Source organism: Ambystoma mexicanum, chromosome 6q (genome assembly GCF_040938575.1).
Source record: "Ambystoma mexicanum isolate Mex_15411 chromosome 6q, UKY_AmexF1_1, whole genome shotgun sequence".
Lineage (NCBI taxonomy): Eukaryota > Metazoa > Chordata > Amphibia > Caudata > Ambystomatidae > Ambystoma > Ambystoma mexicanum.
Genome location: NC_090937.1, coordinates 1,190,124,711 through 1,190,268,889, shown reverse-complemented (window position 1 = coordinate 1,190,268,889; position 144,179 = coordinate 1,190,124,711).

The window sequence follows — 144,179 nt, the reverse complement described above, 5'->3', positions numbered from 1 at the left end:
TTCATAGTGCAAGTAGACATTCTTCACATATCTTTTCTATGTTTTACTTTGACTAAAAGGTCGATCTGCATTTTGTCTCAGTAGTTCACTTAACTCTTTTTTTCCTCGAATGTTCATGGCACATTAGTTTTTCTAAACATTGGTCACGCAATTAGCTTTGGAAAGGAGGACACAGGAAGAAACATAAACTACCTTTATCTCTGTCCGTGCCTGCCTTTTCAAGGTTCTAAGCTTGTAAAAACATCTGAGCTAGACATTCCTTGCAGAGGCACGTTTACCAGCTCTCCAGGCTGTGAGCATTTAATACATGAAAATGAAAACCCATCATAATGGGCAAAGAACCAAAATGAAGTCTGAAAGTGAGTTTCAAATAAGATAGCTTAGGCTAACACAGAATGAATGCTTTTTCACAGGGCCTTCTTTACTGACACGCCACCAGCTGAAATGCGACTTTGCCACTTGATAGCTAAAGAGTAACATGTACCTTCCTAAAAGAGTATGCACGGAGTGTGGAAGCCAGACTGTTTGGATCTACTGAGAGTAGCTTTATTTTGGATCATTCTGCTGCTACTAAATGTTTTCTCCGTTATGTGCAATTTACTGGTGCTCTGTCCCTTTCAGCTTGGGATTGTATAAAGACCGGAAGTAGTGCGAAGAGCGGGTCGTGGAGTGTGGAAGCTAGAGTGTTTGGAGTTACTGAATAGGTGCTTTCTTTTGGATCATTCTGCTCCTACTGAACTTTTCTCCGTTATCTGATACTTGCTGTTGTTCTGTCCCTTTAAGCCTAGGATTGCATAAAGACCAAACATAGCGCGAAGCACAGGGTGAGGAGTGTGGGAGCCAGAGTGTTTTGTGTTTGGTGCTACGGGGCTGAGGTCACTGGTACATGGGCTGGCCGCTAGCACTAAATCAACAATGTCATCAGTGTGCAGTGAGTAAGACCATTGTATACTGTTAACTTTCCGACTGTGCAGCTGAGGCAAGGTTGCGACTGGGCTGTGTGGGGAGGATAGAGCAAGCTACTTGGGGCTGTCCTTCTCTCCCCACCCTCTCCCTTTTTCCCCTTATTCCTCCTCCCCACTTCCCTCCTTTCCCCCTCCACCCTCTCTTCCAGCTTGGTATCCTGACATACTGCTTTTATTAAATGCATTTTTAATAAGGTCATGAACAATTCTACCCTGAAAGTTAAATGAATGTAAAAGCTGTCCAGCGGGACAACACTACGCAGTGACACTAGATCCCAGGGTAAATGCCCATGCAGTCACCAAAGCATTGAGCATTCTGCACGCACTGCGGCCAGTAGCAAAAAGTCGCTTCGGCAGGCAATGCCTAACAGGGACAACTTTTAACCTAAAATAAAGGCTTTTTTTGAAAATGCCACCAGCTGTTAACACAGTGGATCATGGAGCACTGGTTCTGTACACACCAAGTGGAATCAGGGTAGAGTGCGCCTTAGATCTGAACGTCTCAGTTGACAACAATGGCTCCCTCTTAAAACTGTGCCAAGGCATTCAAAGGAATTCAATGGCTCCAGCGGATTTTGTATGTGATAACATATTGACTTCAAACATTTCTTGCACTCCTGACCTGGAAAAGTTGTTAACCTCCACCAAATCCTTAGATGGTGACAGCGATGATGAGGAGGACTCTGGTTCCGTGAATGAGTCTTCGCACAATAGTTCACATAATTCAGCTCCCCAGCAGAACTACCTACATCAGCTTTGGAAGCAAAATTTGATGCACTTTTTCTGCTGTGTTCAAATATGGCGGAGGAGCAGTTGCGCTTTAAAGAGGGCCTGGCCAAAGTAATTGATATGATGATGTGGGCAACAACAGTGTATGACCAACATGTCACCCAACGAGCAGACCAGGTGGCGGCCATTGACTGTTTAGTCACTCTGCTTAAAGTGGATAACCCATTTCTAATAAACAGACGGAATTGGCAGGCAGAGCCACAGCTAAGGGCGCTTCATGGGCAATGTCCTTCCATCAGCGAGAAGACTCCCAACAAGAGTTGGCTAACATGGTGGCTGAATCCAAGAGTTATACATTGGAGGTAATTTGCACACAAATATCGATCCTGAATGGAAATTCCAGTCATTCCCCTACTTTCAAATATAAATATTGCAAGAAAAGAAATATCAGCAGAACCCTCAACCCAAAGATACAATCAGTGAGCGGGCCTAAATGAGGATCTGTTATGCACAATCAACAAAGGAGGGGGTATATTGTGATAAAAATGGTGGGAGAAGGAGAGGTGAGGCGGGTCTGCTTGCGTGGCACTATGTATTGATGGCTTTGTCAGCTCCCCTTGGAGACTGAACTATCTCCAAGGACAGGGCCAGGGTGGTATCCCTCCTTATGTGAAGATGTTTCATCCGTCTGGGCATAACCGCCTTCCCAAAATGTTCTCTGCTGCTCGGGCCCAGACCAAGAAGGCCACTGCCCTCCTTCCTCTGTGCTTACCATCAGTACATTTAAAGACAAAGACAATGGACAACCTCCTCTGCTTCAATTGGCATTGTGTGTATATCAGAAGGCTCCTCAGGGGGAAGCACAGAGTACGACGAGTGGTTCCCTGGAAGTGGACATAGTGGAGACTGGGCTCCAGGACATTTGCTCATCCACAGTAGATGTGTCCCCCAATTAAGCGACTTGGTTGGATAGGATTGAGGCCCTGAGGCCTAAAACTTTAGGCACCAATGGCCATAAATCTGATTTGGCATGGTACACAGTGCTAAGGCATACCAAATGTGTGGAGACAAATCCCACAGTCCCTAGCACTTTTTTGAATTGCCCATGGATACTTGAGCTGCTGCACCTTATATCAGATCTCTGTACAATTTCCACTAAGGACATACAAGAACTCGAACTGCCCTCCTTTTGGGAGCTCAGTGAAATGGTCCCTAGTAAAGTTTACCTCCCCTTTCCCCCGTGGTAGTAGAATGTATTTGTAACATTGTAGAGGCACTTACCCAGCCAGGAATTGAAATATTGGTATTCCACCCCTCTAGGCAAAATACTTCAGTTAATGCTTTCACTCAGCCTGAAAATCTGTTTAAAAGGTCAAGGGTGTTTGAAGGGAATTAGGCTCTTCTGTGGCAGCAGGGGCATTCCTCACAGGTTGGACAACAAAGTTGCTTACCAGCTCTGCCAGAAGCGGCATGGTATACTCGCCTGCTGTCCTGGAATACCAGGGGCCACAATTCTATTTTAAATAACCCTGAGTCCCTGATTTCTCTTTTGAATGTCCAGTCTTCAGGAGACATGGTAATCTCTTCTTTTGACCTGGATGCTTATACAATTCTATTCTGCCCCTTCGAGCCCCCGGTAATTGGCCGCCAAAAAGGTGGTCTATGTATAGGAGCAAAAGCGTCCTTCAATGCCTTTGAATACTCTCCATGCACGCCTCATGGAAATGTCCTGGCCACCTGTATAAACAACTTATGGACAGGACAACCTCCTTGGTTGAAACCCTATATGACCCTCAGGTGATAAGACGGCAGAACTAATAGAGGTGGTGGTCCAGACTTGCAGAACTTGGCTTACATAGGTTCCAAAAGGTTTAATTATTCTGACAGGAGACTTTAACACCGCTGTAGGCAGAAGCAACAGTTTAAAACTTGGGAGGGAAAGACAGGTGGTGTGAGGTCCAGGGCTTCGGTTTGGAGGGATGCACTTGCAGAGTTTGAGCTTAAGCCTTTGGCTGTTAAAGAGGGTGAGTGGCAGAGTATGTGGTCCAATGGACACCATAGTAGTTATGTTGATTTTGTTTTGTAAATCCCTGGTTCACCAGATATAACCCTGTACTTGTGATCAAGGCCACATCAGCCGGTGACCACCAGATGTTGTTTCTGAATTATATGGGCTTGCAGACTATCTGAGGAACTCCAGAAATGTTTGCCCGATTGTTGGGTCTATGAACACCCCTTGTAAACAGTGACATGATTGTTTAATTCAATAGCAGGCCTGGATAGAGTATTTTACTAAAATGTATGGTCCCTCTAATCTGCAAGAACCTAACATAGCAATCAATTCCAACTGGTCTCTGAATTTTACTACTGAAGATATTGAGACTCTAATAATTAAATCAGCAAGTTCGAGAGCTGTGGGGCCCAATGGTCTGATTCATTTAGTCCGTAGATTGAATCCGTCCTTGTGGGCGAAAGTCTTAAAACTGCTCTTTGATTATGTCATTGCCTCAAAAGAATTCCTGAGTCCTGGCGGCAATCATTTATAATTCCCTTTTATAAAAAAGGGGTCCGGTTGGCCACATCAAATTATAAACCCATCTCGCTCCTAGATGGCGATGGTACATTTTCTGCTGACCTAATCTTGGCTGATTTAGAGATCTGGATGGAGGGCAAGGTAATAATTCCAAGACAGCAGACAGATTTCAGAAGGAGATTATCTACCAATTTGAACAATGTTGTTCTTAGTTGCCTTTCAGCTGACAGTTTGGTCAAGGGGGGTCTCCTTTGTTTGGAGCCTCGGTTGATCTTTCCCAGGCTTTCGACAATGTAAATAGGAATCAGTTGTGGACCAAGCTCAGAGATTGGGGTCTCCTAGACAGTTTGCTATTGATTCTAATGTAACTCCATCCAAGATCTTCTCTTAGAGTGAGAGTGTCGAAATGTGGGTCCCTGACTGAATCCATCGATATTGAAAGAGGAGTGCGTCAGGGATGTCTGATTGCCCCTCTTGTGTTTATTCTCTATCTGTCTGACTTGTTTCAATGGTTGAGAGACTCTGGTTTGGCTATCCCCAAAATTGATCCTCTGAAGATAAATTGCCTGGCTTATCCAGACGACATTCTAGTCGTAGATTGCACACAGCTTGGACTGCAGTGTTTACTAACTGTATTAGCTGAGTATGCATCTATTAATGATTTGAAATAAATCCAATTAAATCCACAATACTAATTTTTAAACATCCACAAAAACAATTAAAATCTTATTGTTGGCATTTGGACGACCTTACAATTTCCACCTCCAGAGAAGTTACCTATCTAGGTACTCAAAGTGTGGGGTTCCCAACTAGAGCTTACCTTCTCTCAATCATTAATCAAAAAGGTTTGAACTTGGGTTGCCATATGAAACATATTTTTTCCCAATTTTGTACGTTTTCGATATTCCCATCCTGAAATTCCATAGTGGAAAGGTGATACCGATTATTCTCTATGGCGTGGAATCCAATCACCAAGCTTTTGGCTTAGATTGGGATAGAGTGGAAGGCAACATCTGGAGAAGGACTCTGATGCTCCCTAATTCTTTACCCACTGCAAGTATAATATTTGAATTGGGTCTCTCCTCCCTGCTTTCATGGATTGAGTGGAAATGGGTCTCGCTGTATAGGATGATTCTGGATCCTTCGAAATCAACTTTATATGAGGCGGTTAAAATCTCTATGGTTAAGTCGAATAACATATTCCTCAATCAGCTGCGATCCTAGTGTAATGAGATACTGCTTGATTCAGACAGTTCTATTGACATCTTACTGCAAAATCCTTTAAAGGTAAAGGAAAATATGAAACGCAGAGATTGGATGAGGACAAGGCTCAAATGAGAAAGGCAAAGTTATTGGCGTCTATTACCCTAACGGACAAACCAAGGTCCTTTCTCCCAGTTTACCTAAAGACATTTCTTGATCCGTGAGTACGATCGGATTTCCTAAAATTTAGACTTAACATTTTACCAACATTGGAAATCTTGCACACTAGAGACAAATAATTATACCCAACTAATATATGTGACAAGTGTGCTGACATGGAGATACAATTGGTCTACCATCTTTTATCTAATTGTAAAGTTACCTTAAATCAGAGGGCCCAAATATTTTCGAGATTTATACATGATTTTCATGATGTTTTCTTGACTCATTTATGTTCTGGCAAAGGCAGGAAATGAAGTCTTTCTGACGATTGAGGTGGTTTGGTTACTCAAAGAGTTCAACCTAACTGGGTCAAGGGATAATGTTATATGTTCTATTGAAAACTCTGGGAGATTCTATTTTTGTGCCTTTTACCTGGTTTCTGGTCTTCTCTTTTTTCTTTTCTCTTTTAATTTTTTTCGGTATCCCATTCAATTTTAGTTAAATGGTGTGGCTATGAATTATTTGTTGATACTAATGAAATGTGTTAGAAGTCAATGTTGTTTTTGGCTATAGCACAATAAAAATAAAAAAAATAAAAAAAATTGTATGGGGTTGCAAGCAATACCCATGGACAGATTGTTCTGTAACCTTACGGTAAACATATAAGGGAATAGGTTACAATGGTCAACAAGTAATATAGCAAATTCAAGGTGTCACTGAGACGATGCGGTTATGATGAAGTGGAAATTCTCAGGCAATGCAATGGGGATTTGGGGAGAATGCTGGCCCTATTCTCTATCCATGATTCTGAATGAGCCCTGATTGCTCTGCCAGGTTAGGGTTTATGTAGTCATCTGCTACTTTGAATTTGCCTTTCAGCAGACAGGCTTTCTCCTCTTTACAAAAGGCTTGAAGTGGGCCATCCACTATGGCAAAGTGCCTATATAAAGGGAGAAGCCCCCCCCTTTAAAGATAAAGATTTGAGTGCTCCGTCCCCTTAATTGAATCATGTATGTGATCTATTTGGGAATCATCTTTAAGATTCATCCTGATGAATCATCTTGGAGCAAGCTAAAGAGGATTGCAATACAAACTGTTCAGGGTAAATGCTGCCCAAATCCCAGCCATTTGATGAAGACAAGGACCTTCAAGGAAGGAGTTTGCAGACTTTCTTCCTAACAACTTCTGGGGGACACTTGAAGTAACCTGCTGAAGAAAAGCCTGATTGCCGTTGCACACTGCTGATGTGGTAACCCTGCAGGTGCCAACACATGTCTGGGGATGCTTGTCGTCTCATGCAGAATGAATGTGACCAAGCAGTTTGGCTGGACTGCCCTTTTTGAGGTGGGATCATGCATGATTTGTATATGGTATTTCCCCTTTTGTAATGTCTTAGCAGTGATGGCTTCCAATGATCTGGAAGGTTTTGCAGAGCAATGCCGGAGGTTAAGATTAATTCTAAACATTCCAGCCATCACCTCTTTTGTTTTGCTTAGTCACCCTGACTAGGACAGGTCTGCCCAGACATGGGTCCCATGCCTTCTGGGCCTAGAGACCTAAGGTACTCCTCATTGATGAAGCCCAACGAAGCTGAAACATGTCTGGGTATGTTTGTGGTATCGTGCAGAAGGGTTGTGACCAAGCAGTTTGGGATGGACTGCCCTTTTTGGAGTGGGCATATGTTGATTTGCATATGGCCCTTCCCATTTTGTAATGGCTTGGCAGCCAAATAACAATGGTCTGGGTGGTTTCCAGAGCAATGCCTGAGGTTAAGATGAATTCTAAACCTTCCAGTCATCACCTCGTTTGTATTGCTTAGTCACCCAGAGTGGGACAGGTCTGCTCAGACGTGGGTCCCATGCTATCTGGGCCTAGACACATAAGATACTCCTCTGATGAGGCCTAACCGGGCCAAAACACATCTGAGGATGCTTGTGGTATCATGCAGAAGGGATGTGACCAAGCATTTCGGGCTGGACATCCCCTTTTGGGGTGGGATGAAGCTTGATTTGCATATGGTCTTTTGTAATAGCTTGGCAGGCAAAAAACAATGGTCTGGAGGAAAGGAAAATAATTCAAAGACAGCACTGCTATGCTGCCAGCTCAAAACGTACCATTGAAAAGACGACCTTCGAGGGTAGCGGGCAGGAGCCCCCCTCCTATCCTGCAGCCACGGACACCAGGCTGTATCCTACAGCTAGCACAGACCGGCATCACACGGCCTGCCTGGCTTGCCCATCACAGTTCAATAGGTAGCTATAATATGCTATCCCTCCCTGCCAGCGATATGGTCACCTGCTTTTACCTTGTTGCCTGCACTGTGCCTATGCCATTTCAAATGCAATCATTATAGCCCTTCGTGCCTTGCTACTTGCACCCTAGTCACTGCAGCCCACTGTGCCTAGGCTGATCTTTGGCCACTGTGCCTACAAGCATCTTAGTCACTGTAGCCTTTGCTGATCTCTGCCCACTGTGCCCATGGGTATTGTAGTCATTGCAGCCTATGGAGACTATGCTGAACCATGCCCTCTTTGATTTTGTGTAACTTAGTTTCTGCTACCCACTGGGCCTATGCTACTTGGACCTTAGCCACTGTGGCCTACTGTGCATATGCTATTCTCTGTCCAGTATGCCCAATTGAAATAGCCTATCCAGCTCTCCGTGCTTATTGAAATTTAGCGTCCACAATAGGCTGACCTTCATAGTACTGTTACAGCTTGAGCAGCCCTGAACAGTGTGTTTTTCACCACCTACTGCATAAACATGGTCCCCTACTAATACACCTTATGACCCATTTGAGACCCTCCTGGTCGCTTGCCAATTTTATGGTCGCTCAGAGACCACTATGATATTGTGTTGTGCCTTATGGTCGCTCAGAGACCACTGTGATATTGTGTTGTGCCTTATGGTCGCTTAGAGACCACTGTGATATTGTGTTGTGCCTTATGGTCGCTCACAGACCTCTGTGATACTGTGTTGTGCCTTAGGGTCGCTTAGAGACCACTGTGATATTGTGTTGTGCCTTATGGTCGCTCAGAGACCACTGTGATATTGTGTTGTGCCTTATGGTCGCTTAGAGACCACTGTGATATTGTGTTGTGCCTTATGGTCGCTCAGAGACCTCTGTGATACTGTGTTGTGCCTTATGGTCGCTCAGAGACCACTGTGATATTGTATTGTGCCTTATGGTCGATTAGAGACCACTGTGATATAGTGTTGTGCCTTATGGTCGCTCCTGACCGCTCACAGGCCCTCCTAGGATTTTTGCTATTGGCCTAACAGTATTTTACTGTTGACTACTGTATCTAGCCCAATTGGTGCAAATAAAGCGAGCCGAGCCTCACTTTACACCACCCCCTATATCCCTAGCTATGTTAAGTTGGATATTGTGCATCATGTTCCCCTTCTGCCTTGTCCGAGCGGACACCCCGTGCACTGGCACTCACTTCCTCGCCCTCAGTAATGGGCTCACCAAACTAGCTTGCCCAAGACACCATCCCATCCCCTGTCCTACCCCCTTCCTCCCTACCACACCTCCCTTCCCATCCTCCTCCATTCTCTTTTCCAGGCTCAAGGACACCTACGCAACCAGTAAGGAACACCATCCCACCTCGACCATCACTGATGATCCACATGTACACCCCAACCCCTCAAGCAATGGTAAAACACACCCTATCCTAGGATATGAGAGAACATCCCGTTTAAGAGCTCGCACAAGGCTACCACACCACAACCCTACTACCAAGACCCAGCCTCCCAGATCACCCAAACCCACGGCCCACACAACAAACAACAAACACACCCAGCCTAGAGCAACTAAAACTACTCCACTAAGTGGCCCACCAACTATAAATACTCCCACTAAGGAGCCCAACCCTCCCATTAGTCTAAAAAATGCACTCATCAATGCCCGCTCCCTTGGAGCCCACGCCATTGATATTCATGACCTCATCATCGAACTTGACCTTGACATGTTAGTAATCACAGAAACCTGGCTACACCAAGCATCAGGCCCTCTGCTAGCATTGGCTATTCCACCAGATTACACCATTCTCAGATCTGATAGAACCACCACTCCAGGAGGCGGTGTGGCCATCATTGCAAAAAACACTATCAAACTTAGATCAAGTTCCATTGAAATAATCTCAGGGTACGAACTACTACTCGCCAAACTCTCATTGAATGAAAACACCACAATTAACATAGTGGTCATCTATAGAGCCCCTAGCACAAACAGCGACCCAGAAACAGACATCCCACTAGTACTGGCGCCCTTCCTCAAACCCAAAACGAAATGTATCATCATTGGTGACTTGAATCTAGGTTTTAATGATAACCAAGACACCAAAGCAACCGCCCTCATCCTGGCACTAAATGACATGAACTTCTGCCAACACGTCAATGTCCCCACCCATACCAAGGGCAGAACCCTTGATTGGATCCTTACCCTCAACACCAACATCACATTAGGCCCGATTACCGCACTGAATTGGACAGACCTCTACTGCATAGAATTTACAATCACTAGCGACGACCCTTGCACACCCAAGAACATATCTATGGACATCATCGAAAGTAGAAACTCTAAAAAGCTCACAGCTGAGAACTTCGACCCCACCTTGAACAAATCACTAGATACCCACTCAATCCTCAGCAATGACCCAACTACTATCGCTGAGTACTACCACAAATGCCTCTCCACAGCGATTAACACCATAGCACCTGTAACCTCCAAACTAAGGCGCCTCAACAAAAAATCCAACTTCTGGTTCAACGAGGAATTAATCGCCCTTAGAAGGAAAAAACGCTCTCTTGAGCATGCCCATAATAAACATCCCTCCCCGGACTCAGCTAAAGCATTCAAAGACGCAAATACCCTCTACAAATCAGCTATCATCTCACATAAAGCTAACGCCTACAATGCTGGCATTAGCAATGCAGCATCCGACTCCAAAGAGCTCTTCTCTATCCTTAGAGAACTTGAAAATCCACTTCCGACCGACACACCCATAAACACAAGCAAAGAATGGTGTACCACCATACAAGATGCTCTTGCCTCCAAAATCACTATGTTACAATACAAAATCAACTCCAAAAAATTACTCCTAGCTACAAAAACCCCCCCCTTCCCTAATCCCTGTACCCTTTCCAGTGACAACTCCAACCCCCCCTTCCAATTCACACCAGTCACCCACAATCTCGTACTCAATACTATCTCCAAACTAAAAGCATCCAACTGCAAAGGAGATACTGTCCCAGCCAAACTAGTCAAAGCCTGTGCACCCACCCTGACCCCCCTCATCACTAAATTTGTCAATGCCTCATTCAACTCCAATACAGTTCCGACTTGCATTAAAGAAGCCTGGGTTACACCACTTCTAAAAAAAACAAATCTAGACACCACCATTCCAACTAACTATCGCCCCATAACCACGGTCCCATTCTTACTCAAAATCATCGACAAACTAGCCTACAACCAAATTCAAACCAATTTAGAATCTAACCAGCTCCTCGGCACCAGACAATCAGGCTTCAGGCCCAACCACAGCACTGAAACAGCTCTCTTGGACCTCAAAATCCAGATGGGTGACATTAGAGATTCAGGGAAACTTTGCATTCTCCTGCTGTTGGACCTCTCAGCTGCGTTCGACTTGGTGGACCACGACAAACTCTGCAACTCACTTGCCCTTGAATTTAACTTCTCTGGGGCAGCCACTGCTTGGGTGAAATCATTCTTAACTGACCGCACCTCCAGAGTGTCCATAGGCAAAGAAGCAGCCAACCCCATCCCAGTCCCCATAGGAGTGCCCCAAGGCTCTTGCCTTTCTCCCACGCTGTATAACGCATATACCAAGCTCCTGTTCTCAGCACTTGACGATATGGGTGTCATATACACAAATTTTGCGGATGACACCCAGATCCTTATACCTCTTACAGGCAACTATGACCAGGACACTTTAACAATCAATAAAATTTACGTCATCTCATCATACAAAACTGGAGGGCATTAAACAGCCTATTTCTTAACAATGAGAAGACGGAAGTCCTCATCGTAGGAGCTCCAGCCAAATTAGCAACCCTTCAGCCAGAATATTCAACCATCAACATCGACGGCACCAATATTCCAGTGTCAAAACAAGTAAAAACACTGGGCATGTACTTCGATGCTAGCCTGACCATGACTAAACAGATCAATGTACTTTCCTCCTCCACGGCCTACACTTCCAAATTAATTGCACTCAGCCGACAATTTCTGACCCCAGCAAACTGCCTCACCCTGGCCAGAGCACTGGTCCTATCGAAATTGGACTACTGTAATGTATTACTACTGGGCACCTCCAACACCAACCTGGCCAAAATGCAACTTTTGCAAAACAAAGTCCTGAGTGCAGCGCTAGGCATACAAAAATCAGACCATATATCCAAGACCAGGAAAGATGCCCACTGGCTCCCCATCAAAGCCCGCATCATTTTCAAAACATTATGCATCACCCACAAATGCATTACAAAAAAGGACCTATCTACCTCAATAACACTCTGCATCCTAAAACTAACATAAGATTACTGAGATCCAACGACAAACTCCTCCTGGACCCCCCCGATTCAAAACCACAAGAACTGGGGGCAGCAGCTTCACCACTTTAGCCCCGAAACACTGGAACACCCGACCCATCATCATCAAAAAAGCATCCTCCTTCACGATCTTTAAGAAACAGCTAAAAACCTGGTTATTCAACCAATATTAGCACCCAAAGGTAGGACCCCTTCCATCGGATACTGTTGTGAATATTTAGGCCACTGTATATTGTTGTGAATATGTTGTAACCTATATCATGTAATGCAACTAATGTAATGTTTGAATGTGACTAATTTCTAAGCTGTCTTATAACCTCGCCGTGACACCCGAGGGTCTGGGCGTGTAACAAATAAAAAAAAAATAAATAAAAAAAAAATAATAAAGTGTTCTGCATTTAAAATGACTGCGCACTGATGCCCTTTTCATCTTTTTATCATTACCCAGTTTGGTTCCAGTAAGACACATCCATGTACACCCATATTTAGGGTGTACACCAGCAAATGGGGGCATTCCTCACTGAATGGCATGTTGTGTCAGTCAGGCAAAATCTGTGAAATAGTAGAGATCTTCACTCCAAGCCGTACGGCAAATGCTTTACTTTTTGCAAGAAAATAACACAGGCAAACCCTTCACAAGAATCCCTCTCTCTCTTTGCTTATGTCAGTTTCAAAGGACCCTTGCATTGAACAGATTTCTGTGTAGTATAAATTGACTAGAGCCATGCTTAGAATACAGATGCGAGGAAAAAAATAACATTCAGTCCAAGGAACATTCAAAGAATATTAACCCACATGGAAAATGGTGCTTTTGCCAAACATGAAAATGCCTTTTTAAAATTGAAATGTTACACTAAGGCTTTGTGCTTGCATAGAAATGTGATGGTGGTTTGCTTTAAACATATATATGATATTTATTTCTCAAAGACTTGCTTTCTGGTTAAGAAAAATAAATAAATAAAGTACTTTGAGGCCAGCAGAACAGGTTGGGCAGGCCCTGGCTTCAAAGGGCCCTGCCTTTCCTGGGAACAGAATCATCTTCCTCCAAGTGGACCACCCCCATGGAAACCATGAATAGGTAAAGGGGGAGAATCTAGCACCCTTGTCCAATGGACTGCCAGGGCACATATGTGTGAATTCCTGGTGACACCCCCCCTCAATGCAAGCTGAAGACTTCAAAGGCAAATCCATGGCAACATTGGGCTAAACTGACCAGAGCCTGACATTTGCTGGGGGTTGGGAGGAATGCCCGTATTTGGAAAACAAAGCCAGCCCAGTTGATTACAGAGTCTGTTCAGGTTGTGTAATTTATTTCAGTGATCAAAAGACAAATTATGACAGTTTAAATGTCATGTTTGCCCCATTAAAATAACATGTTGTAGGTTTCCCTGGCATGTTGGGGATGCAAACACCAGGAAAATGGTAATTCTCGGGAAAGCTTACATGGTACAGCTTTGAAAATTAACGGAAACATGCCCTGTGATAATATACATGTATACATGTATTCAATTGGTGAATTTTAGGTGAAATGTGTTCCATGGAAATGGCGAAAGATTGCCAGAGTGCCTAAACAGCATTGCATCGTTTTGAGATTTCAATGGTATATTCTTGGTAAAATATGTGATCTATTTGTCTAAGTTTTATAAGGGTGACGGGTATAAAAATAAGTGTTTTTCTCCATAACTTATTTTGGCAAAAATAACATTGGTGAAACAAAGGTACCTCATAAAATGCCCACCCTAAAAATGAGTCACCTCCTTCATTCCAATCTGCTTACAGGGAGGAGGGGACTTCCATAGCTGACCGGTTGTAAGAGGTGTGTTCAGTTTGAGTCTGCCCCATAGTAAAATCCTGTGATGTCATGCTCCTTATATAAAGGGGAGGCATAGGGAGCTCTGGACTCTCTTCTGATTTTTCCAGCTCCAGTGCATCCAGAGATCCAGTTATTCCATATTCACCCTGCAAGATTCCAGATTCCACTGCCAGGCCAAAGCTAGCTGACCCTATCCAGGCAGGACCACTGATCCAGAAAATCCCAATATTTCAAAGAGAGCCCAGCTGGTGCACCTCGCTATCCAGTGATCAGACTAGGCTCAGCTGTCCCTTTCTAGGAGAGCCCGCCGCTGTTTGCAGTGAAAAGATCTTGCCTCACTGTCCAGCAACCCGGTCTGCTGTCCAAGCTACCCCAATCAAGTGCTTGTTGTGAGTATTTCTCTTCCCCATTAACCACAAACTACATCCCTTGCTGTATTACCTTGTTTTAGGTCAAATCCCATAGAGATCCTATAACTGCTCTAGCAAAAATCCTTAGAAATGTCAGAATCCTCTGTGTGCCTTGTTTTGAGGAAAATCTGTAGTGATCTCCAAGTGTTGGCACCATTCTTTCCAACTCATTTCAGTCCTTGTGTAAGTCCTTAGTACTATTTTGAATAAATTAATTAATTCCCTCATAAAGAGGCACACGGCTTGAGGGGTTAAAACTGCATCTTAACCCTTTTCTCGGGCAGCGTTCCTCTTTTCTAGCCAATGGAATATAGTCTAAGTAAAACTTGTCATTTTCTTTTCAAACCGAGTTTCCCATGAAATTATTCCCGTTTAAAAACCGAGTTTCCTTTCCCGTTAAGAATCTCATAGTGTCATCCCTCCAGAGTTACCCTTTCACTTCCATATTATACCTGTGATGTGCCTTTGTCCATTAGCATCAAAACCACATTCCGATTTTTTTTGTTTAACCAATTTTTCAAGCTGTTTTGTCATTTTAAACCTGTGAAAATCAGCAAATGCAATTTCTCCACGTGTGAATTGGCTGCACTGTGTTTTTCCTTCTCAAGTTGATTTTATGAACTATATGCCTGTTTTTACTACATTGCCTAGTAGTTTTCTAGTGTTCTTTTATCTTTGATACAGCTATACTAATTTCTACTTCATTCATTCAACCGCACATGTAAAACAATTATTTAGTAATTCTGAGTGGTATTTTGCTCAATTTTCAAAGGTTTTCAATCCGATTTTGCATCCCATTCAGGGGTGGAAGGTCTGATTATCATTATGTTTGTTGCCTAGTATACCCGACTCCTTGCAACTGCTTTCTACCCACACAAAGTTCGGTTAACATGGGTTTGAGGGAGTGTTGCGAGGGGAAATATTAACTGTGGTGCTATCAGAAAATACCTTCCAAAAAGGTAATCTTGCCTCTATTTAATAGTGCATTATATATCTTGTGTAACAAGGTCAAACTAAGTGTATTCTATCAAATTACAGTGTAATTATCACAACACTTGTGATTGCTGCCCTTTATTAAATTTGTGTGATTTTCATTGGAATTTAAAAATAAATAAATGGTGTATTATTACACACCGGCCTGGTTCATGGTCCATTGTGACCTGGGGTGTTTGTAAAGGTGGGCGTGAGATGGGTTGGGTGCCTTCCCAAACTGCATTTGTAATAAATAAAATAAAAGTGTTTTAATTGTGCGCTGCATGCCCGGCCAGTAGAAAGAGAAATCCTTAACACTCTAAACATACTAAGATTCTACACAAACTTGTGCAGAAGCATTGGCATCGACTACAGATGGATGCAGATCTCAGCAAATTTGTTGACTCTAAACCCAGGTTATTATAAACTAATTATAATTAAGCTGTCTACCTAAAATCTTTCCATTTTAAACAATTTTCAAATTGTTTAGTTTCTAATGTTTTTTTCAATTATCAATGTCTCAATGTTTTTCTTTTCTAAATGTGTTGGTATATCATTCAAGCAAACTGCTAATGCAGCATTCCCATTCAAGTAAAATAACTCTTGTTTATTAGCTGTTATTTTTGAAAATACTTAAGTACAAATATCAGAATTTTCTTTCTTGTTCACTCTTTTATTTTTCAGCAATTGCACAGATTCACTTACCTTCCTGATGAACCACTAATGATAAGTGGGGAAACACGTATTGAGGGCAGTTATGCATGTTTAAATAAGTTGAGTAATAGATGCAACTAAGCTGTGAAGATAACAGAGATTGCTAAATAAATCGTAAGTTTGGAGCGCCTGTCAACAGTGTTTGTATCCTTCATTTAATATAAACTAGAGCACCCACGATCAAAAATATATTTTGCCCATCACAAACGCTGAGAGATCAGGAGGGAAATATTAGTGATTGGTTGAAGACAATAAAGGGTTTCTATAAATGTTTCAATGGCAGTATGTGCAGATATGCATATCCTAACTGCACTAAATGTACTTGTTATGATGGCATGGAATTGGATATTAAGGATTTGATCAACTGGAAAACCAAGTATGTGGTTTATGCTACAATATGCACATGTCAGAAAATGTATATAGGCAGCACCATTCATCAGTTGAGCATACGTATACGCGAACATCTTTCAAGCTTGGGCACCCCAGATACAGGATTAACACTTGCCAGTCATTGGCAGGAGCACCACCAAATGGAGGAAAAAAGCAAGCTCAGATTTATCGGACTGCAGAAGGCAAGATATGGTCAAAGAGGAGGAGATCTCTAAGTCTCATTAAGACGAATGGAGGCTAGAACAATCTGCCTTGCACAAAGTCATCTTGTGGGATTGAATAAAGAGCATGAGATGAATGTGTTTCTCTAAATTCTGTAATATATGATTTTCTGTAATCTCGACCAAATTGTAAGACCTTTTGCTCGTTTCTACTGTGTTTGTCGGTCTGTAATTTTGTGAAATGGTAACTCACCTGATCACTAATTAAATAGGGATGACTGTGTTATCCTTAATACTTATGACCAATATCATATAGGTAAATATTGAGATGTTCAGGTACACTTCCCTGTATGAACTAGTTTAATTTGTGATAGTTAGTGATCTTTCCAGATGAGTTACCTTCACTATTCTGGGCTTTGTGTACCTAATACACTGATTGAATATTTTCAAACAAAGTAATGTGCATTAGATTACTTGTTGACTATGTCTGGGGGGTAGGAACTAGTCCAATAATGATTTATGTATGTTATGAGATTGTCAATTTTATGGAGCCTAGTGGTGACAATTAGATTGGGACCGGAGGAGGCTGAACTAACTGAACACCAATCACACTTTTTTTCGAATCCTTACTAATTCTTAGATTATTTAAAATGCTCTGATAAATTGTGGCTACTTTCCTCTCCAACATTTGGATTTAGAAAATTATAAGCAATTTTTAAATTATTAGGACTTTGAGTCTTTAGAAGTGAGCTTAGTTACAGTGTTTACAATCTTTCACAGGATATGATGCCTCGCATTGTGCACATCACACACAACATACGTGTATTGCCACGTACGCATGATGCAATTACTTAAATATGATGCAGGCAAAATGGGCGCTGTGAATGAACACTTGCAGCATGCCAAATGTGGCACGAGAATTTCTAACAAGGATTCTCAAGGGTAAGCTTGCGAATACATGTTTTATGGAGATATTAACTCCAATACTTATGGTCCAATGAACTTAGCCTTTGCAATTGGGACAAGAGGCATATTGGGGCAATTTTACAGTACCCTCATTAAGGTGTACAGTGCAATCAAAAAAACGTTTTTGAAACTTGCCTCTACGTGTTTGGATTATTTACTCATTTTATATTCATTTCAGATCATGGGAAGTATCACTGATTTGTGCTATACATTCACATTTCCAGAACTATGAAGATTTAAAGTTACTGAACTGGTGAGTATTTTTAGAGAAATTGAATAACCGTATTAATTATTCGTATAATTTTGTCTGACACTGATAGCCACATAACTGCCTATCCATTAAACATTTCAAACCTTACTAGGACTTCTTTAGCCAAAATGTAGTTGCTTTGCCCTTGAGGAGAGTTTTTTGGTGAGTGCTAACTGCCTCTACTCAATGGTCTAGGGCATGTATGGTGTATTTGAAGACACGACTGTTATACCACTTTTTGTGAATTCTTTATTGTTTGAGTGTACATAGGATGCCAATATTGAATAAGAGAGACATACACACTTAATGGTGTTCGGTCAGTTCACTCTATTCTGTGAGGTGATGAGTTGTACATAGTAATTTGTAATGTATTAAATTGTTTCATTCAAATATTAAGGATGTAACATTACACTGTAATAATTTGTAACACCCCACTCGTTTTTTGTTTTCATTTGCTCTCTTGTTGACACATTTCCCTGTCCCCAATTTTCTGTGTTGTCCAATATTTATTTTCTTTTCAATTGTGGATCCAACTTTTTATATAAATATGTTCTGTGTAAAGTTTATACTTACTTTGATTTGGTCTTGCCATAACTTTGCCCTGATAATGACTGAGGTTGAAACATGTGTCGGCATAAATGGCTTGAATAGACATTGATGTTATTTTGATGTGAATCTAATGGAATTGTGAGTTGTGGAATTATACAAATTATTTTGAAAATGGGAGTTATTAAAATACTCCTCACATATATATTGATCGGTGGGAGCAATTCTTGGGATTGACTGTTTATTGTTAATATGACTTATTGAAGGTAGTGAGCAAGGCCTTTTGTCAATCAAGCTTGCAGCAAATACCCAGACCACAAACTGTGTAGTGGCCTAAGCTCACAGTCTCTCGATTGTCCAAACATATTTTTCCCTGCAGACTTAAACAGGGCCTGCCTAGTCAAGCTTCTTCAAAACAAGCCATTGCCCTTGTCAAACTGTACCAATTAGGTGGATCCAGCAGTCCCTGCTTGCCGCAGAAGCTGAATCTTCCCTTTCCCTACATTGAGACCTAAGTGTGCCTTAAAACTACACTGACAGAAATATTGCTTGCCTGTCCCAAGCTATTTCTAGCCAAAAGCCGTTGCTACTTGAACAACACCAATTTGTTGACCTGTTGATCCAGCTTGCCATCTAAAACCCAACTCCAAGCACTGGAAAGCACCCAGAATCCCAGCTCAACATGGTAAAAACTCAGAAATAATCCAGTAAATCATAGTCCTGTGGTTTGTCCCCTTGGCATTGTTCTATGGGCTCTAGAAACATATCAAATGCAATTGTATGTCTTAGAGACCTAGTTTAGATCTTTGCTTGACTTCCTACAATACTATTTACCTGCAGATGCCTGCTTATCACTATCCAGTGTGCTCTTTTCTTCCAAAACCTGAAAATTCGTTGTATCTCACTACACTGTGAGTTGGTAGTGGTTTTAATAGGTTGTCTCTCATTTTAGTTTAATTAAATAGATTGTTTTTATAGAATTGTAATTAAACATGTCTTTTATATATGTGCTTACCATACTATTGTTGTTTTGTTTGCTTGCATGCTGGCTCATACCCTCCTGAAGATTATAGCTTGTCCTCACCCCATGCTACCTCAAGTGGTAAAGGAGGTATTGCATTCCAGCTGTCTCACTGATGCTCTAGTAGTAGTAGTGTGGGACTGAGTAGGAGCGTTTAAGTCACTACTCATCCCTGTATTCCTACGAACCAATACTCGTTTTGACACAGGAGGACAGCTTGCCATGTCACCCTAGTCCTGAAATCTCTAAATGAGAGAACACCTTTTTACCACCCATGTTGGGCAAGACCAATAAGGTTATTCCATTTATTTTGGAGCCTGGCTCAGGTGGAAGCATTCTGAGCACTGTACTTTCTGTGGTGTGGCAAAGATAGATGTGTCCATGAATATATGCTGTGCACCGCTATGTTTGTTTTATCATTAATGATCATGGATCATGCTAAATCTACCACCTGGCCCTTTTCTGGAAAGAATGTACTCCAATATTCGAGACGATTCCTCCGTGCCCGGAGACATTGACAGTGCTTCTCTGCGGGCTATCTGCCTACATTACATTTGACCTCATATGTAAACAAGTGTATCACTTCCGGTTTCTGCCTATCTTGCTACATCTGCTTGGATGCGTTCTTTTACTTCTCACTTCCAGTGCTGGTCTCCCTATTCCTCTCAGCATATGATTGTTTCCTGTCTCTTCACTCTCCCGTTTCTTCCTTCATCCTTTCTATAGAAGTAGAACCCAATTGCTTCGTATTTGTTGCACATGTATGTCATTGAGAGCTCTGCCTCTGTTACTCTCTTTCATTGTTCCTCCTCCCTGTACCTTTCATATCTAACACATACTTCACTTTATTGAACCGCTATCATCATAAATTCGATTATGGGTCTAACTGCTCAGTTAACTCCTTATTTTTACTCTTGCAATTATAAAGGCCTTTCTCCTTTAGAGTATTTTCCTGCTGTGCTGTCTTTAAAATGTTGTTACGAATTAGCATACTCTAGGGAGATGTTCTGGGTCCATCAGCGGTCAATAAAAGGAAGATACTAGACGCACTGGCATTCTCATAAGCTAATCTTCCTAACCGGGCATGTACATTCGCCATTATTGCACATAGTTACCTTCAATCAAAAAGGGAGAAGTTGCAATGCCAGCCTCAAGAAACTCACCACTAGAATGGCTTCTTCCCACTTTGCTCAGAACCTCTAATGCATTTGGAAGGTATAAGGTAAACAGTCTCTGGCCCGCTCTTAACTAAGTTAGCAATTACTGAAAATAATATGCGGTACAGTAGGAGGGGTCTAGGACAACTGGTTCTCTATAAAATATACTTTTCTCATTCTTGGGATAATTAATTTGCAAACATTCAAATGTTCCGATCTTGCGAGGTGTTGGCACAGTGCTACAGAGGCAGATGCCAAGTGTAAGTGCGCACCTCGCGACACATGCAGTCGGTATGCATTTCACTCCTTCTTGTGAACATCAAGGGGCAGATGTGTTTTTTTTTTTTTTTTTTACATTATTAATCAGATGGTAGTCAAATGCCTACCCTTCATTTCTGAGTGGCACTTCGTGCCCTTATTGTAAGTTTGGGTATTTTTTTACAGGTGTTACCGCATGTGGTATTTACTGTTACCATTTGCAGAAATGAAACGAAATCTCCCCATAAAGATGATCCACCCTGTTGGTGGTAATAGACGTGGATGTGCAGACATACAGCAGGTGTTATTTGTGTAATTCTACATCCATTCATGTTTTACTTTTTTTTGAAGCCATTGCCACCATCATTTTGACGCTGGGAATTGATTGCGGGCATTAGCAGGTGATGCCCCTGCCATGGATGTTTTTTTTGTTTGTTTTTTTTAAATGCGCCAAATGTACATGGCAGAGATTAGTCAGCCGCAATGTTGTCATTCACTCCTGACCAAGACATGATTGTCCAACCGCATCCCATGCATATCTCATTAATAGACTAAAGCGTTGGAACCGCGATTGCTCTCTCTGATGCTTCAGCATCATGACTAACATGCCGAGAATTTCCTTCAAGCACAAAGCTGCAGGGTCTGATTCACAAACGCGTTTTACAATGGTGGATGTGGGGACGTCACGTGATCGCGGGAGCGTGGTCTCGCAAGATCTGGGCATAACGAGACCTCGCGAGCCAGCGCTCCGCGAGACACGTTCCAGTGTTGGCGAAGCACGAGACCAGTCAGGTCTAACAAGAGCGCTGCTCCTGATGAGGAGTCATTGGAACTCAGGCCCTGAAGAGCCTAATGACTCCAGCTTCCAGGGCATAAGTCCAAAGCCATAGGAGGCCACATGGGAGCCCTGGAAGCTTGCAGCGTGCCATCTTTGTGCACATCTTGCCCCCAGTGATGTAACTGGCAGGGCCATGAACTGAACTGTGAGTAGTTCCCCTGTTGCACTCAGCCAAGTTTAGGCCCACCTGTTTGTCTTGTAATAAAGACAGTTAGAACCCACTGCAGCATCCTGTCGTCCTTTAAGGCCACAACATAATTGGCGACGAGGATATCAAAAGACCCACAGGCCCATCATGCAAGGCGCCACACCACCCCCTGCGTTTCTCCCTTCACCAGGGACCCCAGCAATTCCATGGATGCAGTGGGAGCCCCTTTTCTCCACCTATCTGCTAAATGCATTGGGGGTTGAAGGTCAGCGCATTTTTGCCAGCTTGAAAGCATTACCTGCGGCTGACGACGACGACGAAGACGATGTCTACAAGGAAGCGACTCGTCGCATTGTGAAGAGGTTCACGAATAAGGAGAACGTGGTACTGCACAGGCTGAGGTTCTACACCCGCAAACAGGAAGGGAGCAAACCCGTGGACGACTATGTCACCAGGATGAGGGAGCTGGCTTCTCTTTGCGCCTTTGGCGAAAATGCAGAACAAGTTATCTGCGACATGCTCGTCGTTCACACTAACTCTAGGAAAGTCCAGGACAAGTTCATCCAAGAAAAGGAGGTCACCCTTGACAAGGCCATCCAAATTGCCAGGGCGGAGGAAGAAACTTCCAGCAGACGCAAAGAGGCGGGAAGTCACCTGCCCGTGCCCAAACTTGCGGCGCTACAATGGAGAGGGCGCAGAGCCAAGCAGTCCCGCGACAGCCCCAGAGACAAAGGCCCCAGGCAAAAGGAGGTGCCAAAATGCTATAGATGCACCAGCACCAAGCACATGGCGAACGATCGCGACTGCCCCGCCAGGAATAAGGAGTGCTCCAAGTGCGGACGCATTGGTCACGTGGCCCCGGTATGTACATGGTGGGAGAAAACCGTTTCCCGCGTCGATGGCGACTGCGCTTCAAGCGATGATGACGAACTACAGGACAGACCCATGGTCGTCATGGTCAACGCCCCCCATGCCAGGAGGGAAAAGCCCCACTGCACCATTAAAGTGGACAGAATGGAAACACGTGTCATGGCAGATTCGGGATCTGACCTCACAATCCTTCCCATCAACATGTATAAGGAGATGATGGGACAAGCACAAGTAGAGATCAGAACGACCAGGCAAAAACCGATGGTGTTCGGAGGTGCAACTGTCGACCTCCTAGGCTACATCAGAGCCCGGATCGACTTCAAAGGGAGGTCTACCACTACCAAAGTGTACTTCTCACCCAAAGGCCCAGCCGTGCTGGGATGGGATGATCAACACAAACTCAGCATAAAACTAGATCCCAGCACTTCGGAACATGTACTCATGGTCTCCTCAGGAGCAGCGCAAAATTAGAAGGAGATTTTCACGAGCCTGTTTTCCGAGAACCCAGGGAAAGTGAGAAACTTTGTCCACAAGATTCACCTGAAACCCAACGCGGTCCCGGTGAAACACAAAGTCAGGGCAGTACCTGCCACGGCGAGACCCGCATTGGATGCCCACCTTCGGAAGCTGGTTGAAGAAGGTACCATCGAGACCGCGGAGTCTTCAGAGTGGCTGAGTCCAGTGGTGTTGGTCAAAAAGAAATCCAGCAACGACCTCAGAATATGCATCGACCCGAGAAGCCTGAATCTAGAGGTAGCCACGGATACCTTTCCTCTCCCCAGCATCAACAAGATTGTCCTCATGATGAAAGAGGCGGCAATCTTCTCGAAGCTGGACATGCGTGACGCCTATCACCAGATTCCTCTACACAAATCCTCCCGCCCTCTGACAGCGTTCATCACTCCTTTCGGCACCTTTCAATATACCGGCATGCCATTTGGGTTGTCATCGGCAGCGTCCGCATTCCAGAGGATGATGAACTCTCTACTTAAAGGACTCACAAATGTTTCTTTCTTTCAAGATGATATTCTCGTGTATGCAAAAGACAAGGAGACCCATGACAAAGCTCTCAGGGCAGTCCTGAGCAAACTTCAAGAGGCGGGCGTTCATCTACGCCATGAAAAATGCGTCTTTGGAGTGAGAAAGGTAGAATACCTTGGGTACTGCATCTCAAGTGAAGGCGTCAGCCCCAAGAAGAACCTCATGGAAGCCATAACAGAAGCCCCGACTCCGATGTCCAGAGAGGAACTACGCTCATTCCTGGGCCTAGCCGAGTACTATGCTAAATTCGTCCCAAGGTTCTCCGAGACCACGTCCCCCATGAGGGAGCTTCTGAAGAAGGGGACAGCCTACTCCTGGGGCCCAGAGTAAAACGAAGCATTCGGTGAAATCAAAAGGAGAATTCTACATGCACCATGCCGAAACCGTTCAACCCTGAATGGGACACCTGCATTACTACAGACGCCAGCACATACGGCCTGGGGGCCATATTGACCCAGAAAAAGGGAGACACTGAAAACATTGTGGCGTTTGCATCAAAAGCGCTATCATCATCGGAGAAGAATTACTCCACCATTGAGAAAGAAATGTTGGCATGTGCCTGGGCCGTCGACTACTTCAGATCTTATGTTTGGGGCACGAGATTCAGGTTGGTCACTGACCACAAACCCCTCATTCACATGCTGAGCCCGGGCGGCACCAAGACTGCCACCCCGAGGCTTGCCAGGATAGCCGCAAAGCTTCAAGAATATACATACGAGATAGTCCACATTGCGGGTTGGAAAAACGCACAAGCGGACTGCATGTCCAGGCTCCTGAACCAAAGCACCCCTGGTACCACATTCTTGGAAGATGAGTGTGTCGTAGCCTCCATCAGTGACTTGAGGAACGGCGAGTACATGGACCTGAGTGAACGCCACTGGCAGGAGGAATTCGAGCAGGACGACGGCCTACGGCGCGTAGGTGCCTGGGTTCACGAAGGGTGGCCCGACGAGAGAGTGATCGCCGAAGGCCTTCGTCCTTACTGGAAGGTGAATGAGGAAATCACCACCATGAACGGTCTTATTCTCAGAGGCGATCAAGTCATACCGCCCAGCGGAATCCGCAAAGTGATACTGTGCAGAGCACACTCAGGCCATCTGGGATGCAACATGACCAGACGCAGGATATGCGACGCCTACTGGTGGCCGGGCATGGACCATGACATATGACAAATGGTCAAAAGGTGCCATGAGTGCACCAACAGTGATAAGCGCCTAGCCGTGAGGCAAGCTCCCATGCTGCCCACTGAAGTCCCGAAAGGGGTGTGGCGCAAACTAGGTTTGGATTTCATTGGGCCTGTGGACAACATGCCCCCAGAACACAAATACGGGATAGTCATGGTCGACTATTTCTCCAAATGGGTCGAAGTTGACTTCACTGCAGACATCACCACAAGCACAGTCATCGAAGCACTCACCGCTGTATTCCAGCGGGAAGGCCTACCAGAAGAACTCGTCACGGACAACGGAGTCCAGCTGGTCTCTCGAGAAATGGAGAAATTCCTCAAACTCAACAACATTCGACAGCGGAGAGCAAGTCTTTACCACCCACAGGACAATGGCCTGGTTGAGTGGGTAAACCGCTTCATCGAAGGGGCGCTGCAACTGGCGCATGCCTCGGGCCTAGACCCGTACAAGACAGTCAAGGAAGCTGTAGCAGCCCACCGCATCACCCCCAATGCCGTCACAGGTGTTTCACCATTCCATCTGCTAAGGGGGAGAAGGGCAGCATCCACACTGGTACCACCGTGGCTCCACCAAGTGAGGGCCGACGAAGAAGTGGACATGGAAGACGTAGTTTTCCGCATGCAGCGTAACAAAGAAGCCATGAAGACTCAAGGAGATTTGCGTCGAGCCGCTCGCCACACAGTAGTTAACAAAGGCGACCTATTAAAGATACGCCTTCCCCACAAAGACACTTCGACTGGCTCCAGATACAGCAGTCCCATAGAAGTCCTGGAGAAAGGGTCAAACCACATTTGCACCAGCGACGGAAGGAAATGGAATCTAGAAAGAGTGGCCATGTACCGCAGGAAAGGATCCATTGAACAGCCACACGGGGGAGCCGGAGAAGATCAAGACCACCAGGAGACATCTGCAAACTCTCACCTCTCAGAAAGAGATAACTTGGAGTCACACCACGGCAACAAGTTCTCAACCCCCAACTCTTCAACCCCACTCAGGGAGTCACAGCGAAGAGCAAGACAAGGAGAACCCGAATCACCTGCACCTCTTCAAGAGCGTTCCCACAGTCCTGCCCCATGTCCAGATCAGAGTAGACCACAGAGAGAGAGAAGGAGACCCAGCAAGTTTGCAGACTTTGTCATGGAATGACCATCCATCCTTTTTCCCAGTAAAGGAGGTGTGTGGGGACGTCACGTGATCGTGGGAGCGTGGTCTCGCGAGATCTGGGCATAACGAGATCTTGCGAGCCCACGCTCCACGAGACAACGTTCCCGCCAGTGTTGGCGAAGCACGAGACCAGTCAGGTCTACCGAGAGCACTGCTCCTGATGAGGAGTCATTGGAACTGAGGCCCTGAAGAGCCTAATGACTCCAGCTTCCAGGGCATAAGTCAAAAGCCATAGGAGGCCACATGGGAGCCCTGGAAGCTTGCAGCGTGCCATCTTTGTGCACACCTTGCCCCCAGTGATGTAACTGGCAGGGCCCTGAACTGAACTTTGAGTAGTTCCCCTGTGCACTCAGCCAAGTGTAGGCCCACCTGTTTGTCTTGTAATAAAGACAGTTAGAACCCACTGCAGCATCCTGTCGTCCTTTAAGGCCACAACAGTGCAATCCCATTGAAAAACACGTTGTAAGTCAGGCCACCATACTCTTTGTCTTTTGGATATCTCAGTCTGACAGGCGTGTTCCACACTAACAGCTGTGTGCCGATACATTCACAGCAACAGAAAACACTCTTATTCGATCCTTCATACCATCACTTAGCCCATCAGGAAGCACCAAGCAGCAATCCAGTTTGCAATGCAATACAAATGTGCCTACATTCGCACAACTCCCTCACCAACTCACTCACTCAGTCCCAGGAAGAGCAGGGCCTCAAGAAAAAAAAAGCAATAAACCACACTGCCTGTTTCTTTTCCCATCTTCTGACTGTCAGCAGGGGGCGAGATTATGGTAGCACAAGACATCACATGCCTTCCTCAAACATTCCCCTGCAAATTATGACAGTGGGACGAAAGGCATGAATCGATTTTTGAAAAGAACTCGGATCAATACCACTTTGAGAGAGCACACAAAGCCCAGCGGTTCAATGACACGGCGATGCAGTTTCTCTTTAAACCTACATTGTAAGGTAGTGATTAGACTTTGTTTTGTTTTACCAGTCATATAAGTTCATTTCTGACAAGATAGCTCATTTGATATGTGTTTACAAATTTATCTAAAATGTCTAACCTATACGAATACTATGACCCTAAAATGGCCTACTCTTCTCTGATTACGCTTCAAGCCACACGTTCTACGTGTGTTTTCTCATTTGCCCTAAGCCGCCCTGCTGCCAACCGTGCACATGCATCACACTGTGGCTATCGATTGTTATGCATTGATCGGTGTGAGTCGGTGGCCCAGTAGGAGCAAGAAATATCAATAAGGAGACCTAGCAGGCAGAAACAAACAGTCAGTGCTCCGCAGATGAATTACTCAAACCGAGGCCTCGAAAATTACGCACAAGTATACATTACATTGCAGGACAACTTGAGGAAGGCACATGAATTGGCCTCACAGTTGAATTATTGATGTCAGGATGCATATTGAGGAAAGCAAACATACCATTCACACGGGTCAAGAAATAACCTTTAGTCATGGACGTTTTGAAGAAACACTTTCCAAATAGTAAATCTTATTTATATACAAAATTACAGGAAGACACGTGCTGCTTTCTTACACTTATGTCTCTTCCTGCAGTAATGCTTAAATAAAGATGAAACTGCAGCGTGGAAAATATCCTAGAGTTATCACTCATGAAAGGTCAATGAGTAACACCAAATGTGAGTGAGCATTTGGTCTGCACACTTGCTCCACAGCTTCTAAATGAAAGAAGCAGAGATGACTGCTACATGTTCTCTGGTCAGAGTGGGGGAAAAATCATAAAGTTTGGACATTCGCTAATATCAAATACAGTAGAACCAGTCGCAAGAAGACCCCACTTTGGCTGAAGGATATTGCAAACAGAATACTCCTGCCTGACAAGCAACCACATTGACTTCAGTTACCAATGGCAGCTGGTGAATTGATAACTGGAGTGGCGGAGGAAATGGTGGAGCCTAAAATGACTGAGCGCAGTGAGCGAGCCCACACCCAACAAGGGGGTTTGGGTAGGTTATCCCTCCAAGGGCATTTTAAAATAATCGGTCAACATGGTACATTTTACAGCACTTTCTGTGAAATATTGGTTAACAACCCACAACGTTTGTGATTAGTTTTGTATGGTAACACATGAAAGAACCCAATAGATGCAAGTCACCAATAGTGCACAGGAACATTTTGCACCACATTTTCAGGATGCCCTTGCCCACAGCATATGCCAGTATATAAAACATGTGCATGCTAGCTATAACCTTACATGTCCATGCATGCAGCACCACTTTCTGCCAGTATTACCATACAAGTACCCCCAGTCAGTAAAAAATGTCATATCACAGAAAGAAAGTCTATCCAGACTGGATATACCAAGATAGGCTAGTATACCACGCAATCACACTATTGTTTGCTTTTACCCTTGATGTAAGTAAAAAAGGAAATGACACATTAAGAAAGTATATGCACACATTAAGATAGTAGTATTGCCAGTCTGCATATACTTTCTTGATGTGGCAGGCATTTTTTACTTGGCATCAAGGGTAAAGCAAACATAAGTGTTATTACCTGGCTTGTATGGGCTAATAACACTTATGATGTTTTTGTTTTCCCCTTGATAGAAAATATTGTGCATCAAGCGTAAACCAAAAGGTAAGTGAAGTTTTATCACGTGGCTAGACTGCCCTACATTCAATTCAAGTCAGTCTAGCCACGTGAAAACACTAAACTTATCAAGTTTGCTTTACCCTTGAGGCACGATACTGTGCTTCAAGGGTACAGCAAAAACAATGCCATGCCCCATCAGTCCCCACCCCTAAATGTAGGGTTAGGTGTGGGAGCTGAGAACACACACACGTAAACACTTCCTTCCGCACATACACATACTCAAACAACTCCTTTATGCATGCATTCCTAAAAACAATACATACACACACACTACATTAAAAAACACTGCATACATCCACCATATGGGCCCGCAAAGCCATCAAATGGACAGGGTGGCCCTCTCCGCTTGCTGGAGCATAGACATGCTGCCTGACAGCTTTGTGGGGAATTTTACCTCCATCTCCACCTCTGACCTGTGCATTATATCTTTACTGATTTTCATTTCCTCATGAAGATCCCTTGCAGGATTTTAGCAGTATTCTGAAACAAAAGTTATGGATTGGCTGCAAGATCGGGTGATGGGTTGGAGTCTATGGTATGTGTGGGCGCGAATTCAATATTGTGGCTGAGTGTACCATATGAGATCATGCATCCACTTTTATTTGTTCATATCTGCACAATCCTTTGAATGGAGGCACACTTAAGATGTCTTTTGAAGATAATGAATTTATTACAGATTGAAGAGCTACCACTCTGGGATTTTGAGTCCAAGAGGCAGAGGCAGGTGCCATTTTAAATTTGCTACAAGAGACAGGGCAATCGACCAGGAGCATAGACCCACAAATGAAAATCAAACAACTTGAATCTGTCACCAGAAAGGCGATACATCGCAAACTACATGCAGTCATTTTGGGATGGTATTTTACAGCCCAACGCATCCCTTGAGGCTTATGCCTACCCCTTTGACCAACCCTGTGCAAAGAGAATAAAGACTTTGTACATAAGCGGGAGTGAAGAGGAAATGCCAAGCACGATTCACACTCCTACCGCCCATTATGAAGTACCAGGAACATTCATGCCGAAATATGTGACGTATGATGAGCAAATAAACCAGCAAAGAGCCGCAGTGGGGCTCTGTCCAGTACCTATCAGAATAACAGCGCCTATTGAAGTACCGACACCTAAGAAAACCTGGACAGTAAGGTACCCATTGAGAAAACCATATCGACAAGTGAGACAGAATGACAATTGTCAGAATGTAATAACCGAATAAGCTAAGAAGATACTGAAGGAAGACGAATGATGACGTCATAAGAACCCGCACTGACTCACATATAGAAGATATAACGACCTGAGAAATTATGACAAACAAGATGAAACACCATGGACAAGTAACATCCTAAAGCCTAAAAGTGGAACAATTGATGCCAAGATGTTAGAAACTTGTGCCATAAGCACAATGAAGATATTCAGTTAGTTTAAATGTGTACATATGCAAAGTAACCGCAAGAAGCACAGAAACTATGAGGCTTGCTTATGCTTAGTAGTAAGATAGATGGCGGCAAGCACCACCCATACATATATCTACCTCAAAGAGCACTTTATATAAGTATACTTCCACTATGCACAAGAGCAGAATCAGACAAAGGTTAGTAAAGGTCTCAAGAAGAGAATTTCGCAACAAACAAATCGAGAATTAAAGACGGAGAGAAACTCAGAAGAGGGTAACCATGCCAAGAAGCCAAGGTTGTATCGTCTGAAATAGGCCAACAATAGATACAATTAAAGAGAAGAAGAACAGAGTATCCTGCTCAGGAAAGGCGAAGATGAGCCACGGATGGCAGACGACTGGCAGAATAAATCAAATGCATGAAATTGCATGAAGGAAAGGCCGATTTCACGGTGTCGGAATCACGTGACCGGACAAGCAGGAAGGGATGAAACTTTCACACCTACACATGGACCTTTGCCATGCCCAGACACCTTAACTTTCTCAGAGCAAGAAGCAGACTCGAGGCCAACTACAAGGAAATAATTGACACATGACCACTGAGGTGATGATTGATTGTACCTTTAATTGGAGGGAGGCTAGGGTGCAGACAAACTCCCTGCACCTGGACGGCTATTCTGCACGCTGCTAAGTGCAAGTGGAAAAGTATGAGTGGGGTTGATGCCAACCCAAGCATAGTGGACCGTGTACTCTAGGGTCCTATAGTTAGTAGAACCAATGAAACGTCGTACTTTTAGTGACGTTTACAGTAGCCATTTTGAAGGAAGGGCTTAGTTGCCCCACCTGCCATTGGCTATTCAATCTCCTCTCCCTGTTACTATATACAGATATAGTACCTATATTAAAGTTACCTTCCTATAACCATTCAAGTTGCATGCTAAGTTTTAAGAGTTACACATCAGTGATGACGAGTTTTTGGTATAAATGTTATGTTTTTTTTAAAATTAATTGGAGTTGAAGCGAGAAGGAACATCGAGCGATTGTTGATATCCTTTGAACTCCCCGTTTTTTGTACTTGTCATTAAACTGACTCCCTTTGCAAACTATTAAGTTGTCATTATTGATTTGGTGCAAGAGTACAAATCTGCATCCCCATGCATCTCAAGGGTGCTGATACTCATCTTAAAGTGCTGTTTAGAAACTCCCAGTCCTATGGGCCGCCTGGGGTCCCTACTGCACACTTGGTCGCAGAGATTGATGGTTCGATTAGAATTGATTAGATAAGACACCCATTGGCCATCAACATACGTAACTCTGGGTCCCCGGCAATATCACAAGTCCTTTGCCATCCGGCTGAGTAGAACGAGAGGCTCCCCGTAGATAGTGGTTAATCTAAGTGAAAACCCTGCTGGTTAGGTCTGAAGGAACCTGTGCTTTCTCCCATAAACCCCTTCCCACTTCTACGAGCAGCTAATCGGACGACTGGCACAGAGAGGCGGTAATGAAGGCGGTGATCCCGAGCATCCAGAGAGGAAAAATGCGAACAGTGAGTGAAAAAGACTAAATGCTTTGGCAAAAAGTTGCATGCCTTAGAACAAGTAAAGGGAAGGTAATGGAGGGAGGAAGGATTAAAATAAAGTCATAGTAAGAGTATAATGTATATATAAGGGGAAAATATTGACTCAAGGATGGCAGAGCAATAGAGAGAAATACCGGGAGGATACCCGAGAGAGAGATACCGGGAGGATACCCGAGAGAGGAGTATACGCCCAGATACCTAGGTTTTAATATAGCGCTAGAAGAAGCTTGCATTTAAAGTCCTGAATGAATAGGACAATATAGGAGACGAGAATCGATTAAAAAAGGCGATCTGAAAGAAATGGGCTTACATACCATGTCGGAATAATAATCGGGGCAGAAATGCATCTGGGGAAGCAGATGGCATGAGATTTATGTAACCGGCCGGAGTCTGTCTAGCCTGTCATGTCTGTCTTTTGTTCTTTTTTTTTCTGACGTCATAAGGTAAGAACATTTTTTGGGGAAATAGCATGAACATTGTGCAATTGAATAGACAAAATATTGTATGGCATGAATTGATGGTTGTTGTTTGAAAAAGTAAAAGTAACATTTTTGTGAAAAAACGGGATTGGAATTTGCGACGATTGGTGCTCGCTCACATTGTTGATTTTGTTTGAGAAACGTAAGGCATAACAAAGTGTTATATGAGGAGAAAATAAACAGATTTAGGCATGGAAGGCACTACACCGTTAGTTCACTTGTGCAAACAGTTGCCAAAACATGCACCTAAGCTGAATAAGTACAGTGCAGAATGGGTTAAAGGAACCGCCCACAAAATGTTTATGCCATGGCCCCAAGCCGGATCGCTATCTAAAACGGTCCTGCAACACATGACGACATTTTTGCATGCCACGTATGCTGGCAAAAACTAGTTTAGAGCTTTGGAAGATGTACCAAGAGGAAAAGGAGGAGGAGCCACCGTTAGATTGGATACTAAACATATGCCCAGAGAGGGTTGAAATGCCTTCTGCGCCACCCGCCACTTCTGAAACTAAAAGCAAAGCTAGTAAAGACGAAGGATTATACCCATTTAGGGAACTTAAAGCAGAAACGGGACATAGCAACCCGGCATATGAGTCACCTATGCAAAGTAGTGACGAAAGCCCAGAGAAAGACAGAGACAGAGATATCACCTCCAAAGACCTGAGGGACAAGCAGAGGCACTAGAAAGAAAAAGGAGATCCAGCACGAGCAAGTACATCTTTAGATACGATTAGAGAGGGAAACAGATGGAAAGGAGACGAGGACAGGACTGATGAGATGGCATTCATACAGAACGAATGGATGGGAGGTCAGATTTTATTGAAACTCGATGGTAAAGACATTGAAGATATGAGGCAAAAGGGAGAGTCAGACGATTCAAAAAGGAAAGAGAAGGAAAAGGAAAAATGATGGAGAGACAAAGGAACTAAGAAAAAAGATAGGCAAAAATGAGAGCAGTTATATCGTGAGGAGCAAGAAAGAAAACACAATCATAAGCAAAGAACTGCTAATGATCAGAACAGGCAGGAACAAAGGAGAATAGACGAAGAAGAACAAAGGATATGGGAGAAGAGTATAAAAAGACGAAGGGATGAGGAAACACGAAGGGCAAATGAGCGAAGAGATGCGAGGAAACAAGAAGAAGATGGGATCAGAGAGGAAGCGAGGAAGCGCAGGGAGTTCGATGACGACATAGAACGCAAGCAAAAAGAGAGAGCATGGGATCTTGAATATCTGGTAAGGGAGGTTAAAAAATCTGATCCAGTAGTAGACTGGGAAGATATAGAAGAACTCTTTCCTGAGTACGATTTAGTACCAGGCACGTCTAGGGCAAATATGGAAGATGACTTCGACACCAGAAGCATCGGAGAGATGACCGATAAAATATATGATTAAATGGGACTAGAACAAGGGAGAGGAGAGGACGAGCATCTTGAGAGCACTCAGTTTACGACACTGAGGACGCCTCCATAAGTAGTAGAAATAGAGAACTGTCCATAGATAGGTTGATGCTAAACAGGAACGAGGAAGATGAGATGAGTTGCACAAGTTGGGCACAGACAATATACAGACGCAGAGAGAGAGGAATGTGAGGAAAGAGAAGATGAGAGAAGACGCGAAAAATGTTTCTCGAGGGGAAAGGGAATAAGATGGTCAGATTCTAGTGAATCTGCACCTAAGGCATCAGAGTCAGCCACACAATGCAAATGACACAAAGGAGTATCTTATGGTCAGAGGGGGGTGTCTCCACCACCAAATGTGTGCAGACTAAGGACATTGCCAGGTAGATGGCGATGCAGGTATATTACCCCTGCAGTGGATAGAAAAATGATGAGACAGGAAAAGGAGTGCCATGTGTTACAATTCCCGTTACTCGAAAAAGGAGGCACGAGGCCACAGTATATACCCTGGCCACACATGGATCGAGAACATCTGAAAAATAAGCTTCCAGTGTTGACATCGGGAGCCGGAAAATGGATACATGAGCTGGAAAAAATGACGGGAGGGAACTTGTTAGCTATCGGGGATATTAAGGGTCTTTTAATCGCCATACTTGGTGATAGAGCTGACGATGTGTGGAAACGTGCAGGTTACCTTGGCGTGACTACAGTTAATACTGCGCATGATGGAGCTCTATTTAACAACTGCAGAACCGCAGAATGGAAGGCATTAAGGTTGCTATACACGGATACTTCGGACATGGGAGCTACAATGACACATAAAATGAATGAGTCAGAGGATCTTTTGCTTTACATACAGAATTTCCAAGACACATGGGTGCTGGAAACTCGCAAATCTTGGGGGAAGTCCATACTCATGTTTTACCATATATCATACAAAGACCTGCCAATTTCCTAGAATCACGTTTCAAACCGGGGAGGTCATGAAAAAGGCAGCGCATTGGAGAGGGGTCTATGGTGCAGATTAGTATGTGTGATATAGTGGAGCATAGGTCCTGCCAATATTGTGTTGGGTGCTGGCAGTTCCAAATCATATGTATGTAATTAGCCTGGTCAGCGCCGCATCTGGGACAATTAGGAAAGGTCTCATGAAACATACGATGCAGTCTAGTCGGTGTGTGGTGATACCTGTGTAGCATCTTCAATTGCAGTAGTTTGAACCTGGAGTTGTACGATACCTCTTGGGTTCGGGCGCACATACGGGCCCAGCGCATATCATCAATCTCAACTCCAAGATCTTCCTCCCATTTCACTCTAAGTTTAACAAATGAGGGGGCGGCCCTGGTCTGTAGTAGATTATAGAGTCTGGATACTTTCCCTCTCAAGGAATCGGACGTACAGAGTTCAGCTATTAAAGGATCATCTGGTGGAACTGTAGGAAATTCAGGGAATTTAGCTTTTAGGACCTTCCGAAGTGAGGAGTATTGTAACCATGCTGATGGTCTACGCTTGAGAGCTAGGGGGAGATCCGACCACTCCAGGAAATTGCCCCTCACAAAGACATCACGGAGAGTCAACAAACCTGCCATCGAGGGAACCAATGAGGGAACCAATCGTATGCTCTCTAACCTTCAGTTCTCAAGACGGACATGAGGAGGGGGATTCGCTGTGCTGAACCAATAGGAGGCAAATTGGGACTGAGCAACCACCCAGTATCTGGGAAAGTCAGGGGCACCGAAACCGCCCAGTTCCTTTGGAGCAGTGAGCGTATTCAGTTTGAGTCGGACCGCTCCAGAGTGCCAAAGAAAGGTGTTAGTAATGCTGCGCAGCGTCTTAAAGAATCCATCGCCTGGCCATAGTGGAATGTTTGTAAAGCGGTAATGGAGTTGGGGCAGCACGACCATTTTTAGTATTCTTATTCTACCAGCTAGGGAGATAGGGAGTCGGGCCCAACTTGTGGTTTTGGTGGTCAAAACAGCTAGGTAATTCTGATAGTTATCAGCTCGCAGTTTCTCAGTATGACGGGAGACCAATACTCCCAGGTAGGTGAAGGTGGATTGGGACCAAGTAAGGCCCAACAGGTCAGAGGGTGGTTGTGTGTTGTCTGTGAGTGGGAATATGGACGATTTAGAGCAGTTAACTTTAAGACCAGATATATGCCCAAAACGGGTAACGTCATTGAGAATTGGAGCGAGGTTTGTTTCAGGAGAGCGGATGTAGAGCAAGGCATCGTCCGCGTACAGGGAGACAATGGCCTCATTACGACCCAGGCGTTAAGGGTTAACGCCGTCGTTAACCCTTAACGCCTGATTCTTATTTTAACGCCTGCTTTTAGCAGGCGTTATAATCCATGGCGCTAACCTGCCATGGTGCTAATTACGCCGCCGTAATTTACGGCGGCGTAATTAGCGCCTTCCCCACTCCCATTATGCCCTATGGGGCAAAAATGGGAATGGGGAAGGGAAAATGTGAAATGGGGATTTACCGCCCCACTCACCTTGGAATGGGGCGGTAAATTCGCCATCCACCATGGTGTAAACAGAGTTTACACCATGGTGGTAAAGTTGGTGCACTTAGCACCAAGGTTGTAATGAGGCCCAATGTCTGCCTGTCCCGCTGAACGTAGGCCTCTATGAGAGTGTGATTGGCGCATCATGTCTGCAAAGGGTTCAATTGCTATTGCGAAGATCAACGGGGAGAAAGGACACCCCTGTCGCGTCCCTCTGGCTATCTGAAAGAGGGCAGAGCATCTATCTTCAGTACGGACTCTTGCCACTGGGTTGGTGTATAGTAGTCTGACCCAGGACCGAAAATTGGGGCCAAATTTACATTTTTCCATGACTCGCCACAGATACTCCCAGGACATCGAGTCGAATGCCTTCTGAATGTCCAGTGTGACTGCCACCGCTTGTGTTTGGGGATTAATTCTGCTGATCACGTTGAAAAGACGTCTAAGGTTTAGGGAGGCTTTTTCCATTTTAATTTTAAGATAAAATGCCAGAGATTTACTAGATTTATTAGAGAAGTGATAGATGTTTTATTTGTATTTTAAAAGATTGGTACAGGAGTATTGTGTAGCAATTATTATACTGTATTCTAAGTTGAGTAATCTTTTTAAAGGTAGAAGCAGAGTTAGGATGTATATATTTGGATTCTAGAGATGTAATTTTTTAAAGAATGTCATCTACTTCTTGTTTAAGTGTTTTTATTTTTAATAGCAATGTAAGAGATATGTCCTGTGAGTAAGGCTTTATAGCAATCCCAATTATTTACAATGGATGTGTCTGTACTCTGATTTTCTAAGTAGAAATGGATATGCTGCTGCTGTATGAATTGCGTGAATTGTTGATCTTTCAAGAGGGCAGAATTAAACATCCATCTGCTAGGTTTAGATACATTTTGTGTAGAAGTCAACCTGCTGCACAGGGGCAGCACTATTGAGCCATTTAGTTACATCTTGAGCACAAGCCACTGGGGGAACTATTCCAAAATGGTGCAAACTCTTGATCATGCGCTGGCACTATAAAAAGAGGGAGAAGGCCAAGACACATAACTGACCTGCTGGAAAGTTAAAGAGGGTGAAGAAGATTAGGAGACAGCGCTCCAACGCTGGGACAAAAAACAAGTGATTGCTACGTCACACGAGTAGGTCCCATTCTTGGCTCTTCGCAAGGGACCGCACACTCAGGGAAGGGCCCAGCAGAGAGTGCACCGTACTACCTCAGTACTCAGTGGAAGCCCAGCAACTACGGGGATCTGCTCCCAGAGAACTATAAAATGCCCAAAGTGGCAGCTTCTAAGAAAAAGGGTGCAATTGATAGGTTCACTACACCAACCACCAAGGCAGGGGGCACAGGAGACAGCTGCTCTAATGCCCCAGAATTACAACCACCAACCCAAACACTGGTTGCCATGGACCCAAAAAGCGTCTTCACCTCAATCCAACAAGGCATCGCAGCTATTAATGACAAGCTTTACGGCATTAACATTAAAGTCACAACAATTCACACTCAATTGGAAAAAGCCATGTAGCACATAACGGAGAGAGATACAAGGATCAGTACAGCGGAAGACACACTGGTGGCACTACAAAGCAGTTGTGACGGCCATGGCAAAAGATTTGGGCACAGTTAAGCTGAAGTGCAAAGATTTAGAGGCGCGATCCTCACGAAACAACATACGATTAGTAGGGGACCAGGGAACGAATTAAAGGGCCTTATGGTACTGGCAGTTGGGGAGCTCCTAAAAGACCTGTTGGGAGACCATTGCTGGTCACCAATGTTTCTGGTTGAACACGCACATAGATCCTTGGCGGCAAAACCAAAGTCAGGGGCCTATCCTAGGCCGATAATATCAAGGATTATGAACTACCGGGACAGGGATCTGGTGCTACAAGCTGCATGCGACAAGCAAGAGCAAAAGATGGGGTCCAGTGTGTTCCGTATTTTCCCCGATTACACCCTGGCAGTCCAGGAATAAAGACGCATGTTTATAGGAGTAAAGAAAATGCTAAGGGAATGCAAGGTACCATATGCAATGCTATAGCCAGCCAGGCTACGTATGCAGCACAAGAACAAAAAATACTTCTTCACTTTTCCCGAGGAGGCAGTCGCCTTTGTGCAAGCGAACATCCCCCTACCCGATAAGCAACCATGGGAGGTGGATGAAGACTGATGTGAGGGATGTTTGATGGAAAGCAGAGAAGGTCAGAAGTGCCTGGCAGACCGAAGTTCTTCAAAATGTGTATTGGTAACGTAATTGAAAATGAAAAAAACTTTAACCAATGAGACATTAATGTGATACCGGGACCCTGGCGTCCTCCGCAGTGGCCACCCCCTATGCGAGTGCATAGTCTAGTTAATTGTGTAGGAGATTGGGGAGGAGGGGAGGGATTTGGGTTATGCATAGTTGAATTTCGGGAAAGTATGAGGGAGTTCAGGGGAGCGAGAGGGAATGTTGGAATGAAGATGTTGGAAAAATGCAAAGATTAATTGCAAGACATTCCTATACTATTACCAGTCTGCATAGTGGTGGGAGGATGATATGGGAACCTATGAGAGATGATGGTGGATAAAGAACCAGTAGGAATAAAGCTGCTTAGCTGGAATGTGAAAGGCCTTGGAATGCCAGTAAAGATGAGGAAAGTAACAGCATATGTGAATAGACAAGGGGCACAAATATTATTCCTGCAAGAGACACACTTGCTTGCTCACCAGGCAGGCAAAACTGCCTCTGGGTGGGGGGATCATCGATACGACACTTCCTACTCCACACGGGTGCGGGGTGTCATGACTCTGGCACATAGATCGCTACCATTTGTCCTCAGGCCCTGCTGCAGCCACCCCTCCTCCCTCCTTCTCTGCCTTTCCCCTTTTTTCGGCTGACGAGGTTTCCAGACAAGTCCGATCTATGAAAGTCTTGTCTAAACAGGTTCACCCCTGTTCCTCCAAAACTATCAAGGACCACATCGACTCCCTGGCTCCTGCCCTGGCTGACTTTTGCAACCACTCCTTTGCCTCTGGAGTCTTCCCATCCCCCCTCAAGCACTCCCTTGTGCACCCTCTTCTCAAGAAACCCTCTTCAGACCCCTCCTGCCTGGCTAACTATCGCGCAATCTCCATCACTCCCTTCCTGGGCAAGCTCCTGGAGAAACTGGCCATCTCCCAGCTTAACCTCCATGCTGAATCTGTTGGTAGTCTTCATGACCATCAATCTGGCTTCAGAGCTGCCAGAAGCACGGAAACTGCTCTCCTGAAGATCCGTGAGGACCTGCTCTTGAACCTCGACTCCAACACTCCGTGTGTTCTCCTTCTGCTTGATCTCTCTTCTGCCTTTGACACTGTCAACCATGCCATCCTGCTCAACCATCTCCGTGATAACCTGGGTATCACTGGTCAGGCTCTGGCGTGGCTGACCTCTTTCCTTTCCAATCGACCCTCCCAGGTCCAACTGGGGTCCTTCCTTTCTGACATCTTTTTCTCCACCTGTGGTGTCCCCCAGGGATCTAATCTCTCTCCCTGGCTGTTTAACCAGTATCTGGCACTCCTCGCCCACCACATTGCTGCTCTCTGCCCCAACTTCCAGTGCTATGCGGACGATACCCAGCTAATTTTCAGGCTACCCTCGGCCTCCTCCTCTCCTTCCCTCCTCTCTGACTGTCTGTCTGCTATACAGGAATGGTGTGCTGCCAATGACCTCTGCCATAATGCCAGTAAGACTGAGATCCTACTCATTGGCAAACCCACTCCCCCCTTCCCTGCAGCTCTCTGGCCAGCCTCCCTTGGCCCCCTTCCTGCTCCTACCTGCAAGGCAAAAAACCTCGGGGTCATCTTCGACTCCACACTCTCCTTCTCTCCTCATATATCTGACGTCTCTAAGAAGTCACACTACCAGCTGCACCTCCTCAGAGGTATTCTTCCCTTCCTCTCCTTCCCCCAGAAGCTCACTGTCTCCCGAGCCCTGGTTCTCTCGAAGCTGGACTACTGTAACAGCCTCTCGCTTAATCTGCCTGCCTCCACTCTCCGCCCTCTGCAACTCATCCAGAACAGAACTGCAAGACTTGTCCTTGGCCTCAAGCCCAGGGACTGTATCTCTCCAGGACTGAAATCTCTACACTGGCTCCCAGTGGCTGCGAGGATTAAGTTCAAAACCCTCTGCATTGTCCACAAGTCCTTCTGGGGCCTGGGGCCTAAATACCTTCAACTCTCTCTTCCTAAATATCTTCCTTCCCGAGACCTTCGCTCATCCGTCTCCAACTCCCTCAGGGTCAGCCGCTTCTCGAAGCAACGAGCTGGGGGTAGATCTCTCTCCGCGGCAGGGGCCTCCCTCTGGAACAGCCTTCCTGCCTCCCTGAAACTTGAGGAGAACCATCTCCGGTTCCGGAAGCACCTCAAAACCTTCCTCTTTGCTTCTGCTTTCTCTCTCCCTCTCCCCTGCTAAATTCTTCACTGAAACTGCACTGAATCTGCAACTGGGCCACTCTCAGCGACCTCGGTCCTGGGTCCAGCCACTCTCCACTTGCACTGCCTCCCTGGCAACCCCTGCACTGCGGGACTGTCTCTGTATCCCTACAGCCCCCCCTTCCCAGCTCTTGTCTGCACTTACCTTGCACTTGCCACCAGCTGGCCCTACTTATTTATTTTTATTCTACTTACTTTGTACTGCACTTCCCTCCTCCCCTTTCCCCTGCACTTCTTCCCTTCCTTGTGTATAGGCGCGTTACAAATGCCATATCATATCATATCATATCATTATGCTACAGAGACCGACCCTGGGGGTAGATACGTGGCTGTATATGGGAGACTGGGTGGCGCAGACATTTTATTGATTATTGTGTAGATTTCAATACCATACTCAATGTGGACCTAGACAGAACTTCAACGGCACCCAGATCCCTTACAAGCACAGCATGCATGATACAGACACATAACACTGACCTGGAATTGAGGGATGCCTGGCGAACAATTTATGGGGCACGAAGGGCTTATACCTTATATTCATCAGTCCATGATATGCACTCCAGGATAGACCTCTGGCTGGTATCCCACATGGCATTAGGTTGGGTAAGGGAAACTAGGATATTTCCCAGAACACTGCCATATCACTCACTGATAACATTGTTAGTAGATATCCCAGAGGGAACCCAGCAGAAGGCACCTTTGCGGCTAAAGGCTGCTGCAGTGACAGACCCTGTATATAGAACTAACCTCTCGAGACATATTAGTGAATTCTTTGAAAACAACGTGGGATCAGTGTCTAGACAGGCGGGCTTGTGGCAGGCATTAAAGGTCTCCATCAGAGGTATTTCTATGTCCACCAAGCTGGGAGTACTTTGTGACATACGGAAGGACCTCAAAAGGAGGGAAGCAGTGCTATCTGACCTTCAATCGCAATATGCGACCTCACCGTTGGCACAGATCAATGCTGACATTAAAATGCAACTAGAAGGCTTCCGTAAATCCGTTGACAGGGAGTTGCGTTATTTTGATAGACCAGCTGTGGCATGCATGTATGGGGAGCAGGAAAGACCAGGCAAGCTCCTGGCACATAAGGTACGCAACGAGAGAGGGAGCATAAATATACCATCTAAAGCCAGGAAGGATGGGGTGTTGGTTACGAAACAGGAGGAGATTAGCGAAGTGATCTATGATTTTTATGCTACATTATACTCTCCCCAGAGCACTGCCATGGATGGGGAAATAGATAGCTTTCTGGCTAGGATACCCACTGCGCTCTTGTCGATCGAGGCAAGAGAGACCCTAGACACACTGCAAGAGAAAAAGGAGGCTATAAAAAATCTCCCTAAAGGGAAAGCTCCTGTTTCGGATGGATTGAGCGCAGAATTTTAAAAGGAATTTGTGGACGTATTGGCTCCCCATCTCTTCGTGATGTGGTCTGAAGTGTTGGAAACTGGCCACCTGCCAGACACAACACGTGAGGCGATTATTACTTTATTACTGAAACCAGGGAAGCCTCCAGAGGAGTGTGGATCTTACCGTCCGCTATCACTCATCAATACAGTGCGAAGATATTCGCTAAAATACTAGCCTCCTGGTTTAACCTCCTGATGCTATACATGGTGCATGAAGACCAAGCAGGATTTGTACAAGGCAGATCCACGGCAACAAATATAAGAAGATGCTATTAGATACTAGCAAGAATCCCAAAAGACACCAGAGGGGCCGCAGTCTCCCTAGATATGTAGAATGCCTTTGACATGGTGTATTGGCCCTTCCTATTTAGAGTCCTGAGTGATTATGGATTTGGCTCAAACTTTATTAAATGGGTGCACATTCTTTATGTGCAGCCGTTTGCGAGGGTGAGCGTTAATGGGGCACTATCGCCAATTTTGACATTAGCGGGAGGAACGAGACATGGCTGCCTGCTATGTCCATTACTGTTTGCATTAGTTATTGAAACACTGGCAGACCTCCTCAGAGCATGGCATGCGCAGGCTGGGATACCTATAACAGGGAGGGTGGAATTGATCACCCTTTATGCTGATATTATGCTATATGTGAGGGAACCTGAGAGGTACCTGCAGAGAATATTAGCAGTACAAGAATTTGGGGAATACTCGGGGCTCAGATTGAACGCTAATAAGTCTGAAATATTCCCCTGACCGAAGTGACAAAAAAACCTGTAGATCTGCAGGGACTCAAGTGGGCCCCTCAACGGGTAAAATACCTAGGATTGGAAATCGCTCATACTCCACAGCTAGTACGATCCCTGAACTATGACAAATTGGTGGACGTGCTCGCGCCTGGTTAAATCGGTGGAATCATCACCTGATCTCACTTATGGGCTGATTGGCACTGGTTAAGATGATCATTCTGCCTAAACTATTCTATCTATTTAGCACTGTCACGCTGTGGCCAGGAAGACTCTTCCTGACTAGGATACAAGGATCATGCTCAATGTTCATATGGAAGGGACAAGCGTGTGCAAGTTGGAAACGTTTTACAATGCTGTATGACCAAGGGGGCTGATGGACCCAGACTTTGAACTTTATTTCCTGGCCGTTCAAGCTTATTATGCAGTGTACTGGGTGGAGGGTAGCCCAGGCGCTTTAGAAACACAGGAAAGAAACCCTGCTCATCTTCTACATGGGCTAGCCGAGGGGACATCAGCGGGTGATACCAAAAGGACCCAGCCCGGGCACACATCGGGCGTGGACCAGGTGGGTCAGTCATCCTAGAAATAACTTAATGTACAATTCGGACATGCTGGTCTGGAGCGCACCATACCTGCCCCCAACGCTAGACCAGGGCCTTGCCACACACTAGAGGGAGAAGGGTATACAATACTTTAAGGACCTGTTCTGTGATGGCCAATTTGTCACCTGGGATGTCATCAAAACCATTATTGGGGATACCACTCTAAAGAAATTGCAATATCTCAGACTTCGCTCAGCACTAGCGACCACGTGGGATGGGTAACCCAATGAGCCACCCTCACACACTGGCTGAAGGTGTGCATTATCCCCCGGTAGAATAAAGAAAACGGCCTCTGCATTGTATAAAATATCTTTGTCAATAAGGAAGTCACTGACACCAGATGTTAAAGGGTCTGGGAAAAGGTCCTGGAAGTCACATTTACAGATATGCACTGGGTGCAACTCTGCAGGCTAACAAAACATATATCCTGTAATTCCAGGTATCATTTAATCCACTTTAAGATAGTTAATAGATTGCACCTCACCGGATCCTGCCTCAAGAGGATATACCCCCGCAACAGAAAGGAGGTGCCCCAGATGCAGGAACAAGGATCTGCCCTTCGATCTGTGAAATCATGCCTGCCTTGCTGTAACATTACTGCCACCCTTCCTGCACCCAACTGCACTGACCCATGGCATTACACTCTGCCTCTACCACCTAAGACTATTGTCTGCCCAAATCACGCATCTGGAACCCTGAGGCACCACCACCCGATGCACCATCACGCTGTCAAGGCATATGCAGCATCCACCAGGATCACAACCATCTAACTATTGCTGAAGTTACTGCCTACTTGAACTTTGTGAAATTGCTGCCACTTTCACGTTTGCCTAGCCTTAAAGTGACCCATGCCTAAATTGCACCTTGCCTATGTGTGTTTTTGCACTGCCTAGCCTTTAAGTGCACCTTGTCAAAATTGCACCTTGCCTATGTGTGTTTTTTGCAATGCCTAGCCTTTAAGTTCCCCATACCATAATTGCACCTTGCCTATGTGTGTTTCTGCACTGCCTAGCTCTTAAGTGCCCCATGCCAAATTTGCACCTTGCCTATGCGTGTTTCTGCACTGCCTAGCCCTTAAGTGCCCCATGCCAAATTTGCACCTTGCCTATGTGTGTTTTTGTATTGCCTAGCCTTAAGTCCCCCGTGCCAAAATTGCACCTTGCCTATGTGCGTTTCTGCATTGCCTAGCCTTAAGTCCCCCGTGCCAAAATTGCACCTTGCCTATGTGCGTTTCTGCATTGCCTAGTATGATGTGCCCTGCACCTAATGTAATTGCGCTGTACAGTAGGGTCGCCAGAGACCACTGTGCAATTGTGTTGTGCCCTATGGTCACTCTCTGACCACTGTGCAATTGTATTGTGCCCTATGGTCACTCACTGACCACTGTACACGTGCGTTGTGCCTAGCTGCCACCCTAACCAGCTCGTTGTCTACTCCACCTTTGCCAGTTCACACACAATCTAGCTACTGTACTCACGTCCTCCCATTGCCCTGAACTATACCAGCCTGGCTCATCCTCATCATGTTCCCGTTCTGCGTCATGCCTAATCATACGCCTTGTAGTAGAAGTAGCTACATCCCATTTAGCAATGGTCTAGCCAAGCTTGGCTGCCCTAGAGGTCACCCCATTCCCTGCCCCACGACCTTCCTGCCTACCCTGCCTCCTTTCCCCCACAGTGCCCCTACAGACCATACTGCAAAAACCGCCATTACTTCAGATCACCTTCCACCTAACCACGCTGACCTTGCCAAAAATGCCCACTGTGACACCCATCAAAACTCACCTAAAATAACTGAATATCGCCCTACAGCCTACCCTAACATCACCACCCGCTACAACAGACTAGGCTGCAGACTTCTCACCTTACCGAGTAAAACACTCACTACGCCCTTGACTAAAGACACCAATAAAAATACCCTTGCAAGCACTGGCTCACTAAAAGGAGCCTTACTTAACGTCAGATCCCTTGTTGCTCACCCTACTGAAATCGCTGACCTCATCCGTTCAGAAGACCTGGACTTCCTTGCCACCACAGAAACCTGGCTTCATGCAGCAGCAGGTCCCTATCTAACCCTTGCGGTTCCTGACAACTACTCCATCCTTAGGGCCAACAGACCTAATGCTCGTGGAGGAGGGATAGCTCTCATATTCAAATCCTCGCTGGATATCAGATCTATCACTGTCCCCATACTAAATTCATGTGAACACCTCTCCATTAAAATACAAACTTCACCTAAGACCACTATCACCATGGAACTAATATACAGGCCCCCTGGCCCAATAGGGGCTTTTGAGGAAGATATAACCGCCCTCATAGCAGAGAAATCTAAACCTCTCTCACAGAATATTATCCTAGGTGACTTTAACCTGGGTCTCAATGATCCTCATGATACCCATGCATCTTCCCTTGCTAATGCCCTCTATGAACACAACTTCACTCAACTCATCACCTTACCTACCCATCAGAAAGGCAGAACCTTAGCTTAGACTGGCTCGCTGCCCACAACTGCAACATCACCTGTAAGGACCCCCAGCCCCTCATATGGACTGACCATCTCCTACTCTCATTTGATATTAGCACCAACAACCCGAACCACATACAATGCCCCCCGGCACCAGCCTGTCTGACTAGAAATAATCGTAACATTAACATAGAAACTCTCATTCCATTGGTTTTACCTACCCTTAACACGATCCTTGACACATCGGACCCCAACGTTCTTGTAGACACCTACAATGACGCCATGTCCAAAGCCATTGACATCATTGCCCCTTTAGAATTACGTAAAAGTAAACTTAGAGCCCATCTTAATTCAAGGTACACACCGGAACTTAAAATACTAAGAAATAAGAAAACTAAAATGGAAACCCTGTGGAAAACGAATCCTTCTGAGGAACACAAAATTAATCTCACCAATGCATCTTCCCTCTATAAAAAAGAAATAATTCGCACCAAAAAGGAAGCCTACAATGTAAGAATAAACAATGCTAGCTCCAATACCAAAAAATTATTTACTATCTTGAAGGAGCTAGAAAACCCAAATCCACCTATGGACATGTCCGTGAAGGATCAATCATGGTGCACCAGCATCCAAAACGCCCTTGCTAATAAAATTACCGGCCTGCAAACGAAAATTGAAAGTAAAAGACTACAACTCTCCAACAGGAACCTACCCACCCCCAGTTCACCTACTACGTCCAATACTAACTGTGGCTTCACCTTCAAAAAGGTAACCGCACTAGAAGTGCAAAAAATGATAACTTCTCTCAAACCGTCAAACTGTAAAGGGGACAGCTGTCCCGCACAGATTATAAAAGATGCTGCTAGAGACCTCTCCCCATTTATTTCCAAACTTATAAACGTATCATTCTCTACTAACTCAGTACCTAACAATTTGAAACAGTCATGGGTCCTCCCTCTTCTAAAAAAACAGACCCTGGACCCAGCCATTCCTACTAATTACAGGCCCATCACTACTGTTCCCTTCCTGCTAATAATTCTGGACAGAGTTGCCTACTTACAAATCCAGAATTACCTAGAATCTAACCAATTACTGGGACTGCGTCAATCTGGCTTTCGACCTCAGCATGGAACAGAAACTGTCCTTGTTGATCCTAAAAGTCAGATCGACGACATTAAAGACAAGGGTAAGGCTGCTATCCTACTCCTCCTAGACCTCTCAGCAGCTTTCGACTTAGTCGACCATAAAATACTCTGTAACCACCTCTCCTCTGCTGCTCACTTCTCCCCTTCTGCTGTCACATGGATACAGTCCTTCCTGGCCAACAGAACCAGGAGGGTCTTTTCCCCTGTGGCAGCAGCAGACCCATCCCCATTACATGCGGTGTCCCACAAGGCTCATGCGTTTCCCCCACTCTTTATAATATTTTTACAAATCCTCTCTTTGATAAATTGGATCATCTGGGTGTCACCTATACAAACTATGCGGATGACACTCAGATACTCCTCACCATATCTGGCAATTACAATACTGATGTCACCAGGATCAATGACATTTTCTCTGTCATTCAGGCATGGATGGCCACACATGGCCTCTGCCTGAATGACGAGAAGACCGAACTGCTCATTGTCGGTTCACCTAACAACCGACAAAAACTGAGCCCCAACTATTCTAAAATTATCATCGATGGCAACACCATCCCTGTTGCCAAAAACGTGAAAACTCTTGGCTTCTATCTTGATGCCAATATCAATCTCACCAAGCAAGTCAATTCCACCGCTTCCTCCACTGCCTACACAGGAAAACTAATTCGGGCCCGCAGACCTTTTCTCTCGACCAACAGCTGCCTTACTTTAGCGAGAGCCCTCATACAGTCCAAGCTAGACTATTGCAACAGCCTCTACCTAGGTGCTAACCAAGCAATAACTAGTAAACTCCAAGTCATCCAAAATAATGCGCTACGAGCAGCACTAAATATTCCGAGGCGAGAGCATATCTCCAACACTAGAATCACATGTAAATGGCTTACCATCCAACAAAAAATTGACCTCAAAACTCTCTGGCTCACATACAAAGCTCTCAACCACTTAGCCCCCCCCTATCTCACCAATAAATTCACCTGGAAGCAGTCCAACAGAATCACTAGATCTTCCAACACCCTATGTCTCATGGTGCCCAGATTTAGCTCTAAAAGAGCCGGAGGCTCTAGCTTCACTGTCCTCGCCTCCCAACGTTGGAACTCCCTGCCTCTAAACATTAAGTCGGCCAGTTCCTTCCAGTCCTTCAGGAAACCTGCCATTGGGTGGCTATTGGCACAAAGTCAATTAGTATGCTAGACATAGTCACTGCCTGTATATATTGTACATTTACCAGTTATGTCTTATTTGGCCATGGCATGTATATAATTTCTGCTAATAGCATTACTGTTATCTATCATGTATTGTGCTTTGTAACTTGTACCAGCGCCCATTTACTCCCGGGCCCGGAGCGCTTTATAAATAAACTAAACAAACAAACAAAAAAGGATGCGGATATTCTGCATATGTTGTGGTCATGTGGGGCACTCACAGAGTACTTGGCAGATGTATGCGAGGCATTGGAAGAAATGGTAGATCTCTCCAGGGTGTGGGAGGCTGGACTCTGCCTACTGGGATATGTAGACAAATTGAACACTGTTCTCCGCAAACTCCTGAACTTAGGCCTGCTCTTAACCAAGCGAGTCATACTAATGCACTGGAAGAGTAGGGTTTCCCTTCATTGAAAGAGTGGGTGTACAATATGACCTGGGAAAATGATAATGAAGAAGTATATGCTACTTTGCTCTCTCCAACGAGCCGGCCGAAAGATATATGGGGTGGATTCAGGCAATATTTACTTGATAAGAGTGTTAATGAAGACAGCCAAGTTGAAGTGATACGATGGATGCCATATGGTACCTACCTGTCTACTCACCTGCATAATTTGAACACTGAATGTTGTAACTGACAGAATTGTAATGTGATGACTGTGCAAAGTTAAATAAAGTCTAGGAACAAAATAAAAATAGAATATTCAGTGGATTTAATAAGTAACTTAACAAGAACCCATCTTCCCAAATCATCTGATTCTGTAGTTATGACCTTACATTGAAAATGTTTATTAATAAGGGTGATGCCTCCATTCTTTTTCCCATTTGCTGCACTGGAGAACACTTGTGAAAGGTCAGATTCTCGTAAGCATGCAATGGATGGTTTAGCTCGATTGAGATGGGAAAGGACTTTCTGTCCTTTAATAGGTTTATGCAGTCCTTTAACGTTCCATGAGGTTGTATTAAACGACATAGATTATAATAGGGTTGGTGTACACAAAAGTATAGCCCACAATAAGAGAATATTTAGTACAAGAGCATGTAGTGCCCTACTATAAAAAGCAATATTAAGTGATAGCCATACAGAGAGCATTAGTATTAATAGACAAGAGGGAGAGACACATAAGGGAATGGGGTTGACAAACGAAAACAACATGGATTTCTGTAACTTCCATGTACACCAGATAACCTTGAGAGAAGTAGTGGCTAACAGGAAACAGCCACTCCAGTCCATGTTCGGATAGAAACAATGAAGAGTGGGGATGAAGAGCCGGACCCGAAAAAACACGCCCAGTGCCCCTCACCAGCAAGAAAGTTACGTGTTGATGTTGACTTCATACCACCCATTTATATTCATGTGGGTGGTCTGGAGATATCCATTTCATCTCTTCTGTGGCTCTGGATGAAATTTCGCAAATCAGTTGGATTTTGGAAGATGAATGTAAGACCATTGAGAATGACCTTTAAAATAGCTGGGTGAACGATATCATAAATGGCATTTAATTGTTTTAGTGCAGGTCTGAAAGTCAGTAATTCTTGTCTTCTTGCTGCCATGGCATTAGATACATCTTGAGATATAAACACTTTGGTGTTTTCTCACATGAGCTTCCTTTTTTTCTTTGCTTGTAGTCTAGGAAGGCAAAGATTAGAGTTCTGGGAGTGTTGCGTGTAGAGATTATGGGTCCTACACAATGACCCCTTTGACTATTAAACTGCAAAGACGTTGCCAGCTCTAAGATTAGAGGAAGCATGTAGTATAAGAATTGAATGGTGTTATCTTTTTCAATGTTTCCCAGAAGGCCCAAAATCCATAGATTATTCGTCCTATTCCTATTTTCCAAATGTTCATTTTGCTTCTGCAGAGAGTTAACTGTATTTTCGAGTATAGCCACTATACCTGTTACATCCTCAGCATTGCTGACCCTTCTCTCTACTTCATTTATTCTTGACTCAAAAGTGGACAATTTATCATCTAACATTTGCAATTTTGCAATTGTAGCTTCCATACATAGTTTAAGGGAATTTATCTCTGTTAAAATGGCCTGCATGACCGGGTGTTGTATGTCATCTTTGTGTGTGGGAGAGTCCCTTTTCTGTCTTTTAGGGGCATTATTGGTCGAAATTAAGGGCAATTCCTTGGGTTACCCTTTTTTAGAGGCCATACTGTGGTTGATTTGGTGGCAATAAATGTACACACTATTTCCATTAATAATAAATGAGCCACATAAATTGTATGCCTTTTTCTAAAGATGTGCACGTAATATGAGCCTGCAGCCACCTAGCAAATTATAATAAGCAAGAACTGCTCATGTTGTCATTCCCACTTAATAATAAAGGCAACCGTGTGCCAAAAGTAGCTTTTACATGAAGCTTTGACGGAATCCTGAAAGCATGTTTTTGTTGTGAAGAAAACTGAGCCTCCGTGCTTTAAGCGGTATATCCCTGTTACGTCAGCCATACCAGCTGACAGGAAACATCGGCTCGTCAGTATGCAACCTTGCTGCTGCAGGACCGTGGGTACTTTCACTTTCTCTTCTCCTCACCTCACTGCAGGGACCTTGCTTCCACGGACAGCGCCACCATTACCAGGATTGTAGATGTAGGCAAGTTATACGAACATTTATATTTGATTTTGGAAGCATTGAATACATTAAATTTACTCACCAGTGCGGGAGCACAGAGTCAAGCGACCATTTGTGTTGGCACTTAGCCACGCCCCCAGGTTGATGATTAACCTGAACGTTTGGTATCTTATTTATATAGATTTTGCCCTGATGAAGGACCACTCTGGTCCAAAATGCATTGGCCTAGTCATTGTCATCTGTCAGAACACAATTGAATTAAATTGATCACTTTTTTATCCTTCAAGCATACAGGCATGATTTATTGAGCTAATTATAGCCTGCATATGCATATAAGCAGCAGTAACTGTTCACCACAAGAAGTGGTTAGGGTGTGTAGCCCTCACCACAGGCCTGTCTTTTTTTCATTGCACCATATGAGAGACATTTGAGGCTTGTGGGAGGATTCTGCCCCTTGCCTTGAACACCTAACAAATGCCTGGTTTGAGATGGTTATCAGCTTACCAACTTACATGCCAACTAATTGTAAAAGGGTGGCTGGGCTCTTCATATCTAAAGCAGCTGTTTCTTTAAACCCAAAGTTCTTAACTTCCATGCCTCCCCTAAACCGTAACACCAAGCTTAAGTGGAGTCTCCAGAGAGAGAGAGGGACAGAGATAGTATGAAAGAGAGAGAGGGAGATGGAATAGAGAGATTAGTCGGTCAGTGGCACTGAGAGAAAGTGAAATGAGAACTGTCTTCATAAGAACAGTGATACAAGACGGTGACGTACATCAGGTTTTTTGACCTTGTAATATATTTTCATTTGTTTTTGTGACGTTTGCAAATACTTGTATCCCTTTTTCAAACAGTGCACTGCCTGATTATGATCTACTATCTATTAGGTTTGTCTCAGTGGCGTAACACTAAATGTGGGGGTCTCGCTGTGAGCCATGCTGAGGCCCCCCTACCATGAAGCTCCTCAAAAAAGCATGGGACGCATCACACACCGGCCCTGCCCTGACCACCATGTGTGTGCAATGTCCATGGCGATCATGCTGCAGCAAAGGCTCGCACACACTGCGCTAGGTGAAAGATGTATGTTTTTTAATTAAAGCTTAAATCTTTAACCTAGTGTAAATACAAGGGGGCAGTGTCTGGACTGTGGCACCCAAATGTACTAGCATCCAGTGGTAAATATTTGTTACAAGTCACCAATTGTAATGAGGGGGCCTGAACCAATGAACGGAGGTTCAGGGGGCCTCTCCCCCTGGGAATTGTATTTGAATAATGTTATGTTATGTTATGCACTTGTTAAGCGTACGTTCTCCCAAATGAATCTTGGCACTAGCAGCAGGAGACAGCAGTTTTTATAGACAGTGTTAAAATAGGGCATTAAACAGAACAAATATGGGTAAAAAGACGCAGTTTGCAATTGTTTTTGTTGGACAACTCATGCAAACTTCAATAGGTGCAGGCAACAGTGTACAGGAACATTTCTCAATGCATGTTCATGCCAGAATATATGCCAGTATACAAGATGAGTTCATGCTCTCTGTGCTCATACATTTTCATGCTGGCTACACCAATCTATGCCAGCACCTCCTCCTAAGAACATACTCCTTTTGGCATTACCATTAAAAATGCCATACCACAATAAGAAAATATGTCGAAACTGGGTCCAGTGTGGGCCAGTCTGGACATACAAGTACGCTTAAGCTTGCTTTATTATAGATGACAGGTACAAAATGTCAAGCCCAGACTGGCTACACCAAAACGCCAGCCTAGCCACATAATCTCACACATCAAGTTGGCTTCACCCAAAAATGCCAATAAAACAAGCCATGTAATTTAAGGAAATGTCAACCTTGCTCCCCTGCTCCTTGGCCCGAGTGACTCACACACCTATACTCACATGCATACCCATTCACCCTCCAGTCACTCACCCATGCGTTTTCTCTCACATTCACTCACATGAACACAGAGCATTCACGCTTCATTCTCCGAACATGCACCCACAATCACATTCATACCCATTCACCCACCAGTCACTTACACATACACCTTCTATCACATTGACCTTCTCGTGCCAGCTGTAGCCATCCCCGGCTCAGTCCGCTGACTTAAAGTCAGGGTGAACCTGAATTGGTGGGGCCTTCCATCCCACAGGGGCTGCGGCAGGTCCCTATTATTCCAGTGATCAACAGTTCCTTGTTTTAATTCTATCTGGTCAAAACACCCAATATGTGCAATAAATAAATGTTGGAAGAAGATGAGAAGATGCATGGAAGTGCTTGTGGGCCAGGATATATAGGACAGGTAATTAAGTAGTGCCTAAAGGACTGGCAAACACCATGCATTGATCAGGTTGGAACCAAAGTCAGGAGAACAAAGCAAGTAGTCTGCTAGTAATAGTAGAAGTCTAGGGCAGGAGCAAGGAAATGTATATAGCTTAAAAAATTGCACAGTAAAGACTAATTGAACAAAGGCTTAATATATTCTTTGCTGGACGCACCCTTTGAATTAATGACAAGTGGGACACGCAGTATGTGAAGGTCCAATGTGATTTCAGACGGTGTTTTACATGATGATTGCACTTGCTCAGTGTGACGGCAATGCTTGCAGGTATTTGCAGTTTATGGTGGTGGCCAGTGTTGGAAATGGAATTTATTAACTGTGAGCATCCCACCAGCAGGCAGGGTGTGGGGGGTGTCGCTGGAGTTCACAGGATATTTTTCTAAGCTCCTCCATAAATAAACATTTCCATTTCAGGAGATTAATTATTAACACCTGGGAAATAACCCATGAGAGGAGGAGTGTTTCCTATGATGGTACAAGCTATAAAAGGTTCACACCTTTCAAACCTACGAAGCTTGTGTAAATATGTTCGGCAGAATGCAATCCTAACAAGCATATTCACTGGTATTCTAACCAGAAGTTCAAGTGGTCTAGTGGGTATGTTCCTGCTGATGTGTGTTCAAATCCTGGCTTTGGCAACAAAGGCAAATTAAACAATAAATCTCGTGAGGGGTGGAAATGGTGATCCATGGAGATATATTTTGCTGAATCTCAGATCTGGGAAAATACTGCCCAATGACCAGCGCTGTTTGTGGTAGCATCTTTTTCTCTATGTATAATATAGACAAGGACAATGTCATTAGCAATGGGTGCCAATAATTCCTGACTGGAATTGGAGACAGGTGACACTGGAGGAGGCACGGTTGATCAGAATGCTTGGCATGGACCATTGTATGGATTGCGGCTGCTACCCAAACACCAGACCCAGGGTGTTGAAAGTGCTACTTAGACCTCTGCCACAGAAAGGTGAGTCATCATTGTGGGATGCCAACAGCATCCCAAAGACAGCAGGATCCCATTTCCAGACCCCACCAAATCTAACTCTGCCCAAAATGGAGCTGGAACACAAAACCTTTGGGAAATCAGCTGGTGTGATAATTGCTGCCATTCGTCTGTGATAACCGCAGTATAAATGCATAAAACAAAGCACTATAATTTGGCTTCTTTCCTTTAATGCCCAGTTAAAGTGAAAATGGCTTCATTTAACATGGGGAGGGGAAGAGAACACCTGACGATACAGTTCCAATCAATGTACTGGTTTTTACTGCAGAAGCACTGGTAAAAGCACTTGCTTCCAGGCCAAAGGCTGGAAGGAGAGGCAACCTCTAAGCATTCCAAACAGCCAGAAAGAATGTCATCTTGTTGATGCCTTTTTGAAACTTGCACTATGTTGGTTCAGTGTGGACCCATGTAGGGTTTTGTGTAACATGCCTCCCTGGCAGTGTCAGTCACCCCTAACACTCTTGCTGTGGGGGCAAATACTGGATTCCTGAGTACCTTCATCTGGTGCCAATTCCTATCTCATAAAGACATGCATTTTCACATTTGCTAAGCTTACCTTGGTGGCCATGTGGCTAAACCTCATTCAGTGCTGCTTCTTCCAGTAGGACGCCAGTCAGGGCCTGAGTGCTGGGCAGGGTATAATAGCGAGATGTTTTCTGGTTCTCTGGAATGCCAGGCTCTTGGTTGCTTAACAACTACCTACAGAGAAAGTGTCCCTGATAAGGGCAAGAAAGTCTTGTGCTCTGCGATGCATAGTGTATAGGGGTAGGTGGATGATTTTGCACTAGTTCCCACCTCCTCGCTGCTGTCATATTGGAACAGTAGAATAAGAGCAGTAAATGGGATCTCCTGTAATGTTCTTATTCCACATTGAGTGTATGAGAGACCTTATGCACTCAGACAGCCATACAGAATGCACCCTTGCACTGAAAGTGTGGAAGGATGCTGCATGGAAGGATGCCAGCATGCACCTATGGATATCATGGAAAGATAAAGTGAAATCTGACAAGGGCAGAGTGATGTCATAAAGAGGACATATGAACCTATGCTAAAAATGGTATGAACATACTTAAGAATGACAATATAACCGAAGCACCAAGAGAAATATGTACCTACGGCTAAGGTAATTGTGAATACAAAGAAGATGAAGTAGCTTACTGGTCAATAACTGTAAATACGCAGTTACGCAAGGTAGAAAAGAAACATATAGAGGCTAGCTATAGTGGAATATGTAATGTGGCAATGATGGCCGTGTTAGGAAAATGATGGCTAGCTCAAGACGAATTCAACCAAGCGACCTCAGAGACAAACCAAGGTTGCAGAATCAGGAGAAGCTGGAACACTCTGTGTGCAGAATAATATGAAGGCAACATTGGCCTAAGATCAATGATACCATTTTAAGGAATAATTGCAAGGCAAACAGGGAGTTAACCAGGATTAGCTATGAATGAAGGGCACATTTCTCTTAGATTAAAGAAGAAAAAAACATCTGCAACTGGCAAAGTATTGGACAGTTAAGAGTGTATGAAGTCTATGTAAGGTAGAGGGAGCAAGTCTCTAGAGGCCAAGAGCAGCAACAGCACAATGCATAATTAAAACAAATAGCAGTAAATAAGTAGTTTAAATGGACAAATGTGTGGTCTCTTCACATGTGACTCAGAGGTCAAAGACAAAGGTTGATCATTAGAGCCTCAAACAAAGATAGTGATGTGCTCACACTCGCTCAAATGTTCCAGGACAGTGAGCATGCTGTATGGTCAACGATAGACAGACCACTTTGACTTATGGCTGGCTGATGAAGGAGGATGGATTAATTGGGAGAACAGGGATTAATCTCATGCAATTAAAAAACACATGGGTTTTTTCACGTACGTGCTGCTATAGAGCCAAAGATCCATGGATGGGATAGCATGTCAACAAATCAGTGGGTCTAAGGGGCACTGTAACATACAAATGTTGCATAGAGCAATCTGCTGGTAGTTGGTCCTCTATAATCAGTAGTACACGTATTAAGAGGTAATTCAAGGCATGTCCTACAGACAAGCGGCAACCAATGATGTTTTAATTTGCATATGTTCTATATGTAGACATGTTTCCGTAAACAATCCCTTCCCTTAATAGGTTTTTATAATTTGCTACATAGAATGATGTCATAGATGACTCATATTGGGATATAGGACCTCTATGTAATCAAGCTACTGTGTGAGTGTGCATGCATCAGTCCGATGGCTGTCAGTTCTCCTTGCTTTATTAAATGAGAATAAAGTAGTCTTTTGCCATATTCCTTAAGTCTCTCTGATTATTTGGTTTGAGATCTTTATTTGTTATTTCATCTAGCACAAAAGACACTTCAAGGTGTTAGAGCACAATTTGGTAGCTGTGCGGATGGTTGCGGTCTAATCAACCTAGGCCAGATCCAGACACCCCGGATGCTTGGCTGCTCCTTCCATTAGTCAAAAGACCACAGAGCTTCCTGTGGAGATCGGCGCGCAGAGTCACATGCAAGAAGATTTGGTTGGCAGGTGTCCCTTTGATGAAATTCATGTTAGGTACTCGCAGGTGCCCCATGGATGCAAGACAAACTAGTCGGTTGAGCGAGAATTGAAGCTGAGGTATTCGAGCTGAGTCATGGATCTAAGTAGAACAACAAAAGTGGCAATAATAGGGGGAGGGATTGTGTTATAAATAATACACATACAAAATAACAGGATTTTTGAGGAGAGTATAAAGATAAGAAGAAGATACCTCGATTCCAGGTTACAAGGGGGCAGAAGGGTATGCACTAAAAGTAAATATTCAAAATAGCGGTGTTAAGCATTCCTGAGGCAAGGCCGGCAGAAGAGTGCATATCAAATTCCAAAATGGAGTGAAACAGAGAAGGGATACATTTACTAAAATAGTAAAGGAAGGCATATGCAGTAGTATTGAAAAAGTGCACATGTGTGGGGTTATACAGATGTCAATATAAAGCTTGTGTTGTGTTTAAACTAATACATATAAAATGATTGCAAATAAAGAGATTGGTGAACATATGGACCAAGAGACTGACATCAATCAGAAGGGTGCAAATTATGCCAAATTAATATATAAATAAAGAAGATACTCTTGAAATACTAATAATAGAAGAACGACATAAAAAAATGGAAAGTGCAGATGAAGGAGACCACCGAATATCATTGTGTAGATTTTTAAATAAAAAAGTAAGCAGTTCCAATATTTCTTTTTTAGGATTATAAACTGTGATTGATGGTGCCTGTATCAATTGATCAGTGTTGTATAGATGTTGTATATTTGATAAAATAAAGAATCGAATAAAAGGACGGATACGTATTGATGATCAAAATCGACTCATCATCATGGGGGACACTCCCCTTTTACATCTGAGTTGGACATTACCATACATTCCGTAAGGAGGCCAAAGCATGGCTCATTCTGAATGAAAACTAACCCGCTATGATGCAGCCTCCCGCCATACACAGTTCACGCTTTTAATTGCCTATAATGTTGATCAAGTTATTCTGCCTGCATACATAGTATTCGCCAAGTCCATTCAAGCACTGTAATGCCAATCACTCACACCCTGATTGTCTCTGTATACGTTAACTCCTTTGTGAACACCTTCTTGTAAATTGTATAAATACCATGCCTGTAAATTGCTCAAATTGTGATCATGACTGTAAATTGTGCCTGTAACTGTTAAATATATATCTCTAAGAAATGTGCCCAGATGCCTTAGGGCTAGGTGTGCTATATAAATAAAATACAACACAATACATTACAATTGCCCGTATACACAGCTAAATTAAGGAAATATAATTCAGAATGTGTCAGAGACACGACTAATAAGACACTCATGCTGTGTCCTCAGCAGAGTTCGCTGTCGAAAACCTATTGCGGCATACAACAACTTCTTTGCATGCCACATATAAGGGAAATAAAATACAGAAAAGGCTGACCATTTTAGAATGATGGAAGATGTACCAGAGTCAGAAAGAAGATTCACCCGAGAGGGAGTGGATGCTACATCAGTATAAAGTAGAGGATAAAAAGCCTTTGGCTCCCCTTCCCCCTCCTGAAGGTAAGAGTGTAGATACAGAGGAGAGGGGATTTTACCCTTTAAAGGAATTAAAAACATCAGCGGGTTATGTTAATCAAACACATGCACCCCCGCTTATAACAGAGAGGATAATGTGGAAGAGAGCAAACACAGAGAAATCAAACATATAGCAATAACACAATGAAAGTAAAGAGCGTGATGAGAGAAAGGACAGGCAAGACCAACAAATGGAGATAGAGGAAGAAGCAAATAAACAGACAGAAATAAAGGATAAAGCTAAGGGAATAACAATAGCACAGAATGAATGGATGGGGGATACAATATTACTTAAGCTAGACGATAAGGGCATTGATGGGGTTTGTGAAAGAAAGGAAAGAGAAGAGCAGGAAAAGAAAGAAATGGAAGAGGAAAGAGCATACAAAGAAGAGAGGGATGAAGAATGCAAGCAAATGTAATAACGAAGAAGGTATGAGGCAAAGAAAGAAAATGAGAGATTAGAAGAGAAGAAACGAGATGAGTTAGAAGCCTAAAGAACAAAGGTATGTAGGTTGCAAAGAAGGAGAGAGGAATATGAATTCAGGGAGATGATGAGAAGAAGAAGTGGACAATGGTAGGGATTAAACAATGATGAATATTTATGTCATAGGAACATAGTGCTGATTGATGCACAAGAACGATTGGAGCAAAAGAGAGGGTCACAACAACCCCATAGGGAGCTGCAAGGAATGCCGAGATCAGCATGGGCTGATGACCAGGACACAGAACATATAGCGCAAAGACTTGAGACTGTATACAGGCAAATAAGGGATAGAGACGGGCATAAAACTCAAGAGAATGCAAAGGGTTCCCTATTAAGGGGAATTAACGGTAGATTAGATGAGGTGATGACATGCGAATGCAGAACGCTGTATTCAAACAGATTGGATTGCGATGATGCGGAGAAGGACAACAGCCCAATACGAGCTGGGGCAAAATTATGTCATACGAAGAAAGGGAGGAGCGCGTGAAGAGATGGGGCATGCAGTTTTTCAAAAGAATCAACTGTAGAAAGCTAGGTAAAATGGTCAGACCTGGAGGACCCTAAAGAAAAGACACCAGAGCTGAGTTACCACAAGCACATTGAAGCGCAATAGAGGGGCTATATCCTCGCCATATGTAAACATATTAAGATTAGTACCAGGAAGGAGAGAAACAGGCGAGTCTAACCCTGCTTGGCAAGTATGATTGTGGCCCAGGATTTTCACAATTATGAGCAGGATACAGAGGTGTGACTGCACAAAACACAACACACAATGGAGCGTCATTTAATAATTGCAGAGCAGACGTATGGCAGATGCTCAGAGTGCAATATCCCGGTACATCAGACATGAGGGCGATTATGACCAGGAAAATGGGGAAGGATGAAGATCCTGTTGCTTATATTCAAGATATTCAAGATAGATGGCGTCAGGAAACTCATAAACTGTGGGATGAAACAATAGCATTATGGTATCACATTTTGTGTCAGGGGCTGCTTGAGCCACTGAAAAGGCATTGAAGAAAAAGGTGCGAACGGAACCCCGAGTGGGACGGGTATGCCCGGACGTGGGTCCCGTGCCTGCTGGGCCTAGAGACCAAAGCTACTCCTCACTGATGAGCCCCAATCATGGCGAAACATGTTTGGGGATGCTTGTGGTCTCGTGCAGAAGGGATGTGACCTAGCAGTTTGGGCTGGAATGCCCCTTTTGGGGTGGGGCCAAGCCTGATTTGCATATGGTATTTCCCCTTCTGTAATGGCTTGGCAGGCGTAGAACGGTGGTCTGGAGGGTTGCCCAGAGCAATGCCAGTGGTTAAGATTCATTCTAAACCTTCCAGCCATCACCTCTTTGTTTTTGCGAACAGAACCAAAGGCATGACCAGAAATACAATTGACAATCGTGCATCGCTGCCGATTAATGCAGGAAAACAATAAAAAGAATGCTGAGAATAGAAAGCGAAGTTAGTCCAGAAGAATTAGTCAAAAATAGCCAGAGAAGGAGAAGTATTGACGAGTAATAACGGGTCATTGAAATCTCCAATATCTAAAGGATGCAAAGGCTCAATCATCTCAGCAGTTACGCTGGGCCCTTTTTTTTCGGAGTATGACTATGTGATCACGTACCGACCAAGGGTTAAAAATGACAAGGCTGATGCCCTCTCTCGCATGGGCATCGATGAGATGGCGCACGTACCTCCGGACCCCGTGGCCATTAACCCAGGTGACAGATTCTTGGGCATCACAACCACCATGACTCAGGACAAGCTTCTATACGAAGTCCGGCAAGTTTTAACCCAGGAGCAACTACGAGAATGGGGTTCCAGAGGGGAACACTACTGTATTGAGGACCAACTGCCTTATTACAGTAACCGGCTGTTTGTACCGGTGAAAGAACTTTAAGAACAGGTCATCTCGGAGTACCATGACTCCCTCATGGAAGGCCATCCGGGAATTGCTAAAACCTTTTCCAAGGTGAAAAGAAGTTACTGGTGGCCAACATGGAGTAAGGATGTAATTGAGTTCATTTCTTCTTGCAGTATCTGCGCCCACAACAGATCCTCCAAGCAAAAACCCACCAGACTCTTACAACCTCTGGACATCCCACCGGCCCCATGGTACACGATATCACTAGACTTTATTACCGATCTTCCTCCATGTCAAGGTTACAACACCATCCTGGTAATCCTGGATTTATTTTCTAAAATGGCCACTTCTTCCCGTTCAAGGGACTGCCAAATGCATCGGGTCTCGCTAAAATCTTCCTCGAGCACGTGGTGCGTCTGCATGGATTCCCTTCAGTTTTAATATCAGATCGTGGTACCCAATTTGTGTCCAACTTCTGGAAAAAGTGTTGCTCATTGGCTCAAATAGACATCCAATTGTCCACTAGCCATCACCCCCAAACAGACGGTCAAACAGAGAGAACGAATCAGACTCTCGAGCTGTACTTGCGCTGAATGCTTCACCAGGTGGAAGGAGATTGGAAGGATCTTTTATGGGTCGCTGATTACGCCTATAACAACTCGTTGCACAGCAGCACTGGGCAAACGCCGTTCTTTACGGTATATGGAAGACACCCTCGCACTTCTGAGCTAGACATCCCTACGACCCTAGAAATGCCAGCCGTCGCGACCCTCGACACGACCATCTCACAGGCTTTCAGGAAAGCTCAAGAACACCTGCAACAAGCCAATACGCGCCAGAAGAGGTGCAGGGACCAACATCGCACTAAAGCCCCTGACTACCAGGTAGGGGATATGGTGTGGCTAGCCTCCAAACATATACCTCTAAAGGGGACTCGGACATTTCACCCACGGTTTTAGGACCATACCCAGTTGAGTCCATCATTAATCTAGCTGCTGTAAAGCTGACACTGCCAGCCCACATGCGGATACACCCGGTGTTCCATGTAACTCTTCTGAAGCCAGTCAAGCCGGGAACCCAAATAACTACTCCACCAGGACCCGTAATTGTTCATGGGGAACCTGAATACGAAGTAAGGAACATCCTGGACTCCAAGTATGTGAGGACAAAACACTACTATTTAGTGGACTGGAAAGGATACGGTCCACAGGACAGGACTTTGGAGCCCAGTGAGTACATCCATGCTCCACGCCTACTTCATCGTTTTCATCGAGAGCATCCCTCCAAGCTGGGGCCGGACAGGAGAACAACCTTGAGAGGGGCCTTAGGGGGGAGTGCTGTCACAACCTTAGCCTCAGGCCAAGGAACTCAGGCCCTCTGGCCCTCGCCACAGTATTTTAACAAGAGCCGAAGAGCCATACTTTGACCCTCTCGGGTCCCTTTGAGCCAGTCCAGGCGCCACTGGCATCAGGCTCACATGGCAGGTGTGGGTTTCAATGGTCAATGGACTAACATGGCTGCCCCCACAAGGACCAGTGAGCAACCAGCAGTCTAGCATCCAGGGCGGGGCCCGCCCCAAAGGCACCTGGGATACGTGCTGGGTATTTAAACAACGCCCGACTCAAGGCACGCGCTTTGCGTTATTCTGCTCTTGCAGCGTGACGTTCACCGGGTCCTGCTCAGCACCTTGGCCTGCACGGGCGAGAGAAGATGAAGAACCTCAGCCATCCTTACCTGCCCAGCTTCAGCTCCTCCATCCATCCTGAGTCTTTTTGGATATCTTTCTCTTCCTCCAGCACCATCACTGGGAAGAAGGATGAGAATAAAGACATCAAGTAAGCTTACTTACCAAACCCTTCTGGAAAGCTATCGCCACTCGAACATCGTCCAATGGTGTCTGGTCCCGGTTGATCACTTCTTCCAGGACTCCTCCCGCGACCTGCAAGGAACAACGGCACAGGTTAGAAAACTTACAAGGACGGTCTCTGTGCAGTGCTTTCGCATCCTTACCTTCCTGAGCTCTGCCACCAATGTCAGCTCGTTTCCACCATCATCCCTTCAGCACCTGCAAGAAAGAAGAAGGTTATTCGGTGCGACTACAATTACAGACATTTATTCTTAATATGAAAGACTTACCTAAAAGTGGAGTCGCAGCCAGTCTGGACTCCAATCCCATGCCAGTAAAGTAACTCAGCGGAACGGGACCCGGCGACAAAGTGCCCCTGCCCAGAATGGCAGGACAGAGAGCGTACCTTAATGAAAACCAAGGTGAGAGAAGTCCCAAGGGGAACCCCAAGAGGAACACCGGGAGGTGGGTCTCGAGGGAAGGAGTAGTAGCTAAATCCATCGCTGTCTTCTAAAACTGACCCCTGGCAGCACGAATTCCGGAGAAGGTGCAGTGTTCCCAGAAGCATCCCTGACCAGTTAAATGGTGTCCGTGTGGATACAAGGTGAGCGTTACAATAGTAAGTGACAAATGCCTGGAATAATGGGGTAAGTACCCGCAGTTACTTCTATGGTTCAAAAACAAAGCTGGACCAGTATCCATAATACTGCTTAGGAATGCAACAATATGCTTCAAGAATTGAATGAAAAAAGAAGAGCAAGTCTTGCTACCACATAGTAGAAAAACGCCAGTCACAAGGTCAAAGTTACAATTGTACTTTTATTAATAAACAGCTGTCTGGCTCCCAACACCCCACAGTGTGTGCAAGCAGACACCGTGAGATGGGAGAGTGCTGAACATTCCGTAAACACGCATATTTATACAAATTCTTTACAATCTTGGACACTTCATCCAGCCTTTTTTGTGTAATACATAACCTAGGGTTCGTGACCTAACCACATAACTAATTCATGCTTAAACATCTTTGCATAGTTCGCTGTATTTCCCTCAAATATTTCACATGTTTTCCAAATACAAGACACAAAGGTAAGATTCCTCATTTTACTAACTTATATTTGTCTACCATGTGTTCTTAAGCTTAAAGTCAGTTAGTTTCAAGGAGAGAAATCAAGAGTTTCTGCAAAAGAGAATGTTCAGCTATTTGTTATTTTACTTTGCTGTTTGAACGGAGAAGGCACTCTTGGGACAGATGGTATCTAAATTACTGATTAGTATAGCTTTTGTTTAGCTCCAAGGTTCCTCAGTGTAGGATAAACAATCCACCTTAGCAGCTTCAACATTCTTTTCTATGTTGACATCATGAAACAGTACAAAGTTAATTTTGTTCTGCTGAATCCAAAAACACAAATGCTGAACATGGGACAGAAAGCATGAGTCAAACAAAATGCCGGATAACTCAAAATGGTGACATAGTCGGCCTGTTTTAGGTTCATTCAATGCGATATTACAGTGCGATGTGAATGTGCTTAGTCCAATATTTACTATTAAGCAGTATTATGTAAGATATATTTTCACAAACCCTCCTTTTGTCCTAAGCCAAGAGCATTACTAGAACATTAGCATCATCTAAAAAAACAAGTATCATCATCAGATCATCATTCATAAATATTGATTGCCATTAATTCTTGTATGGTGCTATCGTGCATTACCAAGGCATTATTAATTTTCCCTGGCATATGTGCCTTAGATTAAAGTTTACCAACCACTTGTGCACAACTTCCCCCTATCATGGAACAAACGAAAGGAAGACACTGTATTTTCCAGCCCCAAGTTTGTAACAAGTCCTAGAACCATGTGCCAATATCCCAGTTTCCCTCTGGAATGTGTACTTCAGTGCTCAAGGTGTGCAATTTCTTAATTGCCTTAAATATGGTGGGGGAGGAATCGGGAACAAAAATGCAACACGCAGATCCAACCATTTTGCACACTCCACCACACACCCATTTTGAAAAACCACTAATCTAATAGCCTTTTGCTCTAGTGTCATGTTATATAGTGTGTCAGTAGTTTCATTGATGGTTTTCTGTAAAAACCCTCGCAAATTTCCTAATATCTTGGGAGTTTATTATCTGCCCCCAAAATGGTGCAAAGGATTTAGCAACGTTACTCAGAATCTGTGAGGGAGTGTCACCATCCTCATCCCACCTGGGATGAGTTCTAGAAACTTCAGCAGTGGTGGCGACATATACACCTGATAACAGTATCCCTAATAATAACAAGTACACTTCAAGTCTCTTAGCAACCAGGGATATGCTTTGTTACCGCAAACAAAATGAACATGATCTCCTACCTACAGAGGTCTATCCTCACTGGTCAGTACAACAGTATTCATACATCCTTCAAATGTACCCATTGGCTGGGAACCCTCTCTTTGTATACAAAATGGAACAGAGTGCAGACTATGGTTAATAGTATAGGAAGGAGGCAGGGCATCCCTATTACCTATGGGAGCCATTTTAAAGGTAATCATAGATTAGAAAGGTCTGGAGAGTCTATCAGAAGGCCTAGTAGAAGCAACGTGTTTCTTGCTCCTATTTGCAAACATAGAACATACTAGAGGTGCTAAAACCCGTTTTTCAAACTTATTGACATTAGTACCATCAACATTTTCAGTGACACTATCATTCAATCTACCAAAGAATAATGCCCTAAGTAAAGCATAACAAGCAGTAGTTAGAGGGAGTGGCTGTATATAGCAACCCAATCCCTTTTTCCCATGTTGTGGCAGATGTGAGCACACCCAGCAGTTTTTTTTGTTCAGAATGGCATGTGTGTCATTCATAATCATCAAGAGGGTGTTGTTTTGATAACCCCCTCTATGTCTGAGGTCTCGAGGACGAAGAGTATGTGAATGCACATATGGTGGAGACACTTGCAGTTGGCAACAGAATATCAAGTGGATGCATACTTTCCAAATACCAAAATGCAATTGTCAATGTAATTATAATACAAATTGTTATTGTGATCAGTATCCATTTGGTCCTAGGGGACCATGGCCCTCGATTGACGGGCCCATCATTAGCAAAGCAATCAGTATCCTTATTAGTTGGAGTGGCCCCAAACACAGGCATAGCTTCTCAGTGTCCATTACGAATCCTCACTGTTAGGCTTTTTTAGTTCATCTGTAGGTGGCACTTGACCACGTGGCCTGTCTTGATTGAAGGTAACTTTGCCGGTCCCTGCCTCTTATCGTACACAGCAGGGAAATGACAAGGACTGGCTCAACATTGCTTAATTGTGGGTTTGTGGTGGGTGCAGAATCCTAGCTGCACTTTCCTACTCTATTACATTAACGTAATGTCAGGACCTACATCTAAATCCTGTTCCGTGGTCGCAGATTGTACCCTTAAACAACAGGTACAGAATATTTAGTGAACAGAGCATTGTCGTTTCCTGAAGAAGATGAAGAAACAAGAACGATTGATGGTGAAGAAGAAAATGAAGAAGAAGCAGCAATCTCCCTAGGCTCCACGGGCTCAGGAAGGATTTACGTGGCACACTTAGTGTTGATCAAACCAATCTCATTGTGAGCATCAAGATCATCAATGTCCTTCTCTTGTCTCTTTGTCAGAGGGCAGAGGTAAAGGAATCCTCTTCACATGTGTTGCGTTGATCCAGTATCTTTTGCCGGTCACTCGTACTGCAGTTTGTGTATCTAAAAGGATCTGGTAGGGCCCCTTCCAACGAGGTGCAAGACAGGTGCCTGTCTCAAAATCTTTCAACAGGACCCACTCACCAGGTCAAAGTCGTTGACCTGGACCCTCATATCTTGCAAGGAGGGCTGCTCGTACCTGTTGGTGAATGAAACGCAAGTTTTGAGTCAACTGGTAACAATAATCAGACAAAAGCAGATATTCAATGTCTCTCAACATTTTAGGTCTCGGTGCATTTCATACATTGGCTGGTCTCCCATGACAATCTCATAGGGGGAGAGCCCTGTCTTTGACTGTGCGGTCATCCGCATCGATAGTAAGGCTATTGGCAAAGTGTCAGGCCATTTCAGATTGCTGTGTGCACAGACTTTGGCAATTTTATTCTTCAAAATACCATTGTGGTGTTCCACCAGGCCGGCACTCTGAGCATGTCTGGCCAAGTCAAAACGTTCATCGATCTGTAATCCCGCACATACTTGCAGGATGACAGCAGCATTAAATAGTGGGCCTTTGTCAGACCAAATTACTCTCAGCAAGCCAAACCTAGGAATATATTCCTTAAGCATGGTCTTTGCTGTTGACATTGCTGTGGCGTCTTTTAGCGGGAAAGCCTCAACACATTTGCTAAAGGCACAAATCACAACCAAGGCATATTTATAGTTTTGGCAATGTTCCATCTCAATGAAATCAAAATGAATCACCTCAAAAGGCATGGAGGGGGGACCAAAACTGCCCTTCAGTGTCGGTGTTCCATTCCCAATGTTATGTTGCAAACATATCATGCAACTCTGGACCAAACGTTCAGCAGTTTTCTGGATATTAGCGTTATACCAGACGGGATCTAACTGTTGACAAATCTTTTTAGCACATATCTGTGTTGGGCCATGAGCCATGGTGACCATAGCAGTGACATAGGCTTTGGGTAGTATCCATCCTTCGTTCTCAGTATCTACCCAAAAACTATCATCATATAGACGCGCTGGACCCTCAGCCTATTGTTTGATTTCTTCTGGGGTAGCTTCAGCCTGAATTTCTTTTATACTGCTAATCCCTTCATCCATCATACAAGTATTAGTAACCCATCTTGCTGAATTGAGCACATACTTTTTCGAGTGCAGATCAGTAGCAGTCTGTTGGCTATTCTGTCAGCAAAAGTGTTTCCTTTTCCTACATCATCCGTCACTTTCTGGTGTGTGATGCACTTGATTATTGCTAGTTGTGTTGGAAGCGCAAGTGCTGACAACAACCGGACTATCAGAGTGCCATGTTGAATTTTTGTTTCATGTGATGTCAAGAATCCTCTCTCAGCCACTAGTCGGACAAAATTATGAACCACCCCGAATGCATACTGACTATCTGTAAATATGTTTACACTAAGCCCTTCAGAAATTTCACAAGCTTTAGTTAATGCAATAATCTCTGTAGCTTGCGCAGAATTATGCAGCATTCGTTTGCTCTCTACAATAGTGTTTAATGTGGTGATTGCATAAGCAGCGGTGGATGTACCATCCTGTAGTTTAAAACAGGAGGCATCACAAAATAGCTCCCCTTGTAAATTCTTTAAAGGTGTATCAGTTAAATCAATTCTGCCCTTGGTTTCTTGTTCTTTAATATAGAGGCAATCATGTGACATCTTGTCACTGCAATCTGTCTCTTATGGAGAAAGCAATAGTTCAGCTAGATTCAATGAACAACATCTCTTAATTTGGATATGCGGGGCAAATAAAATCATCTCCTACCTTGTTAGTTGAGCTGATGTGAGATGTTGTGTCTGCGTTCTGTTTTATAGAACGTCTACAGCGTGGGGTACCATCATGGTTAAAGAGTGACCTAAACCCATACCCTCACTTTGTTTCACAGATTTAGCAGCAGCAGCTACAGCTCTCAAACATCTTGGCAAAGCACATGCAACAGGGTCTAAGATGGAGGAAAAATAGTCGCACAGCATATTCTTGCCCCCACAGCATATTCTTGCCCCCATGTTCCTGTGTCAAAACAGCCAAAGCACATCCATCACATTCATGAAAAAGCCCTTTTCATAATTTGGTGTGCCTAAAACTGGTGCTGAACACAACGCAGCTTTAAGCAAATCAAAAGTGATCTGGCAATCCATGTTCCATGGTAAAGGCAAAGAAATGTCATTCTTTGTCAGTGCCAACATAGGTTTTATCAACAATGAACAATTTAGGATCCACTGTCTACAATATGAAGCCAGGCCAATCAAAGCTCTGACCTCCTTCTGTGTATTTGGAACATACATATCAGAGATGCTTTGTATCTGTTCAGGTGTCAGCCTTCTTCACTCCTTCGACAGGAGATAGCCCAGATAGGCGGCCTCCTGTCGACAATACTGGAATTTCTTCAATTAACCCTTATGCCCATGCTCTGCTAAATGAATGAGCAGCAACACGGTGCCCTCTTTGCAAGCATCTTCAGAATCAGCAGCTAGAATTAGAACATCTACATATTGCAACAACGTGCACATGGAAGGTAACTCAAGCATAACAAGATGCTATTTCAATGCCCTACTGTAGATACTTGGACTCTCAGTGTACTCACATGGTACATGAGTGAATGTGAATGAGCGACCCCCTAGGGTGAACACAAACAAATATCCGCTGTCAACATGCACAGGAATACTAAAGAAAGCATTTTTCAAATCCACAACACTAAAATGTGTAGCTGTGGTTGGAATCATAGTCAGAATTGTGGTGACATCGGGCACAATCGGAATTTGTGGAGCAGCCACCTTATTAATTGCGCGCAAATCAATAATAAAACGAAAGGAATCACATTATCCCCTTTCTTGTAGACTGTTAAAATTGGGCTATTGCGCACACTCCTGTTAGGCGATCCTCTGCACACCGATCCACTGCACACCAGAACACTGCTCACATTTCCCCAACACCTCCCTCAAGGGTTCGAGGCTCATGTGATTCGGTTTACCCAAAGGACCGAAAGCTCCGTACCAGGTATGGTGTACGGGCTCGATTGCAACCCTTCCTGCATTGGCAGTTGCCATGGAGAACATACAGCAGAAGGGGCGGCATTACATCTCCACGCCGATCACGTGATCCAGAGTGGCGTTCCTCACGTGACCTTGGTGGACGTCACATGACCCAGAAACGCACAGTATATAAGGCTTGAGACACGGAACACTCATTGCTTCCCAGCTGTCTTCAGACCCTGATTGGCGTTACGTTTTGCTTTGCTGTTACCTTGATCTCGGAACTCTATCTTGGACTCCTTTGGATTACCCCTTTGTACCTTTGCTTGGAACTGATTACCTGTTGCCGGATTTTGGACCCGACCCTGATTTGCCTTTGGATCATCCCTTGGTATCTTGCTGAACTTCTATGCCATTTCCCTTTTGGGATTCAAGTCATGCCTACAGTCCTACAGGTGGCTTCTCCTGCATCCACGATTGTCTGCGGTCCTCTTGTTCTAGGGACCGCCTCATCTGAGTCTCGAACCTCCCTCCTAGGTCTCCTGGGTTTTCCTAACACCATATAGGTAAGGCTATTCAGATCCTTTGGTTAATGTGATGCATTGTAATTGTCTGGTAATTAACCTTGTTCCTTTTAACAGCAGCATCAGTGTTCCAGAGGTTCCGTGGATCCGGGAAGTAACATCTCCCACCTGTAGCCCCAAAGGTCGCACAGCGGGTTTCTTTCAGTTCCCCTGTGCGTCACTTGAGGACGGAGGTATCAACGGTCTACACGACACTCAAGTCAGAACAGACTGAGAAGCCGTATAGTCGTGTTAGATAATGCAGGGATCCACGGAAAAACCCATAGCTGCTTTAGTTCAGGCAATTACAGTGTTAAGGGCAGATATGGCCGCCGCGAAAACGGTGATTCACCAAAGATTAGATTCCATACAGAGTGTTCAGCATTCTCTTCCTGCAGACCCTGAATTCGGGGATGCTAGCACTTCAACCACACCTCCTCCCTTGGCAAATACCCCAGCTCCAACTCCGGTGGTCCTCCCAACCCCTTCCCCCCTGGCCGCTCCTGAACGTTATCAAGGTGACCCCAAGAAATTCAGGACCTTCATCAACCAGTGCAAATTACATTTCTTGTGCAGACCTCTGGCCTTTCCTAATTCCACTGCTAAAGCCGCCTTTGCCCTTTCACATTTGGCCGGGACTGCTGCCGCTTGGGCTAATCCTTTATTGGAGAATAATAGCCCGGTTCTTTATGATTTTGATTTGTTAATCCTAGAAATGTCTCGAGTCTTTGATACCAGACACAAGGCACAGTCTAGGGATTTGGAGTTGTTAGAATTAACTCAAGGCAGAGGGACTTTGATAGATTACATCACCCGGTTTAATCAATTGGTTGCCGAGACATCATGGCCAGAAAGCAAGCGGGCAGTTATCTTTTATAGGGGGTTGAATAACGTAATGAAAGATGCTTTAGCAGTGATACCTTCCATGCCCACTCAGTATCAGGAACTAGTGTATCTCGCTCTGCAGGTAGATGCACGGCGTTCAGAGCGCAGAGCTGAGTTGGGGGTTTCTTCCCACCCTACAGTTGTCAGTACCTCTGCTTCCAGTACTGAAGAACCTATGCAAGTAGGAGGGTTACGTAGCCCTATTACAACATCTGAGAGAGAACGTAGAAGGGTGGATAATGCATGCTTTTATTGTGGCACCACGGGACATTATGTGAAGGAATGTACTCGACGTCCCAAGAAGAGTCAGGTTTTTCGGACAGCTCGACCTTAGATCCGGAGACCAGGTCGAGTGTTCAGTCTTCATCTCCGGGTACTTCTCTTGTCTTTGCTCGTGTCCAGCCCATCTCTGTACTGGCCACTCTTTGTCCCTCCACAGGTATTTCTCATGCAGTCACGATCATCATTGACTCAGGTGCCACTGGGAACTACATAGACATTGCGTTAGCCCATTCCCTCAATCTACCTTTAGTGGTAAAAACCCGACCTGAACCTGTTCAGGCTGTAGATGGCACGGCACTAGTCTCTGGTCCTGTTAGACACCAAACTGCACCTCTTTTGTTGACCATACAAGACATTCACACAGAGACGTTAAGTTTTGACTTGATTACCACACCTCAATTCGGTATCATATTAGGAATACCGTGGTTACGTGAACACAATCCTTTGATTAATTGGCAATCAGGCACAGTGCTATTCGAGTCTGAGATTTGTCAGAACTATTGTCTCCCAACCCATCAAGCAACCGATACTCCTTCTCGGGCCTTGGGAGCTCTAGCTCAACTCACGCTGAATGATGAAGGATCAGAGGTTGTGAATACCCATACCGTTGGGGGGGTGGTGTCAGGGATTCCATCTGAGTATAAAGCATTCAAATCAGTTTTCGATCGCGGTTCTTCCGAAGTACTACCTCCACATAGACCATATGATTGCCCAATTCAATTAATCCCTGATTCCACCATTCCTTCGGGCAGAATTTATTCCTTGTCTCCCTCGGAAGAGCAAGCATTGAAATAGTATGTACAGAACGCCCTACGATTAGGACACATCCGCCCCTCTACTTCACCAGCTGCAAGCCCTATATTTTTTGTACCTAAGAAAGAGGGGGATTTACGTCCTTTTGTGGATTATCGGCGTCTTAATGCTATCACGAAAAAAGATAGATATCCAATTCCGTTAATCACACCCCTGCTGGATCACTTATCTCATGCTTCTATTTTCACCAAGCTGGATCTTCGCGGCGCATACAATCTAGTGCGCGTCCGCAAAGGCGATGAGTGGAAAACTGCTTTTTGTACCCGTTACGGCCTGTATGAATATCTGGTCATGCCCTTCGGCCTATGTAACGCCCCGGCAACATTCCAGCGCTTTATGAATGACATATTCAGGGACATTCTGGATGTATACATGGTTGTTTATTTGGACAACATATTGATTTTTTCACGAAATCTTGATGACCATGTAAAGCATGTCCGAGAAGTATTATCCCGTCTGAGGGAACATTCCCTATTTGCCAAACCCGAGAAATGTCAGTTCCATAAAACGTCTGTTGAATTTCTGGGATTCCACATTACCCCTGGGGCATTATCCATGAACGAATCCAAGGTTAAAGCAGTCCTAGATTTTCCAGTTCCTCAAACACTCAAGTCCTTGCAGGCCTTTTTGGGCTTCGCCAACATTTATAGGCGTTTTATTTCCTCCTTTTCCACAATTGTTGCCCCACTCACGGCTCTGACCAGCCCTCAGGTACCCTATCGATGGCAGAGGGAACATCAGGAATCTTTTGACGCTTTGAAAACCGCTTTCACTACCACACCGGTGCTCCAGCACCCCAATCCCGATCTTCCGTTCATAGTTGAGGTGGATGCTTCTTCTTTTGCTCTTGGTGCGGTATTGTCTCAGACTTGTCCTACAACAGGCAAATTGCATCCGGTGGCATACCATTCCCGTAAGTTCTCCAATACGGAGACCCATTATACCGTAACGGAGAAGGAACTCCTGGCTGTCATGGATGCCTTTCGTGCCTGGCGTCATCATCTTCTGGGGGCTAAGCATCCAATCACTGTATACTCAGATCATCGAAATATATAGGATCTGGCCTCATTGAAGTGCATCAATAGCAGACAGGTCCGGTGGCATCTTTTCTTTTCCTCTTTTGATTTCCATATTATGCATCGTCCTGGAACCTCACATGGAAAAGCGGACGCCTTGTCACGTTCCCCGGGTGGGGTCGAGTTGCCAACCTTCCCTGCCACTGTTCTCGGAAAGAGTCATGTGATTTGTCTCTGCACTCCCTCTTTGTCATTGTTAGATTCTGTACGATCTTGGACTAGATATCATTCCGCCCAATTGCGGGATTGGGACCCCGTTTATTCTGATGGTTTGCCTTTCGTGCATGAACGTCTGTTTCTTCCCACACCTGACACTCGTAACTTGGCCCTTGAGTGGTCTCATGATGCTCCCTTCAATGCCCATCCCGGTCAAGAGCGCACTTTGGATCTCCTAAAGCGCTGGTGTTGGTGGCCCTCTATGAAGCGCGATGTGGAATGCTATGTCAATTCATGCGCTGTTTGTGCTCAGGCTAAACATCGAAGAGGACGACCGGTTGGGCTGCTGCTTCCGCTCCCGGTGCCTCCAAGACCTTGGCATACACTGACAATGGATTTCGTAACCGATCTCCCCAAGGTACAAGGTTTTGACACCATCTGGGTGGTGGTGGACACGTTCACAAAAATGGCGCGTTTTGTTCCTTGTAAGGGTATTCCTTCGGCCCCGGTCTTGGCAGACTTGTTTTTTGAGCATGTGTTCCTGTTATTTGGACTCCCTTCGGTCATTGTATCCGATCGAGGGTCACAGTTCACCTCTCGTTTTTGGAGGTCATTGACTAAATTACTGGGCATCGATACCAGGTATTCTTCGGCCTATCATCCTGAGACTGATGGGCAGACCGAAAGGACGAATCAATCTATGGAGCAGTATCTTCAGTGTCTTATATTGCAACAACAGACCTCTTGGTTGACCGCTTTACGGCTTGCTGAGTTCGCATACAATAACGCGGCTCATTCTGCTACTGGTTTTTCTCCATTCTACGCCCTCTACGGTCAACACCCCAAGGTCTTGCCTGTCCCTGATGCTTCTGTTTCTTCGAATCCTGCGGCCACGGCTTGTCTTAGGGATCTGTCTGCTGTTCATGCTAGTACTGTGGTCCATCTTACTGAAGCAAAGGCTTCTATGAAGGCCTGTGTTGACGGCAAGCGTCTGGCTGCTCCTCCCCTGGTGGTGGGGTCTAGGGTGTGATTGTCTTCACGTCACCTTCGCCTAGTGGGTTGCCGGAAACTGCTACCCCGTTTCGTTGGCCCGTATGTGATCTCTCAGGTTGTGAATCCGGTGGCTATTCGTCTAGTTCTCCCAAGTTCTTGGCGTATTCATCCTGTATTTCATGTCTCTCTCTTTAAGCCTTGTCCTGATTCTTCCCGCCTCCGGTCCCCTGTTCCTCCGGTGTCCCTGGCCTCTCCTGACGTTTTTGAAGTGTCGGCCATTTTGGGTTCCCGTTGGTTTAGGGGTAGGCTCCAGTATTTAGTGGATTGGAAGGGCTACGGACCGGAGGAGTGTTCTTGGGTTTCCGCCTTGGATCTTGATGCCCCTCGGTTGGTAGCTCGCTTCCATAGGGATCACCCGTCCTGCCCACGGGGTCGTGGGCCGTTGGGGGGGGGCAATGTTAGGCGATCCTCTGCACACCGATCCACTGCACACCAGAACACTGCTCACATTTCCCCAACACCTCCCTCAAGGGTTCGAGGCTCATGTGATTCGGTTTACCCAAAGGACCGAAAGCTCCGTACCAGGTATGGTGTACGGGCTCGATTGCAACCCTTCCTGCATTGGCAGTTGCCATGGAGAACATACAGCAGAAGGGGCGGCGTTACATCTCCACGCCGATCACGTGATCCAGAGTGCCGTTTCTCACGTGACCTTGGTGGACGTCACATGACCCAGAAACGCACAGTATATAAGGCTTGAGACACGGAACACTCATTGCTTCTCAGCTGTCTTCAGACCCTGTTTGGCGTTACGTTTTGCTTTTCTGTTACCTTGATCTCAGAACTCTATCTTGGACTCCTTTGGATTACCCCTTTGTACCTTTGCTTGGAACTGATTATCTGTTGCCGGATTTTGGACCCGACCCTGATTTGCCTTTGGATCATCCCTTGGTATCTTGCTGAACTTCTATGCCATTTCCCTTTTGGGATTCAAGTCATGCCTACAGTCCTACAGGTGGCTTCTCCTGCATCCACGCTTGTCTGCGGTCCTCTTGTTCTAGGGACCGCCTCATCTGAGTCTCGAACCTCCCTCCTAGGTCTCCTGGGTTTTCCTAACACCATATAGGTAAGGCTATTCAGATCCTTTGGTTAATGTGATACATTGTAATTGCCTGGTACTTAACCTCGTTCCTTTTAACAGCAGCATCGGTGTTCCAGAGGTTCCGTGGATCCGGGAAGTAACATCTCCCACCTGTGGCCCCAAAGGTCGCACAGCGGGTTTCTTTCAGTTCCCCTGTGCGTCACTTGAGGACGGAGGTATCAACGGTCTACACGACACTCAAGTCAGAACAGACTGAGAAGCCGTATAGTCGTGTTAGATAATGCAGGGATCCACGGAAGAACCCATAGCTGCTTTAGTTCAGGCAATTACAGTGTTAAGGGCAGATATGGCCGCCGCGAATACGGTGATTCACCAAAGATTAGATTCCATACAGAGTGTTCAGCATTCTCTTCCTGCAGACCCTGAATTCGGGGATGCTAGCACTTCAACCACACCTCCTCCCTTGGCAAATATCCCAGCTCCAACTCCGGTGGTCCTCCCAACCCCTTCCCCCCTGGCCGCTCCTGAACGTTATCAAGGTGACCCCAAGAAATTCAGGACCTTCATCAACCAGTGCAAATTACATTTCTTGTGCAGACCTCTGGCCTTTCCTAATTCCACTGCTAAAGCCGCCTTTGCCCTTTCACATTTGGCCGGGACTGCTGCCGCTTGGGCTAATCCTTTATTGGAGAATAATAGCCCGGTTCTTTATGATTTTGATTTGTTAATCCTAGAAATGTCTTGAGTCTTTGATACCAGATACAAGGCACAGTCTAGGGATTTGGAGTTGTTAGAATTAACTCAGGGCAGAGGGACTTTGATAAATTACATCACCCGGTTTAATCAATTGGTTGCCGAGACATCATGGCCAGAAAGCAAGCGGGCAGTTATCTTTTATAGGGGGTTGAATAACGTAATGAAAGATGCTTTAGCAGTAATACCTTCCATGCCCACTCAGTATCAGGAACTAGTGGATCTCGCTCTGCAGGTAGATGCACGGCGTTCACAGCGCAGAGCTGAGTTGGGGGTTTCTTCCCACGCTACAGTTGTCAGTACCCCTGCTTCCAGTACTGAAGAACCTATGCAAGTAGGAGGGTTACGTAGCCCTATTACAACATCTGAGAGAGAACGTAGAAGGGTGGATAATGCATGCTTTTATTGTGGCACCACGGGACATTATGTGAAGGAATGTACTCGACATCCCAAGAAGAGTCAGGTTTTTCGGACAGCTCGACCTGAGATCCGGAGACCAGGTCGAGTGTTCAGTCTTCATCTCCGGGTACTTCTCTTGTCTTTGCTCGTGTCCAGCCCATCTCTGTACTGGCCACTCTTTGTCCCTCCACAGGTATTTCTCATGCAGTCACGATCATCATTGACTCAGGTGCCACTGGGAACTACATAGACATTGCGTTAGCCCATTCCCTCAATCTACCTTTAGTGGTAAAAACCCGACCTGAACCTGTTCAGGCTGTAGATGGCACGGCACTAGTCTCTGGTCCTGTTAGACACCAAACTGCACCTCTTTTGTTGACCATACAAGACATTCACACAGAGACGTTAAGTTTTGACTTGATTACCACACCTCAATTCGGTATCATATTAGGAATACTGTGGTTACGTGAACACAATCCTTTGATTAATTGGCAATCAGGCACAGTGCTATTCGAGTCTGAGATTTGTCAGAACTATTGTCTCCCAACCCATCAAGCAACCGATACTCCTTCTCGGGCCTTGGGAGCTCTAGCTCAACTCACGCTGAATGATGAAGGATCAGAGGTTGTGAATACCCATACCGTTGGGGGGGGTGGTGTCAGGGATTCCATCTGAGTATAAAGCATTCGAATCAGTTTTCGATCGCGGTTCTTCCGAAGTACTACCTCCACATAGAGCATATGATTGCCCAATTGAATTAATCCCTGATTCCACCATTCCTTCAGGCAGAATTTATTCCTTGTCTCCCTCGGAAGAGCAAGCATTGAAACAGTATGTACAGAACGCCCTACGATTAGGACACATCCGCCCCTCTACTTCACCAGCTGCAAGCCCTATATTTTTTGTACCTAAGAAAGAGGGGGATTTACGTCCTTGTGTGGATTATCGGCGTCTTAATGCTATCACGAAAAAAGATAGATATCCAATTCCGTTAATCACACCCCTGCTGGATCACTTATCTCATGCTTCTATTTTCACCAAGCTGGATCTTCGCGGCGCATACAATCTAGTGCGCGTCCGCGAAGGCGATGAGTGGAAAACTGCTTTTTGTACCCATTACGGCCTGTATGAATATCTGGTCATGCCCTTCGGACTATGTAATGCCCCGGCAACATTCCAGCGCTTTATGAATGACATATTCAGGGACATTCTGGATGTATACATGGTTGTTTATTTGGACGACATATTGATCTTTTCACGAAATCTTGATGACCATGTAAAGCATGTCCGAGAAGTATTATCCCGTCTGAGGGAACATTCCCTATTTGCCAAACCCGAGAAATGTCAGTTCCATAAAACGTCTGTTGAATTTCTGGGATTCCACATTACCCCTGGGGCATTATCCATGAACGAATCCAAGGTTAAAGCAGTCCTAGATTGGCCAGTTCCTCAAACACTCAAGTCCTTGCAGGCCTTTTTGGGCTTCGCCAACTTTTATAGGCGTTTTATTTCCTCCTTTTCCACAATTGTTGCCCCACTCACGGCTCTGACCAGCCCTCAGGTACCCTATCGATGGCAGAGGGAACATCAGGAATCTTTTGACGCTTTGAAAACCGCTTTCACTACCGCACCGGTGCTCCAGCACCCCAATCCCGATCTTCCGTTCATAGTTGATGCGGATGCCTCTTCTTTTGCTCTTGGTGCGGTATTGTCTCAGACTTGTCCTACAACAGGTAAATTGCATCCGGTGGCATACCATTCCCGTAAGTTCTCCAATACGGAGACCCATTATACCGTAACGGAGAAGGAACTCCTGGCTGTCATGGATGCCTTTCGTGTCTGGCGTCATCATCTTCTGGGGGCTAAGCATCCAATCACTGTATACTCAGATCATCGAAATCTACAGGATCTGGCCTCATTGAAGTGCATCAATAGCAGACAGGTCCGGTGGCATCTTTTCTTTTCCTCTTTTGATTTCCATATTATGCATCGTCCTGGAACCTCACATGGAAAAGCGGACGCCTTGTCACGTTCCCCGGGTGGGGTCGAGTTGCCAACCTTCCCTGACACTGTTCTCGGAAAGAGTCATGTGATTTGTCTCTGCACTCCCTCTTTGTCATTGTTAGATTCTGTACGATCTTGGACTAGCAATCATTCCGCCCAATTGCGGGATTGGGACCCCGTTTATTCTGATGGTTTGCCTTTCGTGCATGAACGTCTGTTTCTTCCCACACCTGACACTCGTAACTTGGCCCTTGAGTGGTCTCATGATGCTCCCTTCAATGTCCATCCCGGTCAAGAGCGCACTTTGGATCTCCTAAAGCGCTGGTGTTGGTGGCCCTCTATGAAGCGCGATTTGGAATGCTATGTCGATTCATGCGCTGTTTGTGCTCAGGCTAAACATCGAAGAGGACGACCGGTTGGGCTGCTGCTTCCGCTCCCGGTGCCTCCAAGACCTTGGCATACACTGACAATGGATTTCGTAACCGATCTCCCCAAGGTACAAGGTTTTGACACCATCTGGGTGGTGGTGGACACGTTCACAAAAATGGCTCGTTTTGTTCCTTGTAAGGGTATTCCTTCGGCCCCGGTCTTGGCAGACTTGTTTTTTGAGCATGTGTTCGTGTTATTTGGACTCCCTTCGGTCATTGTATCCGATCGAGGGTCACAGTTCACCTCTCGTTTTTGGAGGTCATTGACTAAATTACTGGGCATCGATACCAGGTATTCTTCGGCCTATCATCCTGAGACTGATGGGCAGACCAAAAGGACGAATCAATCTATGGAGCAGTATCTTCAGTGTCTTATATTGCAACAACAGACCTCTTGGTTGACCGCTTTACGGCTTGCTGAGTTCGCATACAATAACGCGGCTCATTCTGCTACTGGTTTTTCTCCATTCTACGCCCTCTACGGTCAACACCCCAAGGTCTTGCCTGTCCCTGATGCTTCTGTTTCTTCGAATCCTGCGGCCACGGCTAGTCTTAGGGATCTGTCTGCTGTTCATGCTAGTATTGTGGTCCATCTTACTGAAGCAAATCCTTCCATGAAGGCCCGTGTTGACGGCAAGCGTCTGGCTGCTCCTGCCCTGGTGGTGGGTTCTAGGGTGTGATTGTCTTCACGTCACCTTCGCCTAGTGGGTTGCCGGAAACTGCTACCCCGTTTCGTTGGCCCGTATGTGATCTCTCAGGTTGTGAATCCGGTGGCTATTCGTCTAGTTCTCCCAAGTTCTTGGCGTATTCATCCTGTATTTCATGTCTCTCTCCTTAAGCCTTGTCCTGATTCTTCCCGCCTCCGGTCCCCTGTTCCTCCGGTGTCCCTGGCCTCTCCTGACGTTTTTGAAGTGTCGGCCATTTTGGGTTCCCGTTGGTTTAGGGGTAGGCTCCAGTATTTAGTGGATTGGAAGGGCTACGGACCGGAGGAGTGTTCTTGGGTTTCCGCCTTGGATCTTGATGCCCCTCGGTTGGTAGCTCGCTTCCATAGGGATCACCCGTCCTGCCCACGGGGTCGTGGGCCGTTGGGGGGGGGCAATGTTAGGCGATCCTCTGCACACCGATCCACTGCACACCAGAACACTGCTCACATTTCCCCAACACCTCCCTCAAGGGTTCGAGGCTCATGTGATTCGGTTTACCCAAAGGACCGAAAGCTCCGTACCAGGTATGGTGTACGGGCTCGATTGCAACCCTTCCTGCATTGGCAGTTGCCATGGAGAACATACAGCAGAAGGGGCGGCGTTACATCTCCACGCCGATCACGTGATCCAGAGTGCCGTTTCTCACGTGACCTTGGTGGACGTCACATGACCCAGAAACGCACAGTATATAAGGCTTGAGACACGGAACACTCATTGCTTCTCAGCTGTCTTCAGACCCTGTTTGGCGTTACGTTTTGCTTTGCTGTTACCTTGATCTCGGAACTCTATCTTGGACTCCTTTGGATTACCCCTTTGTACCTTTGCTTGGAACTGATTACCTGTTGCCGGATTTTGGACCCGACCCTGATTTGCCTTTGGATCATCCCTTGGTATCTTGCTGAACTTCTATGCCATTTCCCTTTTGGGATTCAAGTCACGCCTACAGTCCTACAGGTGGCTTCTCCTGCATCCACGCTTGTCTGCGGTCCTCTTGTTCTAGGGACCGCCTCATCTGAGGCTCGAACCTCCCTCCTAGGTCTCCTGGGTTTTCCTAACACCATATAGGTAAGGCTATTCAGATCCTTTGGTTAATGTGATACATTGTAATTGCCTGGTACTTAACCTCGTTCCTTTTAACAGCAGCATCGGTGTTCCAGAGGTTCCGTGGATCTGGGAAGTAACATCTCCCACCTGTGGCCCCAAAGGTCGCACCGCGGGTTTCTTTCAGTTCCCCTGTGCGTCACTTGAGGACGGAGGTATCAACGGTCTACACGACACTCAAGTCAGAACAACTCCCTGCAATTTCTTCAATCACACCTCAGTGTATGAAATCTGAAACAATACTCTTCAAGGCCTGTTCACCTAATCTTATACTGCAGGATACGTGGCAATTTAACACCTGGCTTCAAAACAATTTGAACTGGCTCAACCTGTAAAATTCCAACGCCATTGTCATTCACTGCCCATAAACATATGGGAACCTTATTTAATTCAATTGGTAAAGGCATAGACAAAAATTATAGAACAGAAGTTTGTTGGGGCGAAATTGTCAAGTACACTCCATCTGGAGAACAGTAAATCACAGCATTCAATTTCTTCAATAAATTCAAGCCCAACAAAGTTTCGCCAAAATTTGTCATGAATAGAAATGGACAAGAATCAGTGAATAGTCCCAGTGAAATTGGTACCGGCCGAGAGACCGGACTAACCACTGGCGTACCAGACAACCCTACAGAAATGTTGCTCTGCCCTGACAGTGGAATATCTGGAACCTGTGAATGATCAATATAACACTTCTGTGCTCCTGTATCTATCAAAAAGAGATGTTCCCTATTCCCCCCTTTCATTTCAATTTAGGGCCCTTTCTGATTGACGGGAATAGGTATCAGTTTTAGACCCTGCTTTGGGCTGTCCTAACGGAGCAGTATCTCGTCAGATGTAAAATCTTCAGAATAATAGACATTCGAAGGATTATCAAAAATATTCCCACTATTAACACTCTGTTGCTGATTATCTTGTGATGGTGTCTGTTGGTTCTCTACTCATGGCACCATACGTGCTATTTGATCTCTGCTGAAGAAGCGGGCATTGTGCTCGCCAATGACCCTCCTGTCTACAATATGCACACTGGTGTATGTGTACAGGACCCAGTTGTGCGCCACCCTGTGGTGTAAATTGGTTTCTGGACTGTGTATTCCCACCTCTGGCTCCTCTAGCTATTTGCTGCAATAACACTCTAGTTTTCAGGTCTCCCTTCTTCTCCTTCTCCGTATTAACCCTGTTTTCATAATACTGAGCCATGTGTAACACTTCAGATTATGATTTTGTTTGCCATGCACTCTCAGAAGTCATAGTCTGTGATTGAATTTCAGTCAACAATCCACACACAAATTTATCAACAAACAACCTCTTTCCTGGCTCTATACTTAAATCTTGACCACTCAAATCCAAAAATACTTGCTCAAATCTGTTAAAATACTCTGTTGCTCCCTCTGACTTCCCTTGCATGCAAGCTGTAAGCTAATCCCATATAATTCTTTTTTCAGGAATCAGAGTTTTTAATTTAGTCACTATTCTATCTGACAACATCGGTATCACATGTGGCTGTTTCTCGCCGGCTTTCCTTTCCCTATCTGCTTGTACTAAGGCATCCCATGTATCACCCATCCCTGCTGGTCATCTACAGTTTTAATCTTCTTCCACAAATCAGCAGGAATGATCTCCGGAAACAACAAATCTATATCACCCAGCATGAAAACTAACGGATGCAAAACAGATTCTGTTTCTTTATAAAATCCTGTTGGATTCTTCCTAATATCTGGAATCGATTGCTTAATGGTATTCACTTCCTCTCTAGAAAACTGGACATGGACAAACTGTGAGATATAATGTGCTTCAATAGTAGTGGCAGGTGTTCCTGCTAAGGCATCAGCAGGAATCTCTACTCTTGGAACACATGTCAGAGGAACCTCCCTCATCGGCAATTGTAAAGAAGGCAAATCTGAACGTCTATTAAGTACAAAAAGGCCAAATCAAGTGAAAAAGACGCCAATGCAGTATCGGGCGAAAATGCTCTTTTATAAATAACCATCAAATCTGTGGGACAACATACCTTTTTCTTCAAACATTCATCCTGTAAATACTCAACCATCACCTGTAGCACTTTCCTTTGCATTGCCTTTGAATACTGACTAAACATGTCATGCACTTCAATGCGAGAAATTGAAACGTCTGAAATCCACCTAGGAGCATCTCTTGTGCAAATGCGCATTTCTTCAATCACTGGTTTCAATGGAGGAAGAAATTGCTTGTGCACATATGAAGCCTGGCATCCATTTTCATCCATCTCATCTTTCTGTAACCGATCTAGGTCCCTTTGAAACTCAAATACCTTCGCTATATGCTCATATACTTTCTCCGCAGTGTCCCTTGAGCTGGCAAGGACATTCAAGTCCTGTAACCCCTGTAGGACATTCATGTCTGTCAAATCACTCCATATATCAACTAAATACATTGCTATCCGTTCTATCAAAATATTCTGTTCAGGAACACCCCCTCAATCAGAAATCGCAACCAAAATACCAGATTTATTACCCTCCTCTATGTACTTCTTAGCCCACGTATACAATTTTCTCTTTCTGTCTTTAGGTACTGTGCCACGAGTCACTATTCTTGGATCAGCTCCGGCCCCTTCAACCACTACAGGTGGAGCAGAACCACCTGGCAAATAGAGTTCATACAAATTTTGTTCAATAGGAAGCAGAGGAAATACTGCTGCTGGTGCAGATGAAACTATGGGGATGGCAACTGTTGGTACTGGTGGAAGTGCAGGGGGGGAACAACAACAGGAGGAAGAGGAGCAACAATGGGAGGAGGCACATAAGGAGGCAGTGAAGTTGAAACAGTTCTACGCTCATTCAATAGTTTATTAGTTAACTCGTCTGATGTATGAAAATCTTGAGAGGGATATATCTTTTGCACATCTAGTTGGAAAGCCCTGTCCAGACCTCTAATGGATTCTGATGGTTCTGTTGATCATGCAACAATGCTTTCTCAGCATTCGTCATGTGTCTACATGCATGCTTTTCTCTACTTTTGAGTTGCTGCATAGCTTCCTTCCTCCAATCTCTAACTGCATCAAATGCTGCAGGCCTAGCCTTTTTTCTCAACAATACAGATTCTAAATGCTCTAGGCAGTCAATTTCAAAACTACCAATTACTGGCCACTGAAGTTCGGGAACATGTCTGGCCTGTCTGTTCCAAATAGCATTAAATATGATAACTCCAAGGCCGTACTTACAATACATATGATAAGTCGAAGATCCTTCAGGTAGTGCCAGTTGGCCATGTTCCTCTGGACAACCCACTGGCCCCATGGCACACGCTATCACTAGACTTTATTACCGATCTTCCTTCATGTCAAGGTTACAACACCATCCTGGTAATCATGGATTTATTTTCTAAAATGGCCACTTCTTCCCATTCAAGTGACTGCCAAATGCATCCGGTCTCGCTAAAATCTTCCTCGAGCACGTGGTGCATCTGCATGGATTCCCTTCAGTTTTAATATCGGATCGTGGTACCCAATTTGTGTCCAACTTCTGGAGAAAGTGTTGCTCATTGGCTCAAATAGACATCCGATTGTCCAACAGCCATCACCCCCAAACAGACGGTTAAACAGAGAGAACGAATCAGACTCTCGAGCAGTACTTGCGCTGCATGCTTCACCAGGCGGAAGGAGATTGGAAGGATCTTTTATGGGTCACTGAGTACGCCTATAACAACTCGTTGCACAGCAGCACTGGGCAAACGCCGTTCCTTACGGTATATGGAAGACACCCTCGCACTTCCGAGCTAGACGTCCCTACGACCCTAGAAATGCCGGCCGTCACAACCCTCGACACGACCATCTCACAGGCTTTCAGGAAAGCTCAAGAACAACTGCAACAAGCCAAGACGCACCAGAAGAGGTGCACGGACCAACATCGCACTAAAACCCCTGACTACCAAGTAGGGGATATGGTGTGGCTAGCATCCAAACATATACCTCTAAAGGGGACTCAGACATTTCACCCACGGTTTTAGGACCATAACCAGTTGAGTCCATCATTAATCCAGCTGCTGTAAAGCTGACACTGCCAGCCCACATGCGGATACACCCAGTGTTCCATGTATCTCTTCTGAAGCCGGTCAAGCTGGGAACCCGAATAACTACTCCACCAGGACCCGTAATTGTTCATGGGGAACCTGAATACGAAGTAGGGGACATCCTGGACTCCAAGTATGTGAGGACAAAACTCTACTATTTAGTGGACTGGAAAGGATACGGTCCACAGGACAGGACTTGGGAGCCCAGTGAGTAGATCCATGCTCCACGCCTGCTTCAACGTTTTCATCGAGAGCATCCCTCCAAGCCGGGGCCGGACAGCAGAACTACCTTGAGAGGGGCCTTAGAGGGGAGTGCTGTCACAACCTTAGCCTCAGGCCAAAGAACTCAGGCTCTCTGCCCCTCGCCACAGTATTTTAACAAGAGCTGAAGAGCCGTACTTTGACCCTCTCGGGTCCCTTCGAGTCAGTCCAGGCGCCATTGGCATCAGGCTCACATGGCAGGTGTGGGTTTCAATGAGCAATGGACTAACATGGCTGCCCCCACAAGGACCAATGGGCAACCAGCAGTCTAGCATCCAGGGCGGGGCCCGCCCCAAAGGCACCTGGGATACGTGCTGGGTATTTAAACCACGCTCAACTCGAGGCACGCGCTTCACGTTATTCTGCTCTTGCAGCGTAACGTTCATCGGGTCCTGCTCAGCACCTTGGCCTGCACGGGCGAGAGAAGACGAAGAACCTCAGCCATCCTTACCTGCCCAGCTTCAGCTCCTCCATCCAACCTGAGTCTTCTTGGATATCTTTATCTTCCTCCAGCACCATCACTGGGAAGAAGGATGAGAATAAAGACATCAAGTAAGTTTACTTACCAAACCCTTCTGGAAGGCTATCGCCACTCGAAAATCGTCCACCGGCGTCTGGTCCCGGTTGATCACTTCTTGCAGGACTCCTCCCACGACCTGCAAGGAACAACAGCACAGGTTAGAAAACTTACAAGGACGGTCTCTGTGCAGTGCTTTCGCATCCTTACCTTCCCGAGCTCTGCCACCAATATCATCTCGTTTCCACCATCATCCCTTCAGCACCTGCAAGAAAGAAGAAAAAGGTTATTCGGAGCGACTACAATTACAGACATTTATTCTTAATATGAAAGACTTAACTAAAAGTGGAGTCGCAGCCAGTCTGGACTCCAATCCCATGCCAGTAAAGTAACTCAGCGGAACAGGGCCCGGCGACAACGTGCCCATGCCCAGAATGGCAGGACGGAGAGCATACCTTAACAAAAACCAAGGTTAGAGAAGTCCCAAGGGGAACCGCAAGGGGAACACCGGGAGGTGGGTCTCGAGGGAAGGAGTAATAGCTAAATCCATCTCTGTCTTCTAAAACTGACCCCTGGCAGCACGAACTCCAGAGAAGGTGCAGTGTTCCCAGAAGCATCCCTGACCAGTTAAATGGCGGCTGTGTGGATACAAGGTGAGCGTTACAATAGTAAGTGACAAATGCCTGGAATAATGGGGTAAGTACCCGCAGGTACTTCCATGGTTCAAAAACAAAGCTGGACCATTATCCATAATACTGCTTAGGAATGCAACAATATGCTTCAAGAATTGAAGGAAAAAAGAACAACAAGGCTTACTACCACATAATAGAAACACGCCAGTCACGAAGTCAAAGTTACAATTGTACTTTTATTAACAAACAGCTGTCTGGCTCTCAACACCCCACAGTTTGTGCAAGCAGACACCGCGAGATGAGAGAGTGCTGAACATTCCAAAAACACACATATTAATACAAATTTGTCACAATCTTTGACACATCGTCCAGCCCCTCTTTGTGTAATACATAATCTAGGGTTTGTGACCTAACCACATAACTAATTCATGCTTAAACCTCTTTGCATAGTTTGCTGTTTTTTCCTGAAACATTTCACAGGTTTTTCAAATACAAGACACAAAGGTAACATTCCTTATTTTATTCGCTTATATTTGTCTACCATTTGTTCTTAAGCTTAAAGTCAGTAAGTTCCAAGGAGAGAAAATAAGGATTTCTGCAAAAGAGCACGTTAAGCTATTTGTTATTTTACTTTGCTGTTTGAACAGAGAAGACACTGCTGGGACAGATGGTGTCTAAATTACTGATTAGTACAGCTTTTGTTTAGCTCCAAGATTCCTCAGTGTAGGATAAACAATCCACCTTAGCAGCTTCAACATTCTTATCTATGTTGACATCATGAAACAGTACAAAGTTCATTTTGTTCTGCTGAAGCCAAAAAAACAAATGCTGAACATGGGACAGAAAGCAGGAGTCGATCAAAATGGTGGCTAATGGTGGCATAGTCAGCCTGTTTCAGGTTCATTCAATGCGATATTACAGTGCGATGCGAATGTGCTTGGGCCAATATTTACTATCAGGCGGTATTATGTAAGATATATTTTCACAGAATGATGGCTTGATCCTGGTTGGACAAAACAAAAGATGTGGACAGATAATTCAAGTCCCAGAAATGAATGGGGTAACTGCAGCATTGATGGATCGATATTGGGCCTGTGAATCCAGAGCGTAAATGCGGTTGCCTAAGAATTGGGGAGGAATATGTTCTATAGTAATGATACACGGTCCAGCATTGGTGATTACCCAAAGTGACCTCCATATTGATGAATTTCCAAAAATGAATGAACACCAGATGAAGAAGCGATCACCAAAACTCTGCCGGCTGAAGAGATAGAATTATTTCTCAGCAAAATCACTGGAAGCATATGAAAATATTCCAGATGAGCATAAACTGTTCAGCAAGAAGTCAATGATAATGACAGCTATATTTTTGTCAGGGCTTCATGCTGCAGTTTACAACAAGTGGCTGCATATTATAAGATGAGAGCTACTACAAACTATCCATGCAACAATATAAAGATGCAATGCTATCAGAGAAGAATTGAGAGCCATCAGGCTGATGACCCTCCAGAACAGATATGTCCTAGACCTGATTACAGCAATGGAGGCGTGTGCACCAAGATTTGGCCTTCTTGCTGTACATTCACACTATCTCATGAAGGAGGAAATGGAACCCTGACAGAGGCAATTACTATGCTGACGGCCCTGCATACAAAAATGGAGGCTAAAGCTGATGAGAAAGCAGGAGATGATTGGTTTTCATATTTATTGTTGTGGATTACAACCTGGCTAGGAAATTCTTTTAAAATACTTGGAGCAATACTAGTGTTGGTGTTGAAGAAAACAAATGATGAAGAGAAGATGAAGACAATGGATGAAGAGAATATGGTTGAGGATCAGTTGGATGCTTTCTCACTAGTTCCACCCCCACACCACCTTCATATTGAAATAGTAGAAGAAGAGCAGTAAACGGGACACCCTGTATTTTTCCTATACTGCATAGAGTGTATGAGAAACGTTATGCACTCAGACAGCCGTGCAGAATTTACGCTTGCACTGAAAATGTAAAAGGATCCCAGCATGCACCTATGGACATCATGGAATGATAAATTGAAATCTGACTAGGGCAGATTTATTTTTTAAAGAAGATATATGAACCTATGCTGAAACAATATGAACATATTTAAGAGTGACAATGTAACTGAATCACCAAGAGAAATATGTACCTAAGGCTAAAGTAATCGTGAATACAAAGAATATGAAGTAACTTACTGGTAAATATCTGTAAATACATTGTAACGCAAGGTAGAAAAGAAACACATAGAGGCTTATAGGGGACTATATAATGTGGCAAGGACAGCCATTATAAGATAATTCAACCAAGGTACCTCAGAAACAAGCCAAGGTTGCAGAATCAGAAGAGACTGGAAATCTGTGTGTGCAGAACAACAGGAAGACAATGCTGGCCTAAGATCAAGAATTACATTTTAAGTAAAAATTGCAAGGCACAACAGGAGTTAACCTGGATAAGCTATGAACGAAGGGCACATTTCTCTTAGATTAATGAAGAAGAAAAGATCTGCAATGGCCAATGTATTGGACAATTAAAAGTGTATGAAGTCTATGGAAGGTAGAGTGAGCAAGTCTCTAGAGGCCAAGAGGAGCAACATCACCATGCATACTTTAATCAAATAACAGTAAATAAGATTCTGAAACGGACACATGCGTGGTCTCTTCACATGTGACTCAGAAGTCGAATACAAGGGCTATTCAATAGAGCCTCATATGAAGATAGCGGTGTGCTCACACTCCCTCAAATGTTCCAGGACAGTGAGCAGGCTGCAAGGTCAACTACAGACATAAAACTTGGGCTTATGGCAGACCAATGAAGGATGATGGATTAATTGGGAGAACGAGGAGTAATCTGATGCAATTCAAAACACCTGGGTTTCGTTTCACATACGTGCTGATATGAGCCGAAAGTCCAAGGTTGGGAAAGCATGCCAACCAATCATTGGGTCTTAAGGGCAACCTAAGATACAATGTTGCTTAGACCAATCTGCTTGTATTTTGTCCGCTATAATCAGTATTATAAGCATTTAGAGGTAGTTCAAGGTGTGTCCCACAGACAAGTGGCACGTAGATATGTTCCCTTAACCAATCCCTTCCCTCAATTGGTTTCATAATATTACACATAGAATGACATCATAGATGACGCATATTGGGGTATGAGGCACCTGTAGGACCTTTCCAAGCTTTTCATTTTTTTGTTGACAGTGACAATATGAGGCGTGTGGGGTCTATTGGGTGCCCACAACCCAGGGGTTGTAGAGGACCCAGTTACACCAGTGGTTTGTCTGTGCCCCTCACCAAGCTACCCATGAAGGTCTTCAACTGCCTCATACACTAACACACTAACATTGTTCGTCCCGAATCGCAAAACACATAACAACTAAGCAGCCAACACATGACAAATGAACAATCCTTCCAATAGGCATCAATTATCACAACACTCCATCTCTAAAACAAACGTACATACAATACCTGAGGCCAATGATTCCCAGCACCATGGGCCCATGAGTCTCCCATCCGGCACAAAGGCCTCTATCCTCTCAAACCAGAACACCTAGAAAGTGACCCACACCTAGATCTCTGGTCTATATTCATCAACAAAACAGCAAATCTATCTAGCATTTTCCTTTCTCTCCCGATGACCTTCTCTTTCAGATCTGCTGGGCACCTAGGGACCTCCATTCAAATGGCAGTGGGGCATGGTACACATTCCAATAACAACAATATATCACAGGCTGTAGAAAACATTATAGGATCATGGTTTATATGTCACTAATAACGTTAAGATTCAAATCACTACAATCCAGCATTTAGGATTCCACTTACCAATCATTTTGAGATATGAGCAGAAGTGCCTGAGTGGCATGAAATAAACCATATCTCAAGCATTATCTGAGACATCTGCAATGTAAATGCAATATATTCGAGGTTTGTTTTCATATTGTTGATACTGTTATACATGTTAACACCAACTTAATTATTCATTGCAATATTTACATTGTTCATAAAGAAAATGTAACCTTGAGAAAGCACATCACGTTTGAAACACAGCTCATCTGTAGTCACTACTGTGAAAGCCTGTTTTTGAGTAAAATTGATAATAAAATCAGTAATATACCATTTAAGTGATGTACCTCTTGATTTTCACTGTCCGGCAATAGTCTGAAGAATCAATACATACACTGCCGTAACACATTAAGAAATAACACATTCTCTAAAAAATAACTAATAGTTATATGAAGGAATTGGAGCAGAGGTGTTTATTCTTTCCTATCGGAACAGGTGAGTACTATTAACATTATCATAATAGTAGCCTTCACTTAATTCCTGGCAATATGCAGTTAGTTAATCCGGGTAGATTTGGGACTAGTGTAGTGGTGGAAGCCACAAAATAGTCAAACTGCAGTTATTGCTGGTCAGAGTAGGTTAAACACCATGATGTTATTGTTAAATTGAACACGTTGGCAGCACATGTTAGACATTAGATAGGACAGTATTGTAGTGTGCCATGGAAGACTTTCTAATAACCGTAATGGTGATTGCATATTTGAGCCTTGCAGGCCACTCCCTAGTTGAGACAATTCCCAGTGTTCATCGTTTAGAAAGTCCATACATAGCGATGTCTGGTTCATTATGTTGGTTAAACTCTGGACTATCATTCAGTTCCAATTTGATAATTTTACCAGGGTCTTCAGAGAAGATGGTAGGTTGAGTGGGAAGAGAGATGCAGATTCTGCAGCCCTGTTATCAAGGGTCTTAATTCTCATGTGAAAAAAGTGCAAAGACAAGGTATTGGGAGGAAGACTCCTTGGGTTGGACTGCAATCTCTCAGAGGATTAGGAACAGTTATTATGTTTAATTGTCTCCAGTCACAAATTCTGCTGTTGTCAATTGTGCATGTGCTTACTTTGCTAGCAATATAGCATCCTACGTACCTCCATGTATGTGGCAGGCTATGCATTTCATGGTGCTTTGGATTTCCTTTGTTGCCTCTATGGTGCTTCTCCATGCTATTGGGACATGCATTGAACAATGTGATGGTCTTAGCTTTGCTAATGCTATGCCTACTACATTATAAGGTGAAAGAATGGTATGTCTTTTTCTAGTGTGCCAAAAAGCATTTACAGTGGAAAAGCTGTAGACAGCGTGATGGCGGCTAAAGGATTCCCAAAGCCACCAAGTAGGATGTCATTCCTTTTTTCTATCACAGGTTAGAAGGCTGGCTCTATGCTTGCTGTTAGGTTTGTGCTGAAGCTCAGAGGTCATGTTGACGTGGTTCAAATTTGATAACCCAGGTCAGTGGCTGGCTATCTGAAATGCTGCTGTTGGCGTTCAGGAACAAAAGTGGTTTAAATTATGTCCAGTTTAATTCATGTGTTCCTGGGTGGCTGAGGTAAATTGCATACAAACATGCAAGTACTTTAAATAGATTTTTTTTAATGTAGAAGACAGACATGCCTGAGAAGTGTGCATGGCTCCCAAACCTCACTGCAAGTCTGATATATGATTTCGGAGCAACAAGTGACAAAAAAGGCATCCATGGCTATGTGTCTGTGTCACCCAAGAAAAACACATTTTGGACACTAATTGCATTTATTTGGAAGGAATGAGAGATTGTCCAGTTAGTCAGGAAAAAGCAGCAGACCCTCTTTACAAATTTTGAATACTTAAAGGAATATTTCACTCTAAAATGTTATTGGCTCAAAAGATGGGCCATGATCAAAAATATATAGAACAAATATTTTTTAAGAAAGTTCCTATGTAAACTTTTGAGCAAATGAGGCTCATAGTCACACATTTCAAGCAGTAGGAAGCATCCATTTTGTTAAATGGATGAGCCTCCTGTGCTTGTGTGAATCTCTACCGTGTGGCACGAATGAAGCAAAAGCCAGCCAGCTGTAATAAACAAAAGCTACCAGCAGATGGCCTTTGCCAGAGAGCAGAGATTAACATAAACTGCTGCTGGTTAATACTTTTAATTTCATTATTTTTTCAAATCACTGTAAAATAAATGCTGCAGTTATATTTTTAACTTAGAAAGAAAACCACAGCATTTATAATGTTGTATTTATGTTTGCAGTGGCTTCAGCTTTGAGTCTCCTGAGCTCCCCCGACCCGGGGAAGCCCAGGAGACTCAAAGCTGCAGCCACCGCAAACTTGAATACGACGTTGTTGTATTTGTAAATGCTGTGGTTTTCTTCAACATTTATTGGAGCCCGGGAAACGTAGAAAAAAAACTGCTGTATTTACAAATACAACAACGTTGTATTTCTGACTGCGGCAGCTTTTGCTCTGAGTCAAACTGGGCTGCACTGACCTGGGGGACCCCAGGACACTGAAAGCTGAAGCCACCGCAATCATAAAGAAAACCTTGTTGCATTTATGATTTCTGTGGTTTTCTAACCACAGCAATCACAAATACAACAACATTGGGCCTCATTACGAGTAGGGCGGTTGTCAGGGCCAAAGCCAAGACCAGACCAAGACAAGGGGTACAGAGGGGCATGGTGGGGGCTGTGGTGCTTCGACAGAGCGTACGAGTTGTGTCCAGAAAGTTGTATCCATTTAAAAGGCTGCTGTGCCCCTTCTGCAGAAAAGCAGCTTTCAAAGACTACATCTCCCAGCAGAAGCAGTCTCCTGCCTACAACTCCCAGCATGCCCGGAGATGCCACGGACCAATCAGGAGTCCAGCAGGGTGTGGCTCATCAACGCGCATGCGCAAGCCTCGAGGCACGGGGCTTGCGCTTGAGACTTCGGAAGGAGAGGACGTGCAGAGCCCAGCTCCTCCAGAATCATTCGCGAGGGGCCCCGCCCCACCGGAGAAGCAGTTCGACCCCTCGCTCCCGCAAGATAAGTTCTTTAACCCATCTTGGGAATCAGAGGGATCGGGGGAGAAGCGCAGGGGGCTTTAGCCCACCCATTCCTGGCCCCTGCGCATACCGAAAAGATAAGTGGGCGTGTATTTTAGGCGCGTCGCCAATCCGCGCTTGTATTTATTGTGGGGAAGTGAAGCGTACGAAAGAACTTGTACATGTGTTCCCGCCTCCTGGGACCAGGGAGAACAAGGCGCACGGGAGGCGAAAACACATGTGGCAAAGTTTCCGCGGCGGTCTGAAGGAAGACCCATGTGGAAGTTAACACTGGCAGTTTCCACATCAGGAACAAGTGGAAAAGCCTCAGAGGAGTGGCGAACTTTGGCACACTCAAAAGCCCGTGATCTGAGCTCGGGTGGCAGCAAGGAATGTTGTGTGTTTGTATGCGTGTGAGGAATGAATGTGAAGGTTACCGGAATGCAGAGGCAAAACCTTAACTCGTGTTATTTCTTTTAGCTTCTTGGACCAGCAGTGAATACTACGGGCCTGCCACAAGACTTGACGGCTTCATCACGGACAGGACACTGAAAACCAGAGCTAAGTGTGCATGCTGAAATAATGCTAATTAGTTGTGGACAGAACTAGGTGCATGGCTTAGACTTGTACGTTAGATTAACCAGTGAGGGGGTCTAAGTCTGACTATGTGGAAGTGGAGTGCAAATAGCTACTTGGTACCAAGTACAATTTAAAGTGTGCAACAATCAACCCTTTCCCTAAAATTCCCCGTCCTATCCACAACCACTACCCAATCCTCAATCCGGTTTTCCTAAAACCCCCCAACCAATCCAATCAACGAGACCCTAACCCTCCTTCCCTGCTCTGGTCCGGGTCGCCTGCGTAAGTGGGGGTGCTTGGTACTGCGTCGCTCCTGCGCCGAGGACCAGAGTGCTTTGACAGCGGTAAGGGATACCGGGCACCAGTAAGGAGACCAGTGCCAGTAATCCCTTACCGCCCTACTACGAGTTCCCTTAGCGGGTCCCTCCTTAAACGCCTGGTCTGACCAGGCATTATGGACGGGACCCGTTAAGGGAAATCAGAGCCAATAATGGTACAGCAATTTGCGGTACCATTATTGGCGCCTTCCCCATTCCCATTGAGCCCTATGGGGGCTCAAATGGGAATGGGGAATGGCTTTTTCAATGGGGACTTACCGGTCCCGCAAAGGTCGGACTATACCGGTAAGTCCCCATTGAACGAGACCAGTGCCGGACACGTTATTGGTGGCAGTCATGGCGCAAATAGCGCCATGACTACCACCAATCTCGTAATGAGGCCCATTGTATTTATAATTGCTGCGCCTTTCCTTTTAACCTTTCATTTAATGTTTTATAGGCTTCCCTGGGCCTGGGGAGCACCAAAAACATAAAATGAAAGTGAATTCAGCCTCCTCCATGTTCAGCTCTACTCTGGCTGCAGTAAGCCAAAGCTACCAGTAGGGGGCTTTTGCTGCTTGTTTAGTGCCGCCAGGGTAGAGCTTAACATGAACAGAGGAGGCTGCCTGAAATGAGAAAATGGATTCTCCAATGTAAACGCTTTGAGCCTTGTTTCCTCAAAGGATTACATAGGAACTTTCTTTAAAAAGATGTTTAATGTATGTTTTTGATTATTGCCCATGTTTTGGGACAATAACATTTTAGAGGGAATGATTCCTTTAATTTCAATTTGTCTCTAGGGTAAACTGGGTAATTCTTTAAACCTACTGGGTCCCAGTTTGAGGTTTCTTGCATCGAATTCTGTGAAACACTTTTTATGAACAATGTATGCCTTCTTGAAGTGTTATCTCCAGCAGTGCTAGACCTTTGAATCAGTGTCAATGTGTACCAGTTACTGCTGCTGGATGTATGCCCATTTAGATAATGTGGCTATCCCATTGCTGCAATCCATGCACACTCTTGCTTCACCCAAAACAATTTAAAGTAAAATGTCTCCTTTATTTTCAACAAGAAAGAAATGTCCAATGTTTGTTTTTATTTGCTACTCATCCTCTCTGAAAGCTCCATGCGAGTAGTAGAGTGTACAACCGTGCCCAACTGTGTCAGTCTCCCTGAGTTGTAGAACCTGCTCTTCAGTGCCACAGAGCAGGTTCAGATGTCACTGGTGCCATGTTTGAAAACTGCAGATGACAGAAAACAGACATAAGTTGCATTTAAATCTACATCAGAGATCCAAAAGCATAATGATCATGATAATCTACTACCTGATATCACAGTGATCTGGAAATATAAGCCGTAACTAAGTTTTGATATGGTTCCTGGTAGTTCACATAATTATTAGCACCCTAAAAGGGGCCGCTGGCCAATCAGGAAGCTCAGAATATTTGCTGCAATCACTGGTGGAAGCCTGCTTTCCGAGTAGCACATGTTTAGCTAAGCTGTAATCCTCCATTGTGTGCCCCGACAAAAAGCCCCTTCGCACCAGAGAGGATCATTCCCAGGTGCTAAAGGCTTGCTTGAATTTAAAAATAGAAAATCAATCTTCCCAGGTGATGCCTCAAGCCACGTTGTGCTACTAAAGCCTCTTTTCCTTGCTTATAAATTCATGGACATCAACAAGGAAAGCAGACTTTTGAAGCACAACGTTCCACTCAGGTCTTTAACTTGGGCAAACTGTCTCTGTGACTATCACCTCACCAAAAGCCACATATGATTAGTAGCATACACTTGTAAACAGTGTGAGCTCAGGCTAGCCAGGGAAGGGTTCTGTGTATTCTAGTCAGAATGCCTGAAGCTAGCAAAAGAATGGGAAGGAAAACTGTGACTCTCCTATGTGAGGTCGGGTAACACCTCCCTACTGCAGGGCTGCTCCCAGAAATAGTACCCCGTGAAACAATCTCCAAAGTGCACTCACTAAATTAACGGGCTAGCCTTACAACAGTGTGTTGCATACTAAAAGGTATTTTAGGTGAAAGTTTAGGGAAAGGGGTGGGATTAGAGAGTCAGACAGAACACAACAGAAGGGAGGAAGGATTTCTCCTTTTGCTTTTCTGTGAGCATCTCTTGCCTTCCTGTCTACTACACTTCCTGTACAGCAAAGCAGTTTGGGTATGCTGCCAGAAGGCAAAAGTCTCTTGTTACCTAAACAGGATTGTATTCCTTAAAGAGGGCATGCTTGTGTCCTTCGCCGGGTGGATTTTTTTCCTACATTAGGAACGGGTCTCCCAGTCCTTGTTTGGTTTACCTTTGGACCATCAAGGTTGTCAGGAAGAATGTATTTGGACTCTGTTGGGAGGGATGCCCTCTGCCATAGGTGAAGACTGTTACTTCAAGGCAGAGGTAAATTATGCTCCTTACCCATGCAGAGGGGACATTGGGAGTGAACTGCTGTTAGAGCAAGTACCTTTTGTCTATGCCCACTGCACTGGTCCCCATGTTCCTCCCTGATGATGAAGGATTCTTTTCAGCTACTAGCTAGACTACTCAAGGTTGTATTGAAGAGACCATGGGCCAATCTAATCCTGTTCCTGAGCCACTGGTTTGGGACACACAGCACCAGAAGAAACAGAACAGCTATTTCCCTGCATTATACAGCATTAAATCACATTGAAGCAGAGTCAAACCATCAGGACATGCAGTGCTGCCTTTGGCACTTATTGGAATCTCTTCAAACAGCTGTTTCTATATTCCTCAAAGCAGTTTACTGCTGCACCATGCCAGCTAAGCACATCTCTTGCCCTGGCTCAACAAGAAGATCACCACTGTGGAAGGCTTTAAACATGTATGGCTGGAACAGCACCTCGATTCACCAGTATCTTCATCCCCGACCCAAGCTCTACCTTCGATCTGACCCTATTGGCCCTATGGACTTGCAATGTTCAAATGCTGCATCGACCTGCCCAGAGCACCAACTTTATTGTGTATTGCATATGGTGTGTATTATAGTACATTATTATAGAACCATGCCCTGATTGGACATTCCTTCCTTTATTTGGGACTGCTGTACCATTGCTGTTTATGTTACTACTGTTTCACATGCACACCCCTTTCAAGAGTGTAGCCTTCCTTCGGCTCACATTACAACAGGCAAAGAAGTTATATCTCTTAGCTGTGCTTTTTTCACCTTTCTGATTGGGTTACACTTGCTCTGTAGACGTGTGAGGGCTGAGTAGGTGGTGAGTATGTGGTGTAATCACTACTTATCTTTCTACTCCACAGGGCAGTATTACAATTTTGGCATTCCAAAGAATGAAGCAAAAGTTAGATTTTGTGCGACGGCAGGAACATTCTGGGCCACATATTGTAGCCCCCCTCCTTATCTCATATGTTACTCTCAATGACATGTACAGCACTCTGTTTCTTCCTAGCTGTTTGTACTATATATAACACTAACCATACCCCCCGGTGTTACCTAGGTCTGTAGCTCCCATGCATATGGGGGTCTGCTAGAACCTAGTGTATGTTATATATTTTGTCCTAACTGCCTATTTTTGAAAAATGCAAAATCGTCAATCACCCATAATCGCCTATACTGATAGCACAGGGCTGGACCCCGCACCACCCCTTTGCAAGGCAAATGGGTGGGGTTGGTCAAATGTCACTGTTATGCTGACTTTGGCAGAATTTCAACCCACCAAATGTTGTGGGGCTAGGGTCAACAATCGCAAAATTGGCAATCTCCCGAAAGCACTTATACTGTGCAGGCCAAATGGGTGGGGTTGGTCCAATTTCACTATTACCTGTACACCCCAGACTGGTATGCCAAAATTGGGCCAAGATTTCAACCCACCAACTGTTATGGGGCTGGAGCCAACCCAGAACATACAAACACACTTTCACAAATATATATTCAGATACATGAAGCATTTTACAACTGGACTAACAAGGCAACAGATTGTTCGTTGCGCACCTAAAAGTGAAGGCTGAAAGGGTTTTATGCCCATAGATCGGCAGGTTTTGTGAATATTTTCAGCCAAACCAATAATCTATTTTTTTATGTATTTGGGGGATCCACTCAACCCCTCCTTTTCCTATTCTATAGTCCCTATTCCCCACACCCCCAACACCTTATATCCCCTTACCCACCTCCCACCCAATATTTTTCTATGATTGTTTTTGTCCAAACATTTTCGGGAAAACATTCAGTGGAAAAAAGCCAGGCGATGTAAACACGTTGTACTGATGAAAGGATGAGCTGGCTATCAATAAAGTAAATTGTCATATAGTATCAAAGCATCACTTGGGACTGAGGTACAGTGAGGAATGAAATACCTAAAGTGAGTGGGGACACCCGGGTGGACGTAGTCCCCCCACCTTGTCAGGAGTCCCCCCATTTCTTCCAGTTATGCTAATTTCTAGTGACGCCACATTCAATTGGTATGTTCATGAGTATCCCACTTTTTTTTAGGACTTGACCTTAAGTATTTTCACAATTCAACTATCGGAAATTCAGATAGCTTCTCATAGAATGCTTTTTCTGAACATATAACTTGATAACCAAAATAGTAATCTTAATGATGAAGTCGTGCAAATTCCAAATCTAACTCACTGGTTAACAGAAACCTTGGTCAAACGTTCATTAAACACACACAGATCGGCCAGAGACGATGAAGATGATGTTTGAAGAGAATTAAGCATGTAACTATTTTCGAATCAAATGTTTAACATGCATAAATCTCATTTAGAATACACGCACCTTTATATCAGTATGTAGAAACGATTGTGCTAATAGGCTAATAGTTTTAATTCCTACAGAATTAGCACATTTGCTTATATAGGTACCGGTTGAAAGAGATAACTACGCTTGCAATATTTTCTGTAAGTAACATTCTGAAGGTCCATTTATGAAAAGTAGCAAAACCTACACACTACAGACAGTTATTAAAGGAAAACATATACTAGCATAAATGGTTGTGATCAAATGGTTTGTTAAAACAATTCCGAATGCCATTTAACTTTAAAAGAGGTAATGCAGCGATATCAGCGCAATGTGCTGATTACATAGTCAACATAAAAGGGGGAGGCGTGACACAATGCTCTTTTGTAGTCTTATTACAGTAATATAAAGGAGCGGCGTGTTGTACACCCAAGAATAGGTCTACATGTTCACTTCCTCTTCCCTTAAGAGATCACAGTCTTGTCTCTCCAGCAACAGGTCTACAGTGATAGAGTTCCCAAAATAAGAAAAACGACGTATTTAAAATGAGTTCCTGCTTTTATACATATAGTGGGCTATTTTTACTATATGGTCAAGACAAACTCCAGGAGTACTGAGAAATCAGTTGTATATGTCAAGACAAGGGGTACGCGTATATATTCCCATTAAAGGGTGATAAGACAGACAAAGGGAGGCAGTATTCATTCTTTTAAAGTAGGAATTAAATATGTTCAGTGGTAATATTTACAGAGGGCAGGATCAAAGCTCCCCATGCTGTCATCCAGCCCACATCTTTATTCTAGGAGGCCGCATAACCCAGACGCCAGCTTGGATGAGGTGAACAGGCGTGTCAGGAGAAGTCAGGGAATGAAGACTCATCCAAACAATTTATGGCCCCAGCAAAGGCGTTTGCATAAATATCTTGCCTTGGGTCAGGCCAAGCTGTAATAAAGCATTGTTTTCTGACAGATGCATGATAAGACGTCGCAATTTCAAATAGTAAGGTAGACCCCACGAATATTCTGAAATAGAACACGTTTGCAGACATAAAGGGCACAGATACGCACGTCTTATCCCATTCAGTGGCGTAGACAAGCTGTGGCCTGAGGGGCAAGGCACGACCTCGATACCCCAGGGCCCACCCTGCGATATTAAATAAAGGGGAGGGGAAGATTGCGGAGTGTGAAGCTGTCCTGTTCATGAGTGGACTGGAATACTGATCGCTGTCTGCTGTTAAGTGCACACACTTAAAATACTTCACGAGCCCTCCTAAGGGTTTACTGATACAAAGAAGTCAGAGCACATTTATTATAAAGAAAAAAAATGCATAGCACGTTTTGATTGTGAATACTGCACCTCTGAGGCACTTGACAAGCAGTCTGGCTTTTGTTAACCTAGGTCTGGATTGATCAATTAATCTTGTAACGTATTCGGTTTTCACTGTATTACATGTAGTTTGCATGTTCACCATAGCACAACGTATGCCACATTTAGGCTTTCTTTAATTGATATATTGATAACAGGAAATAACCAAATTTGAAGTGCATGTTGATGAGTTGAGTGCCATAATGATTCAAATGACAGCTAAGTGTGTCAAGAATGTGTTACAGAGATCTGTGTTTATATGCAAGTTTACAGTTCAAAATCCTTACAAGGCATAGATAGCCCTTCCTAGCGCTCAGGTTGATAAACTTGAGTATGTAAAATATGGCAACAGAAACAAGAAATGTGAGACATGATATACCCCAGAAAAAGCAAGTTATAAACGATAACTTAGCATCTGTATGGTGCAGGTCTAGAGATTGGTCATCCAAAGAAGGTTTGTTAAAAGCGAGTAACCACCTCACTGATAATGCATAAGTTAGGAAAAAAATGATTTGGCAAGGGGGGGACTGGCGAGGTTCAGCGCAAGGACCTAAGAAGCTTTGGAGTAGTGAAGAAAGCTGCAGGTGAATAGGGGGCGGGGTTTGCCAAGTCTACCGCCAGGTAGGTAGGATTAGATACAGTTTCTACAGACACACTGCGCATAAACACTAAATAACGCTAGTTGATTAAGTGATTTTTAATTGACACTGAGGTAGCCTGACACGTGTTTCGGGCACTTGCCCTTCCTCTGAGGCTACAAGTTTGTTTAAGTAAACACAAAAGAATGTAAAGCAAATAAATTAGACAAATTGTGTGGACCCAAGGTTACAGGGCAAAACAAGGGATGAGCCATAGAACAGTACAGTAATCATACATGGCACAATATTGCGAATTTTGCAATCCATAATGTCAAAGGACAAAGAATATGTTAACAATTTCAAAATGTAAAAATAATAAGTCAACAATACAAAAACATGTACAATGTAATTACAATGGAGAAAGGAAAAATCATACCATTTGCATGTTTGAATTCATCAGATCAACAGTGGAAGAGGGGAAGAGAGGGTGAATAAGAATTCATTAGCCTGATGGTTCTCAGCGGGCCATACAAGATATAAGGACTATTAAATATTAAATACGTTTACCTGTGAGCAGATGTAGTTCAAATATGAACTGAGAAAAAGTGAGATAAACATTATCTTCTATTTTCTATTTTACCCTCCAGCTAATTCAGGCAGATCTTATCTGCAGATCTCATCCCCTACAGGGGCGCACACACACTCAAGATGGCGGCCTCACATTACCACACGTTAGGCCGCGCAGGTTGACTTGCATACGCTGCTGCTATAACTATGGCAACATGGGTCGCGGCCGGCAGGCTCCAGATTCAATTCTCAGCGGAAACGCTGGTAAGTACTACACTTGCACGTAGACCCCTAGGGCTCTGAGGGTCTACGCGCTTAGCAATTACCAAACCAGACAAGCAGCTGATTCTAATTGCGCTGCCTGTCTGTCTTTTTCTCCCTCTTTCTTTCCGCTGGACTCGCGCTACACGCTCGTCTTCTCTCCATTATCCTTGTAAAGCAGACACGCGGAAACGCTTCCTTACTTCCTTGTTGCAACTGCAAATGACAGGTACTCATTTGGCAATTGCCCTCCCATATGCTTAACTGGTTTTATTATGTAAATAGTGCACATGTATAACATACTCTTTATAAAATTGAACTTACAGTGGAGCCCATGAGAAATCCATCTTAAATTGATTACCTTCTATTAGGGTAAGTGTATAGCGAATATTTTGCAGGAATGTTAAGATGACAACATTTAAATTAGTGATGCCGCCTCTATAAAATGTCCTAAATTAGCTTTTTATCTCACTTTTTCTCAGTTCATATTTGAACTACATCTGCTCACAGGTAAACGTATTTATTATTTAATAGTCCTTATATCTTGTATGGCCCGCTGAGAACCATCAGGCTAATGAATTCTTATTTACCCTCTCTTCCCCTCTTCCACTGTTGATCTGATGAATTCAAACATGCAAATGGTATGATTTTTCCTTTCTCCATTGTAATTACATTGTACATGTTTTTGTATTGTGGACTTATTATTTTTACATTTTGAAATAGTTAACATATTCTTTGTCCTTTGACATTATGGATTGCAAAATTCGCAATATTGTGCCATGTATGATTACTGTACTGTTCTATGGCTCATCCCTTGTTTTGCCCTGTAACCTTGGGTCCACACAATTTGTCTAATTTATTTGCATTACATTCTTTTGTGTTTACTTAAACAAACTTGTAGCCTCAGAGGAAGGGCAAGTGCCTGAAATACGTGTCAGGCTACGTCAGTGTCAATTAAAAATCACTTAATCAACTAGCGTTATTTAGTGTTTATGCGCAGTGTGTCTGCAAAAACTGTATCTAATAATGCATAAGTTAGTGGTGGTGATTAGGTAGCCAAATTAGAGCGAGTGGAGTCAAAGTTTCAAGGCCCCGCGGATAATACCATGGTACTGGGCTGATCATGTTATCTCAATATATGGTACAGTTCTGTCTTCTGTAAAAGGTATGCATTCTCACATTCTAATGGCATTGTTTATCCCACTGCCTGCTCTTTCTTTTCATGTAGGCCATTTGAGAAAAAAAAGGCAGGAGAGTGCCGCCCAAATGTCACAGGCCTCTAGGAAGCTTATTGTAAGGTCTGCCTATTTGACACAAAACATTTTTGTTCTTTTCTACAATAGCATGTAGCGTGTAATCAAAGGCATCAAACTAACAGAACTAAAGGGCCCTGTGGAAAAGGCCAACCTGTCATTACCAAAGGAAAAGCAGCAATTTCTTTTATTCACAAATGACAAAGAAATTCACGGGTCCCTTTCACATGAAAAACTGGATTTTTAAACATTGACACAAAACCAGCTTTGCATGTGTGTTTGCAAGATAAAACTGAAGGGCCATGTGAAAAAGGCCTACCTGTCATTACGAAAGGAAAAGCAGCCTTTTATTTTACAAAGGAAGAAGAAATTCCAGGGTCCCTTTCCCATCAAAAACAGAATTTTTAAACACTGGCCCAAAAACAGCTTTGCATGTGTGTTTGCAGTTTAAATGTGAAAAATTAACCCCTGCTAACATAAAATGTTAGGGACAAAGCACCTTGGATTTTCCCCTTTTTTATGCTAGCGGGAGTACAGTTTTCACATTTAAACTGCAAGCACACATGAACAGCCGTGTTGACAAAAAGTAATGTATATTATGTTTGACATGTAAAATACCAGTAGTCATTTGAAAAGAAAATCCCACTTTGTTTCCATGAAAAGATTTCTGTAGGCTCGAGGCAAACCCTTGGCTTGCAGTGGGACACATGTCACAAATAACTCCCCCACAGACAGCCTGGTTTGCACCCCTCAGTTATTTTACAAATAGAATCAAATTTGGCTCTCTTGAAAAGTGTGAAAAACCAAGTGTCCTTTAGACTTGCTGTCTCTGCAGGACAATTTCCCTTGGCTGGAGCATGACCAGAATGTAAGCAGGGGTTGTGAAAACAGGGGCTACGATTAAGGGAAGCTGAAACTCCAACTTTAAACAGGCAACCAACTTCAAAGAGACTAACAAAAACACTGGTCCAGAAATGGCAAATGATGCTGGAGGAAGGGAAGCTCATATGTGCACAGCTGAAGATTCCCTTTGTTCAAAATGACTATTTTTTTTATTTTTTTTTATTTGTATTTAATCAAAAAGATTTTTTCAAAATGACATTTTGTCATAAAATTCACATAAAACGGATGGTCTCACTAAAATGTGCCCTTGTTGCGGCAGATTTACTGATTCCAATATTTTGTACGTAGCTATCTGCCATTTTGTCTTATCTCCTCCCATTAAACGAGCCCAACAAGTATCTTCATCAGCTATAACAAAGTCCGAAAAAATATGTCTTAAGTAACTACTTCTTACTTGTTGGTTTGCGGCACATCTTAGAAATAAATATCGTATCGACTCTATTTCTTGCGCATTGCAAAAACGACAAAAGTTTGATGCGGCTTTGCCTCTTATTGCCAAGATCTCGTTTGTAGGCAGAAGGTTGAGGCGAGCACGTAACAACATGTCTCTCCCCTTCCTGCAAGAGAATTTTTTGATGTATTCTTGTAATTCGTTTAATCTTTTAACATTTGGCGGCAGGTGTGTAGTTAATTTATTTTTTCCTGCGATTTCCAAAGTTAATATCCAATCATATTCTCGTAGTTTTTTGAGGACTTTTTTCGGATTGGTGATTAGTGTATCTTCGTTCTCCTGTATTTGTTCCAACACTCGGATGTTATCTTTTTTTCATTTCATTAGGCTTCTGGTAGTTGCTCGTTAAATTTCCTGATTTATCAAATTATAAATTAATGGAGGCTGCGCAATCCGGCATTTCCTGTTAAGCATCAATTTCGCCTGTTCCACTGAGCTTTTAAGGGACGGCAAACTAAGCTCTTTACGAATTGAAGCACCAGGTGTTGAGTTCGGCAACGTGAGGACTTTCCTCCAAAACTTTGCCTCCATTTTGGTCCAGATATCCAATGGCAAGTTTATCATGGCGTCACCTCCATATGATAGTGTTGGCATCACCTTTTTCTCGAAAATTCTCGCACTGGCATCAGCGAGTATCTGCCAAACTTTCTATCCATGGCCCTGGCTTGGGCTGCCATTTTATTTACTTTCGCTATTAATGATGTTTGCATAGCTTTATCTTGTTTTGTGCTGTCTAATTTGACTCCTAGATATTTGAAGTCAAAGACTGTTTCAATCGGTTTGCCCTCAAGATTTAAGCATGTTCCTTTTCTTTTTCTGGTCGACATCTCGAATCTCAGCAGTTTGGTTTTCTAACGTTAATTTCCAGCATATTTTCTTGCATATAACTCTGCAAACTTGCCATTTGTCTCTGTAATCCCACGGGAGTGTAGTCCAAAAGGACTAGATCGTCCGCGTAAAGGAGCCTCGTTATAGGCGTTTTGCAGAGTTTTGGTGGAAAAGATCGTGTTGCTGTATCTGAGCTATTTATGTCGCCAATGAATGCCAAGAACAAGGCCCGGGCCAATGGACACCCCTGTTTCACACCTCTTGCTGTTGATATCGGGTTTGATAGTAATCCGTTTTGGTCCAAACGGATCCGCATGTTGGTGTCTGTATACAGTGCCTTAATTGGATTTAGCAGGGTAGCTGGACAATCCCACACCTCCAGTTTTGACCAGAGCCTGGACCTGTCTATGCGGTCAAAGGCCTGGGTCAGGTCGATGAATGCAACAAAAATGTTTAGACCACCTTCCAGGACTTTGTTTTTCAGCACGGAAAGGAGTAGAATGTTGGCCGTCGTACCCATATTTTTCTTAAATCCCGTTTGAAACGGGTCTTCGCATGGAGCATTTGCTGCCCATAGCTTAAAGTGATCTAACAACATTGATCCAAACACTTTCCCTATGACATCAAGCAACGCGATTGGTCTATAATTCGCTAGGTCCTTTTTATCACCTTTTTTGAAAATTGGTACCACTGTTGCTGATTTCCAGGACGGCGGTATGGTTCTCAAATCCGAGCATTTTCTGAAGATTTTACTCAGTAAACTTGCCCACTCTTCAGGGTTTGTTTTTAAATCCACGTTAGTGACCCCATCGGGCCCTGGGGCTCTTGAGTTCTTTAAACTTAAGATCTTTAGTCGGATCTCCTCACGATCATCCACTTTTAGCCATGGGCCAGGCTCACATCCAAAATGTTTGGTAGTGGGTTTCGTTGGAGCCAAATACATTGGCCCTCATTACGACCCTGGCGGAATCCGGAAAACGATGGCGGAAATGCAATACCGCCATCGAATAGCGCTCGGTGCGACTATGACCCATCAACGCAAAGTACGATGCCATTAGCGACACCGTAGTGAACGCCAACGCTAACTGCACCAAGCACGCGCGCGCACGCCATGCCAAACCGTAAACACCACCATGGCGCAAGGGTACGCCAATTCCGACCCTAGCGGACATGTACCTAACGCCATCAAGCATGGCGGAATGTACCATTCCGCCATGGTGAGAAGTACGGCATCGCGAATCAACCGTAAACGGCCCCACTGAGTGCCTGTACACCGCTCCCTGCCCACAAAGTACAACTCCCCGTAGGTGCAATGAAGTCACAATGCAACCAGTGAAATGTAAAAGTCACCCATGCATGCCAACGAACAAAAGAAACACAACAGGGGCCAATGGGAGCTGCAGGGCACAGATGGCACGAATACAGAAGCCATCCCAATGGACATGACCACAGTCCCCCACCAAGAAACGCACGCAAACACAGGCACCTGTGACCAGCAATATTCCGAAAATCACATCATTCTGTCGGGGGGAAATTCTGCCGGGGTCGGCCGGGCCGTCCGCAGACCTCCGGGCAGGGAGGCCCCAACTCCTCCCGTATATCCCAGGTGTGAGATAGAGTATGAGACGCACACAAGGAGCAAGGCGACTCTGCTGTTTATTTATGCAAAACGGCAGGGATGGGTCAAGGAGCGCACGCGTTCGTCCTGACACACACACAATCGTGGGGCTCGCAGGCCCTTTTTACTACATTATGACGCGCTACTTGCGTCACTTCAGAAAGTTTAACAAAAACCCTATCGCCACTCTTAATTGGTTGCTCGAGTGGTAGGGTTAGTATAGTACACATATAGAGAATGATATTAGTGGTCAAGGTGTAGTCAGGTGGTATATCTGGGTTGTCCCTTCAATTAGATACATAAGAATTGTTACATGAAGACCCCTGAGGATTGGCTAATGTTACTGACGTCTGAGATAAGAGCCCCATGTTCTGATTGGTGCATCCGTGAGCTCCCCAGCCTGGGACCACCGTTGTTCCCAGCTCTCGGTGTACCTGTGTTTGCAACAATGTTTCAATATGGGTACATGCAGACAATGTGAGGATTTATTCATAGGTGGGAGCTGACCGTTCCCACTGTAGCAGGTGTCCATTGAGCCTTTCAAGTGTCCCGGCCTGTGTCTCGTAGTGAGGGACCCAGACGCCCTTTCTCTCCTGGGTTTTGGCATCTCGTCAGGTTCGGCTTGGTCACGTGAGGCGGGACCGTGTTTGAGGCAGAATTCTGCACAATTAATATTGTTTTTCCACTGTGTGTCTGGTTTAATTTGTAGATATGATTTTAACGTTGGTACGCGGAGTGCGAGGTAGCAACATCGTGCCTTTGATGATTTGTTCTTGGATGTGGGTTTGCAACATTGCGACCTTGGCTGGGTGCTCCACCAGGCTCATTCTGCAGGATCAGCAACCTGACTTTTGCTTTGTTAATGTCCACGGAACTCTTGCTTGAGGCCTACTTGGGCCTGGTGCATAAGTGATCCATTTCGTGCATGGGTGCTTAAGATTATAGTGGCATATATTTCCATGACCAATATCGTGTTTCCATTATACCTCTCATGGTGGTAACGGATTTCAAGGGAAGCGTGAGCAAGCGTTATAGATGAGTTCATGATGCGTCTTGCGTTTCTGCACTCTGAAAGTCTATGTAAAAATAATAAAGATGCACGTCCGTGAATATGCCTGTCGCCTACGTCAGAGCACTGAGTATGTTCTTCGTGTAGATTGGTGTGGAAATGTTAAGTGGGTATATTTATACAGATGTGCTTCCCGTTGTCTAGGTCGTCATGGCATCTCTAACGACGTGTGGTTTTTAGTCTAGCTGATCCGAGCCGCAGGTGTCGGCATGGCCAGTGCGGGCTGCTGGGCAGGCAGGTGGACACATCCGTATGTTCCTGTACCAGGGTACCTGGTCGTCTGGTAGATGGACAAATTCTTCTCGCGGCGGGTGTCTGGGCCGTGACCCTCTAGGCCAAGCGCGAGAGGTGAAGGACGGGAGCCTGGTCTTCCATTCTCCCACTTCAGTCCCCCCTCTGGTCGACTTGTCGACCACAAACATATCCTTCTCGTTATCTCCTCTTACCCTCCATATCTTAGTTATCCCGCCGAGATGTCCATAATGATTTACATGATCTTCAAATGACCAATACATGTATTCACAGGTTCCTCCAGGAGTACAGTATACCCATCTTCCTATGTAGCTCCTGGGGTTCCTTGGGTTCTCGATCTTCACTGATGGTGGGTCTAGATGATTGGTGATGATTTGGGTGCGCAACTTCTCCCTTTCTTGTATTATCACACCTGTATGCTGGCCGTTATCTGCTGGCATCAAGGGGTGCATTCCCACCATTTCCAGCAACTCGTCAGTCGTGCGCGCCTTCCGGGCCTTCCAAAATCTAATTATGATCAGGGCAGCTCCAGCCAAAATAGCACATCCCACTATTACTTTCAGTCCATCTGACAGCCAAGATGGCATCCATGACCATAATAGTGAAAACCAGCTCTTATCCTTGTTTACACCGTTACTTTCGTCCATCATTTTGGAGTGCATCTGGGCCAATTGTGAAACTGCTTCTGTCAGTGTACCATTGTCAGCATCGTTGGCAGGTATGAACGTGCAGCAAGATTGTCCTATCTTTGCACAAACTCCTCCTTCCATTGCTGTGAGGAGGTCCAATACATATCTGTTCTGGAGTGCTACCATCCTTACAGCTCGCAGCTCCTCTTTAATTGCGTTGAACCCATTTACTGTTGAATTGATGGTCATCATTAGTTCCCACCTGGTTATTTGGAGCCATTTTGCGTTTGCGTATGCCTGCAGTCCCGGATGTATTATTGAGGAGAAGAACATTGCTGCTCTGCTGAATAGTCTGTGTTCTGGCGGTATTGATGTTAGTTCCGTTTCCGACCTTCCCCACAGGTAATTTCCTGTCAATGGCTCTCCTTGTCTTTTTCTCCTATTTAGGACAGTATCATTGCTGTTGGTCCTGTTTCCTTGCTCCTTCTGGAGTGGTGCAGATCTCTTTCTTCTCTTATCCCCTTCATCCATTTTCGGAAATTTCGCCACATCGACATGCTTCTTAGGTACCACTAGTGATGGTACATTGACGTGTACCATTGTGCACACACCATTCCACAGGGGAGGCAGTGTATGATATGCCTTTTCTCCACAGGCCCAATAATGGTCCATTATTACTGCTGTTCCCGCTCCCCCCTCAGGTAACTCCATCACGCTTGCACAATTGGTGTTATATCCTACGTCCACCTCTACTTTATGCTGGTAGCATACTTTGGGCGCAGTCAATGGTAGTATAGTTATCGGGTCTTCATCTTCTTCTACCCATGTGAGCATTGGTACATACTTGATCCACGTCGTCCAACATCGATGATTGTGTGTCTCGATAGTTGAGATAGTTTCTTTTGTTACCATGTTGCTGCCAATCACCCCTATCTCCCAGCTGTTGCCCAGGAACACCTTTCCTGTTATCGTCAGTAGCGGCCTCTCCCAGCATCCTTGTTTACCCGGAACTTCAGTGGCGTACCAATCACATGGTAGATACTGCAGTGTTACCTTCTTTGTTTCTCCTTTTGCAGGGCCACTTGTTATGTACCTGAATGCTTTAGCATGTAAACTGGTCTTGTGATAACTCAGATAGGTCTTGAGGAAGTTGTTTTCATATGGGTATGAGTCTCGTGTTTTCCATGTCATGTGCACTACTGTTCCTTGAAATCTTCCTTTCGTTTGGAACAGGGCCAAATATATTATGCACTGTGCTGTTTTTTCATCTATTTCTGTGGCAACAAATGTTCGTGAAGCGCTCATGGCGTATGGTATTAATGAGCAAACGTAACAGCTGTCCTCAGTTGTCTGCTTACCAATGCGGGTCATGTGCTGGTACCATATGTTGTTTGTGACGTGTGCCGAATCTTGTACATAATTATCAATACCTTTATTGTCTGAGTATGTGCTGCGTTTAACTCTATTTTGCTTGGGTGCAAAATTACTATTACCACCTGACGTAACTCCTGTTGCAGCAGGGGACGGGGGTATATTAAGTTTGGGTGCAGCAATAAAATCAATAGCATAGCTGTACTGCCAGACAGAAGCAGCCAAGAACCCGGTGATCATAAAAATCCCTATTATTTTTATTACATATGCTAATTTCACCGGCATTTTGCTCTTACCTTGCTGCGGTCCTGGCAGCTTATTCTTGCGACGTTATAGTTGCCCGCCTGAAAATTCTCAAGAGTGCTGGTTATTAGATGTTAGTTTTGTTACCTTTAAGCTCTCCCTATCAAGTAGTCATTCAGTGCCCAGGCGGAGAGCTGCTCCCACGCTACTCTAAGTGATGGGTCTCTTAGGACTGGCAAGTATGGGTGGAGGTGGGGCATGTGATATTCTATGGCCAGGAGGAAGGCTGTGTAGTATACACGTACCCTTCTCCTTTTTAAGTATGTTGGCCTCTTTATTTCGTATACAAATTGGTGTGACAATTCTTCTGGGTAGTTATCGTCTGGCAGCACCATCTACACCTGCACACTGAATTTGTTAATTAGCTTTTCTTAACAATACAATATTACGCAGTTCCTGTATGTGCGAGAGAAAAAAGGAGAACATTCACGTGTTTACATGTGTATTGGTGCTAGCAATGTCCTTCAATTTTAGTTACAACTGTACTTTAGCATTTAATGGGGGGGGGGTTTGCGCTCAGATGGCGGAAGTATTTTTACTCTTTGAGCGTGTGACCATGGGGTGGGCAGTATGGGGATCACCCCCTTCTTCGTCAGTTATTGTCTCCGAGGGAACAATTGGGTCGTCGTCTGTGGTGGAACTTTCTTCCGCTGTCGGCAATGTTGTTGCTGTTCTTCCAATGGATCTGTCGTTGGCGCTGGGGCGGGTCTGCAGTTTGTAGATCTTTACGTCATGTAGGTGGTTCCATGCACGCTTATCCTTTAGTTTTACTGCTCTTGTTGATACGTCCTCTACCAGATGGGGGCCAGTGAACCTCTTCTGGTTCCACTTCCTATTGAAATTGCGAAGTAGTATGTGGTCACCTTTGGCAAGTTTGCACGAGTTCTCCTTTCCCAATTCCGTACTTTCGTCTTTTTCTTGATTGCTGGTAGACCCGCCCCGTGTGCGCTCGAGCTGTTGAGACACAAACACGACACTAGTAATCAAAGAAGACACATATTGATACATTTCATCACCTAACACATTCGCTGAACTTTCGTTGTCGGTGAATGCCCTTGACGTTGGTGTTAGGGGAAGGCGCATTTGACGTCCAGTAACCACTTCGTGAGGGGTGAGGTGGTGGTCGGACCCTGGCCTGTTTCTGAGTTCAAACAATGCTAACGGAAGGCAATACAACCAACTTTTCTTTGTTGTTTTTGTATTTTAGCAATTGCCTCCTTCAATAGGCCATTCAGGCGTTCACATACACCATTAGCCTGTGGGTGGTATGCACATGCAAATTTGTGTTTAATGTTCAGCAGGGATGTGATATGCTGGAACATTTCATTTGCGAAATGGGGGCCGTTGTCTGACCTTAACACCTCGCACACTCCCCACCTGGGGAAGACCTCCCTTACTATGAATTTGGCTGCTCTAAACGCATCAGGGTGTGAACAGGGCCCTGCTTCAATCCACCTAGAAAATGGGCATACTACTACAATCATATACCTATTGCCTTGACAGATGTTGATCATATCAACATAGTCAATGTGAAGGTGCCGAAAAGGTCCTTCTGGCCGGGGTATGGTACCTCTTATCACTTTTAGAGTATGACCGGCCGTAAACTGTTGACATGTTAGGCAATTGCTGATAAAATTTGACACATGAGAGGTTAACTCGGGACAAAACCAATCTTCTCTAATTCGTGCTGCAATTATTTCCTTGCCTGTATGGGCAGGGTGATGTAATTGGCTCAAGGCGGTATTTAACAGTGCCACTGGTATTACAACTTTCCCAGTGCCACCCTGGCGCCATAGTGCGTCGGTTGGTGACATTGTGCATCCTCTTTTCACCCATACTTCTTTTTCGGCCATTGGTGCAGCCGCTTGTAGCTCCATAATCTGTGTGGCTGGGAGATGGGTGTACCCTTCTCTTATTAACATCTCCCTCGCTATTCCCCTCCCTCTCCCTCTCTGTGAGTCGGTGGGGTTCCATATCTCACCAAAATATGCAGCATATTTCGCATGTGCGTCTGCTGCTGCATTTCCTTTTGAGACGTAGTCTTCTCCATTGGTGTGTGCGGTGCATTTTACTAGGGCTAGTTCTTGGGGATCGTTTATTACTTCAATTAGTTCAGCCAACAAGAGGGCATGTTGTACTGGAGTGCCATCAGCTCTCCTAAACCCTCTTCTTCTCCATTTTGATAGCCCTGAGTGGACAGTGGATGTAACATATGCACTGTCAGAATATATAGTTACTCTTTTATTAAAACTTTCCTTTAATGCCAATATGAGTGCAACGAGTTCCGCCGCTTGAGCAGAGTAATGCTGTGGTAATTGTACACACTTCATAGCCACACACACCGGCGCCTCCATCATTTTTACTACTGCTGCCCCAGTCCTTTGTATCCCATCTCCTTGATCAATAGTTGATGACCCATCAATAAACAAAAGCTCACCTCCCTCTAGTGCGTTTTCTTCAACTTTCCTAGTACATGAGTATAGTTCAGTTACTTGGGTGCAGTCGTGGGCGTAATCTCCCTCTTCAATTACTTCTGCTAGGAACCTTGCAGGGTTAACCGTGCTACATCTAACAATTGCTAGTTCAGCTTTAGACAAAATAATCTCATAACCTGATGCCCTCTGTGTCGTTAATGTGGACTTAGGTTTATTCAATATCGCAAATAGTGCATGTTCCACAAATAGTGTAGTTGGACACCCCATAGTTATTGCTGATGCTTTTTCTACTGCAAAAGCAGCTGCAGCGAGACCTTGTTCACAAGAGAAGTGGCCTAACATTATAGGGTCTAAGTGACCGCTGTAAAATGCTACTGTTTTATAGCCCATGCTAGTTTTTTGGGCCAACACTGCTTTCATCACTGCTGAGTCGCAATGTGAAAATATAAAGAAGCGCCGCTCATAGTCTGGGGATGCCAGTACTGGAGCAGTTGATATTGCGTCTTTTAATTCGTCAAATGCCTCCCTCATTTCCATAGTCCATCCCAACTTTTTCTCCCCTTTATTTGCTTCCTTCAAACCCTCAAGCAGGGGTCCTATGTATGAGCTGTAATCAAATACCCATGCTCTACAGTAGTTGCACAGCCCCAGAAATTGCTGCAGTTCTCTCACAGTCTGTGGCACGGGAGTGCTTGAGATGGCCTGTGCTCTTTGTGGTGCAATCCTTCTTCCATGTTGGGATATCAGTTGGCCAATGTAAAGTACCTGTTCCTGACAGTATTGTATCTTTTCCATGTCTACCTTGTACCCCTTTTCTGCCAGTATCGTCAACATTTTTAAGGAGTCCTCTCTACATATACTTTCGTTTGTACTACAAATTATTATGTCATCCACATACTGTAACACTGTGCTTTCCACCTCAACGTTACCCAAATCCATCTGTATTACTCTATTGAAAATTGAGGGTGATTCACAATACCCCTGTGGTAATCTGGTATGTTTCCACTTTGTATTTCGGTAAGTAAAGCTTGTCAAATCTTGTGAGTCTGGGTGTAATGGTATTGAGAAAAAAGCATTTTTAAGGTCAATCACTGTAAATCGTGATGCTTCTGCCGGAATGCCACACAATATTGTGGCCGGGTTTGCTGTTACTGGATACTCTGCTTCTACTATGTTGTTCAAGGGTCTGAGGTCCTGTATGAAGCGCCAAGACCCCCCTTTAGCCTTGCGCACCGGGTACACAGCTGTGTTACATGGTGATTCTGAGGGGACCAATATGCCATTGTTTATAAGGGCCGTTATGGTTTCATATATGCCCTCATCTGCCTCTTTTGACAATGGGTACTGTTTCACTCTTGGTAGTATGGCACCCTTTTTCAATTTTATCCTTACACCCCCTATGCTTTTTATGCATCCTACGTCATAAGGGCTAATAGTCCATAATGATTTGGGCACCTTTGACATATCCTCCTTAAAAAATGGGACTGGGGTGCCTGCGGGTGCCTCAAGTGCCATTGCAATTTTCTGTGCTACTTGTCTGTGAGCCACTCTTAGCCATATTTCTACACTCATCATGAACACCATTTCATGTTCTTCCTTTTCTTCTGAGAACAGCTCTTCATCTGACACCTGGGTCAGCCTACATCCTTCTGCTAGTGCTATCACCGCCCTCCATGCTCTCCCTTCTTTATCTTGGGCGTGCACAGCAACATAATCAGCCGTTGCAATAATGCTCTCAATGTCCACTACAAACACCTTCCCTTCTAGTTCATTAGCTGGTGTTTCTGGTCGGAATAGATAGGCTGCTGGTCTCCTCCATATTTTCCCTTCTATCCCTGGCATCCATGCAAATGCCATGTCTGTGCCATATTGGAATATCTCGCCATCTACTGGCTCCGCCCTAATCGCTGTCTGTCCACAGTATGCTTGCAAAATCTGTCGTGCTGCGAGCATGTTAATCCCTGGAGTAGAGCAAATTATGCCATCCTCTGTAAAGGAGATCGTCATGTTCAACCTGTTCATTATGTCCCTCCCCAGTATATTTACTGGTGAGGCACTATAATACAAAAGTGGAACTGACAGATCATAATCTCCAATAGATAACGGAACGTTATCAGTGAATGGAACCAACCCTTTTGCCCCAGAAAATCCTTGGGTGTTCATGGTTTCGCCTGACATCTTAAATTTACCTTCCCTTATGCAAGACCGGGTTGCCCCGGTGTCAACAAGAAATGATAATTTTTTGTCACCTATCGTTACCTCTATGCGTGGTTCCTCCGCACTATTAGGTGTTACTGACAGGATGGGACACACCAAGGCCGTCTGTGGGCTGGCCTATTGGGGGTACAATGATTGGCCATTCCCTGTGTAAGGGTTGTGTCCCAACACCGTCACCCCACCCAATTGTGTTCGTTCATTTTGTGGTGGTGGTTGTATTAACGCTACTTGTTGTTGTGGCGGTGGCAGATACTGTGTTATTTGTTGTTGTGGCAGTGAATAGGTTTGTGGCTGTTGTGGTTGTTGTGGTTGGCCACTCCCTTGTTGTGACATCTGCTGCTGTTGTATGCCCTGCTGTTCTTGTGATGTCCTAGGTTGTGCTTGTTCATTCCATGCTGGTGTTCCTGGCCTGACCCTACATGTACGTGACATGTGCCCTAATAGTCCGCAGCTCCAACACACGGGTGGTTCCCTGTTTTGCCATGGGAAGCTCCCTGTGTTGTCTTGGTATACGGGTTGCCCTGTGGGGTAGTTATTTCTGAGTCCCCCAGCCTGTTGTTGGGTATTATATCCATATCCTCTCCCTCTCATAAACCCTCCTCTCCCTCTGTTATAACTATAATACCCAGTTCCTTGCATTGGGTACCCTCCTCCCATGTTTGGTGCGTGTAATTGCAGAGGCGGCACTTGCTCTATTACCCCTTGTGGAGGCGCTATTTGAGCGGGATCTTGTGCAGCCACTACTTGCGTTGGGCTTTGGGCCATTGGTGTGGGCGTAGTTATTAGTGCCCCTTCCATTGTGTATTTAGTAAGTTTTTTCTGTACTAATTTGGCCTCTTCTGTTTTCCTATCCTCTTCCTTTTGTTTCATTTTTCCTTGCCATGTTCTGCAGTGATGTACTATTGTCAGTTGTATTTCTGGCCATGGTTTTGCTTCCATCCCCACTACTTTCTTTAGTTGTTTTTGAACTCCTTCTGGGAGCCCTTGTACTAGTATATGATAAAATATGGCTGGTGTTTTGTCCCATTGTTCTCTAGTTTCCATGCGCCACTTCTCTTGAATATCCTGGATATAATCAACAGGATCCTCATTTTCACCCATCTTACGGGAAGTAATGGCTCCTATGTCTGATGTGTCTGGGTACTGTACCCTCAGTGCCTGCCATAGCGCATGTCTGCAGTTTGCAAATGGTGCCCCATCATGCGATGTGTTCGTTATTGTTACCCCATGGAATCCCGCTCTTTTCCAAATGTCATCCGCTCTATCCCCTAATATTGATATTAACAGGCACTTCACGTCTCCTACTGCTAGTTTCTGTCCTGCGGTGTGTTTTTCCATTTCATATATCCACTTACCCGCACCTCCACTTAGTGATGGGAGTCTACATTTTATATTTTCCTTATCCGTATGTTTCCAAGGTACATACTGTGGTCTAGCCCCTCCTCTCTCTAGCAGTGGCATTAAATTCTGTCTTGCGTCACCCTTTACGCTCCATAATGTTGAGTCTTCACACCCCTCCTCTTTCCCCATTTCTTTTACTACTTCAAATTCTTCCTTACTACCTCTGCTCCTACCTCCCTCTTCTTCCTTTCCCCTTTTTCCATCATTTCCTGTGTTCAATATAGGTATGTTTATTTGTCTGTCTTGCCTGCGACTAGGGAGGTCCCTAAGCCGACATGCATAAGGTGTAAGTTCATTCATGAAGGGCGCGAGCTTTATTCTGTGCAGAGAGCGCGCGGTGGTTGAACATGTAGGGCGTGACGTGGGAGGGCGCAGTGGTGATGTGGGTGGCGTGGTTTCATTGGTTTGTGTTTCCCTTATTCTTTTCACTTCCTCCTTACTTCTCTCCAGCTCCTCCCATCTTCTACTCATCCAGGGCGAATCTATGTTTGTTCTAGTGAGGTATAGTTTATCTAAGCTTTCCCTTTCACTCTTCCTTCCATCCTTCTCCACTTCTCCTTCCTCCTCACTGCAAAAATCATTCATAAATGGCACCCCCCACTCTGCCTTTTTTCCTTTTATTGTTACTGTTTTTAAGTCTATTAGGTCTCTTTCTCCCTTTCCGTTGTTACCAACTGTTCCCCTTAGTGCTGATGTTGTTGCTACCTCTCTATTCTTATATACATCTCCCCATCTTTCACTCTCCCAACCCCTCTCTTCAATTCCTCCTTCACTCTTCTCCTCCATTTCCCTACTATTTTCCTCCCTTTTCCTTTTCAATTCCTCCATTACTTCGTTGCTCATCTGTTCCAATATCCTTTCATCCTCTTTCTTCCTTTCCCATTTCACCCTTTCTCTTTCTACTATACTCTTTATTACCTTCCCCTCTTCATATTTCTTAGTTGCCTCTGATATTATCCTCCTCCTCCATATTTCCATTTCTTTCTCCTTTTCTTCTTCTTCCTTCTTCTTCTCTCTCAGCACTACTCTTGATATCCTATCTGCTGCTCCTTTTACCCTTTCAGCTTCTCTCTTTTGCTCCTCACTTCGTTCCCTTAATTTTTCCAATTCGTCCTTACCTTCTTTCCTTTTCCTCACTCTCTCTCTTTCCTCCCGCTCAAGTTGTTTAACCAGTTCATTCTGCTCATCCCTTAGTTCTGCTAATCTTCCCTCCAAAATCTCTTCCTTCTGCCGTAGTAGCTCCTCTCCCCTCATTTCACTCTCTCTGGCACTATCCTCGTTTGTTCTCTTTACCGCCTCCCTTTCTTCTCCAGTTAGTGAGCCTCGTAATTTCAACAATATCTGTGCAGCTACCCACTCATCGTTTCCTATCTCTACAGTCTGCTCTTCTCTAATCCTCTTGTCCCCCATTGGTATCTTCCCATGAGCCACATATGGTGGAGGGCTGTATGCCGGGTTTGAGTATCCTTCAGCCGCCCTTAACTGTCCTATTTCTCCTAATTCTCTTAAAGGGTACAACCCTCCTCCCTCTGTTTTCACACCCGGTGTTATGGCTATCTCATTGCTCGGTTCCTTTTTTATGTCGTCTGATTTATTAATCTTTTCTCCTCCCTGTCTTTCGATCCCCGTATTCTTTGTGCTTTCACACTCCTTTTCCCCACCCGTTCCTTCTTTCTTAATCTCCTCTTCTTCCGGTGTTTCCCCCATAGTGAACATTCCATTTGGTCCTGGTCGAGACCCCTGGAACATCCTCCATAAGTTAAACACCTCCACATGGTTTGCTAACTTCTTCCCCTTGTATGTATTGTGCAGATGGTTTAGTAGTGAATGTTGGGCATATGGATCGAAACTGCCATTAGGCGGCCATGGTGTTAACATTTTATTGTCTGTCCCCTGGGTCCACTCTATGCTGTACTTAATTAACTTCTCCCTATGTGGTGGCAGTGTGGTGCATATGTGCTGTAGTGGGGTAGTGAGGGTGTTCCCCCACCCTCCCGACCCTCTCCCGTATGACATAATTTCACTCCCCGTGTTACCCTTCCCCTTACTTAGCAGTTTACAATATACAACCTTGTATTGCTTACCTCGCCCCGCAAGTGTGGGGACTTACGATAATCCTCTGACAAATTATGCAATAATAATAGATATGATGTTATATTACATTCCTTCCCCTACGGCCCCCTGCGGCCGAAGCGCACGCAGCCCCCTGCGGCTGTGTACCCCTTACGATGATCTTATACAGTCGTCCTGTTTCTCCGTTCTCCTCCCCCTTTTACACTTGCCGTGGCCGGCGTTCTCCGTGCGCAGCCACGCCCCTTTCCCTTTCTTCTTTCGATCCACTGGTTTATAGTTTATCTCCGTACCAGCTCCTTTATCATGCTTCTCTTTCCCACCACCCTAAAACCCAAAATTCCTTGTGCTCGCTATATCCTATTAAATCCCTACTGGTGACGTCACCGATTTCTTCGAGCTACTGGTATATTCTTGTTATGGTTTTTTAAGTTCAAAATACACTTACAATCTACCCCGCTAACCCTACAGCTGTCTTCCTGTCTCTCCTGGAACAAGGTAATCTCATCAATATTATAACCGGACTGCGCACGCTGCGTCGCCTCGCGTGTGATACGCCCCTCAACAGGAGGGCTTAACCAGCCAATTATCTTCCGTTTTGGGCAACTATGTGACTAGCTACCGGCCACAGGGAAACGTCATCTACCTATCGAGTTTCTTGCTCGAACAATAGGGAACCTCATCTACTCATTGATCAATAAATGTCAAGTCGTAGGAAACCACACACACCCATCCTCACACTTAATCGCAATTTAGACCATCAGTGTCTTACGAGTGGCTGCACGTGATGTTTTCGTTCCCCGCCCCCCTCTTTCGCGTAACGTTAGCTCACTGTTCTCGCACTCGTTTCGCTACCATTCATTCCATTTGCAACACTCAGTTAAACCTTCGCCGCACATCTCTACAATACCTCCCCCCTCCCTTATTTACTTCCTCCCCCTCCCTCACAATTTCGCATTGCTTGTTGTGCGTGTCATGCTCACCAAGTTCTCTCGATGCAGGGCCGCTCGACTGCGTGCACCCTCCAAGCGGCTCGCCACCTCCCCTCGTCTGGACCACGTCTGGACACTCGCCGACCGCGGGCGGGATACTTCTCAACCGGCTCCCGAGGGCCAATATCTGGATTGCGCTGTCCGGTCTTCTCGCGGCTCCGCGATGGTCCTGTAGTCCTCAGAAGGGGGCAACGGCAGAGGGGGCCGCGCCGCCGGGCCTCCTCGCAACGGGAGTGCCTGGAAAACTAAAAATAAAAGTTGATCTTAAACAGATCTCAGCAGTGCCTCCAACTTGTCGGGGGGAAATTCTGCCGGGGTCGGCCGGGCCGTCCGCAGACCTCCGGGCAGGGAGGCCCCAACTCCTCCCGTATATCCCAGGTGTGAGATAGAGTATGAGACGCACACAAGGAGCAAGGCGACTCTGCTGTTTATTTATGCAAAACGGCAGGGATGGGTCAAGGAGCGCACGCGTTCGTCCTGACACACACACAATCGTGGGGCTCGCAGGCCCTTTTTACTACATTATGACGCGCTACTTGCGTCACTTCAGAAAGTTTAACAAAAACCCTATCGCCACTCTTAATTGGTTGCTCGAGTGGTAGGGTTAGTATAGTACACATATAGAGAATGATATTAGTGGTCAAGGTGTAGTCAGGTGGTATATCTGGGTTGTCCCTTCAATTAGATACATAAGAATTGTTACATGAAGACCCCTGAGGATTGGCTAATGTTACTGACGTCTGAGATAAGAGCCCCATGTTCTGATTGGTGCATCCGTGAGCTCCCCAGCCTGGGACCACCGTTGTTCCCAGCTCTCGGTGTACCTGTGTTTGCAACAATGTTTCAATATGGGTACATGCAGACAATGTGAGGATTTATTCATAGGTGGGAGCTGACCGTTCCCACTGTAGCAGGTGTCCATTGAGCCTTTCAAGTGTCCCGGCCTGTGTCTCGTAGTGAGGGACCCAGACGCCCTTTCTCTCCTGGGTTTTGGCATCTCGTCAGGTTCGGCTTGGTCACGTGAGGCGGGACCGTGTTTGAGGCAGAATTCTGCACAATTAATATTGTTTTTCCACTGTGTGTCTGGTTTAATTTGTAGATATGATTTTAACGTTGGTACGCGGAGTGCGAGGTAGCAACATCGTGCCTTTGATGATTTGTTCTTGGATGTGGGTTTGCAACATTGCGACCTTGGCTGGGTGCTCCACCAGGCTCATTCTGCAGGATCAGCAACCTGACTTTTGCTTTGTTAATGTCCACGGAACTCTTGCTTGAGGCCTACTTGGGCCTGGTGCATAAGTGATCCATTTCGTGCATGGGTGCTTTAGATTATAGTGGCATATATTTCCATGACCAATATCGTGTTTCCATTATACCTCTCATGGTGGTAACGGATTTCAAGGGAAGCGTGAGCAAGCGTTATAGATGAGTTCATGATGCGTCTTGCGTTTCTGCACTCTGAAAGTCTATGTAAAAATAATAAAGATGCACGTCCGTGAATATGCCTGTCGCCTACGTCAGAGCACTGAGTATGTTCTTCGTGTAGATTGGTGTGGAAATGTTAAGTGGGTATATTTATACAGATGTGCTTCCCGTTGTCTAGGTCGTCATGGCATCTCTAACGACGTGTGGTTTTTAGTCTAGCTGATCCGAGCCGCAGGTGTCGGCATGGCCAGTGCGGGCTGCTGGGCAGGCAGGTGGACACATCCGTATGTTCCTGTACCAGGGTACCTGGTCGTCTGGTAGATGGACAAATTCTTCTCGCGGCGGGTGTCTGGGCCGTGACCCTCTAGGCCAAGCGCGAGAGGTGAAGGACGGGAGCCTGGTCTTCCATTCTCCCACTTCAATTCCACCAGTCCACCTGGCTGACCGGCATCTGTTACACAAAACCCAATCCCCCGCCCCTGAGCATGACAACATTCAAACAGTCATATTGGCAGCCCCCATCCCTGACCTCACTGGGCTTCGTAGGAAAACGCGCCCAGTACAGTACCACGCAACTAAACTCCGAAGCTGGAACCCAATGCAGATCTCCTCACAATACATCGCTCCCCAAATAGGAATATGCCACATCACTTGCAAAGAAGAACGCTACACGGGCCAAATCAGAATAGAAATTTAATGCACATCAAAATCACCAAGCCCATACAGCCATCAGGCCATGAACTCCAAAACACATTTCACCATTGTGGGCTGCATCCGCAAGAAATGACCAGCCACTACTTGTGTGACGCCCTGTTCCATCATGGTACACAGAGCCACATTCACGTACGAAAAGGCAACATGGAAGCGCACAGAACCGCAGGGCCATCCCAATGGGGAGGCACTAGTCCAGCTGAAAGGCCGAAATGTTGCTCCGAGCCACCAGTACTGCGTAAGGGCATGTGGCCCATTGGCGATCGTCCCATAAGATCGTAATGCTGCTCCACTGATTAACACGAAGCAGCAGGTGTCGGGAGTAAAACCCATCTGCAGGAGTGGCATACAGATGGCAGTGGCAAAAGGGGAGGAGATACCTGTCAACCAAAAGAAAAGAAAAAGAACAGAATGGCCATCAGTACTACATTCCAACGACTCACTGCAATGATCACACTAAATCCACAGCCATATGCATGCTAGCCCACTCCAAAGGTCCATCACCACCCAAAAACCACTTGCGACTCATAACTATCTATATCGAGGTGTAATCACCATCACAAACGAGTGTACCTGTGCATGCGCCTGTGAAAACAGAATCCATCTGATGGGATTGGTAACGTGCATGGACACAAGTGTCTGAGGGCGCGTCGAGACAGGGAGGGCTCAACAAGGCCAGATAGACGATGGTCCCACTATGGCAGCCCTGCATCACATAGCGTAGGGGAAGCGGATAGATCCCAAGAAGCCCTGTACATGGCAAACTCTGCATCAAATCACCTGCCCATGCATCCATTCATCATTCCCTCATCCCGGGATTAAAACGCCTGAATATTTACTCACATAACATTAGAAATATCCATTGAGTCTGTGCGTTATGCAGCCTGCAAAATCCACAGTGCCCCAGCCCGTAATTCCAGTGTAGTGAAGTAACATGTATTTGGGAGCGTCCGGCCTCATCGCCCACGTCGCTATTGCGCATCCCAAACTATTCATATCAATCATTGCATCCTCGCCATGGCCCCTGTCTCAAGGACATTGAACAATAGTACGTTATATTTGCAGTCAGACCTGTGGGCATTTCCTCGCCGCTAGCTGAAAACCGAAAGCGCCGCCCTTCGAATTCCTCATTTGCAACATCACGTCGGAGAGGCATCTGTGGCCGTTTGAAAACACTAATTAATCCATCGAGTGCGGCTGTGTGTGAAAATGGCAACTGCCTTCACCCACGAATGGGACGCCCCGCCCGTCGTTGCAACTCGGTACAGTGATGCATGAGGGCCCACCGTTACTCGAGTACTACGTTCCACTGACCCTTCACAAGTCTGTTCGCGACTGCACAGATAGTATGTGAAACAATGGGACCACAGCAGAATGAACATATCAACCAATGTTACACGGCCATCGGGTACAAATACATGATTGCAATAGCAAGATGCCATTCCACGAATTGCAGCGTTGTGCGCGGGACGTGCTCGGCCAAAGGGGAGAGCAGTTTGCACAGGTGGAATGAATCACCACAGGTGGAGGCCATTCAGCCTGAAAACACATAAATTGCACAGCCAGTCTCCTCCCACAACCACACCGAAATGCTACCGGCAGGACTCGCGATGTTGGCCCTGGGGGACATGATAGCACTGCAAGTACTCCAACTCCAAGAAGAAGACGAACACCAACTACAACCGGCCGCACGGAGGAGACGCAGGAGGAGGAGGAGGCCAAGGCAGGGCCAGCAAGGGCCGCCAGCACAGCCACTACCACCACGCAGGCAGCCCGCAATCCCACGCCTCCGAGCACATCCGTTCAACCTCACTGATGAGCAGATCCACACCCTCTACCGTCTGGACCGGGACACCATAGCCGCCATTGTGGACATGACACAGGCTGACCTTGTCAGCATGATAGATAGCCCAACCGCCATCCCACCCCTACTGAAGGTGGTGTCTGTACTCCACTTCCTGGCCACAGGCACCTACCAGCACACAGTCGGACAGTTGCATGGCATTTCTCAGCCACTGTTCTCACGGACACTATTGCAAGTGCTCGATGCCCTCCTGCAGCACGCAGACGACTACATCTCCCTACCACGCTCGGAACAGGAAATTACCAACACAAAAGTGGGATTCCATGCACTTGCCGGCATACCGGGTTGCATTGGTGCCATCGACTGCACCCATGTGGAATTGGTCGTCCCACATGCCATGGAGGCCCAGTACCGCAACCGAAAACAATTTCATTCTCTGAATGTACAAATGGTGTGTGACTCCAACAGGATCATTACACATTGTTGTGCCCGATTCCCTGGATCAACCCATGATTCAATGGTCTTGAGGAACTCTACAATACCACGCTACATGGAGCGACACGCAGGGAACAGATCCTGGCTACTCGGTGAGTCTCATTACATGCATGATAATGTGGGGTATGTGATTCGGCAATGACCTGGCAGGAAGGGGGGGGGGTGCGTACGTAGCAATGTCATTCCACATCATACGTTTCTCGTCCACATACAGGTGATGCTGGATATCCACTGAAGAGATGGCTCCTCACACCAGTCCGGAACCCACGGGACCAGCATGAGGAGGACTACAACCATGCCCACTCACGTACCCGTGTAGTCATTGAACAGGCATTCGGCCTACTGAAGGGTCGTTTCCGCTGCCTCAGCAGGTCTGGCGGGGCACTCCTGTACCGCCATGTGAAGGTTGCAAGGATGGTGATGGCATGTGTCATGCTCCACAACATGTGCGTACGTAGAAATGTGCCCATGCCCCCTGACGCAGAACTGGAAGCACCTGATGATGGTCATGATGAGGGTGGGGATGTGGCAGCACCTCAAGGAGTCTGCGAGGCACCGGAGGGCCGTGACATTCGTCAGCATCTCATTGATGTATGCTTCTAGCACTCACGCCTGGTGGCTGATACATGGACACGGGACTCGTGGCACTGTGTGTGTCTGGGACATGCACAATATGGACTGTACGCCTATGATGGCCTAGTACACAAAGATCAATGTCCACAGATCTCATTGGTTGATCGTGCAATGTTTATGGCATATGTGATATCATGTTGTACACCCTATCGACCCGCCACCCAAGTGAGCCCAACACACCCCCTCCACCCTCCTACCTCCCCCCCGAACACCAGTGTCCAAAGATGCTCATTGTCAGTGGGCAGTCGCTATTGCAAGCCCCCTCTGCGGGTATCAGGGGCACCCCTGCCTGTGGAGCGCAGGTTCCTCCCAGATCTACGTTGGGGGCTGCCCTGGACGGAACTTGCAACGGATGATGTCTCTGCCTGCTCACGTCCATGCATGTCCCTAAGGGTTTGCGAGAGCTCAGTGAGCACACGGCGCACTGCGGCAAGTTCGGCACATACGTCCTTGGACGTCGCATGCAGTTCCCCCCTCAGGCTCTCGGTGCTTCTCTCCATTTGTGCCCTAGTGTCTCTGTACCTCTCTCCATTTCTGCCCTAAGTGTCTCAGTTGATGTTTCTATGTCTGCCTTAGTGCCCCCACATTCATCGGCATGGTCCTTGAGGAGCGTGGCCAGTTGCTGCTGTTGCACGATTAACTGGTCGAGGGACTGTTGCCTCTGCTGGGCCATGGCCATTTGCGGGGGTGTCACAGAGGGGCTGTTGTCCTCATGTTGCCTTGCCACAGGGCTTGTGGGGGATGGCCAGTCGTCGTCTTGTGGGTGCCCCTGCGTGGTATCCTCATGTTGTACGGGATGGGACAGACAGGGGGATTGGGACAGGTCATGGATGGATCTGACTTCGACATCCCCGTCTTCTGTGTCGGAGCATGCTGCCATCAATGGGGTGTCACCTATGGTGCTGCTGCCACCAGAGGCAGTGCCTTCTGTGGCATCCGTTGGGGGGACCTGTGGTGGTGGTGTTGTGGGCATGCTGGCTGCTGGGGTGCCTGTTGATGTTCCCTCCTCTGTGCTGCCACCTGATTTGTGCTGCTGCCGTGTCTTGATGCGTGCAGCTGAGGTGGAGGGTCTTTGGCCGTTGGTCTTGGCCCTCTTTGCAGGTGTGCTGGTAGGGGTGTCCTGAAGCTCGTCGTTTGGATCGGACCCTGTGGTGGAGTAAAGGAGGGCGAGGGTTATTGATGGGTCTGTGGGAATTGGAATGGCATTGTATCACATGCATTGGGGTGGTATCTGAGGGTGATTTGGGTCGGGGCCTTGGAGGTGCTTTCATTTGTGTGTGGAGTGAGGGTGCAGTTGTTTGGCAGCCTGCAGTTAGGGTGTGCCTGCTGCACGTGTAGTGCGTGTTTTAGGGGTTTTTAATTATTTATGTATTTATTGTGGGTTTTAACGTGCGCTATCAGGCCGATGTGTGTGGACGTTCTCCTGGACATGTGTTTCTGTTGCACTATGTGGACGCATGGTACTTCACATGGATGGACTTTGTGGATTTGGCATTGTTTCATTTGGCCCACCTACCTGAATCTTCGGATGTCTGCACTCCTTTCTCCATCCCTCCGACTCCCTCTATGCTCTCCATTCCGATGGTGGAGGCACAGATTTCTTCCCAGGGGGTCAACTTGATGGGTGATTCAGGACCTCCCCCGGTGGCTGTGGCGATGTTGCGGTTGGCAGAGAGTATGCTGCGGACGCGTATCCGCAGGTCGTCCCATCGCTTACGGCATTGCTGTGGGGTGCGGGGTGCGGTCCCCACCGCACTTACCCACTGTGCCACCAGAGCCCATATGGCCTTCTTGTTTGCAAGTGCCGTCCTGGTCATTTGCGTGCAGAAGACGACGGCAGCATTCTCCTGGAGGGTCTCTGTTAGCACGGTGAGTTCCTCACGGGAGAAGTGGACCTGCCGCTTGCGGTCGCACGCTTTCTTCGCTACTTTTCCCATTTTTCTTGGTTTCGCTAGGGTGGATGACGGGTTGGGGTGTGTCTCAGGGTAGTGATTTTAGTGGTTGTGTGGTTTTAGTGGTTTTATAGGTGTACGGCGGGATGTTTCCCGTTCCGGGCCCATGTTTTAACTTCCGTTTCCGTATATTTCCGGTCACCGTCCTTTCCGGTAGGCGCACACTGCGGTGTCCGCTGTGATGGGTGGCGGTATTGCACCTAGGGCGCCGTACGGCGGTGGTGTGGGCCGTTTTGGGGTCGTTTCCGCCATCGCGGACTTTGCACTTCCGCCATGCCGTGGTGCTCGTGCCCGATGGGTCGGAATGGGCCGCACTTTGCTCCTTCGTGCAATGGCGGAAACGCTATTTACGCTGTGGCGGTCCGGTCAGTCACTTTCCGCCAGGGTCGTAATGAGGGCCATTGTTTCGAAGTTTTACCCATGTAACTTCACCAACCTCACTTGTTAAGGATTTTTCTTGTACATCCGTCGTGGCTCTCAAAGTGCTCCAGAATTCCCTTGTATTTCTCCCACCTATAATTTGAGTCTTGTGATATAGTTTTAACCTGTGTCCTCTTACCCAGGATTTGTAGTGTTTTGCTGCAGCCACTGCTTCTTCGTATGCCGCAGGTGTATCTTTTGTTTTTGCTCTACGTTGAATTTTTCGAATGATACAGCGTTTCTCCACCAGAGATTTATCGAACACATGTTTTGGTGGATTTCCGCCAAACTTTTTTACAAATGCAGTTTTTTTGTACTTCGTTAGAAGCAGGATATAGTTAGTTTTATTCGCATCCGCTATCTCCGTCATGGAATTAAATCTGTTCTCTATTTCCACGATGTGCTCCTTTGATAGTTTTAGACGATTTCCTTGTCCATTGATTACAATGTTGGCTTCCATATGGTCGTTCGAGGGGCTTGATGCCTCCCAAGTGGTTGCGAGCGGATTATGGTCACTGGCACTTGTTCTAATTATTCCAAAATCATTCGTTATGGCCAAAATCGGTTCTGTAACAAACATGTAGTCTATTGTTGCCTTTGAATTGTTTCTTTCCCATGATGGCAGACGCTTTGGGTCTGGGAAGGCTTCATGTAAATTGTGTAAATTTCTCGATTCCATCAGACGGGTCCATAGTTCTCCACGCTGTTCTCCCGGTGATCTATTTACTTGTCTATTTCCAGTCCCTGGGAATGCAGAGCAGATTGCATTTAAGTCCCCACAGATCAAGAAGTGTTTTACTAAGTGACCTGCCAAGGCTTCATCCATTGCTTCTTCAACTTTTTCCAGGAAGGTAGTTGTTTCTGTGGCCGCTGGATTCCAATAGACATTTGCTATTATTAATGGTGTTTTCCCATAACCCTCCTTGTTATTTCTCTTGCGGGTCCATGAGGCTTTCACCCTCAATATAGCAAGGTTACTGATCAATGTCTCTTCTAGTCTGATCCCGCATCCATTTTTAGAGGCAATCAGAAGCTCTGAAGATGGTCTTCCCAAACGACCCTGCTTAGCGGGTGCCAGGATTAAATCAAATCCCCTCATGGAGGGTGGTTCACGCAACCAGGTCTCCTGAAGGCATATTAGGTCATATGCTCCCAAAATCATGTCACTTGCGGATAGGAGATGAAGATGTCCTCTCGTGTTCCACAAGCAAATTTTTATGGACTGCTTCTGTTGTCCTAACTTACATTTTCCTCGTTGAATGGGCTCGTCTCCAATAAACTGCTATTTTTGCTTCTTTTCTGTTAACGCTTTTGGCAACCAGGACCATATTCCTTTCATTGGGACACATTTTGGTGGAAGTTCGCTCTCGATTTTGTTTTGTTGTTGTTCCTGATTTTGTTCCTTTTGGGCTGTTGTTTTCCTAACTCTATGGGTCTATCTTGTATCTTCTTGTTTTTGTTCCTGATTTTGGTCCTTTTGAGAGGATGTTTCCCTGGCACTATAAGTTTGTCTCTTATCTTCTCTCTCACTTCTTCCGTGGTGGATGGGTTCCTTCGGGCTCAATGGCTTTTGCCCTTCTCGCTTTTGCATTACTCGCGTCTTTTCCTTTACTCCGGGACTTGTATGACTTTTCTTTGTTTGAAAATTGAAATTCCGCTGTTTATTCGACTTTATGTCCGGAGATTCTTTCCTCTTCCTTTCTTTACTTTCGTGGTTCTGCCCTATCTGCGTCACCGAATACACTCTTAGGTCGTATCCCATATTTTCGAATTCTCTTTTATTTTCAAGGAAGGCGTTTTTTAGCTTCGTTGACGCTATATGCAAGTAAGTTCTGGCCTTGGTGTTTCTATGGCTTGGCTCTACCACAGGTAACTCTTCTGATTTGATATATTTTAAGTTTCGGATGTGTTTGAACAATTTTAATACCGAATTTCTATTTAGTGTTACCTTGTCCTCATTTTCTTCCACTTGAGTTAGTTTAATCTGCCATTTCGCTTGATCCCATTTCCTTGATTTTTGATTAGACCATTTGGTCCTGGCTCTGTACTGCGAACTCATTTCCCCTGAGACCCTTGATGAATTCACAGAGGTCTTTTCGTTTTCTCCACATTTGCCATGTTTGGGTTTCGTGTAGACTCGAATTGGCGTATGCCCTCTTGAGCTTTTACTTTTACTCTCTTGCTCATCTTGGCGATACTGAAAGTCATCACGCTGTATCCGGTTGGAACGTTCACCCTCACGGGCCTCTGGTCTTACACGGGAATGATGAACTACCTTCTCTAAGTTTCTGCTACTCCGATTTTCCGGTGTTCTTGATCTAGCCCTTTCTCTCTCCTTTTTTGGTTCCATCATTTGTTTTAAAAAATGTTGTCTCGAAGTTTCAGTTACCTGGGTTTCTTTTTTGTTTTGACTGCTGATCTTTACCATTTTTTGTTTTTGGCGTTGTTCATTCCTTTGTGAATTTACCTCTGTGTTGTTATCTGCTTTATTTGTTTTAATGGCAGATTGTGGATTCGAAATATTAGAAGTTTTCTTTGGGCTCATGCCTGATGTAGAGTCTTCCGACACATATTGACTCAGGTTCATCAATTCCTCGTTTGCCAGAAAATCATTAGTCGTCGTAGGTGATGGTGTCTTGTTCGTTTCCGAACTTTCTTGTATTTTCCTGTGTTCTATATTTGTATCTGATCTCACCCCAAGACATACTTTGTCTTTGTGGTTTACTGGCCGCTTAAAAACTTGAAAAATCGCTTCTACTGATTGAGTACCAGGCTTGGCCAGCCTAGGTGACAGTGTCTTTATTCCCGTTATTTTTTGGACAGTTTTTCGCCCTTGAGATTTTCCTCCTGGTACTTCAATTATAATTTCTGATTTATTTGAATTCAATATAGTGTCTGGATGGCCTGGTTGGGTGTTTGTCTCTGCTACTTTGGTGGCATCTTCTACTGATGATTTACTCGCTGTTAAATCTATCATGGTAATTGTTTGAGTCTCTATAGTTTTTCTCGCTACTGTCTGAGCCTCACCTTTCCGGCATGCTTGTTTAGGTGTAACTGATGAATCTTGGTTCGCTTCTCGGTTGTTTGTTTTTCTTACTTCTAGGGCCATGATGTAGGCTTCTAAAAAGATGACTTTGCTATACATCATTGCTTGAATACTAGTGTGGTCCTTCAATGAGTCAGCGATGGCTTCATAGAGCTTCATAAATGGAGAGAGTGCTATGTTTACCGATGACATAATGGAGAGTAGATCAATCTTTTTGTTTAAATGTTCCACTGGACTCGATGAGTGTTGTTGCATTGAGGATCTCTTTGTTGGGGCGTCAGTTATAATTGTTGTCATATTTCCCCCCTGATTTTTTAGCGGTCCAGCTATGTCCAGTGAGCACCTTCGATTCCCCGTCATATCCAGTCGGGGGCTAAGTGGTTCATGGCCCCACGGGTTTTGATGATGGTGCTGCAAATGTTTCTTCGTTTGAGCCTGAACTGGTATTGTCAAGTTGGACGGGGTTGGTAGGTCTACTGAATATATATTTTTCTCCATCTTGCTCAGATATCGTTCCCGTCTAGTCCCATCAATTAGTTTCGAATCGGGCTCCTGAAATGGTTTAGTAGGTGTTACGTAATCTGGTTCAAACGTACCTCCTTTATCAAGCTGTGAAGATGATGTGGTATCTCCTTTCAGCGATGTTTCCTGCGATGTTTTATTTGACTTGTCCGTCCCTGTTGGTGTACCACCAGAGACTTCTACTTCATCCCCGGTGTCCGATTTTTCATATGGACATTCTATTTCCAGTTGGATTATTGATTTCTCCTGCTCCCTGGCAATCGAATTATCCAGTTTCTCCCCCTCTTTTCTCTTTTCTATGTCGGTTTGGGGAAGCAAATCGCCATTAGGCGTCGCCGTTTCTTGTGAAGTCGTTAGGAGGAGTGGTGACTTGGATGTCTCCGGCTCTTCCCTTACTCCTTTTTCTAGTTGGTTCAACGGCCCATCTTTCTCCTCCAGTGGTGAAACGTCCCTGGCACTTTGCTTTTCACTGTTTTTACAATCTAGTCTTCGTAGTTTAGAAGGGGGTAAGCATTCATTTAGAGCATCGAGAATCTCCATATCCGATAGCTCCATGTGATGTTGTCTATTAACTGCTTTTGTGTTTACTCGAGACGTAAAATAATTTGTCACTGAATTTTTTTCATTTGTTGTTGGCCTTTTTTTGCTGAAATATTTACCCCCATTTTTACTTTTGGTGGTAATTTTAACCATTTGTCTTTGCCTTTTTTTGTAATTGGGCGTTTTACTGACTTTACTGGCCACGAGAACTGCTTCCGTGTCAGTTTGATCGTCCTTATCGTCTATGCTGCCCTCCGCCTCCATGTGGATCACCGCCACCACTTGGACCCGGGCCGGCGTCAACTCCGGAGACGGAGACCGGGGCGTGGCCAGCTCCCACACGGCTCCCGCCGTCCGAATCTCATCCCCAGGGATCCGCTCCTCCACGTCCTCCACGGATGCCGTCTCACCCCTCGAGCAACTCCTGCCCTCCCCCCAGCACCTTACACGGACGGGGGCCCTCCTGCGAGAGACTCCGCCATGCGGCGCGGCTCACCCTGTTGGGCCGCGCTGGGAGGGATTCGGCTCGGCTCGCCGGGTGGTGCGCTCTGCAAAGACTCCACAACCTCCCCACCTTCCCCGCCTCCCTGGTTGCTCCCCTCCCCACTCATGGACGGGGGACCGACTCCATGAGCCCCCGGCATCCAAACCGAGGGATCCCCGCGCAGGTCAACCAGGACCGGGACCGGCTCCAAGACGGGATCGGGATCAGGCTCAGGTAATAATTGCGATGATAGCGATGACTGCAGTTGTAGTTTTTTCATTTCGTTTAGTGTGCACGCCCATGATGAAGTCTGTGACGATTTAGTGGATTCTGTTTGTTCTGTTTGTACAATTTGTTCCGACTGCGGGGCCAAAATCTGGTGTAAAGTATGTTGGCCTCCCTTCTCTGGCAGACCCCGTTCACTGAGTCTGCCATTTTCGTTTGTCTTGGGACTACATGTCAGTATTCCCTGCTGACTCATAAGGGTAATTCCCTGTTGTTTTTGTGTCATTTTCGTACTTCTCAAGCACCAACCTTTGTCTTCTTCTCGGGGGGATTCATTTAGCTCAATTTTTCTGTTTGCTCTTGCAGCCCTGACAGTCATGACTGCAGGACTGCCACTCGTCGTCCACTCCGTGTCCGCTCCGCGGGTGGATGGTGATTTTAAGCAGGACCTCCCACAATAGTCCAGCAACAGAAAGAGGAGAAAGACTCTCCAGCACAGCACTGCAGGACTGCCACTCGGCGTCTGCTCCGCAGGTGGATGGTGATTTTAGGCAGGACCTCCCACAATAGTCCAGCAACAGAAAGAGGAGAAAGACTCTCCAGCACAGCACTGCAGGACTGCCACTCGTCGTCCACTCCGCGTCCGCTCCGCGGGTGGATGGTGATTTTAAGCAGGACCTCCCACAATAGTCCAGCAACAGAAAGAGGAGAAAGACTCTCCAGCACAGCACTGCAGGACTGCCACTCGTCGTCCACTCCGCGTCCGCTCCGCGGGTGGATGGTGATTTTAAGCAGGACCTCCCACAATAGTCCAGCAACAGAAAGAGGAGAAAGACTCTCCAGCACAGCACTGCAGGACTGCCACTCGTCGTCCACTCCGCGTCCGCTCCGCGGTTGGATGGTGATTTTAAGCAGGACCTCCCACAATAGTCCAGCAACAGAAAGAGGAGAAAGACTCTCCAGCACAGCACTACAGGACTGCCACTTGTCGTCCACTCCGCTTGCAGCACACTGAGCGTTCGAAACCCCCTGTGTACAGCTGCAGGGCAGGACTTTGACTGACTATTATAACATAGGCCTTCTTCTCAGCAACAATAGGTCATACTGATTACATGTATGTGTAATTTTTTAGGTTATTTCCCGGCAATTTTGGTGATATAAAATTCATCCACCTACGACTCAGGGAACTCTAAAATGGGTTCCTGGCTGATCTGAAAAGCCCTGAATTTAAGGGTTGGTGTACGAGTGGAGGGTGAAATTAGGAATATAGGGAATACATTGCATGTTCTTAATGGTTATACTTTTTGTGAAAACAGCACAAAATTGCCACATGGCTATGCAAAATGGTGCATACGTGGCGGTCATCTTATTTAATTCCCCATGATTAGCTGAATCAGAATATATATATATATATATATATATATATATATATATATATATATATATATATATATATTATGGTAGTTGCGAGTAAAATGATGAAGTTTTGCCACATAACTAGTTTTTGCCAAAATTGTGACATGAGAACAAATGTGATTACAAATCAAGCTGGCATATGTCTGCTCCAGACTCTTAAACCAATCCGTAGAGAGTGGCGGGACGTGGGGGGAGAGAGAAGAGTAACCTTTCCAGTCCTATTTGTGAGAACTCTTCCAGGGTACTCTCCAGGATTGTGAACTTGATGGTGTCATCGCTGCAATATAAGGTGGAATGCTCAATGAAGAAGGGACAGAGCTGATGAATCCAGAGACATGGAAACTGCTCTTCTGAACACCCGTGAAAACCTGCTCTCAAATCTTGACTCTAACTCTCCTTGTGTCCTCATTCTTCTCAATCTCTCTTCTGCCTTCAACACTGTAAACCACAACAGCCTGATTTCCCATCTCTGTTATACCCTGTGCATCACAGAACTGGCCCTGGAATGGCTTGCTTCCTTTCTCTCGGACAGTCCTTCCAGTGTTGATATGGGGTACTTTCTCTCCTCCATAACTCTCCACTTGTGGCATCCCCCAGGGATCTAACCTATCTCTGTGGTTCTTCAATGTCTACATGGCCCCTCTGGCCCACTTGATCTCAACCATCACCTCTAACCTTTAGTGTTATCCGGATGACACACAACTCTCCTTCAGGCTCCCCTTGGCCTCTTCCTCCTCCTTGCTCATTCCTGACTGCCTGTCTGCAGTTCAGTCTTGGTGTGCTGCTAACGATCCCTGCCTCAATGCCAGTAAGACAGAGATCAGCCTCAATGGGACCTCTACTCCTGCTTAACCAATTTCCCACTGGCTGGCCTCACTTGACCCTGTGCCCTCACCTGCTACTGAGAAACAAAACCTTGGGGTAATTTTTTACTCCACTCTCTCCTTCTCTTCTCACATCTCAGACATCTCTAAAAAGTCCCACTACTAACCACACTTCCTCAGAGGTACTCTACCATTTCTCACCTTCCCCCAAAGACTCACCATCTCCAGAGCCCTGGTTCTCTCTAGGCTGGCCTACTGCAACATTCTCTTTCTCAATCTACCTACTTCTACTCTCCGCCCACTACAGCTCATCCAGAACAGAACTGTGTGACTTATCCTTGACCTCCAGTCCAGGGTCTGCATCCCTCTGGTGCTGAAACCCTTTCACTGGTAACCCGTGGCTGCTAGGATCAAGTTCAAGACCCTCTGCATAGTCCACAAGGCTTTCTGGGCAGAGGTCACACTATCTACAACACTCTCTCCTACCTACTCTCCTTCTAGAGCCCTCTACTCAGCCTCCTCCAACTCTTTGCATGTGAGCTGTTTTTCCAAGCAGAGATTTGGGAGTAGATCTTTATCCTCTGCAGGTGCCTCCCTCTGGAACAGCCTCCCTGCCTCTCTCCTCCTTGAGCTGGGACTCCTTAAATTCTGGAAACTCCTCAAGACCTTCTTTTTTTCTTCTGCTTTCTCTCTCCCTCTCCCATGCTAACCTCCCCTCTTTTCTCTCCAGCCTCAATCCTCCATCTTTCCACTAACTTTGCTCAGTTTTTGCTGACTGGTCGCCTGGCTCACCTCCAGAGCCTCTCAGGTCCCAGACTCCCCCACTAGTCTTTGCACTTCTCCAGGCCTCTGCACTATGCCCAGCACTACTGCACTTTCAGCTTTCGTTCCATGAGAGGGGAAACCCCCACTGCACTTTAGCATAAGTTCCATGAGAGGGGTAACATCTCTGCACTTAACCCTGTGCCCTGCTGGACTGGGTGCACTTGTTTCCCCCTCACCCCTCCCTTGCACCTCCGTCTGTACACTTGTATGACCTGAATTTACTAGGCCTTCTGTCTTGTCCCCCCTTTGTCTCCCCTCCCAAATCTGGTTGCAGCTGCTACACTTAATTCACTTGCACTAAGTGAAATGCTGTCAGACCTAGTATGCTTTTTCTTTGTGTTAGATCATTAAACAACTTCAAGACCTAAGAATGAATGCTGTTTGTCCCTTGCTCCCTTCCAACCTTGAAGCACTTTGAAGCACTTCACTTGTATAAGCGCTATACAAATAAACAAATACAAATTTACTATCTGGCAGAGCTTCTGAAACCTACCATTTTACAGCTGCAAGGAAACACCAGAGGAGATTGCTGAGAGTGCATCTGGGTGGAGCTGTCTATTTCAGGGAAGGCCTAAAAGCTGACTGGGTCCTTTGGTGGAGAGTTGGGGCCTGTCCTTACGAGTGAAGTGACCAGACCCCTGCCATATCTTTCCAGAGGGTCCTGACATGCAGCTGGCTTTGATGAACTTAAAACACAGGTTTTCTATGTAAGTAGAAGTGAAGCCTTTGCAACCAAAAGGTGGGGGAGTCTGCTTGCCTTAAATCTGTTCCCTTTATAGCAGGCAGAGGGGGGGGAGGCAAAACGGTGTAGATCCCTAGCCTATTTAAATACAAATATTGATGTATTTAATTCCTTTGGTAGTACATGACGGGGTCATTTTTGGTAAACTTCGAAATTCACAAAGCTCACTTCCGAGTGTGTGCTGAAAAATTATATCCTATAATTTAATTGGGTAATCCTTTTTGTTATGTTGACCCTGACTTCTTTAAGGAAGAAGGTTGTCTTTGGTCTTTAATCAGTTCAATCTTTTTGTCCAACTTTCCCCAACACAGGCCCTTCAGTGGAGGGAGGTCTGAAATCCAAAATTCTTCTATCATCCACATTCTATCTGATTTCCCCAACCCAGACTTAAGTAACGTGGTCTAAAAACAAACTTCCAAATCAACTTGCATTTATTTTAAACCAAAAGTGTGGGTGAAATCATAATTGCCATATCCATTTGTCCACATATGAAGAAAAAAAACTTCTAGGCTTTTAAGAGCGGAGGAAAATCAAAATTCCACAGCACTACATTTGTAAATTGTATTTACTACCCAGCACTTATTATTTCTTGAAGTGAAATTTGTAGAAAGTAAGGAATCATGATGTATGTTCTTTTCAGCTCACTTGTGTGATTTATTTATGTTGAGAGAAGTTTATTGTGTTGTGGCACGGATAATGTGGTATTTGAGATTTCAGTGTGAGTTTCGTAATCGCTAATTCAAATAAATATAAATATATTTCCTGTACACAGGCCAGGCTCTTAGCACATTGGTAGCTCAGTTGGAGGGATCCAAGGGACACGATATGCAACTGAAATAGGGCTGAATAAAATAATCCATTAAACAGTTTGTTGCGTGACACCATGTGTTGAGGGTGGCCTCTCAATAAACCATTACAAATTGGGGGCTCATGGCTTTGATTTGATTTGATATGATATAATATGATAAATCATTTAAAAAACGCCTATTTCTAGGCGCGACAAGACAAGGGAGGGAAGACAGAGGGAGGACAAGGCAAATGATCTTAGTAGGCCTAGTGCCATTCAGATTGTGCAAGTGCGAGAACGAGAAGTGCAAGGGCAATGGGTGGGGGAAGTGCAAGGAAGAGGGGAGGCAACAACAGGGCAGCAATGCTCTGAGTGAGTCCAGCCAGGGCAGCACAGCTCTGGGTAGTGCATGAAGAACAAGAGACTGTAGGGGTACAGTTACAGCCTTTAAGTGCATGGTAGGCCTGGAGGCAGTGCAAGGGTGACTTATCAAGAAAGAGCCTGGTACCCAGTAAGGCTCTGAGGGTAGCCTTAGGGCCTGAGGGAAGCAGCTAGTCGGTACAGCAGACAGGTAGGTCAGGTAGGTCAGCAGGGGAGAGAGAGAGAGAAAAAGAAGAGGAGAAGTGGAATGATTTGAGATACTTCTGGAACTTCAGGGGTCTGGCTCAACTATGACAGGGGCAGGGAGGCCATTCCAGAGGGAGGCACCTGCAGAGGAGTGAGATCTACCCCCATTCTCTGCCTGGAGAAACGTCTAACCCTTGGAAAGGGCTCAAGAAGGAAGGTATTTTGGAAGAGAGGGTTGGATGTAGTATGGGCCCCAGCCCCAGAAAGCCTAGTGGACAATGAAAAGGGTCTTGAACTTGATCCTTGCAGCCACCAGGAGTCAGTGGAGAGAATTCAGGGCTAGAGAAATAAGATCACTGGGCTTGGACAAGTGTCACAGTCCTATTCTGGATTAGTTGCAGAGGGCGGAGAGTAGAGGAAGGCAGATTCAGAAAGAGGCTATTGCAGTAGTCCAGCCTAGAGAGAACCAGGGCACTGGAGACAGCAAGCTTCTGGGGAAAAGTGAGAAAGGGAAGAGTCCCTTTGAGGAGGTGCAGCTGGTAGTGGGACTTCTTGACAATGTCGGAGAGGTGAGCAGAGAGATAGAGAGTGGAGTCGAAAATGACACCAACGTTTTTTGCCTCGCAGCAAGGCGAAGAAAGAAGGCCCAAGACAGGTGGAAAGAGTGAGAGAGGGAAAGCAGGGGCAGAGGTCGCTGTAGGCGCACCAACCCTGAATGACGGCTAGACAGTCAGGAATGAGCAAGAGAGGAGGCTGAGGGGAGCCTGAAAGAAAGCTGAGTGTCATCTGCATAACACTGAAAGTTAAAGTAGAAGGTAGAGATCAGCTGGACAAAGGGGCCACGTAGAGATTGAAATACCAGGGTGATAGCATAGAGTACTGGGGAATGCCACAGGTAGAGAGAGAGAGGTGGCAGAGAGAAAGGGACAAAATTGGACCTGGGAGGAGGAAGGAGGTTAGCCACTCCAGGGCATGATCCGTGATGTCCAGGTTCTCACAATCGATCAGGATGCCATAGTGACCGGGTTGAAAGCAGAGGAAAGATTAAAGAGGATGAGGAAAGAATGAATGCTGCAATCAAGGTTAGGGAGCAGATCTTCACTGGTGTTCAGGAGAGCAGTTTCTTTGCCAGACTGATGGTCATGGAGAAAACCAACAGTTTCAGTGTGGAGAGTAAGGTGGGACATGGCCAGCTTTTCCAAGAGTTTGCATAGGAAAGGGATAATGGAGATTGGGTGATAGTTTGCAGGAGTAGGAGAGGCAGAGAAAGTAGAGGCAAAGGCATCCACTGACACACGCTTCAAGGGCCTAATGACCGAGAAAGTAGGTGGAAGTCCTGGGGGTGGGGGCTTTGCTTGCGGGATAGAATGTTTCAGATTAGAGGAAAGCAGAAAGTGGTTAGTCCAAAAGAGAGGAGTGGTGAGAGGGTTAGAGAGGGGGATGTCTGAGGTGATCAGCACTTCCAAAGTATGTCTGGCAGAGTGTGTCGGGCCAGAGGGCAGAGTGGTGGTTAGTCCAAAAGAGAGGAGTGGTGAGAGGGTTAGAGATGGAGGATGTCTGAGGAGATGAGCACTTCCAAAGTATGTCTGGCAGAGTGTGTCGGGCCAGAGGGCAGAATGGAAAGAGAGAGAGTGTTGCAGAGATTGTGGAAAAGACAAGAGGAGTGATTAGAAGAATCCAGTTGGATGTTGAGATCTCCGAGGAGGAGAAGTTGAGAAGTAGAGGCATGGAGAGAAGAGGTTGGCCCATTCAGAGAGGAAGAGGGCGACCTGGCCAGGTGGCCTATAGATGGTGGCCACAGTTAGGGAGAGGCCAGGAGAGATGGAGAGCCTGCAGTCCAGGCATTTAAAGGAGGAGTAGGCGTGCATAGGGATGAGGAAGACAGAGACTGGGACCCACTCCAGAAATATCAGGGCTACTCCATCTCCAGGTCAGTAGTTTCTGGGTTTGGAGAGGATCTTGTAGACCACAGGGAGGAAAGTGTTAAAACTTGTGACAGAACTAGCCATAAACCATGTCTCAGTGAGTGCAAGAGTTGAGAGTAGCGACCAGGAGCAGGTTGCCAAATTTGAAAGACTTCTGTGGAGGTGTACAGGCTTGAGGTACACCCTGCATAGGTGGCAGAGGGGCCCGATAGTGGGCAGAGGAGGAAGATGAGGGTGCCATAGAGGTGGCGGAAGGAGTAGAAGAAGGGAATAAGTTGATAAGAAGGTGGAGATTGGGCTGAGGTCCCTCAACCAAGAAGGTACTATTCATATGGGCATTAATGATGGTCTTGGAGGAGTGGAAGGGGGCCAAGAGGACCTCCCACCTAGTGCCACCGTTAATGGAAGAGGAGAAGAAAGGAGAGAGAACAGAGACTATATGAAGGGTCCATAGGTATGGAGAGTGGACAACAAAGAGGATGTCAGTGAGAATCTATCTGGAGGAGCACTGGCAGGTATCAGCGATAGGGAGGCCTGGGTTGGAGATAGCATGTCTCTCTTGAACTTCTTCCTTCCAGACTTAGTGAGAGGGATATTGTAAGAGATAGAGTTGCAGTTAGAGTAGATGGGAGAGACAGAGAGCTCCATGGGTGGTGCGACGGAAGTAGGTGGAGGAGAAGGGGGTGAGAGAAGAAAAAGAGACTCACATCCCTGTGGCACACAACTCAGAATGTGCAGGGGGGAGGAGGAGATGGTAGCCGGGGTCACAACAAAGGAAGACACAGTAGGGGAACAAGTAACTCACAACAATTAATGGCATGCCTTGCGGCAGGGGGATCTAGGTGGGAGCATAGAGAGAACCAGCAATAATGCCACAGTTACCAGAAAGCAAAACCACCCAGATTCGACTTTCCCAGAAGGGGGAAAGAAGGGAAATTTTTGAGAACACCACATACAACACACCCAGATTTGACTTTCCTAGAAGGGGAAAAAGGTGAGGTTTTTGAGCACACCACAATACAACACATCCAGAATTGACTTACCTGATCAGTTGCAGCAGGTCGAGGGCTGCAGGCTACGTGCTACCAGGCCGGACTCTGGCAGACACCACTGGAGCTGTCCTTAGCCTCTTGTCCTTGGCCGAGGGGGCTGCCACGGCACGGGGTGCCCTGCATGGCCCCTTTAAAGGACCCGCCAACCAATGGGAGCACAGTGGGAGGGAGGCATGGGGGAGTGCCAATAACAAGGAAGCAACCGGGACAGAGGCAGGGAGGAGCAGGCAAACACGTGCTGCAGCGCAAGTGTACACTTTTACAAATGGACAACTTACTGTGCCATGGAGTACCTGCTTTCACCACAGCACCAGAGAAGTTGACGTTGGCGTTGCCTGATGATGGTGGGGATGGCCTGTGGGGCAAGAGGGAGGAAACATGCTTACCTGTTGTCTGAGTAGGGGTTTGCGTCCTGGGTCCTCCTGGTCCAAACAGGCCCTGCCCTTTTCTTCATATGCCCTTCGCTGCGGACACCCGGATGAGAGATGCCCTTGATCTAAGAGGTAAGAGCAGAAAGGAAGAGGCAGAGCTAAGAAGGTGGGTGGTGCTTAGGCCAGATGACCTATATCTATTTGCACCTGATCACCAACTGCAAAGGAAATATGCTGGATGGCTGTATAAGTAGGAAAAAAGGGTGGCAAACCAGGAAGGCACCAACAGTTTAAAGTGATTGACAGGTGGGTGGGGCTGATCCCAGGTGGCATAGATCCACTTGTACCTATGTTTCACTCATTGTGACAGACTATTCATGTTTATGTAATTACATTAAAGTGGAGGGAAAGTCACCTTTGCCTTGTTAAAGTGCCACAAGGACTTGTCCCCTGAGTTTCAGGGAGGTGTATAGGTGAACAATTAAGATTGTGAAAAAGAAAACAGATTTGGAGTTGGCATAGTGAGTGAAAAATCAAGCAGGAACAGGGTGATTTGTGCCCCTGCACAGAGAAAGTTCTATACAAATTTGCAAAAAAGCAATTTTTAAAAATGAATACAGTTGAATTAGATGATGGCAGCAGATATTTCCTTACAAAGCTGTACATTCATGGTCAATGGACAGAGGTTGAAGAAGGGAGTTGGCAAGCTGAAATGGTGCAAAATGTCACATCAAAACGAATTGATATTGGATGTGAAGGTGGGGTATGGCACAAAGAATTAGAGGCATTTTGTATAACCAGAAATGCTCAAGAAGAACTGAGTCAAATGGCTCAGCTCACAGCTTAGTTATACTTCCACTTGCAGTTAGTGGAAGAGCGAGTGCAGAAGAGAGAGGCCTGTTCGCGGAGTCAGACTGAGATTCTAAATGAGGCATAGGAAGAACTTAAACAGTTAGGAGATCAAGTACAGCAGAACCATATAATCGAGCTAAAACAAGAAAGCCTCAGGGAAAAACTCCAAAATGTGTTACAAGCCAAGCATCAAGAGAGAGCAGAGAGTGAAACAGTTTTCTGCAAAATGCACATAATGAGTGCGTGGAAAATGTGAGCACACTGCAACATAAGGTTAAACAAATAAAACAGTCAGTTAATTATAAAAGAGGTTGATCCCCAAAATGACTTTGATCAGATACAGCAGCAGGTACATACTTCAAAACTGCAGAAATGTCAACTGGTGAAGGAAAAAGACCTCTTGAACCAGGAGAATAGTGTCCTTCAATTGAACATGAATGTAGAAAAGAGTCAGTCAGGTTCTCAGGAACTGACTAGAAGTAGAGAAGAAAGGAATGAGCTAGTGGAGTGAGTAAGACAAATAGAAGCTGAACTATTAGAGGCAGCAAAATGTAGGGATGAACAAGAGAAAGAGATTATTCTCCTGAAGGAATAGTGCCTTGAATATGCACGTAGCATACAAGACTCATAGAGGGGGAGTGAATCACTTCAGCGTGAGGTGCAGCAAATAACAGATGATTTAGCTCAGAGCAGGTTCCTTGACGCTAATAAGACCTTAGTGTCAGAATTAAAAAGCCAGCTCTCTAACTACCAACAGGAAATAAGGAAAGAGAGACACCAGGATGAGAGTCTCACCAAGGAAATTGAAAATTATAAACAGACCGAGTGTTACGCTCACCTGATATCCCGGGGGCTTCTGGAAGGCTCTGAGATCTGGAACCTTGGATGCGTAGTTGCCCAGTGCTGAATAATGAATCTTAGTTATTTGTAGGGTGAGCTATCCGTCCTGCGTTTCTTGTGCAGGGGCGCTTGACGTTTGTTGGCGAGCTGCCCGAGTTGCTTCATTGGTGCAGTATGCTTCCGTGGGCCCAGGCCTGCTGTGAACCCGAATCTGCTGGTAAGCAGGTAGGTTTGTTAATAGTAAGTCTTTGTTCTGTTTATGGTGGGAATTTGTTAATGTCTTTATCTCCTTATTTTCAGGTGTGAAGGTCTTGATGCTGGCGTGCCGGATGGAGAAGCACGTTTCTAGGTAAGAGAAAGCGCGAAGTGCAGCGCCTTTTTGTCTTTTAAAGCTAATCTGTGTTTTCTTCTTCTTCTCCTCACAGGCCGCTGTGGTGCTGCGAGTGGATGAGAGCGTGTTGAAAAACAAACCCCCGGAATCTGTTAAGGTAAGTACAGCGCTGTGCGGTTGTTTAATATTCAAAGCGAACCTGAATATGTCTCTGTTCCTTTGCAGATGTTGCTGTGGTGCACCGGGTGGTAGCGTGGCGTAGTGCAATGGAATTCAGGTAAGACTGATGGAATTCAATGTTTTGGAAGCGCGTGTTCTAATATTGTTTTTCCCTTTCTCGTTATTGCAGGTCGCAATGTTCAAACAGCAGCTGTGGCAGCCATTCGCCGGAAGTCCTTAAGCTAGTACTCACAGGTGAGTGATGTTTCTTCTTCTCTTGGTTTCCACAGATTGCAGCCCAGTTGAGATGCTGAGTGCTGGATGGTGTTTCCTCAGGTAAGACAGAATAATCTTGTTCTTGTTCTTGCAGGATTACAGGAAGATGCTGAAGACCAGGAGCTGGACACGGTGAGCGTCACGCTGCTGGTTGCAGAATAACACGAAGCGTGTTCTGCAGTCAGGGTGTGGTTTATATAGCCCAGGTAAAGTAGTACCAGGGAAAGTAGTTCCAGGCCTGCCACACCCAAAACACTAGACCGCATGGCTTGGTTCTTAGAACTAGACTGTGTGGGTGCTTCCATGTTGGATTTAAAGACCCATGTACATAAATGGGACCTAGTTTGAACAGTCCTTCCTTCCTACATATGAGCCTGGTGCCAAAGGCGCCAGGACTGGCTCCAGGAGCCCTTTTACAGTGGTTTTAAGGACTTTAGGGTTGTGGTGGGAGCCTGCTTGTGGCACAACTTGTGCCCCCTCACAGTGGTCATGACACAGAGGCACCCTGACCAATCAGGATATGGGACAATGACCACTGATCAAGGTGAGGCCCCCTCCCAGCAGGGGCTTCATGCCAGTCATTTACAACCTCCCATGTACAAATGAGAAGCAACCTCATGCATGCCACCTATCAAGAACAGGGTGACATGAGGCAGTTAGACTTACCCAGGTTTAGCACAACTGATCTCGAAGGCCAGTTGATGTCTTATATTGATAAGTGTTCATCACTTCCTGACAGAAGGGAAGGTGGCCGAACCATTGTGTCCTGGGAGGCCAAAAGGAATCTCGTGAGTAGTTCTGACCCAGAAAACTCCTGTGATGACAAGATCAGGGATTTAGACTTGCAGAAGATGTGGATGCAAAGAGACCACCAAGCTCGCCCCACTGGAGAAGAACATTCAAAGCTTGAGCCCAAGGAGGGCATTCTAAAAAATCTGTACATTAAGGGGAATGGGGGCAATTCCCCATGCCCCCGGGAAGGAGGGATGAGAAAACTGGGTTGTATCATGGGCCTAAAGGTAAATACAGGGAGAGTGACCCTGAGAGTTAACTTTTGCCCAGGTAAGAGGAATCCAGACCCTGTAGTTCTGGGAGATATTCCCAGTCTCATAGAGCTAGGGAGCGCCTAGAGGACGGGCAAGGGATAACAAGTAGATGTACTAAGTCAGAAGGTGAATGACCTCCGGGGCAGAAGAAGAAAAAGTCAGGGTAACAGACCAAGGGTTTTGTGAAAGACCCAATAGGACAAATCAAGGCCATAAAGAGCTTCCTCACCACATACCATAAGAATCGGTATGGGAGCACCTGGAACTTTATGAGCAGATGATGGTATCATTCCAGATCAGGAATTATGTGAATTGTATAGCATTTGCTAAATGGACTTTCTCACCTGAGTACTCCAGTTCTATTGCAGGACTGGGGCATCAGGATCAATATAAATGGTCCACCTATAAGGTGGCCATTTTAAAACATTTCTCCTCACACAGAAGCCCCAGGAGGCCGATAAGGCTGCCTATATTTTGCAATGTGGGGAGGATCAGGTGCCTAGGAAATTTGTGTAGGAGTTAAAACAGGCATTTGTTCAGACTTTCCGGTGGGTCAACACAAATAGTAGGGAGTTCATAACTACATATTTCCATGCGCTCCCCAAATACATCCTAACTCAGTTGGTGCATGATTTTCACGAGCATAGGCCTGTTGATTGGGTGATTGAACAAGCCACCAGGATCTTTGAGGTCCAAAAGCCTGCTGAGAGTAAGAATGCCACTGAAACCCCAAACCATATAACACCCCTGCTGCTGCAAAGGTAACAAAGGTACAAACTACCCTTCCATTGGATCTGGAGGAGTGGGGGGCTAAAAGTAACCCCTTCCACCAACAAGCAAAATGGAAGGCAGAAAGGACTCCCTAACCCGCCCCAATCGAATGGTAGTCAGGCAGGGGCCCAGAAGAATGACCCCTATGATCATGCCACCTAAATAAGCCCTAGGTACAAGGGTACCAAACTCATCCTTGGGTATGGATACACTGCCAAGGAGGGACCAATCAGGTAAGTATTGCCACCAGAAACCTCCCTTCAAAATTCCCTCAGGAGAGTGGTATCACTCCACCTCCCAATCTGAACTTTTCCCCACATATCCCACAAACCAGAACGTCCAGAACAATCCTCTTTCTCCCTGGTTCCAGGACAATAGATGCCTGAACCCGGGAGAAGGGAGATTCACGATAGAAAATTATGGGGGGAGATTTCCAGTACC